General features: G+C 41.2%; 5 protein-coding genes across 11 annotated transcripts in view; 2 read left to right on the top strand and 3 right to left on the bottom strand.

Annotated features, from left to right (window-relative positions):
• The window catches only part of iqsec3a (IQ motif and Sec7 domain ArfGEF 3a), a 252,472-nt gene extending 239,878 nt beyond the window's left edge, over positions 1-12,594 (top strand). For 2 of the 6 annotated variants that reach the window (XM_061912226.1, XM_061912225.1), the window contains exon 13: positions 6,250-12,552. In XM_061912226.1, coding sequence (XP_061768210.1) covers positions 6,250-6,804 — 555 coding nt within the window. In that variant the 3' untranslated portion in view covers positions 6,805-12,552. Of the gene's footprint in view, positions 1-6,249 lie in introns of all 6 variants that reach the window. The other 4 variants (XM_061912224.1, XM_061912223.1, XM_061912221.1 and 1 more) reach the window with 3 other exon arrangements.
• A 2,026-nt stretch (positions 12,595-14,620) lies between these two features.
• On the bottom strand, positions 14,621-37,563 carry slc6a1l (solute carrier family 6 member 1, like). The gene is made up of 15 exons (XM_061912219.1): positions 37,372-37,563; positions 34,737-35,036; positions 34,546-34,677; positions 27,488-27,588; positions 27,293-27,402; positions 27,099-27,231; positions 23,494-23,628; positions 20,659-20,762; positions 20,457-20,581; positions 20,271-20,383; positions 20,063-20,194; positions 19,897-19,999; positions 19,717-19,817; positions 17,457-17,624; positions 14,621-17,306 (listed from the first exon to the last, which is right to left on the bottom strand). The coding sequence occupies exons 2-15, from the start codon at positions 34,975-34,977 to the stop codon at positions 17,220-17,222; spliced, it is 1,785 nt and encodes a 594-aa protein (XP_061768203.1). The 5' UTR covers positions 34,978-35,036; positions 37,372-37,563; the 3' UTR covers positions 14,621-17,219.
• Positions 37,564-54,176: 16,613 nt separating this feature from the next.
• On the bottom strand, positions 54,177-92,120 carry LOC133560109 (sodium- and chloride-dependent betaine transporter-like). Its single transcript, XM_061912218.1, has 16 exons — positions 91,914-92,120; positions 91,508-91,700; positions 90,040-90,174; positions 86,668-86,808; positions 86,458-86,572; positions 84,648-84,701; positions 81,454-81,583; positions 81,214-81,348; positions 63,568-63,671; positions 63,377-63,501; positions 63,194-63,306; positions 62,989-63,126; positions 57,379-57,481; positions 55,556-55,656; positions 55,332-55,478; positions 54,177-55,256 (listed from the first exon to the last, which is right to left on the bottom strand). Exons 1-16 carry the CDS (start codon positions 92,103-92,105, stop codon positions 55,101-55,103), a joined length of 2,082 nt encoding a protein of 693 aa, XP_061768202.1. The 5' UTR covers positions 92,106-92,120; the 3' UTR covers positions 54,177-55,100.
• Positions 92,121-96,372: 4,252 nt separating this feature from the next.
• LOC133560108 (protein mono-ADP-ribosyltransferase PARP11-like) lies at positions 96,373-112,896 on the top strand. 2 transcript variants are annotated; one of them, XM_061912217.1, is made up of 7 exons: positions 96,373-96,763; positions 104,911-105,031; positions 105,099-105,174; positions 105,255-105,327; positions 105,395-105,513; positions 108,056-108,207; positions 112,050-112,896. In XM_061912217.1, the coding sequence occupies exons 1-7, from the start codon at positions 96,635-96,637 to the stop codon at positions 112,364-112,366; spliced, it is 987 nt and encodes a 328-aa protein (XP_061768201.1). In that variant the 5' UTR covers positions 96,373-96,634; the 3' UTR covers positions 112,367-112,896. The 2 variants fall into 2 exon arrangements, with proteins under 2 accessions (XP_061768201.1, XP_061768200.1); XM_061912216.1 differs by having other exon boundaries at positions 96,374-96,763; positions 105,386-105,513.
• Positions 112,897-132,608: 19,712 nt separating this feature from the next.
• tmtc2a (transmembrane O-mannosyltransferase targeting cadherins 2a) overlaps positions 132,609-140,000 on the bottom strand; it is a 119,393-nt gene continuing 112,001 nt past the window's right edge. The window contains exon 12 of the mRNA XM_061912215.1: positions 132,609-136,042. Coding sequence (XP_061768199.1) covers positions 135,851-136,042 — 192 coding nt within the window. The 3' untranslated portion in view covers positions 132,609-135,850. The remainder of the gene's footprint in view (positions 136,043-140,000) is intronic.

The following is a 140,000-nucleotide window of genomic DNA, read 5'->3' as shown; positions in this document are numbered from 1 at the left end:
AAAATAGTGACATTTGTTCTATACAATTCTGACTTGTATCACAATAGTGCCAATTTTCCATTGTTCTTGTAAAATACTGACATTTTTTGAGTAAAATTATTACTTTTTCCAAGTAAAATTTCTGTTATTAGAGCAAAAAATTGTGACTTTTGTCAAGCACTGTTATTTCAGTAAAATTCCAACTTTTGTCATAATATTGCACACCTGCTCAGCTTTTCTTGTAAAATGTTGACTTGCGTTGAGTAAAATGACGACTTTTATTATAACTGCCAAAATCCTAAGTTTTTCGTGAAATTGTGACGTTTTTCTTGTGAAATCCCAACAAATGTTTTACAACAAGCTTTTTTATATCTGCATAGTATGTATATATTATTACTGTTTTGAATACAATTTTTTATATATCTATAAAGGGTGGTCCTAAAGAAGTAGGCCTTTTTCGGAGGTCTCAAGAAGATAACAAATACAAGAATGTGTGTGCGTGTGCGTGCGTGCGTGCGTGCGTGCGTGCGTGTGTGTGTGTGTGTGTGTGTGTGTGTGTGTGTGTGTGTGTGTGTGTGTGTGTGTGTGTGTTCTTGTATTTCTACCCTTCTTGAGACATCAACAAGGAAAAGTAGCTTCCATATGAGGAGCGGTGAACAAGTTAGGACATAAATCATGGTCCCAATACAGAAAAGCATCGCATCTAAAAGAGAACGTCTCATTTGCACCCCTAGTGGTGAAATCTAGCAAAATGAGGGTGGTCCCAAAAAGGAGGGATTTTTCAAACTGACTGTGTGTCGGGTTTAAAAGTGCTCCCCATCTAGCCGATATATGTTAAAAAAAAAACAGAAAAACAATTACAAACAAAAATTTAAATAAAAAAATGTAATGAACTAAAAGCAGTCTTTTTTCACAATGTGTTGACTTTTTTGTTTTAAAATTGGGAACACATTTTCATATAATTCATAATTCTGTAATATTGGAATATTTTCCTCGTAAAATTATTACTTTTTAATGTAAAATTATTACTTTTTAATGCACAATAGTGACATTTGTTCTATACAATTCTGACTTGTATCACAATAGTGCCAATTTTCTATTGTTCTTGTAAAATAGTGACATTTTTTGAGTAAAATTATGACTTTTTAATGCAAAATAGTGACATTTGTTCTATACAATTCTGACTTGTATCACAATAGTGCCAATTTTCTATTGTTCTTGTAAAATAGTGACATTTTTTGAGTAAAATTATGACTTTTTCCAAGTAAAATTTCTGTTATTAGAGCAAAAAATTGTGACTTTTGTCAAGCACTGTTATTTCAGTAAAATTCCAACTTTTGTCATAATATTGCACACCTGCTCAGCTTTTCTTGTAAAATGTTGACTTGCGTCGAGTAAAATGACGACTTTTATTATAACTGCCAAAATCCTCAGTTTTTCGTGAAATTGTGACGTTTTTTCTTGTGAAATCCCAACAAATGTTTTACAACAAGCTTTTTTATATCTGCATAGTATGTATATATTATTACTGTTTTAAATACAATTTTTTATATATCTATAAAGGGTGGTCCTGAAGAAGTAGACCTTTTTCGGAGGTCTCAAGAAGATAACAAATACAAGAATGTGTGTGCGTGTGCGTGTGCGTGTGTGTGTGTGTGTGTGTGTGTGTGTGTTCTGGTATTTCTACCCTTCTTGAGACATCAACAAGGAAAAGTACCTTCCATATGAGGAGCGGTGAACAAGTTAGGACATAAATCATGGTCCCAATACAGAAAAGCATCGCATCTAAAAGAGAACGTCTCATTTGCACCCCTAGTGGTGAAATCTAGCAAAATGAGGGTGGTCCCAAAAAGGAGGGATTTTTCAAACTGACTGTGTGTCGGGTTTAAAAGTGCTCCCCATCTAGCCGATATATGTTAAAAAAAAAACAGAAAAACAATTACAAACAAAAATTTAAATTAAAAAATGTAATGAACTAAAAGCAGTCTTTTTTTCACAATGTGTTGGTTTTTTGTTTTAAAATTGGGAACAAATTTTCATATTATTTATAATTCTGTAATATTGGAATATTTTCTCGTAAAATTATTTCTTTTTTATGTAAAATTATGACTTTTTAATGCAAAATAGTGACATTTGTTCTATACAATTCTGACTTTTATCACAATAGTGCCAATTTTCTATTGTTCTTGTAAAATAGTGACATTTTTTGAGTAAAATTATGACTTTTTAATGCAAAATAGTGACATTTGTTCTATACAATTCTGACTTGTATCACAATAGTGCCAATTTTCTATTGTTCTTGTAAAATAGTGACATTTTTTGAGTAAAATTATGACTTTTTCCAAGTAAAATTTCTGTTATTAGAGCAAAAAATTGTGACTTTTGTCAAGCACTGTTATTTCAGTAAAATTCCAACTTTTGTCATAATATTTCACACCTGCTCAGCTTTTCTTGTAAAATGTTGACTTGCGTTGAGTAAAATGACGACTTTTATTATAACTGCCAAAATCCTAAGTTTTTCGTGAACTTGTGACGTTTTTCTTGTGAAATCCCAACAAATGTTTTACAACAAGCTTTTTTATATCTGCATAGTATGTATATATTATTACTGTTTTAAATACCATTTTTTATATATCTATAAAGGGTGGTGGGCTTCACGGTGGCAGAGGGGTTAGTGCGTCTGCCTCACAATACGAAGTTCCTGCAGTCCTGGGTTCAAATCCAGGCTCGGGATCTTTCTGTGTGGAGTTTGCATGTTCTCCCCGTGAATGCGTGGGTTCCCTCCGGGTACTCCGGCTTCCTCCCACTTCCAAAGACATGCACCTGGGGATATGTTAATTGGCAACACTAAATTGGCCCTAGTGTGTGAATGTGAGTGTGAATGTTGTCTGTCTATCTGTGTTGGCCCTGCGATGAGGTGGCGACTTGTCCAGGGTGTACCCCGCCTTCCGCCCGATTGCAGCTGAGATAGGCGCCAGCGCCCCCCGCGACCCCAAAAGGGAATAAGCGGTAGAAAATGGATGGATGGATATAAAGGGTGGTCCTGAAGAAGTAGACCTTTTTCGGAGGTCTCAAGAAGATAACAAATACAAGAATGTGTGTGCGCGTGCGTGTGCGTGTGTGTGTGTGTGTGTGTGTGTGTGTGTGTTCTTGTATTTCTACCCTTCTTGAGACATCAACAAGGAAAAGTACCTTCCATATGAGGAGCGGTGAACAAGTTAGGACATAAATCATGGTCCCAATACAGAAAAGCATCGCATCTAAAAGAGAACGTCTCATTTGCACCCCTAGTGGTGAAATCTAGCAAAATGAGGGTGGTCCCAAAAAGGAGGGATTTTTCAAACTGACTGTGTGTCGGGTTTAAAAGTGCTCCCCATCTAGCCGATATATGTTAAAAAAAAAACAATTACAAACAAAAATTTAAATAAAAACATTTAACGAACTAAAAGCAGTCTTTTTTCACAATGTGTTGACTTTTTTGTTTTAAAATTGGGAACACATTTTCATATTATTTATAATTCTGTAATATTGGAATATTTTCTCGTAAAATTATGACTTTTTTATGTAAAATTATGACTTTTTAATGCAAAATAGTGACATTTGTTCTATACAATTCTGACTTGTATCACAATAGTGCCAATTTTCCATTGTTCTTGTAAAATAGTGACATTTTTTGAGTAAAATTATGACTTTTTCCAAGTAAAATTTCTGTTATTAGTGCAAAAAATTTTGACTTTTGTCAAGTACTGTTATTTCAGTAAAATTCCAACTTTTGTCTTAATATTGCACACATGTTCAGCTTTTCTTGTAAAATGTTGTCTTGCGTTGAGTAAAATGACGACTTTTATTATAACTGCCAAAATCCTCAGTTTTTCGTGAAATTGTGACGTTTTTCTTCTGAAATCCCAACAAATGTTTTACAACAAGCTTTTTTATATCTGCATAGTATGTATATATTATTACTGTTTTAAATACAATTTTTTATATATCTATAAAGGGTGGTCCTGAAGAAGTAGATCTTTTTCGGAGGTCTCAAGAAGATAACAAATACAAGAATGTGTGTGCGTGTGTGTGTGTGTGCGTGTGTGTGTGTGTGTTCTTGTATTTCTACCCTTCTTGAGACATCAACAAGGAAAAGTACCTTCCATATGAGGAGCGGTGAACAAGTTAGGACATAAATCATGGTCCCAATACAGAAAAGCATCGCATCTAAAAGAGAACGTCTCATTTGCACCCCTAGTGGTGAAATCTAGCAAAATGAGGGTGGTCCCAAAAAGGAGGGATTTTTCAAACTGACTGTGTGTCGGGTTTAAAAGTGCTCCCCATCTAGCCGATATATGTTAAAAAAAAAACAATTACAAACAAAAATTTAAATCAAAACATTTAACGAACTAAAAGCAGTCTTTTTTCACAATGTGTTGACTTTTTTGTTTTAAAATTGGGAACAAATTTTCATATTATTTATAATTCTGTAATATTGGAATATTTTCTCGTAAAATTATTACTTTTTTATGTAAAATTATGACTTTTTAATGCAAAATAGTGACATTTGTTCTATACAATTCTGACTTGTATCACAATAGTGCCAATTTTCTATTGTTCTTGTAAAATAGTGACATTTTTTGAGTAAAATTATGACTTTTTAATGCAAAATAGTGACATTTGTTCTATACAATTCTGACTTGTATCACAATAGTGCCAATTTTCTATTGTTTTCGTAAAATAGTGACATTTTTTGAGTAAAATTATGACTTTTTCCAAGTAAAATTTCTGTTATTAGAGCAAAAAATTGTGACTTTTGTCAAGCACTGTTATTTCAGTAAAATTCCAACTTTTGTCATAATATTGCACACCTGCTCAGCTTTTCTTGTAAAATGTTGACTTGCGTTGAGTAAAATGACGACTTTTATTATAACTGCCAAAATCCTCAGTTTTTCTGTGAAATTGTGACGTTTTTCTTGTGAAATCCCAACAAATGTTTTACAACAAACTTTTTTATATCTGCATAGTATGTATATATTATTACTGTTTTAAATACAATTTTTTATATATCTATTAAGGGTGGTCCTGAAGAAGTAGACCTTTTTCGGAGGTCTCAAGAAGATAACAAATACAAGAATGTGTGTGCGTGTGTGTGTGTGTGTGTGTGTGTGTGTGTGTGTGTTTGTGTGTGTGTGTGTGTGTGTGTGTGTGTGTGTGTGTGTGTGTGTGTGTGTGTGTTCTTGTATTTCTACCCTTCTTGAGACATCAACAAGGAAAAGTAGCTTCCATATGAGGAGCGGTGAACAAGTTAGGACATAAATCATGGTCCCAATACAGAAAAGCATCGCATCTAAAAGAGAACGTCTCATTTGCACCCCTAGTGGTGAAATCTAGCAAAATGAGGGTGGTCCCAAAAAGGAGGGATTTTTCAAACTGACTGTGTGTCGGGTTTAAAAGTGCTCCCCATCTAGCCGATATATGTTAAAAAAAAAACAGAAAAACAATTACAAACAGAAATTTAAATTAAAAAATGTAATGAACTAAAAGCAGTCTTTTTTCACAATGTGTTGACTTTTTTGTTTTAAAATTGGGAACAAATGTTCATATTATTTATAATTCTGTAATATTGCAATATTTTCTCGTAAAATTATGCAAAATAGTGACATTTGTTCTATACAATTCTGACTTGTATCACAATAGTGCCAATTTTCTATTGTTCTTGTAAAATAGTGACATTTTTTGAGTAAAATTATGACTTTTTCCAAGTAAAATTTCTGTTATTAGAGCAAAAAATTGTGACTTTTGTCAAGCACTGTTATTTCAGTAAAATTCCAACTTTTGTCATAATATTGCACACCTGCTCAGCTTTTCTTGTAAAATGTTGACTTGCGTCGAGTAAAATGACGACTTTTATTATAACTGCCAAAATCCTCAGTTTTTCGTGAAATTGTGACGTTTTTCTTGTGAGATCCCAAGAAATGTTTTACAACAAGCTTTTTTATATCTGCATAGTATGTATATATTATTACTGTTTTAAATACAATTTGTTATATATCTATAAAGGGTGGTCCTGAAGAAGTAGACCTTTTTCGGAGGTCTCAAGAAGATAACAAATACAAGAATGTGTGTGCGTGTGTGTGTGTGTGCGTGTGTGTGTGTGGAATGACTTCACCACCACTTTCACCCCCCCCACCCCTAAAAGAGATGAATAAGAGGGCTTGACGTATCGTAGAGGAGGAACCAGTTTTATAACATATGATGCTGTCTTTTGGCTGTTTTCTAAACTAGGTGTCAATTCACAACAGGCTTCAGACGTACCAGCTCAGCTCGAGTCCCGAGAGCGTGGCCCTTCTTAACCACCAGGGAGAGCTGCTCTTCCACCCGGGGCTAAGCCAGGGCCCGGCGCCTCCACCTCAACATCTGCAGCTGCGCTCGGCGGCCAGCACCCCCGCCCACCGGCCACACCCCCAGCCGCCGCCATCGCCGCATCCGCCGCCCGCCGTCAGCGTGGCCGATCTGCGGCCCGAGACGCTCATCCAGTGTCAGCAGATCGTCAAAGTCATCATGCTGGACAACAGCGGCCCCGCCCGCGTGGAGGCCTTCCTCAGCCACGCGCCCGCCCACCCACATCCGCACCCCCACCGCTGCCAGCACTACCAGCTCAGTCAGTCGGCCACGTCCACGCCGCTTCGCTCGCCCGACAACTCGCAAGGCGGCGGTGACGGCCACCAGCCCCCGCTCCCCCCGCCCCCGCCGCCGTACAACCACCCGCACCAGTACATCCCCCCAGACCCTCGCCTCGGACTCCATCGGACCCCCAGCGGGTCTCGGAGCATGGTGTAAATAGAATTAAAGCCCCTTCCAGTACATAATGTACATAAGATCACACTTCTATGCTTATATTTAGGAAAATATGCTTAGATTTAAAGAAATATGATGCATATATAGGATTTTACTTGACGACGCGTGTGTTTTCAAACACGTTTTTAGGACCGGTTTTAACACACGCTTGATTAAAAGTCAACGCCAACCAGGATGTGGGAGGAGATAAGATCACCTTCCTTCTTTCCTTCCTTTCTCACTCCCTTCCTTCTTCATCATCCAATACGCTTGTGCCAAAAATATCAACAAAAAAAGACCTCCGCCGAAATAAAAAGAACACACGGCCATTGCCAAGGCTTCAGAAAAGAACTACTTTCCTTCCTCCTCACGTATGGATTTATTGGATGGATGCAAAAACTGAAAGAAAAAAAAAAAAGTTTCGTCAGACTTACTATGTTTTGCCAACTCTTTATGTTGTTGCCATCTACTTTGTCTGAGTGTGTTATCCTTCTCAATCTGCAGCCCCGCTTATCTTTTTAGTCTGACATTTATCCCAAAAGACAGGGAAACAAAACAATAGCCTGTAGTGACAGCTGATTTCAAAAAAAGGCCAAACAAACTGTTTTATCTGATGCATTTTTTGTTAGACCCAAGCGTAGTTTGTAAATATCACAGGCTTCCCTTATATAGCATCACATTGCTTTCACATCGCCTAACATGATCTTTTATACATAATATAACACCCCCCTGCCAGGAAGCAGCTTCCAGACCCGACTAGTCAACTTACAGGACAGTTTGACATTACTAAAAATGATGTCATGAATATTCCCGTCAATTTAACCGCATCTTAACACATGACCATTCCTCTAAAATCGGTTGTTCAACGCCTTGTGTAACCCGAAATGTGTTTTTGTCACCCGATTAGTCACCCAAATGACAATTTCTAGCAAAGTCAAACGGTCATGGTTATTCCAATCAGTTTTACATGCAGTAATCACATGACTGCCCCTCTGAAATCGGTCGCTCAACATCATCTTTTCTGCCTTTTTCGCTCCACCCCGTAGCAGCTTCCAGACCCAACTACTCAACTTAAATGACGCTTTAAATAGAAAATGTCAGGATTTTTCCAGTCAGCTTGATCAGAGTGAAGAGGGTCGCCCAACTCCATGTTTGTTTTTGCAACACTAACTAGTCAATTTGTATCTTTTTAAATGTTAGGTGTCAATTTTATTGCATCTGAAACGGCAGTAATCACAAAAACTTCACACTGAACTGGGTCATCCCAAAAAAGAAGCTTACAGACCCAACTAGTCAACCAAACAGTTTGATCTTACTAGAAAAAATGTCATGATTGTTTCAAATATATTGCATTTAACACAAAGTAATCACATGATCTTAGCTCGAAGTGAGTCGCCTCCACCCCTGAAAAGCAGCTTCCAGACCCGACCACTGAACGTTTGACATTGTGAGAAATGATGTCAGCATTTGTCCAGTCAGTTCCACCACATAATTACCTGATTCGGAGTGAAGAGGGTCGTCCCCATAAACCCGTCCCCCATCCCAGAAAAGAAGCTGTCAGACCCGATTAGTGTATTTATTCATTTTAGAATAGTATAAAATAGAATAGAAAGTAATTTTCATTGCATTTTAGATTCCAGCAATTACACTAACCTCACACAGAAATGGGTCTTCCTCAAAAAGTACTTTTCAGACCCGACTAGTCACCCCAAATAAGAATATTTAGATCTTACTAGCAATGACATCTTCAATATTCCAGTCACATTTACTGCATTTTAACACGCTGGAATCTCATGACTTTCACTCTCACGTGGATTGCAGCTTCCAGGCCCAACTAATCAAATTAAAAGACGAATTGACGTTACTGACGTCAAAGTGTGGCCTGAAGACGATATTCAGTCTGCTGCTCCGTTTTTTTACTGGCCCATCTGAATATTCTGAAACTGTGATTAGATAAACACGATTTATTATTAGATATTACACTAGTAGCTTGCATTCTTTTGTTGCTTTCAAAAAAAACAAAAAAAAAGCGTTTTATAGCAAAATATTAATTACATTGGATGAAGTCCACTTAATAAAAAATAAAGGCCTACTGAAACCCACTACTACCGACCACGCAGTCTGATAGTTTATATATCAATGATGAAATATTAACATTCCAACAAATGCCAATACGGCCTTTTTAGTTTACTAAATTGCAATTTTAAATTTCCCGCGAAGTGTCCTGTTGAAAACGTCGCGGTATGATGACGCGTGCGTTTGACGTCACCGGTTGTAGCGGACAGTTTTTTCCAGCCCGATCCAAGCTATAAGTAGTCTGCTTTAATCGCATAATTACACAGTATTCTGGACACCTGTGTTGCTGAATCTTTTGTTCAATTAATAACGGAGAAGTCAAAGAAGAACGATGTAGGTGGGAAGCGGTGTATTGCAGCTGCCTTTAGCAACACAAACACAGCTGGTGTTTCCTTATTTACATTCCCGAAGGTGAAGCTTTACTATGGAACAGAGCGGTCAAGCCTACATGGTTCCCGACCATATGTCAACCGGCAGGTTTCGGTGAGAAAATTGTGGTAATAAGTCTGCTCTTTCCATAGTTATGAGCGGAGCTTGCGTCCTTCTGCAGCTGCGGACTATTACCTCCTCCCACCGGAGACACTGGCGGTCACCACACCTGTGGCCACACCCCTCTGACTTTCAGGTACCATATAATCTCACTAAAACACTAGTAACACGATAAGCAGATGAGGGATTTTCCATAATTATCCTTGTAAATGTGTCTAATAACATCTGAATCGCTCTCACTGCCCTCGCCTTTTTTTTTTCTAGTCCTTCACTCTCACTATCCTCATCCACTAATCTTTCATCCTCGCTGAAATTAATGGGGAAATTGTCGCTTTCTCGGTCCGAATCGCTCTAGCTGCTGGTGGCTATGATTGTAAACAATGTGAGGATGTGAGGAGCTCTACAACCCGTGACGTCACGCGCACATCGTCTGCTACTTCCACTACAGGCAAGGCTTTTTTATCAGCACCAAAAGTTGCGAACTTTATCGTCGATGTTCTCTATTAAATCCTTTCAGCAAAAATATGGCAATATCGCGAAATGATCAAGTATGACACATAGAATGGACCTGCTATCCCCGTTTAAATAAGAAAATCTCATTTCAGTAGGCCTTTAAAAATGCTCTCCAAGCAAATATAAATACAGAGGTAAATTTATTTGTACTTAATTAAACATTGGAATGTTTGTTGGCTCTGCATGTTATTCCAGTATGTTTTTGTGCATGACTGACTGAAGTGTGATTGTGATGGTCATAATTCCAACGCAGCAGTAAGATGCACGGTGGCCAACGTCAGCTTCTTCCCATCTTCCGTCCGTCCGTTTTGCTTTTTTCCGGGAGATGCTTTTACATGTGTGTAAATGTGCGTGCAAGGGACGTTTCCAGGGCAACCGATGTAGCATTTTGGGAGTCCCACGAATAGCTGACTTCCACATACAGGACACTGACCAAAGGGCTCTCCCATACAAGTGCACTGCTTCATCAATGACTCCAAAATATTTGAGAATTTACAAGATAGGAGAAAAAAAAAAAAAGATGCGAACGACAGGAAGTGGAGGAGAAATGAGCCATCATCACTTCCTGTCAAATTTCTCCCTTTGACCTGTCTCTGCGGTATATCAACATGCTATTAAATATGATTCAAGTCTATCCAAAAATGTGTTTTATTGTTCGAAGCGCCATTCATGTAGCTTTCAGACGTTAGAAAGCTATTCCATCAAATTGCTTTGGGGTATAATTATTTCAAAATAAACTTCCTTTTATGTCATGTTTCAAGTCTAAATCTGAAAATATTGAAAGTAAACGACTCCAAGTGTGTGTTAGCACATCTCAGGCAACTTCATTTCATTTTTGACAAGTTTTCCCGGGATGATGATGACTTATTTGAGTAACAGGAGTGAGTTTTAAAGGGGAACATTATCACAATTTCAAAAGGGTTAAAACCAATAAAAATCAGTTCCAAGTGGCTTATTTTATTTTTGGAAGTTTTTTTCAAAATTCTACCCGTCCTGGAATATCCCTAAAAAAAGTTTTAAAGTGCCTTATTTTCGCTATCTGCAAAGCCACTGTCCATTTTCCTGTGACGTCATTCAGTGCTGCCAATACAAACAAACAATGGCGAATAGCACAGCAAGATATAGCGACATTAGCTTGGATTCAGACTCGGATTTCAGCGGCTTAAGCGATTCAACAGATTACGCATGTATTGAAACGGATGGTTGGAGTATGGAGGCAGATAGCTAAAACAAAATTGAAGCAGAAACTAAAGCTATTGAGCGAATAGCTATTGACGCTATTCGGCCATGTTTGCCTTAGTATCGGCGGTAAAATGTGCAGACCAACGATCGGAAGTTTCGCATCTTGTGACACTGGATCAACTTAAATCCGTCGATTGGTAAGTGTTTGTTTGGCATTAAATGTGGGTGGAAGGAAACGCCGGATGTAAATATAGTTTTAAATGTACATACAGCTAGCCTAAATAGCATGTTAGCATCGATTAGCTGGCAGTCATGCCGTGACCAAATATGTCTGATTAGCACATACAGTAAGTCAATAACATCAATAAAACTCACCTTTGTGATTTAGTTGACTTTATCGTTGGAAATGCATCTGCAGGTCATACATCTCTGTGCCATGTCTGCCTTAGCATCGCCGGTAAAATGTGCAGACACTCCGGCACATTCAAAGGCGGTCTGGCGGCAGATTTCGTTGACTTTATCGTTGGAAATGCATCTGCTTTGAGTGTCACAGGATATCCACACAATCTTGCCATCTCTGTAATAGCATAGCTTTCGTCGGTAAAGTGTGCGGAACAAACGACTGACCATTTTGTCGGCTTTCCCCACACCCTCGTATTTTGAACAAATTTCATTCAATTTCTTGCCACTTTCGCATCTTTGGGCCAGTGGTGCAACTTGAATCCCTCCCTGTTAGTGTTGTTACACCCTCCGACAACACACCGACGAGGCATGATGTCTCCAAGGTTCCAGAAAATAGTCGAAAAAACGGAAAATAACAGAGCTGAGACGCGGTGTTTGTAATGTGTTAGAAAAAATGAAAATGGGGCTTTATTACCTAGGTGACGTCACGTTCTGACGTCATCGCTCCGAGAGCGATAAATAAAAAGGTGTTTAATTCGCCAAAATTCACCCATTTAGAGTTCGGAAATCGGTTGAAAAAATATATGGTCTTTTTTCTGCAACATCAAGGTATATATTGACGCTTACATAGGTCTGGTGATAATGTTCCCATTTCAATCAATCAATCAATGTTTACTTATATAGCCCTAAATCATTAGTGTCTCAAAGGGCTGCACAAACCACTACGACATCCTCGGTAGGCCCACATAAGGGCAAGGAAAACTCACATCCAGTGGGACATCGGTGACAATAATGACCCAGTGGGACGTCGGTGACAATGATGACTATGAGAACCTTGGAGAGGAGGAAAGCAATGGATGTCGAGCGGGTCTAACATGATACTGTGAAAGTTCAATCCATAATGGATCCAACACAGTCGCGAGAGTCCAGTCCAAAGCGGATCCAACACAGCAGCGAGAGTCCCGTTCACAGCGGAGCCAGCAGGAAACCATCCCAAGCGGAGGCGGATCAGCAGCGCAGAGATGTCCCCAGCCGATACACAGGCAAGCAGTACATGGCCACCGGATCGGACCGGACCCCCTCCACAAGGGAGAGTGGGACATAGAAGAAAAAGAAAAGAAACGGCAGATCAACTGGTCTAAAAAGGGAGTCTATTTAAAGGCTAGAGTATACAAATGAGTTTTAAGGTGAGACTTAAATGTTTCTACTGAGGTGGCATCTCGAACTTTTACCGGGAGGGCATTCCAGAGTACTGGAGCCCGAACGGAAAACGCTCTATAGCCCGCAGACTTTTTTTGGGCTTTGGGAATCACTAGTAAGCCGGAGTCCTTTGAACGCAGATTTCTTGCCGGGACATATGGTACAATACAATTGGCAAGATAGGATGGAGCTAGACCGTGTAGTATTTTATACGTAAGTAGTAAAACCTTAAAGTCACATCTTAAGTGCACAGGAAGCCAGTGCAGGTGAGCCAGTACAGGCGTAATGTGATCAAACTTTCTTGTTCTTGTCAAAAGTCTAGCAGCCGCATTTTGTACCAACTGTAATCTTTTAATGCTAGACATGGGGAGACCCGAAAATAATATGTTACAGTAGTCGAGACGAGACGTAACAAATGCATGGATAATGATCTCAGCGTCTTTAGTGGACAGAATGGAGTGAATTTTAGCGATATTACGGAGATGAAAGAAGGCCGTTTTAGTAACGCTTTTAATGTGTGCTTCAAAGGAGAGAGTTGGGTCGAAGATAATACCCAGATTCTTTACCGTGTCGCCTTGTTTAATTGTTTGGTTGTCAAATGTTAGAGTTGTATTATTAAATAGAGGTCGGTGTCTAGCAGGACCGATAATCAGCATTTCCTTTTTTTTGGCGTTGAGTTGCAAAAAGTTAGCGGACATCCATTGTTTAATTTCATTAAGACACGCCTCCAGCTGACTACAATCCGGCGTGTTGGCCAGCTTTAGGGGCATTTAAGCTTATATGTGTGAAATGATGTCATGTGTAAAACCTATATTTCAATGAAATATAGCCACATTTTTATTTTAAAATGAATAACGTCAGGAAAAAATTTCAGTGTTGAGATTTCCGCCCTCAAGGTCAAAGTTGAAATATAACAAAATATATAGAAATATGCTAATAGCGTGTTGACACTAAGCATATTAAAAATAACCATTTAGGTAACAGGACTATGCTGGGGTTTGAGATGATTTGAAAAAATATATATCAGGGAATGAACAAATAAATGTATGACTTTTGATCTTCTTATGGCCTGCAGAAGATACGACTTGTGGAATATTCCACATTTTCCAGAGGGGGTTAAAACGTGGTAGGGTAAGAGGACTGAGTGAAAACCCAGTTGGAAAATAAGGAGCAACACAAATATGTAAAGAGTAAATCCTTTCTGAATGTCATTCATATTTGATTTAAATGATTGTATATCTTGATCAAATCTAATTTTAGGAAATGGCATACCAATAATAATCATGAGATCTAAACATATATTGTAAATCCATCATTTTGTTATTAATATTATTTTTAACATTATTGCCAATGTTTACAGAAAAGTGTAAAATAATTTGGTTATTAAGATTGCAAAAAAAACATTTTATTCCGTGTTCAAGGTGGTTTTAAATATTTTTTTAATTGTATATATATAGTAAATATCTAATTAGATCAATGTCTTTTTCAGATCAGGATTATTTGTTTATTAAAAAGAAATCAAATTTACAGTGAATTTTACTATATATATATATATATATATATATATATATATATATACATATATATATATATATATATATATATATATACATATATATATATATATATATATATATACATATACTGTGTGTGGATATATATGTGTATATATATATATGTATATATACTGTATATATACTGTGTGTGTGTGTATATATATATACTGTAAATATATGCTGTCCATATATGCATATGTATGTCACATATGTACACACATATATATATTTGTATAAATATACATGTATGTGTGTATATTTATATATATATATATATATATATATATATATATATACATATGTATGTATATTTATATATGTATGTGTGTACATATATAAATAATGACATACATATAGATAGATAGATAGATAGATAGATAGATAGATATGTAAAGATACAGATTCAGTGGAATGACCCTTTATTCTGAATGGCCACAGCACCCACTTGAGTTAATACATATACATTGTACAGGTCTATTGATAATAAATATATGTCTGCTACACAACAGCTAAACACAGAAAAGCACATAAGTTCGACATACATTACAAATGTTTTTCAAAGAACAATCACATTAGTCAAAAAAACTAGTATCAAATGATCATAATTACATATTACTTACACATACACATCCAAGGCAGAAGCCTATTAGAGAGTACCCAGTAACAAACGTGTTTGTATCATTCAACGTTTGCCCTCAAAGGGGAACATGATCCACAATTTCAGAAGGGTTAAAAACAATAAAAATAAGTTCCCAGTGGCTTATTTTATTTTTCAAAGTTTTTTTCAAAATTTTACCCATCATGGAATATCCCGAAAAAAGGCTTTAAAGTGCCTGATTTTCGCTATCTTTAAATCCATCGTCCATTTTCCTGTGACGTCATTTAGTGATGCCAACATGGTGGATAGCACAGCAAGATATAGCGACATTAGCTCGGATTCAGACTCGGATTTCAGCGGCTTGAGCGATTCAACAGATTATGCATGTATTGAAACGGATGGTTGGAGTGTGGAGGCAGATAGAGAAAACGAAATTGAAGAAGAAACTGAAGATATTGAGCGAATAGCTATTGAAGCTATTCGGCGATCGCTTTCTAACCAACGATTGAGTGTCACAGGGTATCCATACATCTCTGGGCCATGTCTGTCGTAGCATTTCCGGTAATATGTGCAGGAGCAACTTAAATCTGTCGATTGGTAAGTGTTTGTTTGGCATTAAATGTGGGTGGAAGGAAACGCCGGATGTAAATATAGTTTTAAATGTACATACAGCTAGCCTAAATAGCATGTTAGCATCAATTAGCTGGCAGTCATGCCGCGACCAAATATGTCTGATTAGCACATACAGTAAGTCAATAACATCAACAAAACTCACCTTTGTGATTTAGTTGACTTTATCGTTGGAAATGCATCTGCAGGTCATACATATCTGTGCCATGTCTGCCTTAGCATCGCCGGTAAAATGTGCAGACACTCCGGCACATTCAAAGGCGGTCTGGCGGAAGAGTTCGTTGACTTTATCGTTGGAAATGCATCTGCTATTGAAGCTATTCGGCGATCGCTTTCTAACCAACGATTGAGTGTCACAGGGTATCCATACATCTCTGGGCCATGTTTGTCGTAGCATTTCCGGTAATATGTGCAGGAGCAACTTAAATCTGTCGATTGGTAAGTGTTTGTTTGGCATTAAATGTGGGTGGAGGGAAAGGCTGGATGCAAATATAGCTACAAATGTACATACAGCTAGCCTGAATAGCATTTTAGCATCGATTAGCTGGCAGTCATGCCGCGACCAAATATGTCTGATTAGCACATATGTCAATAACATCAACAAAACTCACCTTTTTGATTTTGTTGACTTTATCGTTGGAAATGCATCTGCTTTGAGTTTCACAGTATATCCATACATCTCTGTGCTATGTCTGTCGTAGCATCGCCGGTAAAATGTGCAGACCAAACGATTAGCATGCCATGCTAATCGATGCACACTCCACATAAATCAACATGAATCGGTCCCTGATCGTGTTGTTACACCCTCCGACAACACATCCACGAGGCATGATGTCTCCAAGGTATGGAAAACAGTCGAAAAAACGGAAAATAAAAAAGCTGATTTGACTCGATGTTTTTAATGTGTTTGAGAAAATGGCAGATTGACTACCTAGGTGATGTCACGTTGTGACGTCATCGCTCCGAGAGCGAACAATAGAAAGGCGTTTAATTCACCAAAATTCACCTATCTAGAGTTCGGAAATCGGTTAAAAAAAATATATGGTCTTTTTTCTGTAACATCAAGGTATATATTGACGCTTACATAGGTCTGGTGATAATGTTCCCCTTTAACTTCATGAACTATTGTGACCACAAAGTGTTGCCAAAAAACAATAATACCTCCACTTCACCTTAAAGACAGCATAAGTACATTCCAGACGGTTAATAATAAATAGTTTCATCCCCCCCCCCATTTCTCTCTGTTTCACTCATTTCAGTTGAACAAACCCTTTCCAATATTCCACACTGCCAAATAATACAAGTAGCTATGATTCTTGCTGATATCCTATCAGATCAATGCAAGTATCGGTCAATACTGAAAACTTCAATGTCATTATTGTATTGGAAATGAACAAGTTGTACGAGGACGCCCCAAATGAAAATACTTATTGCTCATGATTGATTCAACTAATAAAATGTTCCTTTACAAAAGCTATTTGCAAGTACTTTTTTGTATGACATCTCACACAACACTTCATCAGGTACACATTTTATCTACTCTACTCAGTCCGAAAAATACTTAATTATTTATTTTCCTGGAAAAAAAAAAAGTTTTTGTAGTTTATAATTTTTGGGGGCAATTTGTTCTTTCATGTAAACAAAAAAAACACAAAACCCTTATTGACATTTAATGACACTTTTTGTCGTGGTTTGCATGTTGAAGCAGTGAACAATTAAGAAGTTTAGGGTGAATATTTATATATTTATATATAATATTTGCGATACGAGTGTTAGACAAGGGCTTCGCCAACAGTGTGAGTACTAAGGTCGTGACCTGATGGTTTGTCCTCCCGGGGCGTTGTCATCCTCTTCCAGCGCTGGTGGTAAAAAAAAAATATATACACATTATAACATATTTAAATAACAGGAAACGCCATAATATGTAGAACTGTTGATAACGACTTTGCAGTTTTTTCACCACCTCGGCAATATTTCATTTTGTTTTCGGTTCATTTTTTCATGCAAACCTGCTGGGGTGTTCCCGGCGTGCTGCAGAACATGTAGATGACATAACCAGGGATGAGGACCATGGAGGACGTAGCCATCAACCAGCCCACAGTTTGACCCCAAACAGGATAAACGTAGTTTCCCAGAGTCAGAGGCGTCATCTCCACCGCGCTGAAGGTAAACACGCCCTGGAAATAAAACAGGTCAGTCAGTGTGTAGATTGCCAGTTTTTCTCACTTACAGTGGGGCAAAAAAGTATTCAGTCAGCCACCGATTGTGCAAGTTCTCCCACTTAAAATGATGACAGAGGTCTGTAATTTTCATCATAGGTACACATCAACTGTGAGAGACAGAATGTGAACAAAAAATCCAGGACTTCACATTGTAGGAATTTTAAATAATGTATTTGTAAATTATGGTGGAAAATAAGTATTTGGTCAACCATTCAAAGCTTTCAATGATGGAAGGAGGTTTTGGCTCAAAATCTCACGATACATGGCCCCATTCATTCTTTCCTTAACACGGATCAATCGTCCTGTCCCCTTGGCAGAAAAACAGCCCCAAAGCATGATGTTTCCACCCCCATGCTTCACAGTAGGTGTGGTGTTCTTGGGATGCAACTCAGTATTGTTCTTCCTCCAAACACGAGTTGAGTTTATACCAAAAAGTTCTATTTTTTTTTCATCTGACCACATGACATTCTCCCAATCTTCTGCTGTATCATCCATGCATCCAGTTTGGTACAAACTCAACTTGTTGTGTTTGGAGGACATGACGATTGATCATGACGATTAGTCAATCAGAGAAAAAAGTGTTTTTATCACGGCAGCTAAATTTATTTCTGCAGTGATCAAGACAATGTTTTTTAGCATTGATTGCTACTTTTGTATTTAAAGGGGAACATTATCACAATTTCAGAAGGGTTAAAACCAATAAAAATCAGTTCCCAGTGGCTTACTTAATTTTTTTTATTTTTTTTATTTATTTTACCCATCATGGAATATCCCGAAAAAAGGCTTTAAAGTGCCTGATTTTCCCTATCTTTAAATCCATCATCCATTTTCCTGTGACGTCATTTAGTGATGCCAACATGGCACAGCAAGATATAGCGACTTTAGCTCGGATTCAGACTCGGATTTCAGCGGCTTAAGCGATTCAACAGATTACGCATGTATTGAAACGGATGATTGGAGTATGGAGGCAGATAGCGAAAACGAAATTGAAGAAGAAACTGAAGCTATTGAGTGAATAGCTATTGATGCTATTCGGCGATCGCTTTCGATTGAGTGTCGCAGGATGTCAATACATCTCTGTGCCATGTCTGACCAAACGATCGGGACTTCCGCATCTTGTGACACTGGAGCAACTTAAATCCGTCGATTGGTAAGTGTTTGTTTGGCATTGAATGTGGGTGGAGAGAAAGGCTGGGTGCAAATATAGCTACAAATGTACATACAGCCAGCCTAAATAGCATGTTAGCATCGATTAGCATGCCGTGCTAATCGAAGCACACTCCACGTAAGTCAACTTGAATCCGTGTTGTTACACCCTCCGACAACACACCGACGAGGCATGATGTCTCCGAGGTACGGAGAACAGTCGAAAAAACTGAAAATAACAGAGCTGATTAGACTCGATGTTTGTAATGTGTTCAAGAAAATAATAGAAAGGCGTTTAATTCGCCGAAATTTACCCATTTAGAGTTCGGAAATCGGTTAAAAAAATATATGGTCTTTTTTCTGCAACATCAAGTTATTGTCATGATCCGTAGTCTGGATCATGTTTAGTTTAGTTATTATCTGTTAGTTTGGACTCCCTTTGTTGTTTGTGCACCTTTTTGTGAGTCAGTTTGGTCACCATGGCAACATATTAATTTCACCTGCTGAGGGTTCCAGACGCACACCTGTTTTTGTTAATTACTTCCTTATTTAAGCCTGCCTTGTCCCGTCAGTCGGTCTTGGTCCCTTGTTTGCGGTATGCAACTGTTTCGTTGGTAATTCTAGATTTCTTGTTACCTGATCCTGTGCTAGTGTTAGCATTAGCTTCTGTGCTTTCGCCACGCGTTTCTTTTCGTCTGTTTTTGTACCAGTGTTTTGTTATTAAATCATTCTTACCTTTTAGTTGTTGTCCGGAGTGTCTATGTTTGCGTTGGAGGAACGATCCCGCATTAAAATGCGACCCCCACGTGACAGTTATATATTGACGCCAACATAGGTCTGGTGATAATGTTCCCTTTTAAACATTTTTTGGGGTCCTTTTGGACACAAATGTAATTTTTACCAGGCAGATGAGCGGCGTAAAATACATCCAGCAAAGTTTCCACCAGGCGCACGGCCGATAGCCGATCATGTCCTCGATGTCCTTGTAGAACCTCTCGGCCCCTGGAGTGGAATACAAAGGTCAGCGCAGCACAAAAAAAAAAAAAAAAAGCCGGCTGAGACATGCAAACGTGCTCCGTACCGTACAACCAAGCTATGGAGAACGTTTCGAAGAAAACGAGGAAGAGGAGGCACATCCCGCTGGCCGAGTAGTAGTCGAAGAGCTTGAAGACGTACAGTCCCCCCTGAAAGACTCGCACGTCGCCTCAATTTGTCGTCATGCGGATTTCGGCCCTATACCGACAAACCTGCGTGATGTTGGAGAAGCCGATGATGAAGGAGATGAAGCACACGATGAGAATGAAGACCTTCTTCCTCTTCCTCAGCAGAAGGGGATACTCGTCCATGAGAGCTGTGATGAAACCTTCCACCGTGCAGAACTGATCGGACACAGATTGCCATGAAGACCTAGGCCAAAGCCACAAATAGATGGCTGTTCTGTGGGAAATAACCCACCTGACTGTCCAAGCCCAGCATCATGAGCATGGAGAAGAAGAGGATGGCCCACAGAGACGACATGGGCAGCTGGGTGACCGCCTGAGGGTAGGCCAAGAACGCCAAACCGGGACCTGCGGGCGCCACACGGTCCACAAAAAAAGAAAAAAACTCCTAAAAAGTAATCAAAGTGATTCAACACGCAACCTGAAGCGGCGAGTTCGTGCACGGGCTTCTTGGTGATGAAGGACATGAAGCCCACGATGGAGAAGATGACGAAGCCTGCAAACATGCTGGTGCAGGAGTTGATGCAGCACACGATGATGGAGTCTCTGGAACGCACAGAAAATCGGAATTAATTTCCTTTCGAATATAAAAAAAAAAAAAAGGACCGGAGGAAGAGTCGTACTTGTAGACGTCGTTGTTGTAGTTGTTGTAGCTCCCCAGGGCGATGAGCGAGCCCAGGCCCAGACCGTACGAGAAGAAGATCTGAGTGGCGGCGTCCAGCCACACCTGACCCACACAGCAGATGTGGAAATAATCATCACATCGTAGTGCTCATAAACAAGCATGTATTGCCATGTTTTTATAGCAAAATTCAAGAAAATGTGTCAATGCCTATTATAAAACATTTTTTGAGGTTTAAATTATTGAAAATAGAAATTTAGTGTGTCAAAAAAACAGTCCCTAGTCAGAAAAATGAACATATTGAAAGGTGATGGGTTCAATACATTATATAAATTGTATATATAAGGATATATGTATTTATACATACAGTGGGGCAAACAAGTATTTAGTCAGCCACCGATTGTGCAAGTTCTCCCACTTAAAATGATGACAGAGGTCTGTAATTTTCATCATAGGTACACTTCAACTGTGAGAGACAGAATGTGGAAAAAAAATCCAGGAATTCACATTGTAGGAATTTTAAAGAATTTATTTGTAAATTATGGTGGAAAATAATTATTTGGTCAACCATTCAAAGCTCTCACTGATGGAAGGAGGTTTTGGCTCAAAATCTCACGATACATGGCCCCATTCATTCTTTCCTTAACATGGATCAATCGTCCTGTCCCCTTAGCAGAAAAACAGCCCCAAAGCATGATGTTACCACCCCCATGCTTCACACTAGGTATGGTGTTCTTGGGATGCAACTCAGTATTCTTCTTCCTCCAAACACGACGAGTTGAGTTTATACCAAAAAGTTCTATTTTGGTTTAATCTGAACACATAATATTATCCCAATCCTCTGCTGTATCATCCATGTATCCATTTTGGTATAAACTCAAGTCGTCGTGTTTGGAGGAAGAAGAATACTGAGTTGCATCCAAAGCACACCACACCTACTGTGAAGCATGGGGGTGGAAACATCATTCTTTGGGTTGTTTTTCTGCTAAGGGGACAGGACGATTGATCCGTGTTAAGGAAAGAATGAATGGGGCCATGTATCGTGAGATTTTGAGCCAAAACCTCCTTCCATCAGTGAGAGCCTTGAATGGTTGACCAAATACTTATTTTCCACCATAATTTACAAATAAATTCTATAAAATCTCTACAATGTGAATTCCCGGATTTTTTTTTCACATTCTGTCTCTCACAGTTGAAGTGTACCTATGATGAAAATTACAGACCTCTGTCATCATTTTAAGTGGGAGAACTTGCACAATCGGTGGCGGACTAAATACTTTTTTGCCCCACTGTGTGTAGTGATAAGGTGGCGACATGTCCCGGGTGTACCCGAATGCAGCTGAGATAGGCTCCTGCAACCCCCGCGACCCCGAAAGGGACAAGCAGTAGAAAATGGATGGATATATATACACACACACATATATATATATAAAGTTAAAGTAAAGTTAAAGTACCAATGATTGTCACACACACACTAGGTGTGGTGAAATTTGTCCTCTGCATTTGACCCATCCCCTTGATCACCCCCTGGGAGGTGAGGGGAGCAGTGGGCAGCAGCGGTGCCGCGCCCGAGAAATATAAACATATATATATATATATATATATATATATATATATATATATATATATATATATATATATATATATATGATTATACATGTATTAACAACCTCCAATTGTTCTTTAGTTTTTAATAAAATCTAATATATATATATATATATATATATATATATATATATTTAGCACTGTAAATTTTAAAGCATTTTTGCCAGCACAAAAACTAATAAATATTTTTTATGTCCATATGTTTAAAAAAATTAAAAAATTAAAAAATTAAAATATATATCATCGTTGTAATGTTTTGTTTTGAAAACACAAAGTCACGTTTCACTATCAAGTACATTTTTTAAAACAAAAAAAATAAAACAATATCGTCAAGTGAAAAGCATGTTGGGAAAAAAAGAATGTCATCATTAATGGATGATGAAAAACCATGTATCTCCATTTTTAACCCAAAAAAAGCTCAGAAAATGTGTCATTGTCCAAATAAAAAACATGTATATTGTAGATGACATACCTTTTTTGTCTACATGTTATTCACTTGGCGATATTGTTTTATTTTTTGTTTTAAAAAATGGACTTGATAGTGAAACGTTACTTTGTGTTTTTAAAACAAAACACTAAACAAGGATGTTTATATATGTATATATGCATATATATATACATATATACATATATATACAAACGTTTGTATTTTGTTTTTGTTTTTGCTTCATTAATTCATCAATGTCTATTGAAAAACAAATGTTTTTGTGTTTTGCGTCAACATTCGGGGGGAAAAAAGAACTTATATCAATGTTCAATTCGCAAAAATCGCATTCCACACAAAATTTGGCAATTTTTTTTTTCAATCCCCAAAAAATTATTGTCCAATAAAAAGCATGCACTGTACCTCCAAATGTTTTTGTTTTTTTTAGTTGTTTGCTAATATTCCAAAAACAAAGAAATGTCGTCATTGTCCAGTTAAATGCATGCATCTACAAATGTGTTGATTATTTTTTGAAACCAAAATGTTTTTTACTCGATTGATGAAGTTAAGATCTTGATGCGGACACGTGTGTTACTGAATATTTTTGTACGCTTCTGCTTTGTTATTTTTTTAATTTTCTTGGGATCCAAGAAAATTAGGAAAATTAAGTTGTTCATCTTTTCATATGACATTTTCTTTTGTGGCTAAAAAAAGCAACCACATATTCATATTCAAGTGCTTGTGTATGTTGCACAAAGCTAACTCATCAGTTACTAACCGCTAGTTAGTTTAGTTAAGACACCGTACCTCTGAGCGTGTGAGCTTATTAAAGTCCGGGGTGATGTAGAAGCGGATGCCGTCGATGGCTCCAGGCAGGGTGATGCCTCGGAAGAACAGAATGAAGAGCATGAAGTAAGGATAAGTGGCTGAGAAGTACACCACCTGTTGGGAAACGGGGAAAAATATTCATCAGGGGTATCCAAACTTTTTCCTGCAAGGGTCTTGTGGAAAGAAATTGAAGGAGGCGGGGGCCACTTTGCTGCATTTTGTACATTAAAGATACTACAACCAATACAACATACAAACCCTGTTTCCATATGAGTTGGGAAATTGTGTTAGATGTAAATATAAACAGAATACAGTGATTTGCAAATCATTTTCAACCCATATTCAGTTGAATATGCTACAAAGACAACATATTTAATGTTCAAACTGATCAACTTTTTTTTGTTGCAAATAATCATTAACTTTGGAATTTGATGCCTGCAACACGTGACAAAGAAGTTGGGAAAAGTGGCAATAAATACTGATAAAGTTGAGGAATGCTTATCAAACACTTATTTGGAACATCGTACAGGTGTGCAGGCTAATTGGGAACAGGTGGGTGCCATAATTGGGTAAGAAAAAAACTTCCCAAAAAATGCTAAGTCTTTCACACGAAAGGATGGGGCGAGGTACACCCCTTTGTCCATAACTGCGTGAGCAAATAGTTTAAAAACAACGTTTCTCAAAGTGCAATTGCAAAACATTTAGGGATTTCAACATCTACGGTCCATCATAATATCATCAAAAGGTTCAGAGAATCTGGAGAAATTACTACACATAGGCGGCATGGCCGGAAACCAACATTGAATGACCGTGACTTCAGATCCCTCAGAAGGCACTGTATCAAAAATCAACATCAATCTCTAAAGGATATCACCACATGGGCTCCGGAACACTTTTGAAAACCACTGTCACTAAATACAGTTCGTCGCTACATCTGTAAGTGCAAGTTAAAGCTCTACTATGCAAAGCGAAAGCCATTTATCAACAACATCCAGAAACGCCGCCGGCTTCTCTGGGCCCGGGATCATCTAAAATGGACTGATGCAAAGTGGAAAAGTGTTCCGTGGTCTGACGAGTCTACATTTCAAATTGTTTTTGGAACACCAAAAATATGAGACTGCTGTTCAGTGTCGTGGCCACTGATTGGCTCAGCCTCAGGAAGCATTACTAACATTAGCATGCTAACTTTTTTAGCCTCAGACTTTTATAACTTGGTACTTGACACATGCTAACTTTTACCACGCTAACATTTGCATTCTGGCATGCTAACATTTTTAGCGGATGAACACCTCAGAGTCATTTAACTTAGTAATTGATACATGCTAACTTTTAACATCCTATCATTTGTATTCTAGCCTGCTAACTTTTTTAGCCAATGAACACCAGTCATATAACTTGGTACTTGATAATGCTAACAGTTAGCATGCTGACGTTCGCATTTACCGTGCTAACTATTTGGCCACTTTTACAGCCGAAACAAAAAGTTAGCATGGTAAATGCAAACATCAGCATGGTAACTGTTAGCATGTATCAAGAACCAAGTTGTACGACTGGTGTTCATTGGCTAAAAAAGCTAGCATGCTAGAAAATGAACATTAGCATGCTAAAAGTTAGCATGTGTCAAGTACTAAGTTATATAACGCTGAGGTGTTCATTAGATAAAAAAGTTAGCATGTTGGAATGCAAAGGTTAGCATTGTAACAGTTTGCATGTACCTAGTACAAACGTTTGCATTCTAGCATGCTAACTTTTTTAGCCACTGAACACCGCAGAGTCATATAACTTGGTAGGTGACAAATGCAAACTGTTAGAATGCTAATGTTTTCATTCTAGCATGCTAACTTTTTTGCTAGCAAACACCTCAGAGATATATAACTTGGTACTTGATACATACTAACTGTTAGTATGCTAATGTTTCACATTGTAGCATACTAACTTTTTGGAGCACTTTTACAGCTGAACCCCGTATGTTGGTACTAGATACATGCTAACTATTAGCATGATAACTTTTTCCAACTAATTTTACATGCGTACGCTTCCTAGACATATGACTTGGTACTGGACGTATTCTGCTTGCATGCTAACGTTACCATTTAAGTTCGCACGCACATTTCAGCCATTTATACGCAATTCCTCCCAAAGTTAAGTATTTTAGTTTTTTTTGTGTATTGTTTTTATCAGAAATATTTTAATTTGTCTATACAATGTGCCGCAGGCCAATAAAAAAGAAGTTGTGGGCCACAATTGACACCATTTTGGACACCCCTGATATAACTCATAAGATTCAGGATTTTCACATCACATGTTGATTTGTTTATGTCTTTGATCAGGGGTCACCAATGCGTAGCCCGTAAGGACCAGATGAGTCGCCCGCTGGCCTGTTCTAAAAATAGCTCAAATAGCAGCACTTACCAGTAAGCTGCCTCTATTTTTTAAAATTGTATTTATTTACTAGCAAGCTGGTCTCGCTTTGCTCGACGTTTTTAATTCTAAGAGAGACAAAACTCCAATAGAATTTGAAAATCCAAGAACATATTTTAAAGACTTGGTCTTCACTTGTTTAAATAAATTCATAAATGTTTTTACTTTGCTTCTTATAACTTTCAGAAAGACAATTTTAGAGAAAAAATACAACCTTAAAAATGATTTTAAGATTTTTAAACACATTTTTACCTTTTAAATTCCTGCCTCTTCTTTCCTGACAATTTAAATCAACGTTCAAGTAAATGTATCTCTTTTATTGTAAAGAATAATAAATACATTTTAATTTAATTCTTCATTTTAGCTTCTGTTTTTTTGACTAAGAATATTTGTGAAATATGTCTTCAAACTTATTATGATAAAAATTGAAAAAAAAAATTATTCTGGCAAATTTAGAAAATCTTTAGAATCAAATTTAAATCTTATTTCAAGGTCTTTTGAATTTATTTTAAAAGTTTTGTTCTGAAAAATCTAGAATAAATAATGATTTGTCTTTGTTAGAAATATATAGCTCGGTGCAATTTGTTATATTTTCTAACAAAATGCAGATTGGATTTTAACCTATTTAAAACATCTCATCAAAATTCTAAAATTAATCTTAATCAGGAAAAAATACTAATGATGTTCCATAAATTGTTTTTTTTTTTTTTTTTCAAAAAGATTCGAATTAGCTAGTTTTTCTCTTCTTTTTTTTCGGTTGAATTTCGAATTTTAAAGAGTCGAAATTGAAACTATGTTTCAAAATTTAATTGTCATTTTTTTTCCTGTTTTCTGCTCTTTTAAACTGTTCAATTATGTGTTTTTTTCATCTTTTATTCTCTACAAAAAAACCTTCCGTAAAAGGAAAAACAGACAGAAATACCCATTTTTTATATATATACCAGTATATAGATTTATTTATTAAAGGTAAATTGAGCAAATTGGCTATATCTGGCATTTATTTTAAGTGTGTATCAAACTGGTAGCCCTTCGCATTAATCAGTACCCAAGAAGTAGCCCTTGGTTTCAAAAAGGTTGGTGACCCCTGTCTTAGATGGTGCACATTAGAATACAAATAAATGTCTTAATTTGAAAGCCCCCGAGCAGTGATTGGAATTTCTGACCTTCCCCGTCCACTCCACTCCCTTCCAGATTGAGAAATAGACGAGGACCCAAGCCAGTGCCAGGGTGCCCACCAGGGGCCAACGCAGCTCTCCTGGCTCCTCCAGACCACCGGACAGCTGGTGCATGTTTCGCCTGCGGACAAGCAGATGTGCTCCAAATTCAGGAAATAACAACCGGCGTGGACTGGACTCACTCCCAGAACTCTGTGACGGCGCTGGTTAGGTTGGTGGTGTCATTCAGGCTGTAGTTGCAGAAACATCGATCCGTGTTCCAGGGATTGTCGCAGTTTTGCCATGGGAGCTCCTGCACACGAAACATTGTGATACTTTTGTGTACTTCTGACACGTACTGACGATACAATCCTTGTTAGAACAGAACGTTGCAGTACCGAACCAAAGGAGTTGAACAAGTAGTAGAGTGCCCATGCGATGATGATGATGTAATAGATGTTGAGCCAGAAGGACAGAACCACTGCAGCCAGACCCACGCCTGCGGTAAGTGGAGACATTTTTATTCTCCTTCGTCCAAGTCATCGTATTCTCCGGACGCTGAATCGATCGATCGATCGCAACTGAACTGTTTGCATTGTCGTTTGACGATTGGCAGTTCATGGCCTCAGATTTAGATAGGACAGCCCTAGTCTTTGAGCAGGCCTGGGCAATTATTTGGACTCGGGGGCCAAATTTAGAGAAAAAAATCGGTATATTTATACAAAACCTCACAATAATGTCTGATTGAATGCTGAAAACGTCATGACAGACCACCTACAAAAGCGGAACGAAATTGTATTTTTTTTTTTTTACTGAATGTGACATGCAGAATGTACATGACAATAAAGAATGTGGGATTTACAATATTAACTATGAAAGATAAAACACTGAATATTGACAACATATGAACGACACCTACCCTCTCCATCGACATATTTTGCAATCAAGCGAAACACAACAAAAATGCAACATTCATCCATCCATCCATTTTCCACCGCTTATTCCCTTTGGAGTCGCGGGAGGCGCTGGTGCCTATCTCAGCTACAAGCGGTACACCCTGGACAAGTTGCCACCTCATCGCAGGGCCAACACAGATAGACAGACAACATTCACACTCACATTCACACACTAGGGACCATTTAGTGTTGCCAATCAACCTATCCCCAGGTGCATGTCTTTGGAGGTGGGAGGAAGCCCACGCAGTCACGGGAAGAACATGCAAACTCCACATAGAAAGATCCCGAGCCTGGGATTGAACCCAGGACTACTCAGGATCTTCGTATTGTAAGGCAGACGCACTAACTCCTCTGCCAAAAAATGCAACTAACACAGCAAAATATGAACCCGAAGGGTAAAAATAAACCCCACCTACAATCCGATACATGTGATATATCACTAAACTTTAGAACTTTGTTGTAAAAATCTCCTTCCGCGTCTGTCCTAGACACCCGCATTTCAGGCTGACGCTCCCCCACCCACACTGCTTGGTGCCTCGTCTGAGCTGCTGTGACTTAGATTACCATAGTAACTAATTACATTACCACAGTAACTAGTATATCATGCAAAAGTGCAAATTCCAACCATTGAATTACTTTGCATAGTTCAAGACGTACGGTCATTTGAAAACATCAGTTTCCATCTTCCATTTTCTACCGCTTATTCCCTTTCGGGGTCGCGGGGGGCGCTGGCGCCTATCTCAGCTACAATCGGGCGGAAGGCGGGGTACACCCTGGACAAGTCGCCACCTCATCGCAGGGCCAACACAGATAGACAGACAACATTCACACTCACATTCACACACTAGGGACCATTTGGTGTTGCCAATCAACCTATCCCCAGGTGCATGTCTTTGGAAGTGGGAGGAAGCCGGAGTACCCGGAGGGAACCCACGCATTCACGGGGAGAACATGCAAACTCCACACAGAAAGATCCCTAGCCTGGATTTGAACCCAGAACTGCAGGAACTTCTTATTGTGAGGCAGACGCACTAACCCCTCTGCCACCGTGAAGACCTAAAAAAAAAAAAAAATATTTGGGAATGTCCAGCGGGCCAGATTGAAAAGCTTAACGGGCCACATTTGGCCCCCGGGCCTTAATATTCCCAGGTCTGTTTTAGAGGATGGTGCAGGATCCAAAGTTTTCACCCAAATAAAGTCAGGGACGTAAATCCCTGCACATTTTGGCCAATAAGTGACATTTAGACGAATAGACTTTGATCAACTGTTTGATCAAAACCTAATGTGTTGTGTTTCTTGTGTCGACCAAACATGAACTCTTTATTGATCAAACTACACGAGTGTTGTCCTCTGGCGTCGCTCAGACCTACTTCCTGTTCATGTCTACAGCGCCTTCTGCATAACGGAGTATATGAACATTCACTTCCAAAATTTTTTTGTTGTTCTGGTAGCATGTGAACTAAAAAATTCTGTCACTGTCCATTCAAAAGCATGTGTCTCACAATTTGCGGATTATGTTGAAATCTCCGGGTTGGGGAGGAGATCTTGCCCCAAGTGGAGGAGTTCAAGTACTTCGGAGTCTTGTTCACGAGTGGGGGAAGAGTGGATCGTGAGATCGACAGGCGGATCGGTGCGGCGTCTTCAGTAATGCGGACGTTGTACCGATGCGTTGTGGTAAAGAAGGAGCTGAGCCGGAGGGCAAAGCTCTCAATTTACCAGTCGATCCACATTCCCATCCTCACATATGGTCATGAGCTTTGGGTCATGACCGAAAGGAAAAGATCGTGGTTACAAGCGCCCGAAATGAGTTTCCTCCGCCGTGTGGCGGGGCTCTCCCTTAGAGATAGGGTGAGAAGCTCTGCCATCCGGGAGGAACTCAAAGTAAAGCCGCTGCTCCTCCACATCGAGCGGAACCAGATGAGGTGGTTAGGGCATCTGGTCAGGATGCCACCCGAACGCCCTCCTAGGAAGGCGTTTAGGGCATGTCAGATCAGTAGGAGGCCACGGGGAAGACCCAGGACACGTTAGGAAGACTATGTCTCCCGACTGGCCTGGGACTCCTCGGGATCCACTGGGAGGAGCTGGGCGAAATGGCTGGGGAGAGGGAAGTCTGGAGTGTGCTAATCAGACATATTTGGTCACTAATCGATGCTAACATGCTATTTAGGCTAGCTGTATGTACATATTGCATCATTACGCCTCATTTGTAGCTATATTTGCATCCAGCCTTTCCCTCCACCCACATTTTAATGCCAAACAAACACATACCAATCGTTGGTTAGAAGGCGATCGCCGAATTCGTCCTCGCTTCCTCCCATGTCGCTGGCTGTCGTGTCGTTTTCGTCGGTTTCGCTTGTATACGGTTCAAAGCGATAAGGCTCAATAGCTTCAGTTTCTTCTTAAATTTCGTTTTCGCTATACCTGCCTCCACACTCCAACCATCCGTTTCAATACAGGCGTAATCTGTTGAATCACTTACGCCGCTGAAATCCGAGTCTGAATCCGAGCTAATATGGCTATACCTTTCTGTGCTATCCGCCATGTTTGTTCCTGGTGGTTTCACGCTGTGACGTCACAGGATAATGGACGGGTGAATATAATGATGGTACAAATCAGGCACTTTGAAGCCGTTTTTCGGGATATTGCGTGATGGGTAAAATTTTGAGAAAAATTTCGAAAAATAAAATAAGTCACTGGCAACTGATTTTTATTGGTTTAAACCCTTCAGAAATTGTGATAATGTTCCCCTTTAAGCTGTTGCCCCGCGACCCGACCTCGAATAAGCGGAAGAAGATGCATGGATAGATGGATGATTAAAACCAAAAACATATTTATCTATCAAAGTATTTTGTTGTCATTAAAAAAAAAAAACCTTTATCACATGTCAAATTTATGCTGGCCTTCTTATTTGCTGCAGCTATTACATATTCTGTAATATTGTACATGGTTATTAGGATTTGTTATATATTGTATAAATTATATACAAATATAATTGGCAACACTAAATTGGCCCTAGTGTGTGAATGTGAGTGTGAATGTTGTCTGTCTATCTGTGTTGGCCCTGCGATGAGGTGGCGACTTGTCCAGGGTGTACCCCGCCTTCCGCCCGATTGTAGCTGAGATAGGCGCCAGCGCCCCCCGCGACCCCAAAAGGGAATAAGCGGTAGAAAATGGATGGAGTATATACTGTGTATATAATATGTAAATATTACATATATGTTATATTTTATATTGCTACCATGATACATTTTTGTCTACTTTATTCCTGCATTATCCTTTCAATCCTTACCCTTCCCATTTTTTGTGACGGAGTTACTGTGTGCAACAGTTTCCCTTGTAAAGCAATAAAGTTTGTCTAAGTCTAAAAGCAGATATCTCCAAATGTTCCAGTAATTTGCACATTTTCCAAACCTAGAGAAACCCCATCAATGTTCAGTCAAAAGCATGCATCTCCAAATTAGCGGATTAATTTTTTTAAACCAAAAATAAATGTTGTTGATGTCCGTTTAAAAGCATGCATCTCAAATTATGTTTGTGGTCTTTTGTTGTCATCCGGAAAACCAACTTTTAGCAGTGTTATATAACAAGCAGATATGTTCAAATGTGTTCGCTAAAGTTCCAAAAACAAAGAAATTCCATCACTGTCCAGCGTAAAGCATGCACATTGAAATGTGTCAACAATTCTTTAAAATAGTACTAATGTGTAATGAAAAGAGTCTCTCTGTAATAGTTTTGTCAGAATTTCTAATGACAGTTTAGTTATGTTTGGGGTTTCCTGTGTTTAGAATCACTTCCTGTGTTGGTGAATTTGTAAATTATATTTTATATAGCGCTTTTCTCTAGTGACTCAAAGCGCTTTACATAGTGAAACCCAATATCTAAGTTACATTTAAACCAGTGTGGGTGGCACTGGGAGCAGGTGGGTAAAGTGTCTTGCCCGAGGACACAACGGCAGTGACTAGGATGGCGGAAGCGGGAATTGAACCTGCAACCCTCAAGTTGCTGGCACGGCCACTCTACCAACCGAGCTATACCGCTCTTGTTTTGTCAGTGTTTCCTGTCTGGTTTATGTGCTTTGCAGCACTTTTACTTTCTGTTCCAGGTCCTGTCAGCACACCTGTTCCTCGTTTAATTACTTCCACCTGGGTCCCTCCTTCAGTGCTAGATCTTTCTTCTGTTTGAGACTGAGGCTTCGTGTGCGGTTTTGGTTCCCTGCTTCCTTGTAAGTAACAAATAGTATTTTTACTTGCATTCCGCCTGCCCTTCTCTGCATCCTGGGGTCACACCGAACCAAAGCTGGCTTTCTCAGGACAAGTTTTTTTGTTGTTAAAAAAGAAAAGCCTGGGCGTGGCGAAGTTAGTAGAGTGGCTGTGTTAGCAATTTGAGGGTTACTGGTTCAATTCCCACCGTCTACTTTTTTAGTCATGTCCGTTGTGTCCTTGGGCAAGACACTTCACCCTTGCTCCTGATGGGTCCTGGTGAGCACCTTGCATGGCAGCTCCTGCCGTCAGTGTGTGAATGTGGAAATACTGTCAAAGCACTTTGGGCTCCTTAAAAAGGGGTAGAAAAGCGCTATACAAGTACAACCCATTTACCATTTACCATTACCGTTTTTAGCTTTCAATCATTATTGTGAGTTTTTGTATTACTGTTCCTGAAAATAAATATACCGGCCTCCAGACACACGTTTTTATTTAAAATATGCCCCCCGAGTAAAATAATTGCTCAGGCCTACTCTACAACATTCCTCTGTTGAGAGAGGAGAACCTTACAGAAGGACAACCATCTCTGCAGCAATCCACCAATCAGGCCTGATGGAAGCCGTTCCCTTGTAAAACTTTGCAAAAATGCATCTGAAAGACTCTCAGACCATAAGAAAGAAAATGATCAGGTCTGATGAGATAAAGGTTGAACTCTTTGGGGTGAATGCCAGGCGTCATGTTTGGAGGAAACCAAGAACCGCGCATCACCAGGCCAATATCATCCCTACAGTTAAGCATGGTGGTAGCAGCATCATGCGGTGGGGATGTTTTTTAGCAGCAAGAACTGGTAGATGAGTCAGGATAGAGGGAAAGATAAATGAAGCAATTTACAGAGACATTCTCCAAGATTTTTCTTTGTGCCCATAGTTTTGAGTTTTTTCTTGCCCTGATGTGGGATCTTAGCTGAGGATGTCGTTGTGGCGTGTGCAGCCCTTTGAGACACTTGTGATTAAGGGCTATATAAATAAACTCTGATTGATTGATTGATTGATTTACTATTAAAAAGCATGTATCACCAAGCGGAGTTGTATGCTAATATTTCAAAAACATTACCTCACTGTCCAGTCTAAAGCATCCATACAAATGTGTTGATTACTTTTTAAAGAAACCCCATAAATATTAATCTCCATTGAATATGTATTGTCCTTTGCTAATCCAAAAACAAAGATGTATTGTCCCTGTCCTGTCAAAAGCATGCTTTTTCAAATTTGTGCATATTTTTGAAATACATTTTTAGTGGAGTTTATATAAAAAAAAAATAATGAATTATTTCAGTGTGGAATTTGCATGTTCTCCCCGTGACTGCGTGGGTTCCCTCCAGGTACTCCGGCTTCCTCCCACTTCCAAAGACATGCACCTGGGGATAGGTTGATTGGCAACACTAAATTGGCCCTAGTGTGTGAATGTGAGTGTGAATGTTGTGTATCTGTATTGGCCCTGCGATGAGGTGGCGACTTGTCCAGGGTGTAGCCCGCTTTCCGTCCAAATGCAGCTGAGATAGGCTCCCGCGACCTTGAACGGCACAAGCGGTAGAAAATTGATGGAATTCATCATTATGGTTTAAAAAAGTATCTCCAAATGTTTTTGAGTTGTTTGCTAATATTCCAAAAACCAGATAACATTCTGTCGCTTGCCAGTTAAAAACATCTCCAAATGTGATATTTTTCAAGCAAAGAAACTACAAAATATCATTATCATTATTATTACTACTAAAATTGATTAGTTTTATATTTACAAGGGGCAGCACGGTGGAAAAAAAAGGGTCAGTGTGTCTGCCTCACAATACAAAGGTCCTGAGTAGTTCTGAGTTCAATTCCGGGCTCAGGATCTTGCTGTGTGGAGTTTGCATGTTCTCCCCGTGACTGCGTGGGTTCCCTCCGGGTACTCTGGCTTCCTCCCACTTCCAAAGACATGCACCTGGGGATAGGTTGATTGGCAACACTAAATTGGCCCTAGTGTGTGAATGTGAGTGTTGGCTATCTGTGTTGGCCCTGCGATGAGGTGGCGACTTGTCCAGGGTGTACTCCGCCTTCCGCCCGATTATAGCTGAGATAGGCACCAGCGAACCCGAAGGGAATAAGAGGTGGGAAAATGGATGGATGTATTTACGAGTTAAAAAAAAAAAAAAAAACGCAAATAATTGCAACTTTCTGAAAACTCTGCCGCCAATTCAGGATTTCAGCTCCGTAAAATTCTGGAGGCAAAGTTACAGGAAGGCCGTTCCTCAGCCCTTCTTACCTTTCATCATGGGCATGAGCTTCCACACTCCTAGGCCTCCCACCGAGGTGAACTGTCCCAGGGACGTCTCCAGGAGGAAGAGCGGAATGCCAGCAAACACCAGCGTCATAAAGTACGGGATCAGGAAGGCTCCTTGACGGGAAGGAATCGATTTATTTTGAGTGGTGTCAGAAACAACCTGACTTTGTTACCTCCGCCGTTTTTGCCGCACAAATACGGGAACCTCCACACGTTCCCTAAGCCGATGGCGTAGCCCACGCAGGACAGCAGGAAGTCAAATTTGCCCTTCCAGCTTCCTCGATCAGGGGGCTCCTCCTCTTTCATCTCTCGGTCCATAGAGGGAGACGCCGGGTCCAGTTCCTCGAAGGGAACCGCTTGTTTGACGTCAGACGGGGAGTTCAGGTCCACCGTACTATGTCCCGTCTTGCCCATGGTGGGTTTCAGCGCGACGTTATGTGTTGTCTGCCGGTTGACGGATTCAAGTGGACTTGCTGGGAGTGAACGAGAAGAAAAGCTGTAAGCCTTTATCGCCTTCTGAAACGGTGCTATTACTCTGGCAAATACACACCACATGGTGTCGCTGTTACTAAACACCAGATGTCCAATTGACTTGACATTTCTCTCTCCACGAATCACCAACTATAACTTAAAGACGTTGGTTTACGTGTTTATTCATCAAGACTTGCTGCTTTGTTGTGGTTTATAACATTCTTTCTAAAACGTTTTTCGTGACTCATGGACTGAGCGCCATTTTGGGTATTTTACCAACAGTAATCGTTGTCATTGGTCCGTCTGACTGTCAGTTCATTAGTCAATTCTCGCCCACAATATGGCTGGATTTTCACACATGCACCACATGGGATTATAATTCTCAAGTATCTCGGGGGTTCTCTTCCGTTGCGTTACAGTCTGTTACGTACACTTATGTTTCATTATGGGGTTTTTTAAGTTACGCTTTGTTATGTTACACTTTATGTTCTTTCACGTTACATTCTGTTATGTAACATTCTGTTATATAACCTTGCATTATTCCTTGACTTTTTGTATTTATTTAATCTACAAAAATCACACAGACTATACATTAGTCAAACAAAATAATACATATAACATGATACGTTCTGATACATTTTGTTGTTACATTATGTCATGTTCTACCGCATTACATTCGGTTACTTACCTTCTGTTCGATTGTTTTGTTACGTTACGGCTTGTTTCGTTGTTTTGTTTTTAAATCACCATAAATGATTCCTGGGCATGGCACTGCTGTTGCCCACTGCTCCCCTCACTTCCCAGGGGGTGATCAAGGGGGTGGGTCAAATGCAGAGGACAAATTTCACCACACCTAGTGTGTGTGTGGCAATCATTGGTACTTTAATTTAACTTAACTTTTGTCACAGTATGTTCTATTTTACAATGTGTTACGTTGCATTATTTCACATTATGTTTTGTTATGTTACGTTATGTTCTGTCATGTTACGTTCTTTCACCTCAGGTTCTTTGACCATACATTCTGTTACGTTATGTTTCAAGTTGCATTTTGTTATGCTTCGTCACGTTCCTTAGCATTAAATTCTGTCACTTTACATTCCGTTACATTACATTCTGATACATTACATCCTGTTACGTTACCTTCTGATACATTACATTCTGCTCTGTTACCTTTTGTATTGTGAAGTGAAGTGAATCATATTTATATAGCGCTTTTCTCTAGTGACTCAAAGCGCTTTACATAGTGAAACCCAATATCTAAGTTACATTTGTAAACTAGTGTGGGTGGCACTGGGAGCAGGTGGGTAAAGTGTCTTGCCCAAGGACACAACAGCAGTGACTAGGATGGCAGAAGCGGAGATTGAACCTGCAACCCTCAAGTTGCTGGCACGGCCGCTCTACCAACCGAGCTATACTGCTATATTGTTTTGTTACACTATTTTTTGGTTACGTTAAATTACGTTGCTTTAAATGTTATTTACGTTATGGGCTATGTTCTGTTTCGATAAGTTCTGTTACACTAAGTTTTGTTATGTTGTGTTACCTTGTAAGGGAATTTCTGCAAAGTAGCGCTGTAACCGGCTGATCCGTCGGCGGTCTCGTCTTGTCCCCCCCTGTAACGTGTGTCTGCTCTTAGCGGGACTGTGCCGAAAAATGTAATTTCAGTTCTGATGTGTCTTGTACATGTTGGAACGGACAAATAAAAATGATTCTGAAATGATTCTGATTCTGATTTATTTTTTTATTTATGCAAGTAGTATATGCAATTAAAGTATTTTTAAGAGCTTACACACACCCTTACAGTATAAACGCTTCTTAAACACATTTTCTATCACATAAAAACCTACAACTTTTTAGCAGTACAAACTTTAATGGTTACTCAAATCTCAGTGTACGCAATGATACTTAAAAATCTGCAGTGCGCTAAGATGACAGTAAGTGAACACTGAATATTAATGACCCAATTGCATCTTCTCTTATTTCATGCATGAATTACATTACATGATGAGGAGATTGGCACTTTTGGAATGAATGATTAGCCTAGAAAATGTATTTGTTATTAATATTGTTTTATTTATAAGCTTTATATCACCACATATAGTCCCCCTATTATTTTTTTAATACTGTCTGCACCGACACATTCCAAATTTGAGACTGATTTTCAATGAAACATTCCAAATGCGGTGAAGTAAATTTGGATTAAATGAACTGTTCCATAAAAAAGATTTTTGAGGACAAGAACAACTGAAGTGTGACGTTCTGCGGGACAAGTTCTCGCTCTCCTGCGTTAACATCATGCGTTGTGTCTTCCTCAGCCATGCAGCAGTAACATCATACCTGAGAGACGTGCACCTCTTCAACTTTCTCCCAGGAGTGGCTCCAAAAGGTAAAAAAAAAAAAAAAAAAAAAAAAGTCAGTCCAGGCTGCATCAAACTGCCTACTCAGGCCCATCAGAGGCTCTCCCCTGCCAGTCACACTCTACTGCTGTCCTTGATAGCCGCAACTATCGAGTGGCTGCTAATAAAGTTCGACCTGTGTGCCTGCTTTGATTACAGCTCAGCACCCTGAGGTCATGCAGGATATGCCCATCACACTCCCCCCCACACACACACACACACACACATCTGGTGATCTTTGCCAGCCGGAAAATAGTTTGTAAAAACGACAAAGTGACCTGAATCATACAATGATTTTACGGAACATGTAACCGTGGTGCTTCGGTGCAAATTGTGCATCAATTTTGTTTTACAAAACCATCTTCAAGCCACTTTCTGAGTGTTTTTAAAAACAAGCCGCTTTTGAAAGGCGGGTCCTATTTGATGCAAATTAACTCGTCCCTTCCAGGATGTGTCTGCCATGTTTTAGTTTTACACCGGGGGGAAAAATGCTCCTCCCAAAAAGAGTCTAAAAAAAAAAAAGTTCATATGAATAATTTTTCAATCAATCAATCAATCAATGTTTACTTATATAGCCCTAAATCACTAGTGTCTCAAAGGGCTGCACAAACCACTATGACATCCTCGGTAGGCCCACAATGAGCAAAAAAATCTGCCAATGGAACAAGTCCAAATTGTCAAGACATAAAAACTTAAAAGTGATCTTCAAATGAGCAATTAAAACTTAGGTCACACTTGAATATGGGGAACACATTTACCATTAATTAGTTGCATATTAACATGCAAATTAGTAACATTGGCTCTTAATTAGTCAATCAATCAATCAATGTTTATTTATGTAGCCCCAAATCACAAATGTTTCAAAGGACTGCACAAATCATTACGACTACAACATCCTCGGAAGAACCCACAAAAGGGCAAGGAAAACTCACACCCAGTGGGCAGGGAGAATTCACATCCAGTGGGACACCAGTGACAATGCTGACTATGAGAAACCTTGGAGAGGACCTCAGATGTGGGCAACCCCCCCCCCCCTCTAGGGGACCGAAAGCAATGGATGTCGAGCGGGTCTAACATGATGCTGTGAAAGTTCAATCCATAGTGGCTCCAAGACAGCCGCGAGAGTTCAGTTCAAAGCGGATCCAAGACAGCAGCGAGAGTCCCGTCCACAGGAGACCATCTCAAGCGGAGGCGTATCAGCAGCGTAGAGATGTCCCCAATCGATACAGGCGAGCGGTCCATCCTGGAGCGGTCCATCCTGGGTCTGGACTCTGGACAGCCAGTACTTCATCCATGGTCATCGGACCGGACCCCCTCCACAAGGGAGGGGGGGACATAGGAGAAAGAAAAGAAGCGGCAGATCAACTGGTCTAAAAAGGAGGTCTATTTAAAGGCTAGAGTATACAGATGAGTTTTAAGGTGAGACTTAAATGCTTCTACTGAGGTAGCATCTCGAACTGTTACCGGGAGGGCATTCCAGAGTACTGGAGCCCGAACGGAAAACGCCCTATAGTCCGTAGACTTTTTTTGGGCTCTAGGAATCACTAATAAGCCGGAGTCTTTTGAACGCAGATTTCTTGTCGGGACATATGGTACAATACAATCGGCAAGATAGGATGGAGCTAGACCGTGTAGTATTTTATACGTAAGTAGTAAAACCTTAAAGTCACATCTTAAGTGCACAGGAAGCCAGTGCAGGTGAGCCAGTACAGGCGTAATATGATCAAACTTTCTTGTTCTTGTCAAAAGTCTAGCAGCCGCATTTTGTACCAACTGTAATCTTTTAATGCTAGACATGGGGAGACCCGAAAATAATACGTTACAGTAATCGAGACGAGACGTAACAAACGCATGGATAATGATCTCGGCGTCTTTTGTGGACAAAATGGAGCGAATTTTAGCGATATTACGGAGATGAAAGAAGGCCGTTTTAGTAACGCTTTTAATTAGTCATTAAGTACATATTGTATTATCCTGCATGGCCTTATTATACATCAGAATTATTGCTAATTTGTAACCCTAACCCTTATGTTCCACTAGTGTCCAAATAACTCTAAATTAAGTCTGTTACTTTAATAAGTAACTAATTAATTGTGAATATGTTTCCCATACTAAAGTGTTACCAAAAATTGTTAGCTATACTTACTAGTATTGTGAAGTTTTGTGTCGTATAACAAACTTATGAGGCTCAAAATAAGTATTTTTTCCTCAGCAGATCATTGTCTCAGTGAAAAATTACTATTCACTGAGACATAAGAATATTTCTAATTTCACTAGAAATTAGAAATATTTATATATACTTGGATGGATGGATGGATATATATACTTGATGGGATTGTGAATGTTTTCAGTGTAGCAGTATGTTTCCGTACTGAGAAATATAAGTTACAACTATATGCAGAAGTAGGTAGAGCAGACAACAATTGCCCTTAAGAAAGGGCCTAATCTGCTAAGATCCAGATATCAGGCGCTAAATAGCGTGTACAAACTTTAAAATAGCGTGGGCATGTTATATAAATGGGTGCAATTGAAAAGTGGTGCAGACCGCCTCATCTAACTGAGGTGTACCATATACACAGGACTATAAGGCACACTTAAAATACTTTAATTTTCTCAAAAATAGAATGTGCACCTTTATAACTCGGTGTGCCTAATGTACGAAATGATTCTAATTGTGCTTACCGACCTCAAAGCTATTTTATTAAGTACATGGTAAGGATGTTAGATCTGCTCGACATTCATTGCTTTCAGTCCCCACATATAGGTCCTCTCCAAGGTTTCTCAAAGTCATCATTGTCGACGTCCCACTGGGGTGAGTTTTTCCTTGCCTTTATGTCGTTGTGGTTTGTGCAGCCCTTTGAGACACTTGTGATTTAGGGCTATATAAATAAACATTGATTGATTGATTGATTGATTGATAAGTGTGACCAGTAGATGGAAGTCACACATAAGAGACACGTGTAGGCTGCAAGATGACTCCAGTAAACAACACCAAAAGCTTAAATGTTCCCTTGAGAATATAGAACATTACACACGGTGCTCAAATATCTGTGAAAATGTTTTAGTACGACTTTGGTAAACTAAAAAGTGACACCGCTAGATGGATTGTCGGAGCATTACAGCTATTGTAGTCAGACTTACTATGCTTCAACATACGGGTTTTATTGCAGTGTGTGTGTGAGGACCGCAAAATGGCACCTACTAGCAGACATGTTATCTGGCGTTTTGTTTCGCAAAATTATGCAAAACCAACTGTTCTTACCTTCTGGTGCATGCTGATAAAATGAAAATGTGAGTCATTTAAAATATATATATATCAGACACCAAAACACATCAATTTCAATCATTTTAATCATCTATCCATCCATGTTCCACCGCTTGTCCCTTTAGAAGTGTCATACATTTTTTTATTTCTGACGGTCCATATTTGTTGACACACACACGTAGTTCAGAGGATTTTTCTAGATTCGTAGCACAATCACCTCCTTTCTCACAAACGTGAGTTTGCACGTGCTAAGTAAAGACGCAAAACAGCATCCACAGAGCAGTAGAAGCCTTGATGAATCACATTGGCCATCGTACTGAGGGATTGTATTTACATATCCTCCACCCAATTTTGTGGGCGTTCTGATATTCCGCATATTCATGATCTCTAATATATTCTGTTTGTCTATTTTGTGGAGGAATGTAATTAATCAAAGAACTGGCACCCGATGTTATTTTGAAAAAGTATTGAATTTGAATCGAGAATAGTTGTGAATCAAATCGTTACCTCCAAGAGTTAAATTGAACCGTGTGGTGCCCTATTTAATTCTGTGTGTGTGTGTGTGTATACAAATGTGTGTGTGTGTGCGCGTGTGTGTGTGTGTGTGTGTGTGTGTGTGTGTGTGTGTGTGTGTGTGTGTGTGTGTGTGTGTATATATATATATATATATATATATATATATAGAGTGTGAATGTGAGTGTGAATGTTGTCTGTCTATCTGTGTTGGCCCTGCGATGAGGTTGCGACTTGTCCAGGGTGTACCCTGCCTTCCGCCCGATTGTAGCTGAGATAGGCGCCAGTGCCCCCCGTGACCCCGAAAGGGAATAAGCGGTAGAAAATGGATGGATGGATATATATATATATATATATATATATATATATATATATATATATATATATATATATATATATATATATATATATGTATATTTGTCTTAATTGGATTATCCAGAGAATAGTGCTCGATGCTGTGGTAGAGTGTAATATGTATGTGTGGGAAAAATCACAAGACTACTTCATCTCTACAGAACTGTTTCATTAGGGGTTCCCTCAATCGCCAGATTTTTTTTTTCTTCCTCCTGACAATTAAGGGAACCCCTCATGAAACAGTTCTGTAGAGATGAAGTAGTCTTGTGATGTTTCCCACACACATACACACATATATACATATATATATATATATATATATATATATATATATATATATATATATGTATATATATATATATATATATATATATATATATATATATATATTATTTTTAAAGTACAAGCCAAAAGTTTGGACACACCTTCTCATTCAATGCGTTTTCTTTATTTTCATGACTATTTACATTGTAGATTGTCAGTGAAGGCATCAAAACTATGACACCTGTGAAGGGAAAACCCCTTCAGGTGACGACGTCTTGAAGCTCATCAAGAGAATTCCAAGAGTGTGCAAAGCACTAATCTGAGCAAAGGGTGGCTATTTTTGAAGAAACTAGATTATTATCATTAGGATAGGATAGGTCTTTGTCATTGCACAAGTACAACAAAACTTTATTTTCAGCACAAACCCATTCAAAATTAGACAAACAAACAGTGAATAGGGTTACAAAACAGGAATGCTGATGCGTCGCCACAAGGCACCCCGTAAAAGATGGGAAAAAGGTAAAACGCTTGGGAAGGATGAGTAAAAAAATACAATTTAGACTGGGCTCCTGAGGGGGCTCAGTCTGGAGTGGGAAAAAACCTCCATAGCAAAGCCCATATACATATTACAATGTACATCTCGAGATATCTGGCAACAGATGGAAGGGAGGCTGCAGCTCTCAGGCGCTGACCATCCTTTCATCGCCCCTATGGGATTTGCCTCAAGGGCATTAGATTGAGGGGGGGATATATTTGTGGATGCTTGTTTGTGTGTAAACCCGCAGTGTATCTCTGTTCCACGGCCTTGGTGTTGTGCAGTCGCTAGTCCAAAGTCAACAACAACAGGTGTGTCCATGAGAGACAAGAAGGGAGTTTGTTGTGTCTTGGCCGCACTGTCCTTCAGGAGAGTCTCGAAGCCAGGGAGACAATCCAAGTTAGAATGTTTTGTATACGAGCGAAAATAAAATTTGCTTTTCACTCTAAATTGTCCATGACTAGTCCTCAAAATCCTTCGGGTTAGACAGTCCGATGCGATCCAAATAACAAGAGTGTCCACAGTTCTTCTCGCATCCTCCACTCATTTGTGGCAGCTTTGGGATTCTGTGAAGACTGCCAGCAACTTCCAATTTGTCAACAAACCAGAGCAACGCTTACTCCAATCAGCAGATGTCCTGCTGTCATAATTCCAAATGGTAGATATCTTCATGACCTTGACTGAAAAAGGTCGCCAGGAGCGCGGCACTCCTTCGTCTCCCAAAAGGCCGTCGTGTGTCCAACAACAACCGCTCCGTCACGACAGCAGGTTCCCCTAAACCAAAGATCAGGTCAATTTCGTTGAAGCCAGTTAAATAGTTCCAATGTTGATTTGGAGAGCAGAGCAAAAAGAGGCAACAAAAAGTTAAGACAAGACAAAAAAAGCAAGCAGGAGAAGAAAGGGGAGCGTCCGCCTTAGATTAGTCCCAGAGAAAAAAAATTACAAAGGAAATAATTATGAAAACAAAGAAAGCCCATTGAATGGGAATGTGTGTGTGTGTGTGTGTGTGTGTGTGTGTGTGTGTGTGTGTGTGTGTGTGTGTGTGTGTGTGTGTGTGTGTGTGTGTGTGTGTGTGTGTGTGTGTGTGTGCAAATTGGATTTTAACCTATTTGAAACATGTCATCAAAATTCTAAAATTAATCTTAAACAGGAAAAATTACTAAAGTGAAGTGAATTATATTTATATAGCGCTTTCCTCGAGTGACTCAAAGCTCTTTACATAATGAAACCCAATATCTAAGTTACATTTATTTCCTGAAGTCACGGACTGTCAGGAAATATTAGCGCAGCACTATTTGCGGCTAATAGTTGTCTCTTTTCATCGCGCAATTAAACAGTATTCTGGACATCTGTGTTGCTGAATCTTTTGCAATTTGTTCAATTAATAATGGAGAAGACAAAGTAGAAAGATGGAGTTGGGAAGCTTTAGCCTTTAGCCACACAAACACAAGGTGATTCCTTGTTTAAAATTCCCGGAGGTGAAGCTTTACTATGGATCAGAGCGGTCAAGCGAACATGGATCACGACTACATGTCAACCGGCAGGTTTTGGTGAGAAAATTGTGTTAAAAAGTCGCCCCTTACCAGAGATCCGTGGAGTTTTCGCCGTCCTTGTATCTGCCGTCGACTTCCCTCAGAGACTGGCCTCAAGACACCCGTGGATACACCCCTCCGACTATCAGGTACTATTTAATCTCACTAAAACACTAACAACACAATAGAAAGATAAGGGATTTCCCAGAATTATCCTAGTAAATGTGTCTTAAAAACATCTGAATCCGTCCCAATGCAATCGCCTTTTTTTTTTTACTTTTTTTTTATTTATTTATTTTTTTCTAGTCCTTCGCTATCAATATCATCATCCACAAATCTTTCATCCTCGCTCAAATTAATGGGGAAATTACTAATGAAGTGAAGTGAAGTGAATTAAATTTATATAGCGCTTTTCTCGAGTGACTCAAAGCTCTTTACATAGTGAAACCCAATATCTAAGTTACATTTAAACCAGTGTGGGTGGCACTGGGAGCAGGTGGGTAAAGTGTCTTGCCCAAGGACACAATGGCAGTGACTAGGATGGCTGAGGAGGGAATCGAACCTGGAACCCTCAAGTTGCTGGCACGGCCACTCTACCAACCGAGCTATGCCGCCCCCCCCCATCGTAATGATGTTCCATAAATTCTTTTTAAAAAAATTTTTTAAAAGATTCAAATTAGCTAGTTTTCCCCGTCATTTTTGTCAGTTGAAATTTGAATTTTAAAGAGTCAAAATTGAATATAAACTATGTTTCAAAATTATTTTTTTTTTTTTTTCGTGTTTTCTCGTCTTTTAAATCGTTCAATTAAGTGTTTTTTTAATCATTTATTCTCTACAAAAAAACTTCCGTAAAAGGAAAAAGAATGTATGACGGAATGACACACAGAAATACCCATTATATATATATATATATATATATATATATATATATATATATATATATATATATATATATATATGGGTTTGAGTTTTTCTTGTGATTTAGGGGTATATAAGTAAACATTGATATTGATATATATATATATATATATATATATATATATATATATATTTATTTATTAAAGGTAAATTTAGCAAATTGGCTATTCCTCGCAATTTATTTAAGTGTGTATCAAACTGGAAGCCCTTTGCATTAATCAGTATCCAAAAAGTAGCTCTTGGCTTTAAAAAGGTTGGTGACCCCTACATGGTGTAGACCAGGGGTAGGGAACCTATGGCTCTAGAGCCAGATGTGGCTCTTTTGATGACTGCATCTGGCTCTCTGACAAATCTGAGCTGACGTTGCTTAACACGATAAGTAATGAATAATTCCACTTGTAATCACAGTGTTAAAAATAATGTTAAAAATACAAAACATTCTCATGCATTTTTAATCCATCCATCCGTTTTCTACCGCACCTGTTCAAGAAGTTGCGTTAATGGTAAGAAGTTATTTATTTCTTATTGGTTAGTGTGGTGCTTGCCCTCCTGGAGGTTCTTCAGACCCCCAAGCACCGACATGAGAGCCTGTTTCAGGGTTACAATATTGTTTTATTTTTCAATAAGTCTCTCAGTTGCTTTCCAGCAATAGTATTTCCAGCCCCAACCCAGTCTCTCCTCCTAGCTGCTGCTTATAACAGAGCGACAGGTGATTAGATAACAAGGCCCAGGTGGGCCATCTACGCACCTGTCGCTGCAGGCCTGCAGGCCACGCCCCCTCCATAGTTAGCTTCAGAAAAACAATGTTGTTACAAAGAATAAGAGACCTATTATACTCTAGAAATGTTGGTCTTACTTAAAAATGCACGTGTTTATTTGTGTTCAGTGTTAAAAAAAAAATATTATACGGCTCTTACGGAAATATATTTTAAAATATTTGGCTTTTTGGCTCTCTCAGCTAAAAAGGTTCCCGACCGCTGGTGTAGACTGTATATGCATATATATTTTTCTTTTTGTTGTTGTTATCTTTGATATCCGATTTCAATATCGGAAGAGACAGCACTACTAATCACGAATAATAACTCAAAAGCATTGTCTTTTTAGCCTTTTTTCAATGCATGTGACTCATGCTGGGATTTACCGAGGTCCTCAAAGGTAGCATTTTTCGATGCATAGATTTGTGCTTATTTAGCCGTGTTGTACATTCATGTAATGAATGAACTCTAAGTGTTTTTAAAAGCACTTCTGGGCTCCAAGTACATGTGGAGATCATATCTGTGTATCAGTGCAGTTGATGATGTGTTCGTGTTAAAGCCGTGCTGTGTCCGCCAGGCGTCGTTCATCCTGCTTGTCAACAAAGACCCCGTGAAGTCTGAAAGTGCGAGTCATTTTTGTTCGAAACCAGTCTTGTGAGGCCTGTGGCGGGCGTCGATGCAAAGGCAAATTTTTTGAAAGTGCGATGAACTATGACATCACACAAGCGTTCACTGTGTGATTATGGCCACGCCCCGTCAGTCGCACTTTGTTTGGCTCTTGTTGTTTCTGCATTCTTGCCATCCGTAAATGTCCCCCTGCTACCCTCGCCAGGAATCCTATTGATTGCTGCATCGATTGGGAGGCAAGTAAATAAGCTGATGAAGATTAACTTTGACAAGCGCGATCCAGCCGGCCATCTTGGTTCAGACACGATGGAGTTTGAAGAAGTCAAGTGAAGTTAATCAATCAATCAATCAATCAATGTTTATTTATATAGCCCCAAATCACAAATGTCTCAAAGGACTGCACAAATCATTACGACTACAACATCCTCGGAAGAACCCACAAAAGGGCAAGGAAAACTCACACCCAGTGGGGCAGGGAGAATTCACATCCAGTGGGACGCCAGTGACAATGCTGACTATGAGAAACCTTGGAGAGGACCTCAGATGTGGGCAACCCCCCCCCCCCCCCCTAGGGGACCGAAAGCAATGGATGTCGAGCGGGTCTAACATGATACTGTGAAAGTTCAATCCATAGTGGCTCCAAGACAGCAGCGAGAGTCCCATCCACAGGAAACCATCTCAAGCGGATCAGCAGCGTAGAGATGTCCCCAACCGATACAGGCGAGCGGTCCATCCTGGGTCCCGATGAGCGGTCCATCCTGGGTCTCGACTCTGGACAGCCAGTACTTCATCCATGGTCATCGGACCGGACCCCCTCCACAAGGGAGGACATAGGAGAGAGAAAAGAAGCGGCAGATCAACTGGTCTAAAAAGGAGGTCTATTTAAAGGCTAGAGTATACAGATGAGTTTTAAGGTGAGACTTAAATGCTTCTACTGAGTCCCTTCTAACGTAATTTAATCTCTTTAATTATACACTCTCATATCCACTAAGTGTCCACACGCACGCACAAACCGTTACCCCAGTGCATTGTGGGAGCGTTTATTAGTTTCCAACCGAAATTTGGTCATACTTACAACTCGATTTTAAAGAAAATCTAATTTACATGGAATATTCATTTTAATTCCAAACTCATTTTTATGAGCATGAGGAGCACACAACAACTTTAACCCCCCCAACTATTAGTTTATTCCTTGTTGGAGACATATTGTCACACCTTTGATTGGTGCTCAAACTGACCAAACTTGGCTCTCCAAGTACCACCACTAACATATAATAGCGCATTAGGCCCAAGTATTCATTAAAAACAAGGCTGAGGGTTTTTTTAACAGGTATATTTAATATTTTTGGCCACTATAACATTACAGGTCTACTGAAACCCACTACTACCGACCACGCAGTCTGATAGTTTATATATCAATGATGAAATATTAACATTGCAACACATGCCAATACGGCCGGTTTAGTTTACTAAATTGCAATTTCAAATTTCCCGCGGAGTTTCTTGTTGAAAACGTCACGGAATGATGACGCGTGCGCGTGATGTCACGGACTGTCAGGAAATATTAGCGCAGCACTATTTGTGGCTAAAAGCCGTCTCTTTTCATCGCATAATTACACAGTATTCTGGACATCTGTGTTGCTGAATCTTTTGCAATTTGTTCAATTAATAATGGAGAAGTCAAAGTAGAAAGATGGAGTTGGGAAGCTTTAACCTTTAGCCACACAAACACAAGGTGATTCCTTGTTTAAAATTCCCGGAGGTGAAGCTTTACTATGGATCAGAGCGGTCAAGCGAACATGGATCACGACTACATGTCAACCGGCAGGTTTCGGTGAGAAAATTGTGCTAAAAAGTTGCCTCTTACCGGAGATCTGTGGAGTTTGCGCCGTCCTTGTAATTGCCGTCGACTTCCATCAGACACTAGCCTCAAGACACCCGTGGACACACCCCTCCGACTATCAGGTACTATTTAATCTCACTAAAACAGTATTCTGGGCATCTGTGTTGCTGAATCTTTTGCAATTTGTTCAATTAATAATGGAGAAGTCAAAGTAGAAAGATGGAGTTGGGAAGCTTTAACCTTTAGCCACACAAACACAAGGTGATTCCTTGTTTAAAATTCCCGGAGGTGAAGCTTTACTATGGATCAGAGCGGTCAAGCGAACATGGATCACGACTACATGTCAACCGGCAGCTTTCGGTGAGAAAATTGTGTTAAAAAGTCGCCTCTTACCGGAGATCCGTGGAGTTTGCGCCGTCCTTGTATCTGCCGTCGACTTCCCTCAGACACTGGCCTCAAGACACCCGTGGACACACCCCTCCGACTATCAGGTACTATTTAATCTCAGTAAAACAGTATTCTGGGCATCTGTGTTGCTGAATCTTTTGCAATTTGTTCAATTAGTAATGGAAAAGTCAAAGTAGAAAGATGGAGTTGGGAAGCTTTAACCTTTAGCCACACAAACACAAGGTGATTCCTTGTTTAAAATTCCCGGAGGTGAAGCTTTACTATGGATCAGAGCGGTCAAGCGAACATGGATCACGACTACATGTCAACCGGCAGGTTTCGATGAGAAAATTGTGCTAAAAAGTTGCCTCTTACCGGAGATCTGTGGAGTTTGCGCCGTCCTTGTAATTGCCGTCGACTTCCATCAGACACTAGCCTCAAGACACCCGTGGCCCCCCCCTCTGACTATCAGGTACTATTTAATCTCACTAAAACAGTATTCTGGACATCTGTGTTGCTGAATCTTTTGCAATTTTTTCAATTAGTAATGGAGAAGTCAAAGTAGAAAGATGGAGTTGGGAAGCTTTAACCTTTAGCCACACAAACACAAGGTGATTCCTTGTTTAAAATTCCCGGAGGTGAAGCTTTACTATGGATTGGAGCGGTCAAGCGAACATGGATCACGACTACATGTCAACCGGCAGGTTTCGGTGAGAAAATTGTGTTAAAAAGTCGCCTCTTACCGGAGATCTGTGGAGTTTGCGCCGTCCTTGTAATTGCCGTCGACTTCCCTCAGAGACTGGCCTCAAGACACCCGTGGACACACCCCTCCGACTATCAGGTACTATTTAATCTCAGTAAAACAGTATTCTGGGCATCTGTGTTGCTGAATCTTTTGCAATTTTTTCAATTAGTAATGGAGAAGTCAAAGTAGAAAGATGGAGTTGGGAAGCTTTAACCTTTAGCCACACAAACACAAGGTGATTCCTTGTTTAAAATTCCCGGAGGTGAAGCTTTACTATGGATCAGAGCGGTCAAGCGAACATGGATCACGACTACATGTCAACCGGCAGGTTTCGGTGAGAAAATTGTGCTAAAAAGTTGCCTCTTACCGGAGATCTGTGGAGTTTGCGCCGTCCTTGTAATTGCCGTCGACTTCCCTCAGACACTAGCCTCAAGACACCCGTGGACACACCCCTCCGACTATCAGGTACTATTAAACTCACTAAAACACGAACAACACAATAGAAAGATAAGGGATTTCCCAGAATTATCCTAGTAAATATGTCTAATAACATCTGAATTTGTCCCAATGCAATCGCCTTTTTTTTTTAACTTAATTTTTATTAATTATTTTTTTTCTAGTCCTTCGCTATCAATATCATCATCCACAAATCTTTCATCCTCGCTCAAATTAATGGGGAAATTGTCGTTTTCTCGGTCCGAATAGCTCTTGCTGCTGGAGGCTCCCATTAAAAACAATGTGAGGACGTGAGGAGCCCTCACCCTTGTGACGTCATCGTCTGCGACTTCCGGTAAAGGCAAGGCTTTTTCATCAGCACCAAAAGTTGCGAACTTTATCGTGGATGTTCTCTACTAAATCCTTTCAGCAAAAATATGACAATATCCCGAAATGATCAAGTATGACACATAGAATGGACCTGCTATCCCCGTTTGAATAAGAAAATCTCATTTCAGTAGGCCTTTACAGGCAGTTGGAACAGTAGCACTGTTTGAATATAGGAAAATAGAACAAGGTATTTTGACGTGCCGCAAAATGAAGCCCGCGTATCACCGTTTGAGAATCACTGCCTTAAAGGTCACTAGCTTTGGCCTTCGTTTGGCTTGAAATGAATAAACACAATGATCTCACCCTGTTTCTTATCAATGCACAATCAAACATTTTATCCCCTCAAGTTAACGTTTTTTTTTTTTTTCAACCAAGTTAACTTTCAGCCCAGGCAGTGCTGCAACGTGAACAAAAGCATGTGAGGAGGGCGACCGTTTTAAAGAACGCTTCAGACTTTCGAGGGCTCGCATTTCCAGTGCTAGTATTGCTATTTTTTGTCCTTACTTACTCGTTAATCTTTAATTCTTGTCACCTATTATTTTAGACCGCCTTAGAACTAAAAAAATCCGGGAGGAATCTTCCCTCTTTAAGTAATAGTCTTAATACAATCAACTTTAGAAAACTGGTCTTTTGGTTCATAGGCAGTGAACAAAACTATTATTTCATGCTGAGTCATGAAAAGGGGATCCGAAAAGCGGTGCTTCCTCCTACTCCTTTTTGGATAGGTCCAAGTGTGCATTGTGATGTACAAACCCCGTTTCCATATGAGTTGGGAAATTGTTTTAGATGTAAATATAAACGGAATACAATGATTTGCAAATTATTTTCAACCCATATTCAGTTGAATATCCTACAAAAACAACATATTTGATGTTCAAACTGATTAAAAAAAAAAAAAAATTGCAAATAATCATTAACTTTGATATTTGATGCCAGCAACACGTGACAAAGAAGTCGGGAAAGGTGGCAATAAATACTGATAAAGTTTAGGAATGCTCATCAAACACTTATTTGGAACATCCCACAGGTGTGCAGGCTAATTGGGAACAGGTGGGTGCCATGATTGGGTATAAAAGCAGCTTCCCAAAAAAATGCTGAGTCTTTCACAAGAAAGGATGGGGTGAGGTACACCCCTTTGTCCACAACTGCGTGAGCGAATACTCAAACAGTTTAAGAACAATGTTTCTCAAAGTGCAATTGCAAGAAATTCAGGGATTTCAACATCTACGGTCCATAATATCATCAAAAGGTTCAGAGAATCTGGAAAAATCACTACACATAGGCGGCATGGCCGGAAACCAACATTGAATGACCGTGACTTTCGATCCATCAGAAGGCACTGTATCAAAAATCGACATCAATCTCCAAAGGATATCACCACATGGGCTCAGGAACATTTCAGGAAACCACCATCACTAAATACAGTTCGTCGCTTCATCTGTAAGTGCAAGGTAAAACCCAACTATATAAAGCGAAAGCCATTTATCAACAACATCCAGAAACGCCGCTGGCTTCTCTGGGCCCGAGATCATCTAAGAGGACTGATGCAAAGTGGAAAAGTGTTCTGTGGTCTGACGAGTCCACATTTAAATGTTTTGGGGGAAACTGTGGACGTTGTTTTCCGGATCAAAGATGAAAAGAACCATCCGGATTGTTCTAGGCGCAAAGATGAAAAGCCAGCATGTGTGATGGTATGGGGGTGCATTAGTGCCCAAGGAATGGGTAACTTACACATCTGTGAAGGCACCATTAATGCTTAAAGGTACATACAGGTTTTGGAACAACATATGTTGCCGTCCAAGCAACGTTATCATGGACGCCCCTGCTTATTTCAGCAAGAAAATGCCAAGCTAAGTGTTACAACAATGTGGCTTTGTAGTAAAAGAGTGCGGGTACTAGACTGGCCTGCCTGCAGTCCAGACCATCAAAAATGTGTGGCGCATTATGAAGCGTAAAATACGACAGCGGAGACCCCGGACTGTTGAACGACTGAAGCTCTATAAAACAAGAATGGGAAAGAATTCCACTTTCAAAGCTTCAACAATTAGTTTCCTCAGTTCCCAGTGTTGTTAAAAGAAACAGTGGTGAACATGCCCTTTCCCAACTACTTTGGCACGTGTTGCAGCCATGAAATTCTAAGTTAATTAGTATTTGCAAAACAAAATAAAGTTTATGGGTTTGAACATCAATAAGTGAAGTGAAGTGAATTATATTTATATAGCGCTTTTCTCGAGTGACTCAAAGCGCTTTACATAGTGAAACCCAATATCTAAGTTACATTTAAACCAATGTGGGTGGCACTGGGAGCAGGTGGGTAAAGTGTCTTGCCCAAGGACACAACAGCAGTGACTAGGATGGCAGAAGCGGGAATCGAACCCGCAACCCTCAAGTTGCTGGCACGGCCACTCTACCAAACGAGCTATGCCGCCCCAATATGTTGTCTTTGTAGTGCACTCAACTGAATATGGGTTGAAAAGGATTTGCAAATCATTGTTTTCTGTTCATATTAACATCTAACACAATTTCCCAACTCATATGGAAACGAGGTTTGTACACTTATTAGGCATGTTGCAAATAAAGTGACATTACCGACAATCAATTGTTGTCTTAGACACAAAAGTATTGGTACACCAGGCCGTCACACCAGCAAGAAAACGAGCTGATTGAAATAAGTGCCGTCAATTCCTCCGACGACCGCGTCCTCATTTTGTTGACGCCAAGTCGTCGCACTTAATTAAGAAACCCCAGCATCAGCACCACGCAGCTTGCTGTTGCTATGGGAACCGCCTAACAAGGCTGGTGCAACCTTTTGTCTGATACTGTGATCAAGCAATCACGCTCGATAAGCAAGCGGCCTAATAAACATAACGTTTAATTCAGCTAGCAAAATAAGCATCCGTCTATAAGGAGGGTTCATCGTCATCCATCTCTCGTCAAAATCCAGACTGACCTCCCGCATCCTGGATTTCCACTGAGGGTCACGGCTTGTGTATGCAAAAAAAAAAAAAAAAAAAAAAAAAAAAAAAAAGAGCGAGCCGGAATCTCCCGGTAATTGAATGTCGCCCCGGATCACACGCATCACCGACCTCGGCATGACATGACGCTCTCATGCTGTGACATCACACAGCCTCGCTGTGCATGTTGTTATGGCAACAATCACAGGCATCTGAGGCGGTGATATGGCAGAAGGATAGCACTCGTTGGTTTATAAGCATTATATTGTGCATGTTATGCGGTACAACAGGTGCAGTTACATACTATTAAGCAAGATTATAGGAAAGTAGGAATGGCGTGAGAATGCTGAAATGTTTGCACACGAGCAGAATAAATCGTCAAGCAACAAGAACAAAAAAATGCCATTCCACGCATAGTAACTGTTAGCGTTGCTGGATTTTCTTTTTGCCTATTTTCCAGGTATGCACTGTGAGAGTTGTATATTTTGTTGACGCTATCTGGCTGGCGCGCTAAAAATTAGTGTTGTAGTTTGGCTTTTTTCAGCATTCACCGGCCGAGAGTTGGTGGGCGGCCGAGGGTGGAGTCGGGGCTCCCTTGGTTGCTTTGTTGGGTCTGCTCCTGTCTCTGGCCATGCTCCTACCACCCCAGCAGACGATGGCGTGGAACCTGTGTGTCGGTTTGGGACATCTCTACGCTGCTGATCCGCCTCCGCTTGGGATGGTTTCCTGTGGACGGGACTCTCGCTGCTGTCTTGGATCCGCTTTGAACTGAACTCTCGCGGCTGTGTTGGAGCCACTATGGATTGAACTTTCACAGTATCATGCTAGACCCGCTCGACATCCATTGCTTTCGGTCCCCTAGAGGGGGGGGTTGCCCACATTTGAGGTCCTCTCCAAGGTTTCTCATAGTCAGCATTGTCACTGGCGTCCCACTGGATGTGAATTCTCCCTGCCCACTGGGTGTGAGTTTTCCTTGCCCTTTTGTGGGTTCTTCCGTGGATGTCGGAGTCGTAATGGTTTGTACAGTCCTTTGTGATTTAGGGCTATATAAATAAACATTTATTGATTGATTGATTGATTGATTGATTGATTGATTGATTGATTGATTGATTGAAATTATGTTTTTGTTTGGTTGCTTGTCTATGTGTGCGCAATGTATATTATTGGTTGATTATTTTGTTGTTGTTTTACTTTTGTGTGAAGAAGTGGCACTGCTGGAGTGGCAACTATTTCCATCAGCTCTCCTCTTTTAATTGTCCTCTGTGTTCTTTGATGGTTCCCCCTTACACACGTTTATGTGTGCTATGGCTATTAGGTCTTTTTTTTAAGACGGAGGTTTCCTTTGGCCTCAGTCTGGACCCCCTCTCAAGGGGCCCAGGCTTAGACTGATATTTTTTTTTCCAAAACAATAAAAGCTATCATGCTAATGTTGGGATGCTAGCTTTTTGTCTGGCAGGTGTACATTCAATAGAGTCAAAAATGTTGCCATTACACGCTTAGTAAATGTTGGCTTTTCTTTTGCAGTGGGAGAGTGGCCGTGCGCAACCCGAGGGTCCCTGGTTCAATCCCCACCTAGTACCAACCTCGTCATGTTCGTTGTGTCCTTGAGCAAGACACTTCACCCTTGCTCCTGATGGGTGCTGGTTAGCGCCTTGCATGGCAGCTCCCTCCATCAGTGTGTAATTGTGTGTGTGAATGGGAAAATTAGGAAGTAGTGTCAAAGCGCTTTGAGTACCTTGAAGGTAGAAAAGCGCTTTACAAGTACAACCCATTTATCATTTATTTTCCAGGTGTGCACTCTTAAGTGTCGTATGTTTTGTTGACGCTATTTGGCTTGCATGCTAAAAATCATCGTTTTAGTTTGGCTTCTCTCAGCATTCACAGGCAATTTCTTCCGAAATTGCTTTTTTTGTGTTTACACAAACTTAAAGATTAAGATATATCATCCAGAGAAACATGTTTTTTGTCTGATTCTTTGATGGATATTTTGGAAAGAAAATAGTCCAACTGTCCCATATACAGTAGGACCATGGGAGCTACAAGCTCCAAGACTTTTGGAGGAAATCTGTGGCATTTAAAAAGTGAAAAGTAAGTGAAAAAGGTGTAAACATTTAGAAACAACATGATGATGGCGATGTCATTGTCCTTTTCCGTCAAACGCCGCTGGGCTCCTCCATCATTATTTTATCGTCTCCCCGGCTGGGCGGCTTTGAGGCGGCGAAGATTACGCGGTCACACAAGGTAAGGACGGGCTGATGCGGCCGAGCCTGGCGCAGATCGCTGGACGGCGTCGTCATGTTCTGGGGGTTCTGTTTGGTCGAGACGTTGAGGTCAAACAAAACGCTGTAGATGGAGGCTGCCCCTTTTCAAATGTGGACACTCACCCTGCACAGCGTGATGAGGATGAACGCCGGGATGCAGATGAGCGGCGTGAGAACCAGCAGCGAGGCCAAGGCGGAGGCCCACGCGCCCGGCCTGTAGTCGTACACCATGAGGGAGTGCGTGTTGATCAGGTCGTACAGCATCGTGAGCTGCAAGGACGTCAGCGCCGTCACATATGTTATACGAGCACAAAACCAACGCAGACAGGAAGTGAGGGCGGACTCACCACGCAGAGCAGCGGCGTGATGAACAACCAGCAGTACTTGAGGAGGGGGAACGGCCGGTACCCAATCATGTCCTCGATGTTGTCACAAAAACGGTCGGCGCCTGTGAAAGCATCGCCAAAATTAAAACACGTAAAGGTAAAAGTGTGACGTTTCCTTGGCATGTCCAAGATGCAGTTCGGGCTCGGACACAGCGTAAATGTAAGAAATGATAGATTTATTTAACGAATAACACAGACTTAGTCAAAACAAACCGAACTAGCATGTGAGCTGGAAAAGAACAAAAGGCGCTAGCATGGAAGCTAGGGGAAAAACAGGCTGAGAACAGAAACACTGGTGCAAAGGCGAAAAAGGCAAAACAAAAAGCGCAAGCGTGGAAGCTAAGGAAATAAACACGGGAATAGCGTGGAAGCTAACAAGTACAACACAGATTTACCAGAAACAGGGAGCAGCGTCGTCACTTGTCGTGGGTAACAAAAGCTAGGATGCGAGGTCGAAACAACGGAAAAGGCAGGCTTAAAAGCGTTGCTAAAACGGCCTTCTTTCATCTCCGTAATATCGCTAAAATTCGCTCCATTTTGTCCACTAAAGACGCCGAGATCATTATCCATGCGTTTGTTACGTCTCGATTACTGTAACGTATTATTTTCGGGTCTCCCCATGTCTAGCATTAAAAGATTACAGTTGGTACAAAATGCGGCTGCTAGACTTTTGACAAGAACAAGAAAGTTTGATCATATTACGCCTGTACTGGCTCACCTGCACTGGCTTCCTGTGCACTTAAGATGTGACTTTAAGGTTTTACTACTTACGTATAAAATACTACACGGTCTAGCTCCATCCTATCTTGCCGATTGTATTGTACCATATGTCCCGGCAAGAAATCTGCGTTCAAAGGACTCCGGCTTGTTAGTGATTCCCAAAGCCCAAAAAAAAGTCTGCGGGCTATAGAGCGTTTTCCGTTCGGGCTCCAGTACTCTGGAATGCCCTCCCGGTAACAGTTCGAGATGCTACCTCAGTAGAAGCATTTAAGTCTCACCTTAAAACTCATCTGTATACTCTAGCCTTTAAATAGACCTCCTTTTTAGACCAGTTGATCTGCCGCTTCTTTTCTTTCTCCTATGTCCCCCCCTCCCTTGTGGAGGGGGTCCGGTCCGATGACCATGGATGAAGTACTGGCTGTCCAGAGTCGAGACCCAGGATGGACCGCTCGTCGGGACCCAGGATGGACCGCTCGCCTGTATCGGTTGGGGACGTCTCTACGCTGCTGATCCCCTTGAGATGGTTTCCTGTGGACGGGACTCTCGCTGCTGTCTTGGATCCGCTTGAACTGAACTCTCGCGGCTGTGTTGGAGCCACTATGGATTGAACTTTCACAGTATCATGTTAGACCCGCTCGACATCCATTGCTTTCGGTCCCCTAGAGAGGGGGGGGTTGCCCACATCTGAGGTCCTCTCCAAGGTTTCTCATAGTCAGCATTGTCACTGGCGTCCCACTGGATGTGAATTCTCTCTGCCCACTGGGTGTGAGTTTTCCTTGCCCTTTTGTGGGTTCTTCCGAGGATGTTGTAGTCGTAATGATTTGTGCAGTCCTTTGAGACATTTGTGATTTGGGGCTATATAAATAAACATTGATTGATTGAATGATAAATAAGGGACAGTAATTTACAACAGGTGTGCGTCAAAAGCAAGGAAAAGGTGAAACTTATAGGTAACCATGGGGACAGAATCAACCAGGAAGTGCACAAACAAAGTCAAAAGTCCACATAACAAACGATCCGGGCGGCGGATCGTAACAAAAAGAGCTGAGGTGGCGTCACCTTACCGTACACCCAGGACACGGCGACCGTCTCAAAGCAGGCGATGAGGAGCAGGCTGGTTCCGCTCGGCCCGTAGCTGTCAATCAGCTGGAAGAGCACGATTCCTCCCTATAAATAAACACACTCTTTAAAACAGACTTATGCACAAAAACTTGGAATGCTTAAAAAAACAAAAAGCTTGACCCAAAAGCCTTTTACGCTGAAACAAAATATGTTGAACAAAATGATGTGTGTTGCCTGTTATACAAGCATGTTCCTCGTCCAGTGACATATTTTCACTTTGGTTGTAAATCCTGTCGCCATGGATACACACAATGTTACCAAAATTTATTAGGGGCTCTTCCCCCGAACCTATTGGGTGACAAAACACGTGAGGGCTCTTCGAACAGTGTGCCCTATAAGTGGGTTCCTGAGAAAGTGACATGTTTGCAACTTTGGTTGGAGATCCCGTTGCCATGGTTACCAAATATAAATAAGACTTGTCCCTTCACGATACCAATGATGTAACATGTGTTGGGGGTTTTCACATCATCGCTAAAATTCGCTCCATTTTGTCCACTAAAGACGCCGAGATCATTATCCATGCGTTTGTTACGTCTCGCCTCGATTACTGTAACGTATTATTTTCGGGTCTCCCCATGTCTAGCATTAAAAGATTACAGTTGGTACAAAATGCGGCTGCTAGACATTTGACAAGAACAAGAAAGTTTGATCATATTACACCTGTACTGGCTCACCTGCACTGGCTTCCTGTGCACTTAAGATGTGACTTTAAGGTTTTACTACTTACGTATAAAATACTACACGGTCTAGCTCCATCCTATCTTGCCGATTGTATTGTACCATATGTCCCGGCAAGAATCTGCGTTCAAAGGACTCCGGCTTGTTAATGATTCCCAAAGTCCAAAAAAGTCTGCGGGCTATAGAGCGTTTTCCGTTCGGGCCTCCAGTACTCTGGAATGCCCTCCCGGTAACAGTTCGAGATGCCACCTCAGTAGAAGCATTTAAGTCTCACCTTAAAACTCATTTGTATACTCTAGCCTTTAAATAGACTTCCTTTTTAGACCCAGTTGATCTGCCGTTTCTTTTCTTTTTCTTCTATGTCCCACTCTCCCTTGTGGAGGGGGTCCGGTCCGATCCCGGTGGCCATGTACTGCTTGCCTGTGTATCGGCTGGGGACATCTCTGCGCTGCTGATCCGCCTCCGCTTGGGATGGTTTCCTGCTGGCTCCGCTGTGAACGGGGACTCTCGCTGCTGTGTTGGATCCGCTTTGGACTGGACTCTCGCGACTGTGTTGGATCCATTGTGGATTGAACTTTCACAGTATCATGTTAGACCCGCTCGACATCCATTGCTTTCCTCCTCTCTAAGGTTCTCATAGTCATTATTGTCACCGACGTCCCACTGGGTCATTTTGTCACCGATGTCCCACTGGGTGTGAGTTTTCCTTGCCCTTATGTGGGCCTACCGAGGATGTCGTGGTGGTTTGTGCAGCCCTTTGAGACACTAGTGATTTAGGGCTATATAAGTAAACATTGATTGATTGATATTGCGTAAAAGGTGGGCTCCTAATCATGTGGCCCATACTCAAATTTTGTCATAACTGCTGTCGCCATGGAGACACAATGTTACTGCATATTAATACGGCTCCTCAACCCAAAGGTGTGACTTGAAAGGGCGGGGTTCCTAATCAAGTGACCTGTTTTGGACTTTGGTCATAAATGATTACACATAGCTCGGTTGGTAGAGTGGCCGTGTCGGCAACTTGAGGGTTGCAGGTTCGATTCCCGCTTGTGCCATCCTAGTTACTGCCGTTGTGTCCTTGGGCAAGACACTTTACCCACCTGCTCCCAGTGCCACCCACACTGGTTTAAATGTAACTTAGATATTGGGTGTCACTATGTAAAGCGCTTTGAGTCACTTGAGAAAAGCGCTATATAAATATAATTCACTTCACTTCACTTCACAATGTTACCACACACAATATAAATATGGCTCTACCTATCCATTAATAGTTAGGGATCAACTGGATGATTATCAGCTCCCAATATTTGGCATTTTGATGTTCAGTACAGGCCAAAAAATTGGACACACCGTCTCATTTTAACGCGTTTTCTTTTATTTTCATGACTATTTACATCAGGGGTCTCAAACTCAATTCACCTGGGGGCCACTGGATGCAGAGTCTGAGTGAGGCTGGGCCACAAGAAAAGATTTCTTAAAAAATGTTTGCATACTCCTCAGCATGTCTAGTTGTATAATGATTCAAATGATTTCAAATTGTATCCGTTGTGCACCGCAACTTTCTCTGTGCAAATAAGACACATCGGGGTGACCCTGTGCTCAACACAGAAATATTGCATTTCCCACTTTTCCTGGAATTGTCTTTGCTCATCACTAACCTTTCTTTTGACTGCAGGGTTTGAAAAGACATGTTTTGGGGCTGTGGACTATATTTGGATTTAGCCAACGCTCTGAGAATAATGTGTGTCGCTCCGCTTTTCCTCCCTACAGCAACACGGCGGTCGGCGGATGATAGCCGGGAAAATACCGGGTTAGCGAGCGCAAAAAAGTGACGGCTGCCGGAGTGTTATCCGGTGTCCATATAGAAATATATGTAGTGTTCATCGCGTGAGGCAATGCAAATTAAACAATAAAAAAACACAAATATCGGTTTGAATTGGTCCAGGTTATCGGGGACTGTTATTACTGACGGACAGGTGTCGCGGTAAGAAAACCCTCGTCTCCATGGCAACGTCTCTGTCGCTTTCACTCATTTGCCGCTTTTCCACTAACGCAGGGGTAGGCAACCCAGAACATTGAAAGAGCCATTTTGGACCCAAATAACAACGCTGTCAAACGCCATTTATATAAAACTCGCTGGCCGCACTCACATAAAATTTTCATATTAAGGTGGGGGCCGCAAATAACGGCGTGTCTGAGACCCCTGATTTACATTGTATCATCAAAACTATGACAGGTGACATGTTTGCACAACATGTGTTCATCATAGTTTTGATGCCTTCAGTGACAATTTAAATTTAAGGGCCACAATGTAGCCTCTTGTACGGTACAGTAGCTCTGTCCCTATTTGCACTCCGGTTCCCCGGCTGCCTTCCTGGATCTCAACCCCTCGCCTGGACACGGACCTTCACGCCTCGCTTTTGCCCCTGACCTCTTACTTGCCCCACTGCCTCGCCCTCCCTGACTTAAACAGAACACGTAGTCCCACCATGCGTATCTTGATTTATTACGCACGTCATTTAATTATATTAATAAATACGCCTTGAGCTAAACGACGTCCCTGCTTCTGTGCCGTCGTCTGCTTGCCCTGTAACCGTGACAACCTCAGCTTTCATCCCGTTTTCAACTTTGGTTGTTCATACCGCCACCACTGTTACACAAATTATTCCCAAACATAAGCAGCCCATCGTGACCTATCCAGTGAGTTAAAATGTGGATTTTTTTTTTTTTACACATTGTTTTCAGGCCATGCGTGCGAACATCACTAAACAGGTCTCCATGTAGGGAGGGTCCCCTATTAGTTTATTTTAGTTTGTTATTTCTTCGGTCAATGGTCAACAAAATAAACAATTTTACATAAACAGATGTATATTCATAAACAAACAGTTGACCATTCAAATATCCATCCCATCCATCCATTTTCTACCGCTTATTCCCTTTTGGGGTCGCGGGGGGCACTGGCGCCTATCTCAGCTACAATCGGGCGGAAGGCGGGGTACACCCTGGACAAGTCGCCACCTCATCGCAGGGCCAAACATTCAAATATTAAAAAGAAAAAAAAAAATGTTGCAGACCGAAAGGGTTTAGGCCAGAGGTCTCAAACATGCAGCCCGCGTGCCAATTGCGGCCCGCGAAACGCTATTTTGCGGCCCGCACCTTAATGTGTAAATTTAATGTTGGTGTGGCCCGTGAGTTTTTTTGTGAATGACGTGTTACAGCGTTATATTTGTGTACTCTCGATTTTTCCGGTAGACCCCCAACTTTCAGTGCCCCTCCAGGAGTACTATTACTGCTAAGTTTCACCATACAACAATAATAAGGGGACGCTGTGGAGGCACTGCCTTTAGCGTCCTTTGCAACCTGCATAAGCGGCGTGCCAGCCCAGCCACATGTAGTATTTGGCTTCCATAGACGCAGTAAGCGACCGCAAGACTTAGTTGATCAACAGCCATACAGGTCACACTGAGGGTGGCCGTACTAACAACATTAACACTGTTACAAATATGTGCCACATTTTGAACCCACACTAAACAAGAATGACAAACACAATTTGGGAGAACATCCGCACCTTAACACAACATAAACACAACAGAACAAATACCCAGAATCCCATTCAGCCCTAACTCTTCCGGGCTACAATATACACTCCCGCCCTCCCCCGCTCCCTATTGTATCATGGAAGAGTTAGGGATGCATTGGATTCTCTGTATTTGTTCGGTTGTGTTTATGTTGTGAAGTGAAGTGAAGTGAATTATATTTATATAGCGCTTTTCTCAAGTGACTCAAAGCGCTTTACATAGTGACACCCAATATCTAAGTTACATTTAAACCAGTGTGAGTGGCACTGGGAGCAGGTGGGTAAAGCGTCTTGCCCAAGGACACAACGGCAGTAACTAGGATGGCACAAGCGGGAATCGAACCTGCAACCCTCAAGTTGCTGGCACAGCCACGCTACCAACCGAGCTATGCCGCCCCATGTTGTGTTACGGTGCGGATGTTCTCCCAAAATGTGTTAGTTAATGTTGTTTGGTGTGGGTTCACAGTGTGGCGCATATTTGTAACAGTGATAAAGTTGTTTATACGGCCACCCTCAGTGTGACCTGTATGGCTGTTGATCAAATATGTCTTGCAGTCACTTCCGTGGGTCAGTAGAAGCTTCATTCAATATGCGGCTGGGCCGGCACACTGTTTTTATGGTAGAAAAGTGGACGAGACGGCATGTTGTTGAGGACGTTAAATGCAGTGCCCTTATAGCACGCCCTCAATATTGTTGTACGGGTGAAAACCGGGAGAATGTTGGCCCCGGGAGATTGTCGGGAGGGACACTGATATTCGGGTCTATTCATTTTTTTTAAGAAATCTTTTCTTGCGGCCCAGCCTCACCCAGTTTCTGCATCCAGTGGCCCCCAGGTAAATCGAGTTTGAGACCCCTGATTTAGGCTGAAGTTGAACACTTATTGCGCCTAACCCTATAAACAAAGTCAAGGAAAAGATGAGCTTCCTTAAAGGACGGCGTGGCGCAGTGGGAGAGTGGCCGTGTGCAATCCGAGGGTCCCGGGTTCAAATCCCACCTAGTACCAACCTCGTCACGTCCGTTGTGTCCTGAGCAAGACACTTCACCCTTGCTCCTGATGGGTGCTGGTTGGCGCCTTGCATGGCAGCTCCCTCCATCAGTGTGTGAATGTGTGTGTGAATGGGTAAATGTGGAAGTAATGTCAAAGCGCTTTGAGTACCTTGAAGGTAGAAAAGCGCTATACAAGTACAACCCATTTATACAAGTACAACTTCATAAAAATATGAAATGTCTTTCTTGCTTTCTATCTATTACTAATTGGTAACATTTTGTCTAACCTAGGCCCTCTGTTGCTCACCTCCGTGATGAGTGGCAGGCCCAGCAGGAAGCAAACAACCGAAATAACCAGAACCAGAAGCTCCCGAGCGCCGGGCCTCCTCAGCTGCTGAGGGAACAGGTCAGTGATGGACGTGGCCAGGCTCTCCACACACACAAACTGGGAAGAAAAACCGCTTTTATTACACAAAAAAGGAGTGTGCGACTATGTGTGATGCTGGACATGCCTGAGTGTCCAGACCCAGGAGGATGATCATGAGGAAGAACAGCACGGTCCAAAAGCTGGAGCCGGGCAGCATCGAAAGAGCTTTAGGGTAGGCGATAAAAGCCAAACCTGGACCTGCAAAAGACAACAAAAGTTGTAATTGAAGCACAACTAGTGCGATGATGATTTCCAGAAGCGGACTCACCGCTGTGAGCGACAGCCGACACCGGCATGCCCAGGCTGTGCGCCATGAAGCCCAGCACGGAGAACACCACAAAGCCAGCAAAGATGCTGGTGGCGCTGTTGAGAACGCACAACGCCACGCAATCCCTATGGAGGGGTCACATGACATGGCGTGGTAGTAGTAGTAGTGAGGCAGGGCGAGGTTATTAGTACCTGTAGCAGTTGTTGTTGTATTTGTTGTAGCTTCCCAGAGAGGTCAGGACTCCTTGGCAGACGGCGTAGGAAAAGAAGACTTGAGTACCTGCGTCCAGCCACACCTGAACAACGGGACACTTTTACCACTAGTCATTGTGTTTGTAAAAATGACCACATGAGTACAAATCAGTGTATTAGGGTTGTCAAAAGGATCGATACTTCGATACCAAGTCGATATCCATGCAAAAAAAAAAAAAAAACCTAAAACCAGTGAAGTTGGCATGTTGTGTAATCCGTAAATAAAAACAGACTACAATGATTATCAAATCCTTCTCAACTTATATTCAATTGAGTAGACTGCAAAGATAAGATATTTAATGTTCGAAATTAGAAACTTGTTTTTTTTTTTACAAATCATTAACTTAAAATTTAATGTCAGCAACATATTGCAAAACAGTTGGCACAGGGGCATTTTTACCACTGAGTTAGATGGCCTTTCCTTTTTAATACTCAGTAAACATCTGGGAACTGAGGAGACCAATTTTTTAACCTTTTCAGGTGGAATTCTTTCCCATTATTGCTTGATGTACAGTTTAAAGGCCTACTGAAACCCACTACTACCCACCACGCAGTCTGATAGTTTATATATCAATGATGAAATATTAACATTGCAACACATGCCAATACGGCCTTTTTAGTTTACTAAATTGCAATTTTAAATTTCGCGCGAAGTATCCTGTTGAAAACGTTGCGCGATGATGTGTGTGCGTGACGTCACGGATTGTAGCGGACATTTTGTTCCAGCCCCGATCCCAGCTATAAGTCGTCTGCTTCAATTGCATAATTACACAGTATTCTGGACATCTGTGTTGCTGAATCTTTTGCAATTTGTTCAATTAATAATGGAGACGTCAAAGAAGAAAGATGTCGGTGGGAAGGGATGTATTGCGGCCGCCTTTAGCAACACAAACACAGCCGGTGTTTCCTTGTTTCCTTGTTTACATTCCCGAAAGATGACGATGAAACTTTACTATGGAACAGAGCGGTCAAGCGAACATGGTTCCCAACCACATGTAAACCGGCAGGTTTCGGGGAGAAAATGGTGGTAATAAGTCGGCTTTTACCGTAGACATGAGCGGAGAGCTTGCGTCGTTTCTCGTGCACCTGTCAAAGAGGCAGCTGCGAACTCTCTTCGGTTTAGCTCGGTTGGTAGAGCGGCCGTGCCAGCAACTTGAGGGTTGCAGGTTCGATTCCCGCTTCCGCCATCCTAGTCAATGCCGTTGTGTCCTTTGGCAAGACACTTTACCCACCTGCTCCCAGTGCCACCCACACTGGTTTAAATGTTACTTAGATATTGGGTTTCACTATGTAAAGCGCTTTGAGTCACTAGATAAAAGCGCTATATAAATATAATTCACTTCACTTCACTTCTTGCCTCCTCCGACCGGCCGCCCCCGAATGTGGGATGCTTCCACCGTGGAGGAAAGGAAAAAAAAAAATCTCAGCTCGGCCCCAACGGCTGCTTTCGCGTCGCCTCATCGAGAAACGTGGCTTCCCTCAGAGACACTGGCGGTCACCACACCCATGGCCACACCCCTCCGACATTCACTAAAATGCTAAAACACCAGTAACACAATAAGCAGATAAGGGATTTTCCAGAATGATCCTAGTAAATTTGTCTAATAACATCTGAATCGCTCTGCCGTCTATTTTTTATTTTTTTCCCTAGTCCTTCACTCTCACTTTCCTCATCCACGAATCTTTCATCCTTGCTCAAATTAATGGGGAAATTGTCGCTTTCTCGCTCCGGATCGCTCTCGCTGCTGGTGGCCATGATTCTAAACAATGTGAGGATGTGAGGAGCTCCACAACCCATGACGTCACGCACACATCGTCTGCTACTTCCGGTAAAGGCAAGGCTTTTTTATTAGCGACCAAAAGTTGCGAACTTTATCGTGGATGTTCTCTACTGAATCCTTTCGGCAAAAATATGGCAATATCGCAAAATGATCAAGTATGACACATAGAATGGACCTGCTATCCCCGTTTCAATAATAAAATCTCATTTCTGTAGGCCTTTAAGTTGTTCAACTGTCCGGGGTGTCTGTTGTGGTATTTTAGGCTTCATATTGCTCCACACATTTTCAATGGGATACAGATCAATGCTTGGCCTCGTCTTGTTGAAATAAGCAGGGGCGTCCATGATAACGATTATCTGAACCTTTTTGATGACATTACGGACCGTAGATGATGAAATCCTTAAATTCCATGCAAAAGCTGGTTGAGAAAGGCTGTTCTTAAATGGGAACATTATCACCAGACCTATGTGAGCGTCAATATATACCTTGATGTTGCAGAAAAAAGACCATATGTTTTTTTAACCGATTTCCGAACTCTAAAAGGGTGAATTTGGCGATTTAAACGCCTTTCAATTGTTTGCCTGTTGGGGTAATGACCTTTCACCCGTGACGTCACATTGTGAAGCGACCTGCCATTTTCTCAAACACATTACACACACCAAGTCAAATCAGATCAGTTATTTTCCGTTTTTTCGACAGTTTTCCGGTACCTCGGAGACATCATGCCTCTTCGGTGTGTTGTCGGAGGGTGTAACAACACGAACAGAGACGGTTTCAAGTTGCACCAGTGGCCAAAAGATGCGAAAGTCCCTCGTTTGTTCCGCACACTGTACCGACGACAGCTGTGCTACGACAGAGATGGCAAGAATGTGTGGATATCCTGCGACACTCTAAGCAGATGCATTTCCAACGATAAAGTCAACGAAATCACAAAGGTGAGTTTTGTTGATGTTATCGACTTATGTGGAGTGTGCTAATCAGACATATTTGGTCACCGCATGACTGCAAGCTAATCGATGCTAACATGCTATTTAGGCTAGCTGTATGTACATATTGCATCATTATGCCTCATTTGTAGCTATATTTGCATCCAGCCTTTCCCTCCACCCACATTTAATGCCAAACAAACACATACCAATCGTTGGTAAGAAGGCGATCGGCGAATTCGTCCGCGCTTCTTCCCGTGCCGCTGTCTGTCGTGATACGGCTCAAAAGCTTCTGTTTCTTCTTTAATTTCGTTTTCGGTACCTGCCTCCACACTCCAACCATCCGTTTCAATACATGCGTAATCTTTTGAATCGCTTACGGCGCTGAAATCCGAGTCTGAATCCGAGCTACTATGCTAAACCATTCTGTGTTGTCCGTCATGTTTGCTTCTGGTGGCTTCACGCAGTGACGTCACAGGACAATAGACGGGTGGATATAGCGATGGTGTAAATCAGGCACTTTGAAACCGTTTTTCGGTATATTGCGTGATGGGTAAAATTTTGAAAAACACTTTGTAAAATAAAATAAGCCACCGGGAACTGATTTTTATTGGTTTTAACCCTTCAGAAATTGTGATAATGTTCCCTTTTAAACAATTTGCTCACACATTTGTTCAAAAAGTGGTGACTCTCGCCCTATTATTTTTAATGGATGACTGAGCATTTCATGGAAGCTGATTTTACACCCAATCATGGCACCCACCTGTTCCCAAATAGCCTGTTCACCTGTGGGATTTTCCAAATAAGTGTTTGATGAGCATTCCTCAACTTGTTCAGTCTTTTTTTAAACCATGTTGCAGGCACCAAATTCCAAATTAAGTAACAGTTGCAAAAAATAACAAAGTTTTCCAGTTCGAACATTAAATATCTTGTCTTTGCAATCCATTCAATTAAATATAGGTTGAAAAGGATTTGCAAATCATTGTGTTCTGTTTTTATTTACCATTTACACAACGTGCCAACTTAACTGGTTCTGGGGTTTGTACTTATTTAAAGTGAAAGAGAGATGTATCTTGCGTTTATTCGGTTATCAAACACAAGCAGTCACCAAAGTAGTCTCTGTGCAAGGGAGAGTGTAGTTCCGCCACCACAAGCCCAGGGAGTGTGCATTACCACAGCGTGCAGAAAAGCTCCAAAAACTTGCAACTTAACCTTAATCACTTCCACAAGTGCTAACACGACTTATCAATCAATCAATCAATCAATGTTTACTTATATAGCCCTAAATTCCTAGTGTCTCAAAGGGCTGCACAAACCACTACGACATCCTCGGTAGGCCCACATAAGGGCAAGGAAAACTCACACCCAGTGGGACATCGGTGACAATAATGACCCAGTGGGACGTCGGTGACAATGATGACTATGAGAACCTTAGAGAGGAGGAAAGCAATGGATGTCGAGCGGGTCTAACATGATACTGTGATACTGATGATACTGATGACTATGAGAACATATGAGAACATGATACTGTGAAAGATCAATCCATAATGGATCCAACACAGTCGCGAGAGTCCAGTCCAAAGCGGATCCAACACAGCAGCGAGAGTCCCGTTCACAGCGGAGCCAGTAGGAAACCATCCCAAGCGGAGGCTGATCAGCAGCGCAGAGATGTCCCCAGCCGATACACAGGCGAGCAGTACATGGCCACCGGATCGGACCGGACTCCCTCCACAAAGGAGAGTGGGACATAGAAGAAAAAGAAGAGAAACGGCAGATCAACTGGTCTAAAAAGGGAGTCTATTTAAAGGCTAGAGTATACAAATGAGTTTTAAGGTGAGACTTAAATGCTTCTACTGAGGTGGCATCTCGAACTGTTACCGGGAGGGCATTCCAGAGTACTGGAGCCCGAAATGAAAAAGCTCTACAGCCCGCAGACTTTTTTTGGGCTTTGGGGATCACTAATAAGCCGGAGTCCTTTGAACACAGATTTCTTGCCGGGACATATGGTACAATACAATCGGCAAGATAGGATGGAGCTAGACCGTCACTTTACACACTTAAAAAAAACACTGCTTTACTTATTTCACCAGGAAGGCAAAGTTTGGCCTGGGGACAATTGGCTAAATTGTTTTTTTGGAGCACATTGAAGAAATCAAATAAACAAAGAAACATAGAGCTAAAATGCATAATGTAATAAACAAAGACTGTAATATTGATACTAATAACAAAAAAACCCACAAAGATTTGTCTTTAAATATATAGCCTTTTTATGAGCCTATTTCATCACAAATGACATGACATCCCACTACCACCATAGTGAAATTATATTGATAACAATATTGTTTGTTTTATGTACTTGAAGGCTCCACAACACTGCTCTTTTTTTTAGAACGTAAAAAAGTTGACTATTATTGTTGTTTATAATCATATTTATAAGCACAGTATCGTTTGTTTTGATACTAGGCGGCTCCAGACAACAGCTGTTTGTTTCTGAACATATAATTACCTCTTGGCGGCTCATTCTGATATTTAAGTTCTGTGCAAAAAGATGTTGAAGCACCGTGATCTTAAATACTAAACATTTTGAAACACTTTTTAATAAAAGTAGTGAATTTAAAAGTGCATAGTTCACTTATTCTATTTTTACCGTGGTATTGAATACGCATCAATAAATGGTTGAATTCATAGGTCTCACTATTGACTCCTGAAATCCTAGTACCCTGTATAATTTGTTTAAGACAAATTTTGTCCATTTGTAAAATGATAAAAACGAAACATTATTAATGTGAATTATGAAAAAAAAACTAGTGTGGATTTTAAATTCAAACACGGATGAAAGGATGATACACTGATTTTGGGAGGCCTAGTTGCCTTTCCTAATTGATCAATTATGTAATTTACCATTAAAAAAAAAAAAAAAGTTTAAAAAATGTACGATAATTTTTTTTACTGTATAAATAACAGTGGAACTGTTTTACAACATACAGCAGTGCACTGCAAAAACAAACATATTTTGAGTAAAAAAAACAACAACTGGCAAATGGTTGAATTCATAGGTCTCACTATTGACTCCTGAAATCCTAATACCCTCTATAATTTGTTTAAGACAAATTTCTCCATTTGTAAAATAATAAAAACGAAACATTATTCATGTGAATTATGAAAAAAAAACTAGTGTGGATTTCAAATTTAAACACGGATGAAAGGATGATACACTGATTTTGGGAGGCCTAGTTGCCTTTCCTAATTGATCAATTATGTAATTTACCATTAAAAAAAAAAAATGTACGATAATTTTTTTTACTGTATAAATAACAGTGGAACTGTTTTACAACATACAGCAGGGCACTGCAAAAACAAACATATTTTGAGTAAAAAAACAACAACTGGCAGCTCAGTTGCCACAAATTGACACTAAAAACAATAGAACAGTTGTAAATTTCCAGTAATGTCCCGTAAAAAACGCCGTAAATTTAAATTATTCACGGCTGAACGGCCAGTTTTTAACTATAAAATTGTTTGTTTTGTTTACAGTGTAGCAATTATCTACATTTGCATCCAGGCTAAGTGTTTTAAGTGTCGGTTGACACAGCTTAGTTTGCATCATCCCGTCTCAAGTGTGCCCGCAAGCACTTTTGCTGGCATGTGGTCGCCATTAGCGACGACACAGCCTCGTTTGTGTCAGCCTGCAATAAATGGATGCAATTTATACTCGGACACATGGCCGCCTCGCGTTTCGCCGCGCACAGAGGAAACGCTTATGTCCTCCGAGGTTTTTATTTTTATCCCCCGTGGCCCACTGACTCACGAACAAGTGGGACGCATTCATACATGAAAAACAGATGTTAGCCAGAGCTCCGTTGTACATATTTTCTCACATTCAACTCGTTAGAAACACACTTTTATGTTTTTTAGGCATTGCGTAACTACTCCGTTTAAAAATACTCTCGTAATATTACTCACTCGTCGGAATTTCAGTGGGAAGATGACAATAAAACAACAATGGGTTCGGGGGGAAAGTTGCCATGTTATTATTAATGCAAGATTAAAAAACATTGCAAAAGAAAATCGTTGCAAATGCCAAAAACACACTGAGGACTCTCAAAAACAACTGCAAGAGGGAATTGCTGTACGCACACGCAACAAACACGGAACAGAGTCAACAATCAAGCAGGGCAACACCGCCTGAGTGATGTCTGGCCTTAGAGACATGTACAACATTACTTTACTGTAATATTTTACAATATTATAGAGTCCGCGTCTGACTCCCTCGATGTCCGTTTGGTTCTGTCAACATGCAACATTTCGATAGCTGGCAACATTTGCATTTATAAATACTGTATTTTCCAGACTATAAGGCGCAACTAAAATATTTTTTTCGTCTCAAAACTCAACAGAGCGCCTAATAACCGACACTTCTGTTTCTTAATGTAAGGAATAAATTTGGTTGCGCTTACTCACCTCGAAGCTATTTTATTTGGTATATAGTGTAATGCTAAGTGTGACCAGTTGATGTCAGTCAAACATAGGAGATACGTGTGGACAGCACTATGATTGCAATATGTCTCAAGTAAACAACACCAACATTTTAAATGTTCTATTGAAAATATAGAACATTACACACAGCGCTCAAAAATATATCAAAATGTTTTAGTACGACTTTGGTAAGCTATGAAGCCGCACCGCTTGATGTGCTTCAACATACGAGTATTAGTATGCCATCCATCCATCCATCATCTTCCGCTTATCCGAGGTCGGGTCGCGGGGGCAACAACCTAAGCAGGGAAACCCAGACTTCCCTCTCCCCAGCCACTTCGTCTAGCTCTTCCCGGGGGATCCCGAGGCGTTCCCAGGCCAGCCGGGAGACATAGTCTTCCCAACGTGTCCTGGGTCTTCCCCGTGGCCTCCTACCGGTTGGACGTGCCCTAAACACCTCCCTAGGGAGGCGTTCGGGTGGCATCCTGACCAGATGCCCGAACCACCTCATCTGGCTCCTCTCGATGTGGAGGAGCAGCGGCTTTACTTTGAGTTCCTCCCGGATGACAGAGCTTCTCACCCTATCTCTAAGGGAGAGCCCCGCCACACGGCGGAGGAAACTCATTTCGGCCGCTTGTACCCGTGATCTTATCCTTTCGGTCATGACCCAAAGCTCATGACCATAGGTGAGGATGGGAACGTAGATCGACCGGTAAATTGAGAGCTTTGCCTTCCGGCTCAGCTCCTTCCTCACCACAACGGATCGGTACAACGTCCGCATTACTGAAGACGCCGCACCGATCCGCCTGTCGATCTCACGATCCACTCTTCCCTCACTCGTGAACAAGACTCCTAGGTACTTGAGTATTAGTATGGTGTGTGTATAAGGTAAGACATTATCTGGCGGTTTTTTTTGTAATATTATGCTAAAGTGCCTTTTTTTACATTCTGGTACCTGTTGATCTGTATTTGGGATCCGTAGAAGTCCTGAAAAATTGCTTGCATCTGCAAATCGATAAGCTTCTTTTTTCTCTATCTTCTTGATATGGGACATTCATCCTCCACTGCTGACATTTCTAATATAAAGTAGTGTAAAGTTAGTACTTATATCTGTCAGTCAACCAGCCATGAAAGCGCTAAAACATACCGGTGTAGTGAGTTTACATTATTCACCCAAGGTACTTTAGTCATTAGAGTTCCGTTCGGTCGTTTTTTCACGGGACACATTTCCGGTGTTGTTTCCGGAGGAGGAAATGCTGCTCCGTTATTGATACAAGTAAAGTCTGACACTTCTTCCACTCCCGTCCTTGCACGCTACACCGCTACAACAAAGATGACGGGGAGAAGACGCACGACTGTTAGAAAGGGACTTGAAGATGATCTGTAAAACATAATATATGCAACATTTTGACCAGAGAACTACCATTACATGTTGTGTAGACCACAAGGAAGTGTTTTCAATTCAGTAAATAATAAAAATAATATGACTCCTTTAATGTACTCTATATCCGGTGCGCCTAACTAATACTGTATATGAAAGATTATCTAAAATAGACCATTCGTCAGCAGTGTGTTTTAGAATCCGATGCGCCCTTTGGTCGGTAAAATATGGTAAATCAAACTTCCCTGCGGTAATATGAGAACCACGCAACATGCTACTCGTGAGTAGGGTTGGGCATCGAACAATAATGGTAAACAGATTAACAATCCAATTTTCCCAGAAACGTTCAGAATGTTTTTATTTCCATTCATAGTTGTGATCCCCGATCGGAAGAAATAGCCGGTCAACACAAGAAAAAAAAAAACTGCCAACAACCACAAAGAAATAGCAACCGCCAACGAAGAAGAAATAGTCACCACAGACAAATAAGAAATAGGCGTCAAAAAGAAGAAATAGCTGTCGCGAACGGAGAACAAATATCCCCCAACTTGGGACGGCGTGGCGCAGTGGGAGAGTGGCCGTGCGCAACCCGAGGGTCCCTGGTTCAAATCCCACCTAGTGCCAACCTCGTCACGTCCGTTGTGTCCTGAGCAAGACACCTTACCCTTGCTCCTGATGGGTGCTGGTTAGCGCCTTGCATGGCAGCTCCCCCCATTGGTGTGTGAATGTGTGTGTGAATGGGTAAATGTGGAAGTAGTGTCAAAGCGCTTTGAGTACCTTGAAGGTAGAAAAGCGCTATACAAGTACAACCCATTTACACGCCGGATTGTAGTCAGCTGGAGGCGTGTCTTAATGAAATTAAACAATGGATGTCCGCTAACTTTTTGCAAGTCAACGCCAAAAAAACGGAAATGCTGATTATTGGTCCTGCTAGACACCGAACTCTATTTAATAATACAACTCTAACATTTGACAACCAAATAATTAAACAAGGCGACACGGTAAAGAATCTGGGTATTATCTTCGACCCAACTCTCTCCTTTGAGGCACACATTAAAAGCGTTACTAAAACGGTCTTCTTTCATCTCCGTAATATCGCTAAAATTCGCTCCATTCTGTCCACTAAAGACGCTGAGATCATTATCCATGCGTTTGTTACGTCTCGTCTCGACTACTGTAACGTATTATTTTCGGGTCTCCCCATGTCTAGCATTAAAAGATTACAGTTGGTACAAAATGCGGCTGCTAGACTTTTGACAAGAACAAGAAAGTTTGATCACATTACGCCTGTACTGGCTCACCTGCACTGGCTTCCTGTGCACTTAAGATGTGACTTTAAGGTTTTACTACTTACGTATAAAATACTACACGGTCTAGCTCCATCCTATCTTGCCGATTGTATTGTACCATATGTCCCGGCAAGAAATTTGCGTTCAAAGGACTCCGGCTTATTAGTGATTCCCAAACCCCAAAAAAAGTCTGCGGGCTATAGAGCGTTTTCCGTTCGGGCTCCAGTACTCTGGAATTGAGAACAGGAAGTGAACAAAATTTTTAGCAACTGTTATGTAAAAGAAAAGGGGGTAGGATTAAATAAGCTCTGCCTACTCCTTTTCGAACATGTTGAAAAGAGAAACTGGAAATTGTGATGTATCATGTTGTATGCTTGCGTGTTCGAAATGTACTCAAAGTCCAATTACCAACGAAGAATAAATAGCGTCTGCCAACAACGAATCCGCCGCCACCAACAAAGAAGAAAAAGCCACTACCAGCAAGGAAGAAATAGCCTCTACCAACAAATAAGAAATTGCCTTCGCCAACCACAAAGAAATGGTTGCTGCCAACAAAGAAATAAACACTACCAATGAAGAAGAAAAATATCCGCCGCTCATAACGAAAAAATGTAATTGAATTTAAATCTAAAAAATGCAAAATATTGTTCTCATTTTTGTTAGAGCTATTTTTATCATTTAGACCGGTCTGTGAACATTTTTGTGGGTAGGTTAGCAAGAAAGTAATCAATATATTTATATGTACTCTCTTATTTTTGTCCTGTTAATAAAAGTAACGTGTCATCCAAAAAAAAACCTCTGGTTAGCGCCCTCATGCAAGCCATGCAAACTTATGATGACCCTGACCATCGAAGAATCCGAATAGAGAATTGTTAGCAAAAATAATAGAAACAAGGAGTTCGAATTGTTCAAATTTAATCGACGCCCTACCCGAGTCATGAGTCCCCTCCCCCACATCACCATGGTTGTCACCTGTAGTGACGTGGCGCAATCGACTGTGTTTATTTTAAAGGCCCGCTTTTTAGCGAACCGAAAGCTGTGCTGCTGCAGCAGTAACCGAGAGGATTATCTTAGGTCTTTAAATGTCAGGTAAAAAAAAAATATGGCAATGAAAGGCTGGGGAGGGAGAAGATTTAAATGAGTGTAATTTTGCATTATGTGTTGTTTTTGGACTTTTTTGTATAGCATCCAAAAAGTGTGCAGGTTGTGTTATGTGTGACCATGTGTGTCGACTTTTTGTTTATTTGCGCTACGAGCGGGAAATTTAAATTGAAATTCATGGTAATTAGCCTGAATTACTCAGTGTCCACCAGATGGCGACAAAGTTGCAGCAATTATACTGTGAGATATGTCAAATTAAGTTGGAGGCACCCCGGGGTTTTTTTTTTGTCCTCGTAATGTCTCGCAGGCCAAAAATGAACACAACGGTGGGCCGTACTTGGCCCGCGGACCTTGGTTTGGACTACCGTGCAATAAACCATGCGAATCCCTAAACTACAGCTCTATAGTGCAAACAGAGGCAGGTGGATTACTACAAATATTAACAGTAGCGACACCAAGTATAGTATATAGTCGATGTTAGGCATCGTGCTAGCAGGCACTCAGCATCAATGGTTGGAATTGGGGGTTAAAAACACCAAAATGATTCCTGAGCGCGACCACCGCTGCTGCTCACTGCTCCCCTCACCTCTCAGTGGGTGAACAAGGGGATTGGTCAAATACAGAGAGTAATTTCACCACACGTAGTGTGTGTGACCTTTAGTGGGACTTTAACTTTAGGGTCATTTGATCAAACTTATTTCTTATGTTTGACTGCCATCTACTGTTACTATTTTTAAACTCAGGACATCGGTTACAAATATTAAGAGGACTTTAATAGCAAAAACAGAAGGATTTAGAGCCAATAGTTTTTGCTTATGCTTACTATCCTTTTTTTTTGTCATGCCATGGCGAAAAACATGAAACGGACAGGAAGTGAACTCCCCCATGCACACACACGCACACACACACAGTCTTCACTGACAGTGCCCGAGGCGTGACCTCAAACGACGATAACCTTTTACCCCTGAATTCTGGAACCATGCTGTCAAAGACGAGACGGATGCAAAGACTGCAGAGGACAGAAAGACTATTTTAATATCCTCCAACACATGTTGCTATTGTGCTAAATTATACCAGTCATCCTGTGTGTGTGTGTGTATGTGTGTGTGGAATACAGTGGGTGCGTGTGTTGTGTGTACCGCCGGGTCCCCTTTAAAGTCGTCCTTGGGGATTAGGCGCGCATCTTGGTGCTGACAGCACCCGTGCTCGTGTAGTCACAGCTCATAAAGCCAATCAAGGCGAATATGCTCCATATTGAGGGCGCTCGACAAATCCTCTAAAAGTCGCCTTTCGCTTCCGCTTTCCCGGTTTGTTGTTTTTGCTAAGAGGCCGGCTTGGGAGAGCGGAAACAAGGCAGAGTCAGAAAGGACGAGGGCTACATCATGTGCTAGACGCTCTAAGGGGGCCCCATATCTGGAGGTTTAAAAAAAAACTGAAGAATTTTTTCATTCCTGAGCTGCAAGCATGCAAAGCCTGCAGCAGCTCAACACACACACACACACACACACACACACACACACACACACACACACACAGTAGAAAAACAATACAAAGAGTACATTGGAGTCCTGTGGTGAGAGCGTTGGACACGCACAACATCATTTTATGGCTTTGTCGCCACAAGACACAAGTGCTTACTGTGTGTCGGGACAAAACAAAACAAAGGTGAAGTCATGGAGGGGGGGGTGGGGGGGGGGGGGGGGTTTGTAATATTTTCAGATGACCCGCACTCACAATCCAAACTTACAGACATTAACGTGGAACATTATCACAATTTCCAAAGGGTTAAACCCAATAAAAATCAGTTCCCAGTGGCTTATTTTATTTTTCAAAGTTTTTTTCAAAATTTTACCCATCATGGAATATCCCGAAAAAAGGCTTTAAAGTGCCTGATTTTCGCTATCTGTAAATCCACCCGTCCATTTTCCTGTGACGTCACTGCGTGACGCCAATACAAACATGGCGGATAGAACAGAAAGATATAGCGACATTAGCTCGGATTCAGCCTCGGATTTCAGCGATTCAACAGATTCCGCATGTATTGAAACGGATGGTTGGAGTGTGGAGGCAAATAGCGAAAACGAAATTGAAGAAGAAACTGAAGCTATTGAAGCTATTCGCTCAATAGCTATAGCTATAGCTATTGAAGCTAATCGGCGATTGCCTTCCAACCAACGATTGCATTTTTTGACCACTGGAGCAACTTAAATCCGTCGATTGGTAAGTGTTTGTTTGGCATTAAATGTGGGTGGAGGGAAAGGCTGGATGCAAATATAGCTACAAATGTTAATACAGCTAAATAGCATGTTAGCATCGATTAGCTGGCAGTCATACCGTGACCAAATATGTCTGATTAGCACATAAGTCAATAACATCAACAAAACTCACCTTTGTGATTTCGTTGACTTTATCGTTGGAAATGCATCTGCTTTGAGTGTCGCAGGATATCCACACATCTGTCGTAGCATCGCTATCGTCGGTAAAATGTGCAGAACAAACGTGGGACATTTGCATCTTTTGACACTGGTGAAACTTGAATCCGTCGATTGGTATGTGTTTGTTTGGCATTAAATGTGGGTGGAGGGAAAGGCTGGATGCAAATATAGCTACAAATGAGGCATAACGATGCAATATGTACATACAGCTAGCCTAAATAGCATGTTAGCATCGATTAGCATGCCGTGGTAATCGATGCACACTCCACGTAAGTCAACTTGAATCCGTCCCTGATCGTGTTGTTACACCCTCCGACAACACACCGACGAGGCATGATGTCTCCAAGGTACGGAAAACAGTCGAAAAAACGGAAAGTAACAAAGCTGATTTGACTTGGTGTGTGTAATGTGTTTGAGAAAATGGCGGATTGCTTCCCGTTGTAACGTTACGGGTGAAAGGCCAGCGCTCCGACAGCGAACAATTGAAAGGCGTTTAAATCGCCAAATTCACCCTTTTTAGAGTTCGGAAATCGGTTGAAAAAATAAATGGTCTTTTTCCTGCAACATCAAGGTATATATTGACGCTTACATAGGTCTGGTGATAATGTTCCCCTTTAAGTTGCTGAACCCTAGACTTGATGGCCACCATTTTCTACATCACAATGTAATACAATTGTGATGGAAGTCAAGTACGGGTACACACACCATCTCTACTTATATGATGAAATAAGGAGTATGTCCTTATCAAGTTTTTTGGTTTTTATTTCTATGGCCCTGTGTGCATTTTTAAAACAAATATCAGCCCCATGACACAGTAGGGCTAGGCTCCAAAATGGCAACCAGCATGTTTTTGTGGTCTTTATTATGCAAGTGTTAAAAGTAGCAATGGTGTGTTAAAATAATTGTCATTTTGACGCTACTGAACACAATACAGTTATCTCACGTCCACTGTAGTGGACACGAGGGCTTTCCACTAAGGGTATCCGCATTTTTTCACATCAACAACCTTGAGTAATAAACAATATCGACATCGATCCGATACGATATTGGCACAAACTACACATATTTAACTCACCAACTTTATTATTAACTGTCTGGAATTGACTTATGATGTCTTTAAGTGGAAAGGTAATTGTTTTTTGGGGCGACACTAAGCCGCCAGAATAATTCATTAAATTAAGCTCATGACATGGATGCTGACACGTTTGTTACTGGATACTTTCGAATACACTTCTGCCTCGGAGACATTGTATGCGTAAGTAATATACAACTATGATTAGGTGGTACTTTTTTGTATGGACAAATGTGCTCTTTTAGACTGCAATATTGTTCAATGGTTGCTTACTACATGGCTAGCTTGTGTGCTATTGTGTGCTTCTCTGTGGTGTAGCTGCTAGCTCCTAGTAGTCAATAACCTACCATTTTTACCTTTGTCACATCAACACGATACAAATATTGAAGCCTTGAGTAATGCACAATATCAACATCGATCCGATACGATATTGGCACAAACTATGCATATTTAAGGTTTTTTGGGCGACACTTAGCCGCCAGAATAATTAGTTAAGTTAAGCTTGTGACGTAGAAAGTTGAATGATGCTGACACGTTTGTTACTGGATACTTTCGAATACACTTCTGCCTTGGAGACATTGTATGTGTAGGTAATATTCAACTATGAATAGTTGGTACTTTTTTGTATCGACAAATGTGCTCTTTTAGACTGCAATATTGTTCAATGGTCGCTTACTACATGGCTAGCTTGTGTGCTATTGTGCTTCGCTGTGGTGTAGCTGCTAGCTCCTAGTAGCCTGTAGTCTACCATTTTTACCTTTGTCACATCAACACGATACAAATATTGAAGCCTTGAGGAATGCACAATATCAACTTTGATACGATATTGACACAAACTATACTTATTTAACTCACCAACTTTATCATTAATCGTCTGGAATTGACTTGTTTGTATTGACTGCAATATTGTGCAATGGACACTTAATGGGACAATCTGTCACTTTATTTGTTTCTTTCGTTGTTTTGTATTCAGTTGGGGGCGGTATAGCTCGGTTGGTAGAGCGGCCGTGCCAGCAACTTGAGGGTTCCATGTTCGATTCCCACTTACGCCATCCGAGTCACTGCCGCTGTGTGCTGTCAGGCTTGCCACTGACCGTTTGTTTGTTTTAGTTTTTCCTGTGTGTTTAGTATTTCCTGTTTTTAATTCCTGTCAGCGCTCTTATTTTGTCTGTTTCCTGTTTTTTTCCCTGTGCACTGTTTTCCCCTCAGCTGCGGCTGATTGGCACCTGGCCACACCTGGTGTCAATCAGCCCACTCCTATTTTACCTGCTTTGTTCCTCCAGTCAGTGCTGGGTTATTGTCTTGCCGTTGCCACATGTCGCTCTTGTCGTTGCTACCTGTCATGTCTTGTTGTGTCAATGCGGCGTTGCGGTAAGCTATATTCGATAGTGGTTTGTAGCTTATCGTCTTTTGTTCCCTGCTTCCAAGTTTGTTTTGTACTACACGTTACGACTTCTGTTTTCTTGCTTGCTACCCGCTACCTTCCACGCTAGACCCTTTTTGTTTTTGCTAGCTCCCATGCTAGTTCCCTTAGTTTGTTATCCGCCTTGTGCGCGCTTTTGGTTGTACCTCTTTGGTTTGTTCTTATCCTAACATTTTAATTAAATCATGTTTTCCTGTTCAATGCCTGCCTCCTTCTCTGCATCTTGGGGTTCGTCACGAACTAACTCTGACATGTCCTTGGGCAAGACACTTTACCCACCTGCCCCCAGTGCCACTCTTACTGGTTTAAATGTAACTTAGATATTGGGTTTCACTATGTAAAAGCGCTTTGAGTCATTAGAGCAGTGGTTCTTAACCTTGTTGGAGGTTCCAAACCCCACCAGTTTCATACAAACCCTTCTTTTGTGAAAATCATTATTTTTATTTTTTCAAATTCAAGACAAAGATATATATATTTTTTTCCTGGTGTACAAAATGAACCGTGCATGAACTCACAACAAATTACAAACTTTCAAATCAGTGTGACTTCTGCTGTTGCCGTATCAATGATATGCCGATAGAGAAGTTTTTATTTACATGATGAGTCAATACTTGCCACTCCTCCCGGATTTTCCGGAAGAATCCCAAATTCCCGATAATCTCTCGGGGTAACCATTCTCCTTTAGCGTCCTCTACAACCTGTTGTCTCTTCCGATTTTCCTCCATACAAGCGGCGTGTTTGCGCAATCACATCATTTATGTGGCTTTTAAACACACATAAGTGAATGCAACGCATACTTAGTCAACAGCCATACAGGTCACACTGAGAGTGGACATATAAACAACTTTAACACTGTTACAAATATGCACCACACTGTGAACCCACACCAAACAAGAATGACAAACACATTTGGGGAGAACATCCGCACCGTAACATAACGCAACAAATACCCAGAACCCTTTGCAGCACTAACTCTTCCGGAAACTACAATATACACCCCCGCTACCACCAAACCCCGCCCACCTCAACCACGCCTGCCCCCCCTCCACCTCAACCCCCACTTCCCCATCTCCCGAATTCTGAGGTCTTAAGGCTGGCAAGTATGGATGAGTCGGGTGTGTCTTGACTGGCTCCTCCGAACCCCTGAGACCGACTCACCAAACCCCTAGGGTTCGATCAAACCCAGGTTAAGAACCACTACACTAGAGAAAAGCGTTATATAAATATATATTTACTTCACTTCCTATCAGTGCTCATATTTTGTTCCCACGTCCTGCTTGTCCTGCTTAGCGCTGTTTTTTTTTCCCCTCACCTGCTGTTGATTGGTCAGCCGGTCCACACCGACTGCCAATCAGAATGTTCCTTTTTATCTCGGTCTCTCTTGCTTTATGTTCCCTGAACTTTCATGCAAGACTGCTTTCTCCTCTGTTTGCTGATATTAAAAGCCTCTTACCTGCCCGTCGCTCTCCTGGTTCCTGCATCTTGGGGTCGCCACAACCGCAGCCATGCGAGCTTCCGACACTTATTACATGTCTAGCTTGTGTGCTATTGTGTGCTTAGCTGTTGTGTAGCTGCTGGCTCCGAGTAGCCTACAGCCTACTATGTTTACCTTTTGTAGATGACATATCTAAAATAACGATTTAATTCATGATCATTCATGCAGTCCAGGGGGTTATGTGCATGCAGAATGTCGATGTCTTACATCAGCGTCGGCCAACTTCGTGGCGTCGGGCAACAGGTAATATCTCAGGCCCTCCCCGGCGCCAGGTAGCGTCACCCCGCGGAAGAAGAGGAGCAGGAGCATCAGGTAAGGGAAGGTGGCGGTGAAGTAGACTACCTGCGTTTTTGCAAGGAAGCAGTAAGATGCCACATCTGGATGTACATTACCGCCACCTACAGAGCTGGAGTGTTTACTGACACCGAAGTGGCCACGTCTACTCACCTTGCCTGTGGACTTAATCCCCTTCCAGACGCAGAAGTAGCACATGATCCACGCCAGCAGCAGGCACAGCGCCAGGTCCCAATGCACCTTGCCGAGGGACATGGAATCTGACATCCTCAACACGCGATTCCTGCGCGGCGGGGAGAGGACTGGGATGCATCAAATCCTGCATGCACGGTAATGCAGCACGCAGAAAACGCAGCACAATTAAAAAAAACTATACATGTGGATGAAAGTGTTCCTTCCATGTGGAAATAAAGACATCTGCTGCACATTTCCAATAAAAGACTATTTTCAATAGTACACGGCACATGGATCTCATCAAAATATTTCAAATCCAGCGGCGCCGTGACGTTTAAAGTCCAAGTGATCACATATGTTGTGTGAGGAATGTGCAGCTTTTTGTAGCCCTCTTTTAGTCTTTAAGATTACGGTAACACTTTCGTATGGGGAACATATTCCACCATTACTTAGTTGCTTATTTACATGCAAATGAGTAACATATTGGCTCTTAATTAGCCATTATTAAGTACTTATTAATGCCTTATTCTGCATGGCCTTATTATAAAACCAGTAAGCCATTTATAAAGTACCATCTAATAGAATTAACTAAGAGTATTCCCTCAAAAACCTCAGAATTATTGCTTATTAGTAACCCTAACCCTAACCCTTATACGTTCCCCTAGGGTCCAAATTACTCTAAATGTTACTAATTTGCATGTTAAAAAGCAACTAATTAATGGTAACACCATAGTATGGGGAACATATTCTACTATTACTTAGTTGCTTATTAACATGCAAATGAGTAACATATTGGCTCTTAATTAGCCATTATTAAGTACTTATTAATGCTTTATTCTGCATGGCCTTATTATAAAACCAGTAAGCCATTTATAAAGTACCATCTAATAGAATTAACTAAGAGTATTCCCTCAAAACCCTCAGAATTATTGCTTATTAGTAACCCTAACCCTTATACGATCCCCTAGGGTCCAAATTACTCTAAATGTTACTAATTTGCATGTTAAAAAGCAACTAATTAATGGTAACACCATAGTATGGGGAACATATTCTACTATTACTTAGTTGCTTATTAACATGCAAATGAGTAACATATTGGCTCTTAATTAGCCATTATTAAGTACTTATTAATGCCTTATTCTGCATGGCCTTATTATACAACCAGTAAGCCGTTAATAAAGTACTATCTAATATCATTAACTAAGAGTTTTCCCTCAATAACCTCAGAATTATTAATTATTCGTAACCCTAACCCTTATATGTCCAAATTACTCTAAATGTTACTAATTTGCATGTTAATAAGCAACTAATTAATGGTGAATAAGTACTAAAGTGATACCAAAATGACTTATTTCTTCCTATTATTAGACTCCTTAAGGGCCCACACCCCACCCGAAACCTAACATCACCGGCCCACACACATACACACACTCAGTATGTTTATATGCACTAAATAACTAATTATTGACTTGATTTGTCTATTTCAAACACGTCACAACTTTATTCAAGTTTTGTACTTTTTATAGATGGGACGAACATGTGTTGATAAAGTGATTGTAAACCAGTTCTTTTGCATGTAAACACTCCCATTCATCTATTATTATGTTCGGCGTGATAAGTGCATGCCATGCATTCTTCTCGAGGTGAAAAGCAGGAAGTACAGTAGATGCTGCACTCCATGATCAGACACCACAATTATTTACATGTTTGTGCTTCATCCAAAAGTAATTTCCTTATGCGCTCCAACTAGTGGCGTTATTTGTCTTTTCTAGGGGGCTAAAGATGTCCTAAAATATCCCACTAGATTATTTGGTGTTATTTTTCTAAAACACCATGACACAATGAAATTGAATATATGTATATGTGTGTATATGTATATATGTATATATATATATAACCTGAGGTTTCCTGGTTCGATCCCCACCTTCTACCAACACCGTCATGTCCGTTGTGTCTTTGAGCATGGCACTTCACCCTTGCTCCTGATGGGTCGTGGTTAGGGCCTTGCATGGCAGCTCCCGCCATCAGTGTGTAAATGTGTGTGTGAATGTGGAAATAGTGTCAAAGCGTTTTGAGTACCTTAAAGGTAGAAAAGCGCTACACAAGTATAAACCATATATATATATGTATATATATATATATATATATATATATATATATATATATATATATACATATATATATATATATATATATATATATATACATATATATATATAGGGCTTCACGGTGGGAGAGGAGTTAGTGCGTCTGCCTCACAATACAAAGGTCCTGCAGTCCTGGGTTCAATTCCAGGCTGAGGATCTTTCTGTGTGGAGTTTGCATGTTCTCCCCATGACTTCGTGGGTTCCCTCCAGGTACTCCGGCTTCCTCCCTCCTCCAAAGACATGCACCTGGGGATAGGTTGATTGGCAACACTAAATTGGCCTTAGTGTGTGAATGTGAGTGTGAATGTTGTCTGTCTATCTGTGTTGGCCCTGCGATGAGGTGGCGACTTGTCCAGGGTGTACCCTGCCTTCCGCCCGATTGTAGCTAAGATAGGCGCCAGCGCCCCCCGCGACCCGAAAGGGAATAAGCGGTAGAAAATGGATGGATGGATGTATAATATAATTATTAGGTAATATGTATATAAACTTTCCCTTCAATGTGTAAGGTATATATATATATATATATATATATATATATATATATAAATATACACGTTCCCTTTACTTCAATGTGTAAAGTAGAAATTACCTAATAATAATAATATTAATTATGATTAGAATTGGGGGTTAAATCACCAAAATGATACCCGAACGCGGCCACCACTGCTGCTCATTGCTCCCCTCACCTCCCAGGGAGTGAACAAGGGGATGGGTCAAATGCAGAGGACAAATTTCACCACACATAGTTTGTGTGTGACTATCAGTGGTACTTTAACTTGAACTTTAATACATCACTATTCTGATGAATTATTTATGATTATTATAAATATTGTTATTATTATTATTATTATTATTATTATTATTAGTGAATCTACTCGGTGTCAAGCCACCTCTGTTTTGAATTTAAATCAAGAGTCCTTGAATGCACCACAGTTATGGTAACATCCCTGAGTGTCAGTGCTTTTGTTTTTATACCACAGGCAAAACATGATACTTTATAGCTTGGAGGGAAAAAGTTTTTCTCACGTCCAAAACTCCTCCTCGGGGGACTTGACCATAAGGAAGGTTCCATTTATCATCCTGCCAATGTAAAATAAATACCACAGATTAGCAAATGCCTGCTGGTAGACCACCACAGTGTATCCCGTCAGGCAGCTTTTTGGATTATTATTTCTCCTGCAAAAGTATATTTCATTTAATTTGATTTCATTTGTATTTATCTCCTTCGTTGATGTGCATCTTTGATCGATAGACAATCATACCTCAATTACACAGTTTTAAATTCACACAAAAATGCCTGAGAAGGAGCAGGATGAAGAAATATCTTATAGTTTCCTGCCCCCTTTGACATAATACATGGTCTTACTTCATGGATATCATTTAAACCAACAAATACATCCAAATGTAAAGAAACAATCAAAAAACACAAGAAAAACACAACAAGTGCAAAACTTCATAAAGTATAAACCAAACAGAGGAAATAATAATAATAATATACACCTTACGGAATGATACAAAGCAAATACAAAACCAGACAAAAAAATAAGTGAAATAATTAATAAAAAGCAAAATGTAAACACTTATGGCTGTCCATATGATCTTAGTGTTCTATTTATATATGTTTTTTCAATTGGAATATATTTTTACAGTCTTTTATCTCACTGTAATGAGAATTCCACAATGTTACCCCCACCACTGATGTATACATTTGTTTTAAAGTTGTCCTTGAATATTGCTGTTTGAAATGACCTTTTCTTCTATGCTCTCTACTCTCAGAAGTGATGGCAAACATTTTTTGTAAATTTGCCGGTAATGTTTTACTTTTAGCCTTAAACATGACTCACAATGTCTGTAGCTTTACTAGCTCCTGAAGTTTCAATAGACCAGAATTAATAAATAATATGTTAGTGTGTTCTAAGTAATCTACTTTATGAATAATCCTCATAGCTCTTTTTTGTAGTTGATACAATGCCTTTATGTCAGTGGTCCCCAACCACCGGGCCGCGGCCCGTCCATTGGTACCGGGCCGCAGAATAATTTTTTATAATTTTTTTATTTAAAAAATATATATATATATATATATATATATATATATATATTATTAAATCAACATAAAAAACACAAGATACACTTACAATTAGTGCACCAACCCCAAAAACCTCCCTTTTTCATGACAAAAACCTCCCTTGAGTACCTTAAAGGTAGAAAAACGCTTTACAAGTATAAACCGCAGTACAAATTATGAAGCGTTGACCGGTCCGCAGCTACAAAAAGGTTGGGGACCAATGCTTTATGTTACTCTTATGTGTTCCCCCACACTTCCACACAGTAGCTGATATATGGCAATATAAGTACACAATACAATATACGCATTGCCCTATAATCTAACACATATTTTACCTTATTTAATATAAAAATACTCTTAGACATCTTTTTTCGTACAAGTGCAATATGAGATTTCCATGTCAGACCGTCATCCATTATCACTCTTAAACATCTAAGTTCAGAAACCCTTTCAATATCAATTCCATCTATTGACAGTTTGATCGTTTCCTCTCTTTTTCTCTTACCAAAAATTATAAACTTTGTATTTTTTTACATTTAATGATAATTTATTGACATTGCAAAAGTATTGTTATCATTGAAGGAGGTGCACATCTGGTTCTAATGCAAACTGTTTGAGTTTGGTGGAGGTCTCTTCTCCATCATTCCTTTGGTGTTTTTTGCTTGGAATTGTACCAGCAGCTGGAAGGCTTAAAGATGATGAAATACAACCTCTCTTCTGTCAAGAACATGCAGAGGCCCCATAAAGGTCGTCCACAAATAAGCAACTTACATGTCGGTGGTGTTCTGGAAGTAGCCGTACGAGCTGATGTTCAGGAAGGACCAGTTGGACTCGGTTTGGAACAGATGCGGGTCGTCGTAAACACCGGCGTGGTCATCACAGTTGTCTGCGAGACGTTGGAGAGGGATGATAAGCGTGAGAAACTCTGCCCTGATGCTTAATGGTAACCAGATGTTCTTTGATGTGCGTGGCAGGACTCACCAGTGTTCCACCAGTTCTCACACGTAGACCAGGGCAGCGGGCTTTGGAAGGAGTTGAACAGATAGAAAAGGGCCCAGGCCAGAACCACGATGTAGTAGATGTTCAGGTAGATGACGATAACCAGGGAGGCGACCCCCACACCTGAGGGAAATATTTAAGTGAGAATTGCCGAAATGTGATACACATTCCAGGTACTGATTCATCCATCCATCCATTCATCTTCTTCCGCTTATCCGAGGTCGCGGGGGTAGCAGCCTAAGCAGGGAAGCCCAGACTTCCCGCTCCCCAGCCACTTCGTCCAGCTCTTCCCGGGGGATCCCGAGGCATTCCCAGGCCAGCCGGGAGACATAGTCTTCCCAACGTGTCCTGGGTCTTCCCCGTGGCCTCCTACCGGTTGGACGTGCCCTAAACACCTCCCTCGGGAGGCGTTCGGGTGGCATCCTGACCAGATGCCCAAACCACCTTATCTGGCTCCTCTCGATGTGGAGGAGCAGCGGCTTTACTTTGAGTTCCTCCCGGATGGCAGAGCTTCTCACCCTATCTCTAAGGGAGCGCCTCGCCACCCGGTGGAGGAAACTTATTTTGGCCGCTTGTACCCGTGATCTTATCCTTTGGGTCGTGACCCACAGCTCATGACCATAGGTGAGGATGGAAACGTAGATCGAACGGTAAATTGAGAGCTTTGCCTTCCGGCTCAGCTCCTTCTTCACCACAACGGATCGGTTCAACGTCTCCATTACTGAAGACGCCGCACCGATCCGCCTGTCGATCTCACGATCCACTCTTCCCCCGTGAACAAGACTCCTAGGTACTTCAACTCCTCCACTTGGGGCAGGGTCTCCTCCCCAACCCGGAGATGGCCCTCCACCCTTTTCCGGGAGGGAACCATGGACTCGGATTTGGAGGTGCTGATTCTCATTCCGGCCGCTTCACAGTCGGCTGCGAACCGATCCAGTGAGAGCTGAAGATCCCGGCGGCACGCATTTAAATCCAAGGAATACAGAAATGTAATCGCGCAATGAAAGAATCTTTCACCGGAGTGCAAACGTCATGCTAAATAACGCTATATTTTTTAATTATTTTTTTTTATAAAATAAAATAAGATAAATAAATAAAAAACATTTTCTTGAATAAAAAAAGAAAATAAAACAACATAAAAGCAGTTACATAGAAACTAGTAATTAATGAAAATGAGTCAAATTAACTGTAAAAGGTTATTATTAGTGGACCAGCAGCACACATAACCATGTGTGCTCCATGGACTCTATCCCTTGCAGACTGTATTGTTCTATATTGTAGGAACCAAAACATTAATAACATAATTACCATGAATTGATTAACGTGGACCCCGACTTAAACAAGTTGAAAACCCTATTCGGGTGTTACCATTTAGTGGTCAATTGTACAGAATATGTACTGAACTTTGCAATCTACTAATAAAAGAAACAACCTTTTTGTGTGAATGAGTGTAAAAATAAAAATAAATGAAAGAAATAAAAATAAAGCTACATTTTTGTATGTCTTTGTTTATTTACATAATTAAATTAGCACAATGCATATTCATCAACATAGAGCAAGGGTCCCCAAACTACGTCCCGTGGGCAGGTTACAGCCGCCAGCGTCCAAAATCCGGCCCGCGGGAAGTCCCAAGTTTGAAAAAAATATTTTATTTTATTTTTCATTTTTATTTTTTAAAATCTCTCATTTTTAATCCATTTTACTGTTGTTACCTGTTGTGTCTCCTTGCCGCTCGGTCAAATCATATTGTCGAAAAAAGCCTTTTTCCATCGATAACTTGACATCAGTCAATTAGTGCACGAGGAATATATATATATATATATATATATATATATATATATATATATATATATATATATATATATATATATATATATATATATATCAATGTTTACTTATATACCCCTAAATCACAAGAAAAACTCAAACCCATATATATATATATATATATATATATATATGTATGTATGTATGTATGTATGTATATATATACTATAAAACAATACCACTTTTTATGTTTTCCTTTGTTTGTTTTTTATTGTAGCAGCATGGTGGTTAACATTTTGGAGACTTGTGTATGCGTATGTTAATATATATATATATATATATATATATATATATATATATATATATATATATACAGCCCAGCCCCCGGCCAAATTGTTCTAACCCAATGCGGCCCCCGAGTCAAAAAGTTTGGGGACCCCTGACATAGAGCAACAATTGAAATATGCCAGAGTTAGCACCATAGCAAATTTTCATCTCTTGTCCTAAGGCGGGTTAATACAGTAAACATTTAATATGCTCGGAGACCGAAAGCGCTCCCAGCATGCCTTGCAGCACCTGAGTTTAGACGTATTCCCATTAAACCATAACCTTATAAATTGTACATTAGATTGTTCAATGGTTTGTAGTCTGAACACGTATAAAAAACTGACAAAACTACAAAAAGGAATCTTTATTTTTATGTAAGGATTGTATTGGCGTGAAATAATCCTTCAATGCGCAAATAGGTTTCCGCATTCCATGTATTCAAACGCATGCGCGGATGCAGGAGGTGCATGAATTCCATTTTTGTGGTGAAACAAGCAGTCAACCACTTAAATGTTCCATGCCAACCAAGCAAGGCGTTTGAAAGAAAAGTCTCCACTTTTCGAAAATGTGCTAGCTCGATGCTCATTCACATTGAATTATCCATGGACATGCTGCCGATTAGCATTAGTGATTTTCCACACCTCCAAATTTGGTCATCAAAAACTACAACCAAGATGTACATTGGAATCAAACAGCTGGTGCGTAATTAGTACAATACTTAGAGTATAAACACTTTGTAGGACTCAACAAATACACAAGACCGGCACATTCAACACAATGGCAAACACACTGAAGACTATACACTACTGACATTTAACTGCATGTAAAGTCTACTATATAATACTTGTAAATGATACTCAGCAGTGTAAACAATAACATATAAAAACTGGACTGCACAGCTATCAATACATTTAAAAAGATAGAATATATTTATATAAAATAATAAATACGACAAAGGGCAAAAGTGAAAATGTGCCCATTTTAATACCCTTAAACATCAATGCTAATGCCCCTAGTGGCTGGGAGTTGAATAAGGTTAACATCGGAGTAATCTGATTGGACGTTCTTGCTGTTCCGCATCGGAACAAAACAAATTGATGTTTTATTTGAGAAAGAGCTTAAGGTTTTACTAACACAGCCGCTTAAGTACTGAGCAGCATTCTTCATTTTAGTGGCGGGTTGCAGGAAACAGACCACCTCTAATTGAATCTCAGCCGAGTGACCCCCACACCCCCCCCCCTCCCCTTTTCCCCGTCTTACCCTCAAACATGGGGCATATCTTCCTCCAGGCGGTGACGGCGCCCTCGCTGGTGTACTGGCCCAGCGCCGTCTCCAGGAAGAAGATGGGGATGCCGCCGAAGAAGAGGAAGATGAAGTAAGGGATGAAGAAGACACCTATAGGAGGATGGTTGATTTGTTATGACCCCTGCCAGGAGGTTATGTAATCGTTGCCGTGGGTTTGTCTGTCAGTCAGTTATTTACTCGAAAAGGTGGAGGCATATTTCCATGAAACTTGCAGGAAATGTCCAAAACGGGACAAAGTGATTAGGTTTTGGGGCTGACCCGGATTATTTCTACTCTGTGACTTTGTGTTTTTGTTACAGGCCTAAATTTATGTGTGCATGTGAGTGCGAGAGGCACCACCTCCACCCGCGGAGACAAACATAGTGAATGACTGACAAGAGGCTTCATCCGGTTTGTTTTACTCTGCTATGGATTCCTCAGAAAGTTATGAGTAGATTTTCACCCACCTTTTAAGGAAATGTCAAAAATGGGACAAAAAACAAGTCATTACATTTTGGGGCTGATCCGGATCATCGTCTGGATCAGGGGTCGGGAACCTTTTTGGCTGAGAGAGCCATACTAGCCAAATATTTTAAAAAGTATTTCCGTGAGAGCCCTATAATATTTCTTTTTTAAGACTGAATACAACTAAATGCGTGCATTTCTAAGTAAGACCAGACGCTTATTCTTTTTTAATAACATTGTTATTCTGAAGCTAACCAACAATAAATAGAATACTTCTTACCATTAATGCGACTTCTTGAACAGGTGCGGTAGAAACCGGATGGATGGATTACGTTATTTTTGACACTGTGATTACCAGCGGAATTATTATTTACTTATTGTGTTAAGCAACGTCAGCTAAGATTTATCTGAGAGCCAGGTGTAGTCATCAAAAGAGCCACATCTGGCTCTAGAGCCATAGGTTCCCTACCCCTGGTCTGGATCCAATACTTTTTGATTATTTTGAGCAGAGGCCTGCGCCTCCATAGTGCTTTCTCGTTATTAACATGAGTGGTATTATTATCTCTACAGCAAATATTTTACATTCTGTGGACTTAAGTCTTGGAATACATACTTACAGATTTCTGCAAACTCAACTAAACAAGCATGACTTTATGGACTTTGTGCCTCAAAATGACAAATTCATTAATATTTCATAGTATAAGCAGTATTGTCTCAAATACTTTTGTCCTTATAGATAGATAGATAGAACTTTTTTGTTTCCTTCAGGAGAGTATCCTCAGGAAATCACTGGGTCAACAACCTTTACAATGATGCCTTTAATACAAAAAGCTTTTCAAGCTTTCAACCTGCACAGAAATGCATGTTTCTCCAATTAAAATTGCACAGGGCTAACATCTTGAAGCAATTTTGGAGCATTTTCATTGTCTGTGTTCCCCCCACACAAGTCTCATGCAGACAAACAGCAAATGTTCCTCACCTCCTCCGTTCTTGTAGCACAAATACGGGAACCGCCAAACATTTCCCAGGCCGATGATTTCTCCGGCCATGGAGAACAAAAACTCCGATTTGTTGGCCCATTTCCCCCTGGGTAGGCCCCCTCCATCAGCATCCACTTTGTCTGGATCACTCTGTCTACCGGGGCTCCCTCCGTTTGTTCCTTCAGCCATGGTCTGTTGCATGCACACATCATAAGCATTCATGCCCTTCTCCTAACCTTTGCACAACATTTTGTCATTTAATCTCATCTACAGGATGCTATACTAATCTTTTTTCAGTAGTTTGCTGTGTTTTCCAATAAATAAATAAAAATACCCAATTAACTTTTAATTAAAGCAAACTAATACTATCTCTAGTTCCCAGAAACAAGCAGATGTGTGACTCACCGGTGGGCTTGAAATGGACACTGAGTCCCCAAATGAAGCAGAAGAGCAAGACTTAGTGGGAAGAACTGTTTTGCGAAGTGGGGTGTGTCCATGTAGGATGCACAGTGAGCAAAGAGGAATAGAGAGACCAAAGAAAGTGAATGCATTCCAAACATGAGGACTATTGCTCTCTAGAACCAAACAGTCATCCATGAATCAGGGCCCTTGTTATGCATGAATGTGATTATTGTGCATCACCATGGGTGATTTAAGGGTGTACTAAAATTATTATTTCATACATTAGGCAGGAAATGCATCTCTATCCTACTTCAAAACCGCTCTAAAACAACACCTGCAGGCAACTTCAACCCTTTACTAACACCCTCCTCCATTCACATCCCATCTCCCCGGATTGTAAATAATAGGGCTGCGAATCTTTGGCATACTTGCCAACCTTGAGACCTCCGATTTCCGGGGGTGGGGTGGAGGTGTGGTTTGGGGCGTGGTTTGGGTGGGGGCGTGGTTAAGAGGGGAGGACTATATTTACAGCAAATTCACCAACTCGAGTATTTCATATACTGTATATATATATTTATTTATATTTTTTTGTATGAAATACTTGAATCTCATTGAATTCTAGCTATATATATTTATTTTATTATATATATAAATAAAATAAATAGTTGAATTTCAGACGGCACCTATCAAATGCACAGTAATAAAGACACAGTTGTTCTACTAACTATACTGTGCTTGATGGTTACTAAAAAAACAACAACAACACTTACCTTTCACTATTTGAGTAACGTCACTTACGAGTTTCCAGAAGATGGCGCCAGTATGTGCTTTGGCCTGGCGTCTCTCGCTGTCAGCTGTTCGTTTTTGTGTTGTTTGCGTCTATTTTCGTCTCTGTTGTCCTCTCCCCCGCCACCTGCGGGCTGTGTGTCAGGCCCCACCTGGATTAGCTGCGCCCTTGGACGTGCTGGCCTCCGCCAGGTTTGGTCTTGTGAACGCGAGATCTTTGACAAACAAAACGTTTATCCTGAAGGAATTCTTCACTTCCCGCGGACTTCCTTTGTGTGACGGAAACATAGGTGAGAGCCGGTGAGTCCGCCCCTCTTAATGAACTTCTGCCTCCGGAGTGTTCCTACTTTAATTATCCGCGGTCGTCCGGTCGAAAAGGAGGATTAGCAGTTGTTTTTAAAAATGACTTTAAATTCCGTCAGATCCGCCTGCAATCCTCCTTTTCAAGCTTCGAACTGTGCATGTTTGAGCTGGAGGGGGCGTGGCTTCCAGCTCGGGCTGAGTTTCGGGAGATTTTCGGGAGAAAATTTCTTCCGGGAAGTTTTCGGGAGAGGCGCTGAATTTCGGGAGTCCCCCGGAAAATCCGGGAGGGTTGACAAGTATGATTTTTCGATGTCCCACGATTCGATTCAATATCGATTCTTGGGGTCGCGATTCTATTATAAATCGATTTTTTCGATTCGACGCGATTCTCGATTAAAAAACGATATTTTTGCGATTCAAAACAATTCTGTATTCATTCAATACATAGGATTTCAGCAGGATCTACCCCAGTCTACTGACATGCTAGCAGAGTAGATTTTTTTTTTTTAAAAGCTTTTATAATTGTAAAGTACAATGTTTTATCAACTGATTGCAATAATGTAAATTTGTTTTAACTATTAAACGAACCAAAAATATGACCTATTTTATCTTTGTGAAAATATTGGACACAGTGTGTTGTCAAGCTTAGGAGATGCGATGCAAGTGTAAGCCACTATTCTTTTTTTTTTTATATTTATAAGTGTCTAATGATAATGTCAATTAGGGATTTTTAATCACTGCTATGCTGAAATTATAACTAATATTGATATTGTTGTTGATAATATTCATTTTTGTTTCACTACTTTTGGTTTGTTCTGTGTGGTGTTTGTGTCTCCTCTCAATTGCTCTGTTTATTGCAGTTCTGAGTGTTGCTGGGTCAGGTTTGGTTTTGGAATTGAATTGCATTGTTATGGTATTGCTGTGTAGTGGTTTGATGGATTGATTAAAAAAAAATCAATTTTTAAACAATGAGAATCGATTCTGAATCGCACGTGAGAATCGCGATTCAAATCCGAATCGATTTTTTCCCACACCCCTAGTAAATAACCTAATGTAAATAATCAAATGTTTTTCTAATGTATATACTTGTTCTTATGTTATCTGAACTCACCATGTTCTCTGCTCGCTGTACATATCCTACTAAGTAAGATCTACACTGTTTCAATGTCCATTTCTCGGTTGATGCAATTGTTGATGACTGAAGTACTGATATCAACCAAAGCTCCTCATCCCACCCCCTGGATTGTAAATAATGTAAATAATTCAATGTATATACTATGATGATTAACTTGTGTGATGACTGTATTATTCTGATAGTATATATTTATACCATGAATTGATTAACGTGGACCCCGACTTAAAGGCCTACTGAAATGAGATTTTCTTATTTAAACAGGGATAGCAGGTCCATTCTATGTGTCATACTTGATCATTTTGCAATATTGCCATATTTTTGCTGAAAGGATTTAGTAGAGAACATCCACGATAAAGTTCGCAACTTTTGGTCGCTAACAGAAAAGCCCTGCCTTTACCGGAAGTCGCAGACGATGACGTCACCCGTTGGTGGCTCCTCACATCCTCACATTGTTTTTAATGGGAGCCTCCAACAAAAAGAGCTATTCCGACCGAGAAAATGACAATTTCCCCATTAATTTGAGCGAGGATGAAAGGATTTGTGTTTGAGGATATTGATAGCGACGGACTAGAAAAAAAAAAAGTTAAAAAAAAAAAAACGCGATTACATTGGGATGGATTCAAAATGTTTTTAGACACATTTACTAGGATAATTCTGGGAAATCCCTTATCTTTCTATTGTGTTGCTAGTGTTTTAGTGAGTTTAACAGTACCAGATAGTCGGAAGGGTGTATACATGGGTGTCTTGAGGCCAGTGTCTGATGGAAGTTGACGGCAGCTGTACGGACGGCACAAGCTCAGCTGATCTCCGGTAATGGGCGACTTTTTACCACAATTTTCTCACCGAAAACTGCTGGTTGACAAGTGGTCGGGATCCATGTTCGCTTGACCGCTCTTATCCATAGTAAAGTTTCACCTCCGGGAATTTTAAACAAGGAATCACCGTGTTTTTGTGTGGCTAAAGGCTAAAGCTTCCCAACTCCATCTTTCCACTTTGACTTCTACATTATTAATTGAACTAATTTCAAAAGATTCAGCTGCACAGATGTCCAAAATACTGTGTAATTATGCGGTTAAAGCAGACGACTTTTAGCTGTGTGTGCGCAGCGCTAATATTTCCTAACAGTCCGTGACGTCACGCGTACACATCAGCATTCCGCAACGTTTTCAACAGGACACTTCGCGGGAAATTTAAAATTGCAATTTAGTAAACTAAAAAGGCCGTATTGGCAAGTGTCGCAATGTTAATATTTCATCATTGATGTCCCGGGTACTCCGGCTTCCTCCCACTTCCAAAGACATGCACCTGGGGATAGGTTGATTGGCAACACTGAATTGGCCCTAGTGTGTGAATGTGAGTGTGAATGTTGTTTGTCTATCTGTGTTGGCCCTGCGATGAGGTGGCGACTTGTCCAGGGTGTACCCCGCCTTCCGCCCGATTGTAGCTGAGATTGGCGCCAGCGCCCCCCGCGACACCGAAAGGGAATAAGCGGTAGGAAATGGATGGATGGATGATGTATAAACTATCAGACTGCGTGGTGGGTAGTAGTGGGTTTCAGCAGGCCTTTAAACAGGTTGAAAAACTTATACACACTGCTTGCCTGTGTATCGGCTGGGGACATCTCTGCGCTGCTGATCCGCCTCCGCTTGGGATGGTTTCCTGCTGGCTCCGCTGTGAACGGGACTCTCGCTGCTGTGTTGGATCCGCTTTGGACTGGACTCTCGCGACTGTGTTGGATCCATTGTGGATTGAACTTTCACAGTATCATGTTAGACCCGCTCGATATCCATTGCTTTCCTCCTCTCTAAGGTTCTCATAGTCATTATTGTCACCGACGTCCCACTGGGTCATTATTGTCACCGATGTCCCACTGGGTGTGAGTTTTCCTTGCCCTTATGTGGGCCTACCGAGGATGTCGTGGTGGTTTGTGCAGCCCTTTGAGACACTAGTGATTTAGGGCTATATAAGTAAACATTGATTGATTGATTGATTGATTCGGGTGTTACCATTTAGTGGTCAATTGTACGGAATATGTACTGAACTGTGCAATCTACTAATAAAAGTTTCAATCAATCAATTTTCCCCTTAAAGAAAAACTGCCTTTTCAAAATGTATTGCGCCTGTCAGAATTAAAAACAGCAAAAGTTCGCCCTTGTTTTAGCAAACCCAGAGCCGTGCAAGTAAAAATCAGGGCATATTAATTTTACGTTGCGTTGATTGGTGCGCTGTGAGTGACGTCATCGTGTGACGCGGAAACAAGGAAATGACAACAAACATCCAAAGAGACTGATTTGGCCTCGATCTCCGACGTTCATGGCTGCCAGCGGACGCCGCCGTCACGGCTGGGACGCCGTCAGAGTTCCCCGGTGACGTGGCGGCATGTGGCCGCACTTCTGCCCCCGTGTCTGGACGGAACTTTCAGGATGATTGAGCTCGGCCAGCCTTGAAACCCCACAGCCGGTGGGCCCGTTTTCTTTGTTCTCCTCCCGGTGGCCTCGCAATGTTAGCCATGCTCGCCACCCGGGCCGCCGCCGAGGATGAGTCCGCTGAGGTGGAGGACATGGACACCCTGGAGCCCAACTGGAGCTGGTTCTACCTGGCCGAATGTGGGGTGTGGCACATGTTCGAGGTACGGCCATCTTGTGTTGTTGTCAAGTAAACAATGGGGACAAAAAAGGACTGGGGATTAAATCACTGCGGGCGCAAATGGTCAAGAAAAGGCTGGTAAAATCCCGAATTGAGATGAAAATATTTCTTAAATTCCAGTTCAATTTCACGAAATTAGCAAACCAGAAGTAGAATTCCAATTCGAATTGAAGGAAGTTGAGTTGAAATCAGGGATGTCCGATTATATCGGGCTGCCGATATTATCGGCCGATAAATGCTTTAAAATGTAATATCGGAATTTATTGGTATCTGTTTCAAAAAGTAAAATTTATGACTGTGACGAGTGGATTGTGAGATCAACTGGCGGATCGGTGCGGCGTCTTCGGTAATGCGGACGTTGTATCGAATTTTAATTTTCCTGAAGGAACTCTCCTGACGGAATAAATAAAGTACTTTCTAATCTAATCTAATCTAAATATTGCTCATTTGTAGTGGTCTTTATTGAACTATTTGGAAAAAAAGATGTAAAAATAACTAAAAACTTGTTGAAAAATAAACATGTGATTCAATTATAAATGCAGATTTCAACACATAGAAGTAATCATCAACTTAAAGTGCCCTCTTTGGGGATTGTAATAGAGATCCATCTGGATTCATGAAATTAATTCTAAACATTTCTTCACAAAAAAAGTAATCTTTAGCATCAATATTTATGGAACATGTCCACAAAAAATCTAGCGGACTGCCGATTTTATCGGCCGATAAATGCTTTAAAATGTAATATCGGAATTTATTGGTATCTGTCTCAAAAAGTAAAATTTATGACTGTGAAGAGTGGATTGTGAGATCAACAGGCGGATCGGTGCGGCGTCTTCGGTAATGCGGACGTTGTATCGATCCGTTGTGAATGAGGAAGGAGCTGAGCCGGAAGGCAAAGCTCTCAATTTACTGGTCGATCTACGTTCCCATCCTCACCTATGGTCATGAGCTTTGGGTCATGACCGAAACGATAATATCACGGGTACAAGCGGCCGAAATGAGTTTCCTCCGCCGGGTGACGGGGCTCTGCCTTAGAGCAGTGGTTCTCAACCTTTTTTCAGTGATGTACCCCCTGTAAAAAAAATGTCATTCAAGTACCTCCTAATCAGAGCAAAGCATTTTTGGTTAAAAAAAGAGATAAAGAATTAAAATACAGCACTATGTCATCAGTTTCTGATTTATTAAATTGTATACCGGGGCAAAATGTAGAAGTGTCTGGTTATATCTGCTGCTTTAATGTCCTCAGTGTTCTTTGATGTTTGATGTTTCCCTCTTACACACATGTAAGAGGGATGTGTTCTATGGCTATGAGTTGTTTTTTTTCCCCTTGGCCTCAGTCTGCACCCCCTCTCCAGGGCCCAGGCTAAGACTGATTTTTTTATTTTATTTTAATCTTCTATTTTTTTTTCTCCCATTCTTCCCTTCCCCCCGATTACCTGTATCTCATCTTTTTTGTAAGGGGCGCTGGAAGCCGGCAGACCCGTCAGCGATCCTGTTCTATCTCCCTGTATTGTTTGACTGATTTTGATCGGGACTGTGCTGAAAATTTTAATTTTCCTGAAGGAACTCTCCTGACGGAATAAATAAAGTACTTTCTAATCTAATCCAATCTAAATATTGCTCATTTGTAGTGGTCTTTATTGAACTATTTGGAAAAAAAGATGTAAAAATAACTAAAAACTTGTTAAGAAATAAACATGTGATTCAATTATAAATGCAGATTTCAACACATTGAAGTAATTATCAACTTAAAGTGCCCTCTTTGGGGATTGTAATAGAGATCCATCTGGATTCATGAACTTAATTCTAAACATTTCTTCACAAAAAAAGAAATCTTTAGCATCAATATTTATGGAACATGTCCACAAAAAATCTAGCGGACTGCCGATTTTATCGGCCGATAAATGCTTTAAAATTTAATATCGGAAATTATTGGTATGGGTTTCAAAAAGTAAAATGTATGACTGAAGAGTGGATCATGAGATCAACAGGCGGATCGGTGCGGCGTCTTCAGTAATGTGGACGTTGTATCGATCAGTTGTGGTGAAGAAGGAGCTGAGCTGGAAGGCAAAGCTCTCAATTTACTGGTCGATCTATGTTCCCATCCTCACCTATGGTCATGAGCTTTGGGTCATGACCGAAAGGATAAGATCACGGGTACAAGCGGCCGAAATGAGTTGACTCCGCCGTGTGGCGGGGCTCTCCCTTAGAGCAGTGGTTCTCAACCTTTTTTCAGTGATGTACCCCCTGTGAACATTTTTTAAATTCAAGTACCCCCTAATCAGAGCGAAGCATTTTTGGTTGAAAGAAAGAGACGAAGAAGTAAAATACAGCACTATGTCATCAGTTTCTGATTCATCAAATTGTATGACAGTGCAAAATATTGCTCATTTGTAGTGGTCTTTCTTGAACTATTTGGAAAAAAAGATGTAAAAATAACTAAAAACTTGTTGAAAAATAAACTTGTGATTCAATTACAAATAAAGATTTCTACACATAGAAGTAATCATCAACTTAAAGTGCCCTCTTTGGGGATTGTAATAGAGATCCATCTGGATTCATGAACTTAATTCTAAACCTTTCTTCACAAAAAAAGAAATTTTTTGTATCAATATTTATGGAACGTGTCCACAAAAAATCGAGTTGTCAACAGTGAATATTGCATAGCTGCATTTCTTTTTACAGTTTATGAACATACATTCATATTTTCTTGATGTATTATTCAATAAATATATTTATAAAGGATTTTTGAATTGTTGCTGTTTTTAGAATATTTCTAAAAAATCTCCTGTACCCCTTGGCCTACCTTCAAGTGCCCCCAGGTGTACAAGTACCCCCATTTGTGAACCACTGCCTTAGAGACAGGGTGAGAAGCTTTGCCATCCGGGAGGAGCTCAAAGTAAAGCCGCTGCTCCTCTACATCTGGTCAGGATGCCACTCGAACGCCTCCCTAGGGAGGTGTTTAGGGCACGTCCAACCGGTAGGAGGCCACGGGGAAGACCCAGGACACGTTGGGAAGAATATGTCTCCCGGCTGGCTTAGGACCGCCTTGGGATCCCCCGGGAAGAGCTGGACGAAGTGGCTGGGGAGAGCGAAGTCTGGGCTTCCCTGCTTAGGCTGCTGCCCCCGCAACCTGACCTCGGATAAGCAGAACAAGATGGATGGATGGATAAAACGCCGCTGTGTACCTGGACAGAGGGATAAGTACAGAGCGCCAATAAACCTTAAAGGCACTGCCTTTGTGTGTCGGCACAGTAACATAATATCTACATCCAAGGCATACTCTGTCAACAGCCATATAGGTCACACTGAGGGTGGCTGTATAAACAACTTTGACACTGTTACAAATATGTGAACCCACACCGAAAAAGAACGACAAACACATTTCGGGAGAACATCCGCACCGTAACACAACATAAACACCACAAAACAAATACCCAGAAGCCCTTTCAGCACTAACTCTTCCGGGATGCTACAATATACATCCCCCGCCCCAAACCCTGCCCACCTCAACCTCCTCATGCTCTCTCAGGGAGAGCATGTGCCCAATTCCAAGCTGCTGTTTTAAAGCATCCATCCATTTTCTATCGCTTGTCCCTTTTTTGGGGGTCGCAGGGGGTGCTGGCGCCTAGCTCAGCTGCATCCGGGCGGAAGACCGGGTACACTTTTGATTGATTAATTGAAACTTGTATTAGTAGATTGCACAGTACAGTACATATTCCGTACAATTGACCACTAAATGGTAACACCCCAATAAGTTTTTCAACTTGTTTAAGTCGGGTTCCACGTTAATCAATTCATGGTAACACCCTGGACAAGTCTCCACCTCATCGCAGGGCCAACACAGATAGACAGACAACATTCACACTCACATTCACACACTAGGGACCATTTAGTGTTGCCAATCAACCTATCCCCAGGTGCATGTCTTTGGAAGTGGGAGGAAGCCGGAGTACCCGGAGGGAACCCACGCAGTCACGGGGAGAACATGCAAACTCCACACAGAAAGATCCCGAGCCCGGGATTGAACCCAGGACTACTCAGGACCTTCGTATTGTGAGGCACATGCACTAACCCCTGTACCACCGTACTGTGTTTTGAGGCATGTTAAAAATAAATAATAAATAATATCATCCATAGACGAAGTGGCTGGGGAGAGGGAAGTCTGGGCTTCCCTGCTTAGATTAGATGGATTAGATTAGATTAGATAGTACTTTATTTATTCCGTCAGGAAAATTACAATTTTCAGCACAATCCCATTCAAGATCAAACAAACATTACAGGGAGACAGAACAGGATCGCTGACGGGGGGTGCAGACTGAGGCCAAGGGAAAAAAACAACAACTCATAGCCATAGTACACATCCCTCTTACATGTGTGTAAGAGGGAAACATCAAAGAACACAGAGGACATTAAAGCAGCAGATACAACCAGACACTTCTACATACAGCTATGAATAAAAAGTAAAAGAAACATACACTGTGGTGGCCTCTGCGGTGTTCCACGCAATCATCCGCTGGGGTGGCGGGAGCATGGCCAGAGACAGGAGCAGACCCAACAAAGCAACCAAGACAGCCGACTCCACTCTCGGCCAATGTCCAGTCAGCATGGATGAGTGAGGATACGTCCAAGGTGACTGAGGTGTCCGACACCTGCTCACCCAGCCAAGACACCGCGAAGCCTCTCCGTCCCAGCGCTCAGTGCTACCTCCGCAGCCCTGTCCCCTCATCGGCATCTCCTCCAGTCCCTCCAAACCGACTCCTGTGTGGCAGACACCCAGCAGCTGGTCTCCATGGCCAAAAGGCTCCCGGGAGGCAGATCCAGAAGTCCACAAAAAAAACACCACAGAGGTCACGAAAGTGTCACCCCTTGTCACACAGTCCCAAAGGGTCCCGGACCAAAATGCAAAAAATATATAATAACACATGAAAACAAGAGGGAAACACAAATGGATGACACAAGAGCACAGAGCTCCTGCCTACAGCAGCCACTACAGCAGCGCCATCTTGAGAAAGAGGCTGCTACCCCTGTGACCCGACCTCGGATACGCGAAAAAAGACGGATGGATGGATGGATGGATCATCCATATTCATGATGTTGGCCCCTTGCTTACTAATTTCCATAGCCTCCTTCATCCATTTCTTTTATTCATGTGCTTCTTATGAAATATATTTTCTTTGGCTGCCAGTTGCGTATTGTACGTCACACTTCATGTTGTGCTCCTTTAGTCGGTGCCCCGCTATAACACTTGTATTGCGGTTTTATATTAGTGTGGAGGGTTTGTCTTTTTTGTGGCTTTTGCAATCGTGCTGTAGATGAAAGTTTGTGTGTTGTTATTAATGATATTGTCTTGTGGCATTTAGTTTGTTATATCCTTTTTCGGCTACTATTGCTATCCGTCATTTTTGTTTTGATGACGCCACAGACGGGCAAATAGACTTAACATTGGAGGTCGTTATAATTAAAAGGGCTAAACTTCTTATAGAGCAGGGGTAGGAAACCTATGGCTCTAGAGCCAGATGTGGCTCTTTTGATGACTGCATCTGGCTCTCAGATAAATCTTAGCTGACATTGCTTAACACGATAAGTAATGAATAATTCTGCTGGTAATCACAGTGTTAAAAATAACGTTCAAATGATAAAACATTCTCATGCATTTTAATCCAACCATTCATTTTCTATCGCACCTGTTCAAGAAGTTGCATTAATGGTAAGAAGTATTATATTAGCTTTAGAATAACAATGTTATTAAAAAGAATAAGAAGTGAAGGTAACACCCTGGACAAGTCTCCACCTCATCACAGGGCTAACACAGATAGACAACATTCACACTCACATTCACACACTAGGGACCATTTAGTGTTGCCAATCAACCTATCCTATCCCCAGGTGCATGTTTTTGGCGGTGGGAGAAAGCCGGAGTACCCGGAGGGAACCCATGCAGTCACGGGGAGAACATGCGCTTTTTCTCTAGTGACTCAAAGCGCTTTACATAGTGAAACCCAATATCTAATTTTTAGATTTAAACCAGTGTGGGTGGCACTGGGAGCAAGTGGGTAAAGTGGTTTGCCCAAGGACACAACGGCAGGGACTAGGATGGCGGAAGTGTGGATCGAACCTGCAACCCCCAAGTTACTGGCACGGCCGTTCTACCAACCGAGCTATACCGCCCCAACTCATTACACCCTAAAAATGTTGGTCTTACTTAAAAATGCACGCATTTGGTTGTATTCAGTGTTAAAAAATATGATATGGCTCTCACGGAAATACATTTTGAAATATTTGGCTTTCATGGCTCTCTCAGCCAAAAAGGTTCCCGACCCCTGTTATAGAGTTTGCCATTCCTAAATCCAGTGTTTTTCTTTTTTTTTAACATAAATAAAATTTGATTGATTTCCTTTTAAAACGATCCTGGATCGATGCCTATCTTCCGGAAGGCCAACTCTTGTACCCTGTTTGAAAGTGAGAGACTAAGAAAACAAACACAAAGACATGACAATTAATCGGCCACGACAAAGTTATCGAGTTCATTTTCATTCATCGTTCAAATAATTGATTAACCCCGGCCTTGGAGAAATACTGTGTCTAAAGTATTGGTTCAACAATGTGTTCAAGGGGGGTGGGAGACTTTTTATGTTTAAATAATATACAACTATAATGATTTAATACTTGTTTACATTGACAAATGTACTGTTTTAAACAACAATATTGTTCAATGAAGGACAATTATTATGTATATCGAGCTTGTGTGCTGTTGTGTGCTTAGTTACAGTAGAATCAATCAATCAATCAATGTTTACTTATATAGCCCTAAATCACTAGTGTCTCAAAGGGCTGCACAAACCACTACGACATCCTCGGTAGGCCCACATAAGGGCAAGGAAAACTCACATCCAGTGGGACACCGGTGACGATAATGACCCAGTGGGACGTCGGTGACAATGATGACTATGAGAACATGATACTGTGATACTGATGATACTGATGACTATGAGAACATATGAGAACATGATACTGTGAAAGATCAATCCATAATGGATCCAACACAGTCGCGAGAGTCCAGTCCAAAGCGGATCCAACACAGCAGCGAGAGTCCCGTTCACAGCGGAGCCAGCAGGAAACCATCCCAAGCGGAGGCTGATCAGCAGCGCAGAGATGTCCCCAGCCGATACACAGGCGAGCAGTACATGGCCACCGGATCGGACCGGACTCCCTCCACAAAGGAGAGTGGGACATAGAAGAAAAAGAAAAGAAACGGCAGATCAACTGGTCTAAAAAGGGAGTCTATTTAAAGGCTAGAGTATACAAATGAGTTTTAAGGTGAGACTTAAATGCTTCTACTGAGGTGGCATCTCGAACTGTTACCGGGAGGGTATTCCAGAGTACTGGAGCCCGAAATGAAAAAGCTCTACAGCCCGCAGACTTTTTTTGGGCTTTGGGGATCACTAATAAGCCGGAGTCCTTTGAACGCAGATTTCTTGCCGGGACATATGGTACAATACAATCGGCAAGATAGGATGGAGCTAGACCGTGTAGTATTTTATACGTAAGTAGTAAAACCTTAAAGTCACATCTTAAGTGCACAGGAAGCCAGTGCAGGTGAGCCAGTACAGGCGTAATGTGATCAAACTTTCTTGTTCTTGTCAAAAGTCTAGCAGCCGCATTTTGTACCAACTGTAATCTTTTAATGCTAGAAGAAAAAACAACCTCTTGTGCTTATTAGAGAATATTTAGATATAAACTGGCTGTCCAGCTTTGCACAAGTAAACATGTTGCAGGGCTGCTCGTATCAGAAATGATATGATACATTTTACATGCAAGCTGATATCATCCCATACTTGTGTTTTTAAATATATTGGACTGATAGCAATATCAAATCAGGGCACCCTTAACTCCAGATTTGGATTTTTGCACCAGCCTAATGTTGTGTGCAGCTTTTGGAACAGACTTTGTCACGGTAAACCAACAATGACGATCACGAGGCGCTACTGTTATCTTCAAATAGTCACCCTGAAGGCTACAAGTAGCTTCAAGCAAATCAGCAGTTACATTTCTAAAGATAATATTGCGTGTCAGCCAGTGTTTGCTTGACTTTTTTTGTAAAACGAATTTCTCTCAATCCCACGGCAGATCGATCCCAGCGCCGCCTGCTCCGTGACCAGCGCTCAGATCGAGCTGTGCTACAGCCGGAACCAACGCGGCGTCATGGAGTTCTACACGGCCAAGTACACCTACAGGCTGGACTTCTCGGGTACGATCCTGACCATGATGACTTAAGCGCGGTGAATTTTAATATGTCATGTTCATGTGTTTACCAGTCATGCGGCAGATCAATCTCACCACAGGGAAGCAGCGGCCGATCAAACGCTCCATCCGCTCAGCCACCGGCTTCAGGTGAGGCTCGCCGGTGGGTGGCTTCGCACGAAAAAGATGCCCAATTGTCTCAAAGTCGTGTGCGCTTGCTTCGCCTTCAGGTTTATTTGCGACAACCTGGCCTTGCCTGTTCCGTGTCACTGGGAGAGGATCAACGTGGACGAGCCCTATCAGGTACGTCCCCGACATTTAAGCTACGAGTACGTGGCTTGATTTCTGTCCTGCGTGACAGCTCATCCAGCTGGGGAGGGACACCTACGAGTTTAAAGAAGTCACTCGGCTCTATGAGAGGACCATGGATCGTCACATCAAGTCCATTCAGAGGATCCAGAACTTGGACTTGTGGGAGTTTTTCTGCAGGTATGTGTCACTCATTAAATTTCTATGCACCAAATTAGTCTGATAACTCAAATAGTTCATTTTTTTGTGTTTTCACACCTGCGTGTGAAGTCCAAGTGTCCTTGCACTCTCTCTAATGTGACTTATCAGTCATACGGGTGTGCCTCTCGTACACTAGGGGGCGCTATTTCCTTTTAGCACGGTAAATTACATCCTTTTCCGGTTGGCCTATGATTACACCCTAGCTGTTTGCGGAACCTTACATCTTGTTTTAAGTGATGTCCGCTGTAATAATAACACACGTTACAAATATTAAGTCTCTAATGGCGATGCTGATCTTAAATTGCGTGACGGACATGACGCTGCTATCAAGAATGTTTCGGGTTGGATGCAATGAAAGCCCGGTGGAAATTTGACCAGTAGAGGACAATAATGCGACACCTTAGGTTTAGTTGTGATGAGTCACATGCGGTACATTGTGTGCAAGGTTTGATGTACAGTATATTTTGTTTAATTTCTGTATGCGTAAACGTGTGTAGTTGTGTGACTGTATTAACATTAGCATGTAAAATGTAAAAATGAGAATCAGCACCTCCAAGTCCGAGTCCATGGTTCTCGCCCGGAAAAGGGTGGAGTGCCATCTCCGGGTTGGGGAGGAGACCCTGCCCCAAGTGGAGGAGTTCAAGTACCTAGGAGTCTTGTTCACGAGTGAGGGAAGAGTGGATCGTGAGATCGACAGGCGGATCGGTGCGGCGTCTTCAGTAATGCGGACGTTGTACCGATCCGTTGTGGTGAAGAAGGAGCTGAGCCGGAAGGCAAAGCTCTCAATTTACCGGTCGATCTACGTTCCCATCCTCACCTATGGTCATGAGCTTTGGGTCATGACCGAAAGGATAAGATCACGGGTACAAGCGGCCGAAATGAGTTTCCTCTGCCGTGTGGCGGGGCTCTCCCTTAGAGATAGGGTGAGAAGCTCTGCCATCCGGGAGGGACTCAAAGTAAAGCCGCTGCTCCTCCACATCGAGAGGAGCCAGATGAGGTGGTTCGGGCATCTGGTCAGGATGCCACCCGAACGCCTCCCTAGGGAGGTGTTTAGGGCACGTCCAACCGGTAGGAGGCCACGGGGAAGACCCAGGACACGTTGGGAAGACTATGTCTCCCGGCTGGCCTGGGAACGCCTCGGGATCCCCCGGGAAGAGCTAGACGAAGTGGCTGGGGAGAGGGAAGTCTGGGTTTCCCTGCTTAGGCTGTTGCCCCCGCGACCCGACCTCGGATAAGCGGAAGATGATGGATGGATGTAAAATCTACAATTGACATTATTTATGTAAAATACCCAATGGACATTATACTTTTGTAATGTTTATTTTATGCTTATATTTTCAGTCTTACGATCCTAAATTTAAAAAGAAAATGAAAACATAAAATAAAAAAGGAAAATAATTAAAAATAAGGAACATCAATCCCCAACAAAACTTCAGCACTTCTGTTTCTTCACACTGTTTACTAGCTGCAAACGCTGGAATCGAGTAGCGAGGGCAGAATTATGACTTTGACAGTTCATTGTGAAAGCCGATGTGTTTACTTTGCAATTAAATGAACAAAGTTTCAAAAAGAATATAACCTGCGGTCACTTTCTGACAAAACATCCACAATTTGATGTCCGGCCCCTGAGCCTTTGGACTCTTGAAACTACGGCCCTCTTATTTATGTAGTTAAATCCCCCTGTTGTAGATTATAAATCATGTCTCTCACCTTGATATTAAAAGGTTGTGGACATAAACCGAGAAGTTGGTCAACTTTGACAGCCAATTTAGACCCGGAGATGGTGGTAAAACACTCGAGAAAAACGCTGTTTTGCACCCATCTTTTTTTTTTAAACCCTTTGTGAGGATTATAAGTCATTCATCGAAACGGGAATATATGAATATCCTAACAGTTGGCATTCAGTGAAAGTAGACATTGTGTAGTAAGTGATGTTTTATTATGTTTCTTGTCTCTCATGAAGTCTGCATGAGTAATCAGTGATGTTGTTTAAGCAAAAAGCAAATGTTGTGATTCCTTTATAATACTAATACGCTGACGTATGCTTAAAATGTTCAAAATATCTAAATATTATTTGTGTACTAAATGTGCCTGTTACTTAACTACATATATGCTTATAGTATTGACGGGGATGTTTAGTTGTTTTTATAGGTTTTATAGGCGGAATAGAGCGACTCCTACAGGTTACATTGTAAGCAGACTTTTGCTCGCTTTCACTTATTATTTAGAATGCATAAAAAAATAAAACATACTGTATGTTCTTGTCTTAGATAAAGATTGTGACTAAAAGGCAAGATTCCCCCCAAAAATTGCAGTTCCCCTTCTAAGCGTGACAAATTCCTTTTAAGATGCAACATTCAATGTCACTGCTGAAGTGGGTACGTGTGTGTTTGTGTGTGTGTGTGTGTGTGTGTGTGTGTGTGTGTGTGTGTGTGTGTGTGTGTGTGTGTGTGTGTGTGTGTGTGTGTGTGTGTGTGTGTGTGTGTGTGTGTGTGTGTGTGTGTGTGTTTCCTCTTCAAAGGAAAAAAACGCAACTAAGGAAAGTCAAGCGCACTTTGGATATTGAGGAGCGCATGCTGTTCCATGGCACGGGACACATCAACATACAGGCCATATGCATGTTTAACTTTGATTGGCGGCTCACAGGAGGCAACGGCGACGTCTACGGCAAAGGTACACTCCTTTTTGTTGCCATCGCATACAGTGGAGCCCCACATATTTGCAAGTCCACTCTCGCTTCCCCGCGAATACGCTGATTTCTTGTTCCCTACAATTTTTTTACACTTTTTTTTCCTTATTCACCCTAAATCAGCAATTGTTGACATTACATACATGAAAAGAAGGCATCAAATGTACAGCAAACATGTACTAGGAATGTCCCTATAAACATTTTTGGCTATTGATCCGATTTTTTTGGCCTCAAATTTGATCAATTTTTTTAAGTCCTGATTCAATAGATTAGATTATATATATTTTATAATATATATTTTGTAATTGAAGTAGAAATCATGAAGATAATATTATTTAATTTAGAATTTGCTAGTATCGTTGCAAATCAGACGGTATAATTAAATGTGTGGTGTTGAATGCCACGTACATTTTTTTTGACAAGATAAAGTGTCTAGTGCACAAAAGTTAAACAAAATCATTTTGGTTTTGCCCTAAATGCCTTCCTTTATCCAGACACTCAAGTGAATTATATTTATATAGTGAAGTGAATTATATTTATATAGCGCTTTTCTCAAGTGACTCAAAGCGCTTTACATAGTGACACCCAATATCTAAGTTACATTTAAACCAGTGTGGGTGGCACTGGGAGCAGGTGGGTAAAGTGTCTTGCCCAAAGACACAACTGCAGTAACTACGATGGCAGAAGCGGGAATCGAACCTGCAACCCTCAAGTTGCTGGCACGGCCACTCTACCAACCGAGCTATACCGCCCAACTACCTGACTTTGTAAGCAATACCAATCCAAAAAATATTTGATAATAATAATAACAACATTATTTTAGTATTGTTTATATACTGGTTCTATACTCTGTATCGATAGTATCGACATATATCGATCACCCCTACTTTACATTGAAGCTTCAGCAGTTAGCTACTTGTGTCGTCCTGCTCTATTTGTGTGTGTGGCATGTTTAGAAAGAAACTTAGTTTACTTCCCGCCATAGTGGAAATGATTAGTATCTTGGAATCAGATTCGTGCTGTGGATCGACAACACATGTCTCATTTTGAAGGAACCTTTTACATGACTACAATCTTTTAGCGTGAGAACACTGGGACACAGCTGTGGTAAAGATTGGTTGGGAACGGCAGATCATCATATTGCACCGGCCATCCAGGGGTGGGGTCCCCACATCTCGGTCCCCTCCAAGGTTTCTCATTGTCAACCCATCGGGTTGACTTTTTCTTACCCTGATGTGGGTGGGATCTGTGCCGAGGATGTTGCTGTGGCTTGTGCAGCCCTTTGAGACACTTATGATTTAGGGCTATATAAGTAAACTGATTGATTGATTGATTGATTGATTGATTGATTGATTGATTGATTGATCAGCCGCTCAGTTTAAAAAGGCAATACCAGTATTGGGACATAAATGGTACAGTGGGGCAAAAAAGTATTTAGTCAGCCACCGATTGTGCAAGTTCTCCCCCTTAAAATGATGACAGAGGTCTGTAATTTTCATCATAGGTACACTTCAACTGTGAGGGACAGAATGTGAAAAAAAAATTCAGGAATTCACATTGTAGGAATTTTTAAGAATTTATTTGTAAATTATGGTGGAAAATAAGTATTTGGTCAACCATTCAAAGCTCTCACTGATGGAAGGAGGTTTTGGCTCAAAATCTCCCGATACATGGCCCCATTTATTCTTTCCTTAACACGGATCAATCGTGCTGTCCCCTTTGCAGAAAAACAGCCCCAAAGCATGATGTTTCCACCCCCATGCTTCACAGTAGGTGTGGTGTTCTTCTTCCTCCAAACACAACGAGTTGAGTTTATACCAAAATGGATACATGGATGATACAGCAGAGGATTGGGAGAATGTCATGTGGTCAGATGAAACCAAAATAGAACTTTTTGGTATAAACTCAACTCGTCATGTTTTGAGGAAGAAGAATACTGAGTTGCATCCCAAGAACATAACTACTGTGAAGCATGGGGGTGGAAACATCATGCTTTGGACTGTTTTTCTGCTAAGGGGACAGGACGATTGATCCGTGTTAAGGAAAGAATGAATGGGGCCATGTATTGTGAGATTTTGAGCCAAAACCTCCTTCCATCAGTGAGAGCTTTGAATGGTTGACCAAATACTTATTTTCAACCATAATTTACAAATAAATAATTAAAAATTCCTACAATGTGAATTCCTGGATTTTTTTTTCACATTCTGTCTCTCACAGTTGAAGTGTACCTATGTTGAAAATTACAGACCTCTGTCATCATTTTAAGTGGGAGAACTTGCACAATCGGTGGCTGACTGAATACTTTTTTGCCCCACTGTAAATGGTAAATGAGTTGTACTTGTATAGCGCTTCAAGGTACTCAAAGCGCTTTGACACTACTTCCCCATTTACCCATTCACACACACACATTCACACACTGATGGAGGGAGCTGCCATGCAGGGCGCTAACCAGCACCCATCAAGAGCAAGGGTGAAGTGTCTTGCTCAAGGACACAATGGACGTGACTAGGTTGGTACTAGGTGGGGATTGAACCAGGGACCCTCGGGTTGCGCACGGCCACTCTCACCACTGCGCCACGCCAGTATCAATCTACGGCGTACCAGCATGAGGTCAGTGCCAGATGGCGGCACTGTATGTGGCTACTCTGAGAGCACTAGCTAGCTGCTTACAACAGTCAGTGTTAGTGCAAACGTTGATCCGAAATCAGAGAGTGTTAACACCAGGTGGGAAAGTGAGACTGCGTAGCGTACAATGTCGCTTCGATGCAGTAGCATAACCCAGGCTTTGTTGTACTGTCTAATACAGGGGTGGGCATTACGTCGATGGCGATCGACTGGTCGATCTCGGAGGGTGTGTCAGTCGATCTCAAGCCAGGCATTAAAAAATATACATAAAAATGAGCAATCATCAATCATACCAAGACTTCACTTTCGTCAGTTGTTTGACATTCTCTGCACCCGAGGATCTTGTGAGATGACGCTGGCTGCTGCGAGCTCATATTTAAGAAAAAAATCACCAACAGAGCGGACGCAGAGAAACACATTTTATTTCTAGAGACTCCGTACCTACCGTCAAAACTCTAAAGACCGACAGCACAGTTCCTGTCTTCACCATAAAAGACCTGTTTCATCCTGCCTGTGCTAACAAAATAAGAGTCTCAGAAAGCTAGCGTGCACAAGCTAGCAAGCTACGGAGTTTGATGCCAATGTATTTCTCCCCCGCCCTCAGCGACCGCTTTCTCACTTGCTTGCCCACCCGCACAGTCACTGACGTCACTCACCTGCTGCCAGACATTAAAGGGCCACACACATATGCTACTTTCATAACAAAGTGTTTAAAAACGAGTATGCAAGTTGGACAAATGAGATGCCAAATCCAACCACTTTCATGTGGTATTGGACAGAAAGGAGGACTTTTTTTTCCTCCATTTGAAAATGCGGACGTTATCAGCACCACTGTCTAATTCCAATCAATGCAAGTCATCACAATCAAATACACCAACTTATATTCTTGTCTTCATGAAAGAAAGGAATCTATGTGTGTTAAACATGCTTGTATTATCATTAAACACCATTAACTTGTTAACAAAAAAGTCTCTTTCATAAATAAATAAATATAAATTATAAATAGGAATGAGGTAGATCTCCTCGACTTGGTCAATTGAAAAGTAGCTCACCTGCAGAAAAAGTGTGAGCGCCCCTGGTCTAATACAAACATTTTCATGGCCGTCTCAATTACTCGGGTTTATTTGGTGGTCTGGAAACGTAACCCCGGTGAATAGCGGGGATCTTCTATACTTGTATTTATTACTTTCCTTCCCCTCAGGGAGCTACTTCGCCCGGGATGCCAAATACTCCAGCAAGTACTGTCACAGCACGGGGAAGCACAACAACAACCTGCAGAAACACGGACTCGCCCCGCCGATATTTGCCAGCGAGCCGTCCTATAAAAGCATGTTCCTGGCGAGGGTTCTGGTGGGCGAGTACACGCTAGGCCAGGCCTACTACTGCAGGCCTCCGTCCAAGGACACCAGCCTGACCAACTTTTACGACAGCTGCGTGGACGACACGGCCAACCCCAAGATCTACGTAATCTTCGACAGCAATCAAGTGTACCCGGAGTACCTGATCGAGTTCTACTGAAGGGGGATGGAGGCAGATTCTACAAGGAGGTAGGCAGTGCCAGCGATGTCGTGATAGTCCCGTGCCTAAGTGGAGCGTGAATAACCTCAAGTGCCTTTAAGGACTGCGGCCGAAGAGGACAATGAAAACTTTATATCGCACGGAAATGGGCCGTCGCTGTCAAAATCTGATTTTCCCGTCGTAAATGTTAGTGGTGGGTGGTTTATGTACATATTTATACAAAACATCACCATTGTCTTCAAACGTTTCACGACTAATAACTGCAGCGTCAAGCAATGTGGCTTAGCTCCAGTGTGTATGCATCGTAAATCATCTTGTTAAGATGTCCCCGTTTTTTGCTTTGTGGTTCTTGTGGAAAGAGGCACCAAAAGGGATCGCCACAGGGTGGTGCAATAGTACAAATATAGTTTCAGGGAAACTTGGTTAATTAAGAGAAGAGCCTTGTGTTAAGTCTCTATGTAATTTGCACATTGTGAAGCTAGTGATTCTACTGCACCTTAGAGTGAAGCTAATAAATATTTATTAAGTTGTGTCTGATATCTATTACACGGTTGCAATGACAAGTTCTATTCATTTTGCACATAAGTGCAGTGCATCATGGGATAGTCAACTGGCTGCGCTACGTGAACATACGGATACTTTTAGTGGTCTTTATTTATTAAACGAATATGGCATCATTCTCTAAAAGATTTCCAACATGAAAGTGCCAGAACTGGCTCCTTTGATAGACGATTTGAAGCAGGGAATTAAGTAATTACATTCAAGTGTTTTTGGCCGGAATGCAATATAGAATTGATGACAGTTTACAACACATGAGGTCGGAAATACATTTACAATTTGCTAGTATTGTTGCAAATCTGATGGCGGAATTAAAATTGTGGTATTGAATGCCACATACATTTTTTTAACTAAATAAAGTGTCTAATGCACAAAAGGTAAACAGAATAATTTTTGCTTTTGCCCTCAATGCTTTCCTGTATCCAGATGCTTAACTACCTGACGTTGTAAACAATAACAACCCAAAAAATATATGATGATAATAACAACAACAAAAAACTGTCTGATTATTTTAGTATCGTTTACATACTGATATAATATACAGTGGGGCAAAAAAGTATTTAGTCAGCCACCGATTGTGCAAGTTCTCCCACTTAAAATGATGACAGAGGTCTGTAATTTTCATCATAGGTACACTTCAACTGTGAGAGACAGAATGTTAAAAAAAAAATCCAGGAATTCACATTGTAGGAATTTTAAATAATTTATTTGTAAGTTATGGTGGAAAATAAGTATTTGGTCAATCATTCAAAGCTCTCACTGATGGAAGGAAGTTTTGGCTCAAAATCCCACGATACATGGCCCCATTCATTCTTTCCTTAACACGGATCAATCGTCCTGTCCCCTTAGCAGAAAAACAGCCCCAGAGCATGATGTTTCCACCCCCATGCTTCACAGTAGGTGTGGTGTTCCTGGGATGCAACTCAGTATTGTTCTTCCTCCAAACACGACGAGTTGAGTTTATACCAAAATGGATACACTGATGATACAGCAGAGGATTGGGAGAATGTCATGTGGTCAGATGAAACCAAAATAGAACTTTGTGGTACAAACGCAACTCGCCGGAGTTGAGATGAGCTGGACTAAGTGGCTGGGGTGAGGGAAGTCTGGGCTTCCCTGCTTAGGCTGCTGTCCCCGCGACCCATGGATGGATATATACTGATACTATACTTGGTATCGTTAGTATCAACATATCGTTAAATCACCCCTACTTTACATTGAAGCTTTAGCAGTTAGCTACTTGTGGCGTCCTGCTCGAAGTGTGTGTGTGTGGCATGTTTAGCCATTCTTATTCCTCTAGTCCTTCAGTGATCTGATGATTGAGGGAACCCCTCATGAAACAGTTCTGTAGAGATAAAGTAGTCTTGTGATTTTTCCCCACACATCCATATTGCGCTCTACCACGGTATCGAGCACTATTCTCTGGAATAGTACATGGAAGAAACTTCATTTATTATTATTATTATTATTAGTATCTTAGAAGCAGATTTGCACTCTGGATGTCCCCTTTTTTTTTTCTTTTTGTTTGTGGTTCTTGTGGGAGAGGCAAAAAAAGGGATCGCCACAGGGTGGTGCAATAGTACAAATATAGTTTCAGGGAAACTCGGTTAACTAAGAGAAGAGCCTTGTAGTAAGTCTCTATGTAATTTGCACATTGTGAAGCTTATAAATATTTATTAAGTTGTGTCTAATATTTATTACACGTTTGCAATGACAAATTCTATTAATTTTGCACATAAGCGCAGTGCATCATGGGATAGTCAACTACGTAAACACATGGATACTTTTAGTGGTCTTTATTTAATAAACCAATATGGCATCATTATCTAAAAGACATAAAAGTGTCAGAACTGGCGTCTTTGATAGTTGAATAGTTGAAGCAGGGAATGAAATAATTATGTTCAAGTGTTTTTGGCCGGAGTGCAATATGGAATCGATGGCAGTTTTCAGCACATGAGGAGGGGAATACTGAGAATACCCGGATGTTGGAGTCCAAGGGCATCTTTTACGTTTTGCTAAATTCTCCAAATTTAAAGATAAGTGTGATTCGTCGCAGCCCCCAAAAAATACTTTCAAGATTCATACGACAGCGGGATGCCAGCCATCTTACTAGGTGAGACAACGGCTCACAGTTGTAATCCATTCAAGTGTCCACTAGAGGTCACTGTTACCCTAAATACTACAGATTTGAAGATACAGGTTAGTATTTAACGTACTGCGTAAATGTGTACGCTCTGGCTTATTTTTACACCTAAATGTCATACGAAACACTTAAAAAAAATGTTTTATCGAAAAGTGTAGTTACAAGGTTCGGCACAGAGCATTAGTTGTCATTATACGCCAGGGGTGCCCATTACGTCGATCGCGATCGACTGGTCGATCTCGGAGGGTGTGTCAGTCGATCTCAAGCCAGGCATTAAAAAATAGACATAAAAATGAGCAATCATCAATCATACCAAGACTTCACTTTCGTCAGTTGTTTGACGTTCTCGGCACCCGAGGATCTTGTGAGATGACGCTGGCTGCTGCGAGCTCATATTTAAGAAAAAAATCACTAACAGGGCGGACGCAGAGAAACACATTTTATTTCTAGAGACTCCGTACCTACTGTCAAAACTCTAAAGACCGACTGCACAGTTCCTGTCTTCACCATAAAAGACCTGTTTCATCCTGCCTGTGCTAACAAAATAAGAGTCTCAGAAAGCTAGCGTGCACAAGCTAGCAAGCTACGGAGTTTGATGCCAATGTATTTCTCCCCCGCCCTCAGCGACCGCTTTCTCACTTGCTTGCCCACCCGCACACTCACTGACGTCACTCACCTGCTGCCAGACATTAAAGGGCCACACACATATGCTACTCTCATAACAAAGTGTTTAAAAACGAGTATGCAAGTTGGACGAATGAGATGCCAAATCCAACCACTTTCATGTGGTATTGGACAGAAAGGAGGACTTTTTTTTTCCTCCATTTGAAAATGCGGACGTTATCAGCACCACTGTCTAATTCCAATCAATGCAAGTCATCAGAATCAAATACACCAACTTATATTCTTGTCTTCATGAAAGAAAGGAATCCATGTGTGTTAAACATGCTTGTATTATCATTAAACACCATTAACTTGTTAACAAAAAAGTCTCTTTCATAAATAAATAAATATAAATTATAAATAGGAATGAGGTAGATCTCCTCGACTTGGTCAATTGAAAAGTAGCTCGCCTGCAGAAAAAGTGTGAGCGCCCCTGTTATACGCTGGTGATCTGTTATTATTTGTGTCCAAAGCTGAGACTACTATTCCCCTTATTCTGGACCTCCTCGCAAAATTTGGAGAAATTTCAGGATATAAACTGAACCCACAGAAGAGTGAAATACTGCCACTGAATATGACCACCACAACACTACAAAATACCACAGTACCCTTTAAATTAGGGACGGCGTGGCGCAGTGGGGAAGAGTGGCCGTGCGCAACCAGAGGGTCACTGGTTCAAATCCCACCTAGAACCAACCTCGTCACGTCCGTTGTGTCCTGAGCAAGACACTTCACCCTTGCTCCTGATGGGTGCTGGTTGGCGCCTTGCATGGCAGCTCCCTCCATCAGTGTGTGAATGGGTAAATGTGGAAGTAGTGTCAAAGCGCTTTGAGTACCTTGAAGGTAGAAAAGCGCTATACTAGTACAACCCATTTATCATTTATTTATTGGCCCTTAACAGCATTGTCTACTTTGGGATCACTGTAACAAGGAATGTTTGTGACCTCTTTAAAAATAACTTTAATACACTAAAACACAAAGTTGAACAGGACTTAAACAGCTGGTCATTTCTTCCACTCTCGCTGGTAGGGAGAGTGAATGTTGTCAAAATGGCGGTTGTAGATTCCTAAAGTAGCCTTAAGCTTGACGCTCCTCTACTATCACATTCACTCCGCTTGCTGCGGCAACAACAGAACAAAACTCCAGACGTTCTTCTTCGTTTGTATGGTTTACTTGTGAGCTTAATAATTCAAAACATAAAACAGTCACGATGTGGGAACAAATGAATGACAAAATTAAGAGAGTTTGTTGCAGTACGAGTTAGAACAAGTATGAATGAGAATAAGTACGGGTGAGGTCAAAAAACTGTGTGGCTCGATTCCACCGCACCTGACAGCAATTACCCACGACACCTTGCGTCCAAAAACCCCCTTACCACACAGATCCTTCCGCCATATATGCACTTAAAACAGTTACGTCATCAAATCATTTTGACAAATGTAATAATTACAATTAAAGTGAGCTTTATATAATTACTCTAAGCATTCAATATATACATTTTCTTATCATGCAAATAAAGTAAATAGTCCCCTTTTGGCTGAATAAACATAAAGCACCTTCCATAAAATGTAAAATAACTTAAACAGCATTTAGGCTCCTACAGCGGTGTTACCCAAGTATTTATATCTCTTTCAGAACCTCCCTGTATTCATTTCCAATGCTTATTTTAAAAAGCTAGACTCAATGATATCATCTTTTATCTGGAACAACAAGAAACCCCCGTTTACGTAAAGAACACTTGCAGAAGCTAAAGCAGGATGGTGGCCTTGCACTCCCAAATTTTCGGAAATATTACTGGGCAACTAATCTTTGTGTTCTATCCTTTTGGTCACATCATCACTCGGATTCTAGCGTACCAGCGTGGGTGGAAATGGAGAAACTTTCATGTAGCCCCTCGTCCCTGTCTGCTTTAATTGGTGCGGCAATTCCACTTCCTCCAAACACAAAACTCAATAACCCTGTCGTTCATAACTCCATTAAAATATACACACAATTTAGAAAACATTTTGGACTCCAAGTTATGAGTCTCTCCAGCCCAATTGCATCAAACACATTCTTTCCTCTGGGTAACCCCCCCCCCCCCCCCCCCCTAGAGGGGGGGGACATCTGAGGTCCTCTCCAAGGTTTCTCATAGTCAGCATTGTCACTGGCGTCCCACTGGATGTGAATTCTCCCTGCCCACTGGGTGTGAGTTTTCCTTGCCCTTTTGTGGGTTCTTCCGAGGATGTTGTAGTCGTAATGATTTGTGCAGTCCTTTGAGACATTTGTGATTTGGGGCTACATAAATAAACATTGATTGATTGATTGATCATTGCTGGATGCTACATTCAGGGTGTGGGAAAGGCAGGGGCTGAAAACGTTCCAAGATCTTTATATTTGGAAACGGGACGGCGTGGCGCAGTGGGAGAGTGGCCGTGCGCAACCTGAGCGTCCCTGGTTCAATTCCCACCTAGTACCAACCTCGTCACGTCCGTTGTGTCCTGAGCAAGACACTTCACCCTTGCTCCTGATGGGTGCTGGTTGGCGCCTTGCATGGCAGCTCCCTCCATCAGTGTGTGAATGTGTGTGAGAATGGGTAAATGTGGAAGTAGTGTCAAAGCGCTTTGAGTATACCTTGAAGGTAGAAAAGCGCTATACAAGTACAACCCATTTATTTATTTATTTAAATGTTTTTGCTTCCTTTAAACAATTATCTGTTAAATATAAATGACCACCCTCTCGTTTTTTCAGATACTTACAAGTAAGGCACTTTGTGTCTGCCTCCATCCCGGGGTCCCCTGCCAAACCTCCTGATAATGTCATAGACGAGGTAATATCTTTTAACCCAACCCAAAAAAAAAAATCCATTTCTGTAATGTTACGCTTGATATCTGGTTTGGGCTCTCCCTTCATGTCGGCTATCAAAGAGGCTTGGGAACACGATCTCGAAGTTCGTGTTGCTGAAGCAGAATGGACTAAAATTCTAAAACAAATTAATTCATCCTCCATGTGTGCGAGGCACGCTCTAATTCTGTTTAAAGTGGGACACAGAGCTTGTATTTATAAATCTAAGCTTTCCAAAATGTACCCTGTTATTTAAATGTAAAGCTGATGAAGCCACTTTAATACACAAGCTGTGGACCTGTCCCAAAATAAATAAATATTGGGAAGGTATATGTGAAGCACTCTCTTGTGTACTCGGGGTTAACATTACATTAAATCCTCTTTTGCTGCTTTTTGGGGTCACTGGGGATGGGTCAGGATTACCTGTCGGTGGTCGAAGGCTCATTGCCTTTTCAACTTTATCAGCGCACCGCTTGATCCTCTTGAAATGGAAGGAAGCTGCCCCAGCCACAGTTTCACACTGGGTAAAAGACGTTTTATATCATCTCAAACTAGAGAAAATTAGACTTGTGATGAGGGGTTCTGAAAGGAAGTTTTATCGGGTGTGGAGGTGTTTTCTGACCTTTTTTGACCAACCATCAAGCAAGGTACAACAGTGATTTCTATTTTTTTAACAGTATTCTGGTTGGTTTACATACTGAAGGTCTACGTACAATATATTTATGTTTTATGTCATTACTGTATAAGTGACAGTCTAAGCAAGGTTTATTTTTTTAATTTAATTTTTTTGTTTTGTTTTGTTTTCTTTTGTGTTCCTTTCTGGGGTGGATGTTTGTTCTTTCTCTTCTATGTATAAGTATTGTTATTTCTATTTTAGCTGTATTTGATTTGATTTACTCACATTCACACACTAGGGCCAATTTAGTGTTGCCAATCAACCTATCCCCAGGTGCATGTCTTTGGAAGTGGGAGGAAGCCGGAGTACCCGGAGGGAACCCACGCATTCACGGGGAGAACATGCAAACTCCACACAGAAAGATCCTGAGCCTGGATGGGGATAGGTTAATTGGCAACACTAAATGGTCCCTAGTGTGTGAATGTCAATCAATCAATCAATGTTTATTTATATAGCCCCAAATCACAAATGTCTCAAAGGACTGCACAAATCATTACGACTACAACATCCTCGGAAGAACCCACAAAAGGACAAGGAAAACTCACACCCAGTGGGCAGGGAGAATTCACATCCAGTAGGACGCCAGTGACAATGCTGACTATGAGAAACCTTGGAGAGGACCTCAGATGTGGGCAACCCCCCCCCCCCCTCTAGGGGACCGAAAGCAATGGATGTCGAGCGGGTCTAACATGATACTGTGAAAGTTCAATCCATAGTGGCTCCAACACAGCCGCGAGAATCCCGTCCACAGGAAACCATCTCAAGCGGATCAGCAGCGTAGAGATATCCCCAACCGATACAGGCGAGCGGTCCATCCTGGGTCTCGACTCTGGACAGTCAGTACTTCATCCATGGTCATCGGACCGGACCCCCTCCACAAGGGAGGGGGGGACATAGGAGAAAGAAAAGAAGCAGCAGATCAACTGGTCTAAAAAGGAGGTCTATTTAAAGGCTAGAGTATACAGATGAGTTTTAAGATGAGACTTAAATGCTTCTACTGAGGTAGCATCTCGAACTGTTACCGGGAGGGCATTCCAGAGTACTGGAGCCCGAACGGAAAACGCTCTATAGCCCGCAGACTTTTTTTGAGCTCTAGGAATCACTAATAAGCCGGAGTCTTTTGAACGCAGATTTCTTTGCCGGGACATACGGTACAATACAATCGGCAAGATAGGCTGGAGCTAGACCGTGTAGTATTTTATACGTAAGTAGTAAAACCTTAAAGTCACATCTTTAAGGTTTGTGAGTGTGAATGTTGTCTATCGGTGTTGGCCCTGCAATGAGGTGGCGACTTGTCCAGGGTGTACCCTGCCTTCCGCCCGATTGTAGCTGAGATAGGCGCCAGCGGCGCCAGCGCCCCCCGCGACCCCGAAAGGGAATAAGCGGTAAAAAATGGATGGATGGATGATTTGATTTAATTTTTCTTTTTGAAAAAAAAAAAAAAGTTTATTGCTGTTTTTCTGTTCTGGTCATCTCTGTTTAAACATTAATAAAAAAAATCCAACACTGAAAAGTGTAGTTGCTTAAACATAAATGCATGTGAATAGTTGTGTGAATGCTCCAAAGCTATCAACACATGATTTTCTACACCAAAATTAATCTATTTAAAGGCCTACTGAAATGAGATTTTCATATTCAAACGGGGATAGCAGGTCCATTCTATGTGTCATACTTGATCATTTTTGCGATATTGCCATATTTTTGTTGAAAGGATTTAGTAGAGAACATCGACGATAAAGTTCGCAACTTTTGGTGCTGATAAAAAAGCCTTGCCTTTAATGGAAGTCGCAGATGATGATGTCACGAGGGTGAGGGCTCCTCACGTCCTCACATTGTTTATAATGTGAACCTCCAGCAGCAAGAGCTATTCGGGCCGAGAAAACGACAATTTCCCCATTGATTTGAGCGAGGATGAAAGGTTTGTGGATGATGATATTGATAGCGAAGGACTAGGAAAATATAAATAAATAAAATAAAGTTGAAAAAAAAAACAGGCGATTGCATTGTGACGGATTCAGATGTTTTTAGACACATTTACTAGGATAATTTTGGGAATCCCTTATCTTTCTATTGTGTTGCTAGTGTTTTAGTGAGATTAAATAGTACCTGATAGTCGGAGGGGTGTGTCCACGGGTGTCTTGACGCCAGTCTCTGAGGGAAGTCGACGGCAGCTGCATGGACGGCGCAAGCTCAGCTGAATCTCGGTAAGAGGCGACTTTTTACCACAATTTTCTCACCGAAACCTGCCGGTTGACAAGTGGTCGGGAACCATGTTCGCTTGACCGCTCTGATCCATAGTAAAGCTTCACCTCCGGGAATAACACCGTGTGTTTGTGTGGCCAAAGGCTAAAACTTCCCAACTCCATCTTTCTACTTTGACTTCTCCATTATTAATTGAACTAATTGCAAAAGTTTCAGCAACACAGATGAGACTACTTTTAGCCGCAAATGGTGCTACGCTATGTCCCCTGCAACCAGGGACGTCCTGCGCACGCGTCATCATTCCGCGACGTTTTCAACAAGAAACTGTCGGAAATTTAAAATTGTAATTTAGTAAACTAAAAATCAATCAATCAATCAATGTTTACTTATATAGCCCTAAATCACTAGTGTCTCAAAGGGCTGCACAAACCACTACGACATCCTCGGTAGGCCCACATAAGGGCAAGGAAAACTCACACCCAGTGGGACATCGGTGACAATAATGACTATGAGAACCTTGGAGAGGAGGAAAGCAATGGATGTCGAGCGGGTCTAACATGATGCTGTGAAAGTTCAATCCATAATGGAGCCCGAAATGAAAACGCTCTATAGCCCACAGACTTTTTTTGGGCTTTGGGAATCACTAACAAGCCGGAGTCCTTTGAACGCAGATTTCTTGCCGGGACATATGGTACAATACAATCGGCAAGATAGGATGGAGCTAGACCGTGTAGTATTTTATACGTAAGTAGTAAAACCTTAAAGTCACATCTTAAGTGCACAGGAAGCCAGTGCAGGTGAGCCAGTACAGGCGTAATGTGATCAAACTTTCTTGTTCTTGTCAAAAGTCTAGCAGCCGCATTTTGTACCAACTGTAATCTTTTAATGCTAGACATGGGGAGACCCGAAAATAATACGTTACAGTAATCGAGACGAGACGTAACAAACGCATGGATAATGATCTCAGCGTCTTTAGTGGACAGAATGGAGCGAATTTTAGCGATATTACGGAGATGAAAGAAGGCCGTTTTAGTAACGCTTTTAATGTGTGACTCAAAGGAGAGAGTTGGGTCGAAGATAACACCCAGATTCTTTACTGTGTCGCCTTGTTTAATTGTTTGGTTGTCAAATGTTAGAGTTGTATTATTAAATAGAGGTCGGTGTCTAGCAGGACCGATAATCAGCATTTCCGTTTTTTTGGCGTTGAGTTGCAAAAAGTTAGCGGACATCCATTGTTTAATTTCATTCTAGACACGCCTCCAGCTGAAAAAGGCCGTATTGGCATGTGTTGCAATGTTAATATTTCATCATTGATATATAAACTAAGTGGGTTAGGGTTAGTAGTGGGTTTCAGTAGGCCTTTAATATTATCATTATTCTTCTAAAGATTTTGGCGTGCTTTATCTTCCACATTTTTTGGCCGATTTAACAGTTCCAACTTCAAACTATTCGGGAATCTTGGGCTTTCCCATGACAAATTCCAAAAAATTCTCAGATTTCCCAGAATTCAAGGTTTTTCCGAAACATTTTTCCCATTCAAAATTAATTGGCCATTTCCACATTTTTCAACCAAGTCAAACCATTCCACCTTCAACATATTCCACTCATCCTGGAAATTCAAACTATTGTTTTTCCAAGTTCAAAAAATTTCAAGGAATTCCTTTTTTTTTTTTTTTTTTTTTTAAGCCGCCTGCTCCTCACACATCCTCACACCCACTTCGGCCGTTCCACCATCAAAACATTCCTCTTAATTAGGACGAAAAACAAAGTTGTTTTTTGAACTGGAAAAATTCTTGTTTTTCCCCGAAATTCCTTTATCGCATTTCTCAATGAAAAATGTCACTGCTTTTGAAAGATCAGTCAGACTTTGGAAAATTCCAACACCAACCATTTCAACTCATTCAGAACATTCAAATATTTTTACACTTTCCCCCAAAATGCCCCTCTTTTCCCAGACTTCTCATGAAATTCCCATTGTAATGAATAGGACATTTTTCAAAGTTCCACAATTCCCACATTTTTCATCCGATTTAAACCGTTCCAACTCCAAAATATTCAGTCTGCTCAGGATATGTGTGCTCTTCTTCAACAATTAAAAAAAAAATCCAGCATTTCCAAGAATTCCCAGTTTTTAGGGACATTCTCCCCATTCCAAATGAATTGTCCATTTTTTTAAACTTCCACAATCCCCACATCCATCCATCCATTTTCTACCGCTTATTCCCTTTCGGGGTCGCGGAGGGCGCTGGCGCCTATCTCAGCTACAATCGGGCGGAAGGCAGGGTACACCTGGACAAGTCGCCACCTCATCGCAGGGCCAACACAGATAGACAGACAACATTCACACTCACATTCACACACTAGGGCCAATTTAGTGTTGCCAATCAACCTATCCCCAGGTGCATGTCTTTGGAAGTGGGAGGAAGCCGGAGTACCCGGAGGGAACCCACGCATTCACGGGGAGAACATGCAAACTCCACACAGAAAGATCCTGAGCCTGGATTTGAACCCAGGACTGCAGGAACTTCGTATTGTGAGGCAGACGCACTAACCCCTCTGCCACCGTGAAGCCCCACAATCCCCACATTTTTAACCAATTCAAACCATTCCGACATCAACGCATTTCACTAATCCAAATAGCAATTTCCCAAATTCCAAACCAAATTCCATTTTTCCTGGAAATTCAAAGTCTTAAACATTCAAACCATTCATACTACATTATGTCAGTATTTCCCTTCAACTTCAGCCTTGGAGCCTTCACACGCATTTCCTTCAGGAATTGCCTCATCTAGTTCCTTGTATTATTGCTGCAAAATAGTTTGTACACTGTCACAAAATATTCCTAAAAGATCTTTCAGAAAACACATCAATAGTTTTAACCATATGTTATTTTATTCCAGCGATGGAGTGGAGCCCGAGAAGACTCATCCGTCTCTTTTCTTGATGTATTCTTTGTAATAGTGTGAGTAAAGATAGCGTTGCTGCTGTTGCTGCCTTTTGTGGAAATTTAAGTCAGATGTGAGTAGAACTTCTAAATTAAACTCCCTTTTGCCAACTTTTCTGGTACGCACTGGAGACAATAAAACCAAAATTTGCTTTTTACGGGCATAGCCTTAGACAGCTAATTTGAGGGCCTTTGCAGCTGTTGCCGGGGAAGGGGGCGTGGACAAAGAATCAAATGCCAGGTGCTGTTGAGGAAGGTGAGTAATTAAAGGTGATTGAACCGCTTTCTTATGAACAAAGGCGGACGTGTGCAATTTTTCAGGATTTATACACATCAGCAGGTAGCAGAAGGTAAGAAAAGTTGCTTTTGCATAATATTGCAAAACAAAACGCCAGATAATATGTCTTACTTTATCATACTTGCCAACTTTGAGACCTCCGAATTGGGAAGATGGGGGTGGGCGGATTTGTGTGGTGGTGGGGAGTCCCGGAAGAGTTAGTGCTGCAAGGGGTTCTGGTAGTGATGGGTTGATGGGGCGTCATGAAGCGTTTTTGACACATTGCAAAACTGTATTGATACTGTGTCACTAAATACTGACATCTGCTGGACATAAAAAATCCCTACAGGCAACCTATGGACCGACTCAACCTGACACTGATTTTTATGACCTAGTATGTACAAACCCCGTTTCCATATGAGTTGGGAAATTCTCTTAGATGTAAATATAAACAGAATACAATGATTTTCAAATCATTTTCAAACCATATTCAGTTGAATGCACTACAAAGACAACATATTTGATGTTCAAACTCATTCACTTTTTTATTTTTTTGCAAATAATAATTAACTTAGAATTTCATGGCTGCAACACGTGCCAAAGTAGTTGGGAAAGGGCATGTTCACCACTGTGTTACATCACCTTTTCTTTTAACAACACTCAATAGACGTTTGGGAACTGAGGAAACAAAATTTTGAAGCTTTGAAAGTGGAATTCTTTCCCATTCTTTAGTCGTTCAACAGTCCGGGGTCTCCGCTGTCGTATTTTACGTTTCATAATGCTCCAAACATTTTCGATGGGAGACAGGTCTGGACTGCAGGCGGGCCAGGAAAGTACCCGCACTCTTTTACTACGAAACCACGCGGTTGTAAAACGTGACTTGGATGACAACATATGTTGCTCCAAAACCTGTATGGACCATTCAGCATTAATGGTGCCTTCGCAGATGTGTAAGTTACCCATGCCTTGGGCACTAATACACCCCCATACCATCACAGATGCTGGCTTTTGAACTTTGCGCCTATAACAATCCGGATGGTTATTTTCCTCTTTGTTCCGGAGGACACCACGTCCACAGTTTCCAAATATGATTTGAAATATGGACTCGTCAGACCACAAAACACTTTTCCACTTTGCATCAGTCCATCTTAGATGATCTCGGGCCCAGCGAAGCCAGCGGCGTTCCTGGGTGTTGTTGATAAATGGGTTTTAACTTTGCATAGTAGAGTTTTAACTTGCATTTACAGATGTAGCAACCAACTGTAGTTACTGACAGTGGTTTTATGATGTGTTCCTGAGGCCATGTGGTGATATCCTTTACACACTGATGTCTGTTTTTGATGCAGTACCTACCGCCTGAGGGATCAAAAGTCCGTAATATCATCGCTTACTTGCAGTGATTTCTCCAGATTTTCTAAACCTTTTGATGATTTTACGGACCAAAGATGGTAAAATCCCAAAATTCCTTGCAATAGCTCATTGAGAAATGTTGTTCTAAAACTGTTCGATAATTTGGTTACAAAGTGGTGACCCTCGCCCCATCCTTGTTTGTGAATTACTTAGCATTTCATGGAAGCTGCTTTTATACCCAATCATGGCACCCACCTGTTCCCAATTAGCCTGCACACCTGTGGGATGTTCCAAATAAGTGCCATCCATCCATCCATCATCTTCCGCTTATCCGAGGTCGGGTCGCGGGGGCAACAGCCTAAGCAGGGAAACCCAGACTTCCCTCTCCCCAGCCACTTCATCTAGCTCTTCCCGGGGGATCCCGAGGCGTTCCCAGGCCAGCCGGGAGACATAGTCCTTCCCAATGTGTCCTGGGTCTTCCCCGTGGCCTCCTACCGGTTGGACGTGCCCTAAACACCTCCCCCAGGGAGGCGTTCGGGTGGCATCCTGACCAGATGCCCGAACCACCTCATCTGGCTCCTCTCGATGTGGAGGAGCAGCGGCTTTACTTTGAGTTCCTCCCGGATGGCAGAGCTTCTCACCCTATCTCTAAGGGAGAGCCCCGCCACACGGCGGAGGAAACTCATTTCGGCCGCTTGTACCCGTGATCTTATCCTTTCGGTCATGACCCAAAGCTCATGACCATAGGTGAGGATGGGAACGTAGATCGACCGGTAAATTGAGAGCTTTGCCTTCCGGCTCAGCTCCTTCTTCACCACAACGGATCAATACAACGTCCGCATTACTGAAGACGCCGTTCCAAATAAGTGTTTGATGAGAATTTCTCAACTTTATCAGTATTTATTGCCACCTTTCCCAACTTCTTTGTCACGTGTTGCTGCAACAAATTCTAAAGTTAATGATTATTTGCAACAACAAAAAAATGTTTATGAATTTGAACATCAAATATGTTGTCTTTGTAGCATATTCAACTGAATACGGGTTGAAAATGATTTGGCAAATCATTGTATTCCGTTTATATTTACATCTAACACAATTTCCCAACTCATATGGAAACGGGGTTTGTACAATAATATAAACCAAGTCATTGTATTTCATATAGGATTATTTCATATCTTCATTTAAATAAAAATATGTGTGTATCTTTTTTAGATACAGTCAATAAATAATGTGAACATGTATCATAACATGGAAATCTAAAAGAACGTGTTGTGACTGAGGATACTTGTGGACTGGGAATAAAAAATGTTTTTACACATTTTCATTTAAAAAAAAAAAACAGTTTTTCCAACGTATTACATTTTAGACTATTTCTCTTAGTTATTATCTCACGGCGGAAATCTTTCTTTTTGTCTAAGGCTGCTCCATGATCTCCGACGACGATAAATTACAAATGACCAACGACAGAAGTGCGGCGATTCTGTTGGCAGCAGCATCTCGTTGACAGATGCGCTTCCTTATAAACACAATTTGGCGCGCAGGCGTCAGTTTGACACAGTTCGCGTATCCTCATGTGACCGAAACAACTCATGATCGTGACTTTCTAAAAGCGGTATGCGCCCCGACGCAGGGTTTTGCTCTATCAGCTCGATGCATCGGTGTTTCCGGACCCATCACTAGGTTCTGGGTATTCTGTTGTGTTTATGTTGTGTGACGGTGCGGATGTTCTCCCGAAGTGTGTTTGTCATTCTTGTTTGGTGCAGGTTCACAGTGTGGCGCATATTTGTAACATTGTCAAAGTTGTCTATACGGCCACCCTCGGTGTGACCTGTATGGCTGTTGACAAAGTATGTTTTGCATTCACTAGTGTGTGTTGCATATATTACGTGACTGGGGCGGCACGATGTTTGTACGGAGGAAAAGCGGAAGTGACGACAGGTTGTAGAGGACGCAAAAGGTAGCGTCTTTAAGGCACGCACCCAATATTGTTGTCCCGGTGGAAATTGGGAGAATGGTTGGTTGTCCCGGGAGTTTTCGGTAGGGAAACTGAAATTAGTCAGTCTCCCGAAAAAATTGGGATGTTTGGCATGTATGGTCGGTAGAGTGGCCGTCCTAGCAACTTGAAGGTTCCAGGTTCGATCCCTGCTTCTGCCATCCTAGTCACTGCCCTTGTGTCCTTGGGCTAAACACTCTACCCACCTGCTCCCAATGCCGCCCACACAATGTCACTATGTAAAGCCCTTTGAGTCTCTTGAGAAAAGCGCTTTATGAATCCCTACATTACAAGTAATGTAGGGATTTTACCATCTACGGTCCGTAAAAACATCAAAAAGTTCAGAGAATCTGGAGAAATCACTGCACGTAAGCGATATTACGGACCTTTGACCCCTCAGGCGGTACTGCATCAAAAACCGACATCAGTGTGTAAAGGATATCACCACATGGCCTCAGGAACACGTCATAAAACCACTGTCAGTAACTATAGTTGGTCGCTACATCTGTAAGTGCAAGTTAAAACTGTACTATGCAAAGCCAAACCCAGTTATCAGCAATATCCTGAAACGCCGTCGACTTGGCTGGGCCCGAGCTCACCTAAGATGGACTGATGCAAAGTGGAAAAGTGTTCTGTGGTCTGACGAGTCCACATTTCAAATTATATTTGAAACAGAGGACGTGGTGTCCTCCAGAACAAAAAGGAAAATAACCATTTGGATTGTTATAGGCACAAAGTTCAAAAGCCAGTATCTGTGATGGTATGGGGGTGTATTAGTGCCCAAGGCATGGGTAACTTACACATCTGCGAAGGCACCATTAATGCTGAAAGGTCCATACAGGTTTTGGAGCAACATATGTTGTCATCCAAGCAACGTTATTATGGACGCCCCTGCTTATTTCAGCAAGACAAGTGTCTATTCAGCAATATTATTTTATTTTATAACTACTGACTGATTAAAACAAATGAATTTACTGCCACGAACGTTCCGCAACACCATCATGTAGTTGCACGACTGTTCAGTATGTGGAGAGAACACACGTTCGGCTCAATGTTTGGTCTTACTGGTACCTCGTGAAGGAAGACACCGCTTTGTGGGGCCGTAAAAGTCGGGACAGTTGCTGAGAACCAGAGCCAAGGTGTTCCTGACACAATTGGATGGGATGCAAAGCCAACGTCCAATAAAAATGCATCCTGACCGCCTCCTTTTGACCTCGTAAAGCTGGCAGACCCCTCAGTTGGCTTGGTGACCAGAGTCCGTCACTCCGCCTCCAGGGTATCACCTGTAGGCTGATCGCTACACCTGTTGTGAAAGCGCTCCAAATAAAGCCTGCGTGTTATGAGACCTAACCTGTCTCCTTTTTTTACAAAGTCATGTCACCCAACCGCCGACTTTGTCACCGAGTCGAGACGTTATCACAGCTGAAGATACAAGCATAACGCATTGGATTCAAGTTCATCGTAAATTGATTGCAAATTACACATTTGCGTCTAAGATGTGTCATTAGCAATAATCCTTATCCACTCATAAAATTAACAGTAAAATTCAAGGCTTTATTTTTATTTAGGATGAAAAAGGTTTTTACAAAACACAATAAGTTTTATAATTTAAACGGCACAAATCATGAAAGACGTCTAATGTAACTTTTTTTTTTGTACAGAACATTCCAGAATGACTGACAGCCCTTTTTTCCAATAAGTATTGACAGCTGTTAAAATCTTGCTTAGACTTGAGCATTAGTGTGTAGTTTCAACCTCTGAGCACAAGAGGTCGTTGTAACCAATCCAAGAGTATGGCCAACTAAAGGACAGGCGCCATGACTGATGCAATTGCTGTAGTTTTGATGTTAGTTTGTCTGATGAAATACACCAAAATAATACATGAATAGTTCTAATATACAAACCCTGTTTCCATATGAGTTGGGAAATTGTGTTAGATGTAAATATAAACGGAAATCATGTTCAACCCATATTCAGTTGAATATGCTACAAAGACAACACTGATAAACATTCATTAACTTTCAATTTGATGCCAGCAACACGTGACAAAGAAGTTGGGAAAAGTGGCAATAAATACTGATAAAGTTGAGGAATTCTCATTTAACACTTATATGGAACATATCCCACAGGTGTGCAGGCTAATATGGAACAGTTTGGGGCCATGATTGGGTATAAAAGCAGCTTCCATGAAATGCTAAGTAATTCACAAACAAGGATGGGGCGAGGGTCACCAATTTGTAAGCAAATTGTTGTACAGTTTTAGAACAACATTTCTCAACGAGCTATTACAAGTAATGTAGGGATTTTACCATCTACGGTCTGTAAAATCATCAAAAAGTTCAGAGAATCTGGAGAAATCACTGCACGTACGCGATATTACGGACCTTTTACCCCTCAGGCGGTACTGCATCAAAAACCGACATCAGTGTGTAAAGGATATCACCACATGGCCTCAGGAACACTTCATAAAACCACTGTCAGTAACTATAGTTGGTCGCTACATCTATTAGTGCAAGTTAAAACTCTACTATGCAAAGCCAAACCCAGTTATCAACAATATCCTGAAACGCCGTCGACTTGGCTGGGCCCAAGCTCACCTAAGATGGACTGATGCAAAGTGGAAAAGTGTTCTGTGGTCTGACGAGTCCACATTTCAAATTATATTTGAAAGAGAGGACGTGGTGTCCTCCAGAACAAAAAGGAAAATAACCATTCGGATTATTATAGGCGCAAAGTTCAAAAGCCAGCATCTGTGATGGTATGGGGGTGTATTAGTGCCCAAGGCATGGGTAACTTACACATCTGTGAAGGCACCATTAATGCTGAAAGGTCCATACAGGTTTTGCAGCAACATATGTTGTCATCCAAGCAACGTTATTATGGACGCCCCTGCTTATTTCAGCAAGACAAGTGTTACAACAGCGTGGCTTTGTAAAAAAAAAAAAGAGTGCGGGTACTTTCCTGGCCCGTCTGCATTCCAGACCTGTCTCCCATCGAAAATGTGTGACGCATTATGAAGCGTAAAATACAACAGCGGAGAGCCCAGACTGTTGAATGACTGAAGCTCTACATAAAACTAAAATTGGAAAGAATTCCACTTTCAAAGCTTCAAGAATTAGTTTCCTCAGTTCCCAAATGTTTACTGAGTGTTGTTAAAAGAAAAGGTGATGTAACACAGTGGTGAACATGCCCTTTCCCAACTACTTTGGCACGTGTTGCAACCATGAAATTCTAAGTTAATTATTATTTGCAAAAAAAAATAAAAAATTTATGAGTTTGAACATTAAATATATTGTCTTTGTAGTGCATTCAATTGAATATGAGTTGAAAAGGATTTGCAAATCATTGTATTCCGTTTATATTTACATCTAACACAATTTCCCAACTCATATGGAAACGGGGTTTGTAGTCCAGCTCATAAACGTAACAATAAAACATGCTTTTATTTCATAAAAGTATACTTTTGCGGCCCTATTTGACGCACTGCACTACAACATTTCTGCAGTGTTTCCTGACCAGCAAGCACTCTAACACGCACCTGACGGCGCAAAACAGAAAAATACGGCTAAAGAAATAACTTAATACCCTCATTTTGCCAAAATCGTTACTAGCTTTGGACCAACAGTCACAGAAAAACTGCGACTTTTGTATTTAAGGATGTGGTGTCTGCATTTTATTTATTTGTAGTGACTGCATGTGTCTCTCATCATGTATTACTGACTGAGCTTTCTTTTTTGTAACATGCAAAGTGAATATGTGTACTTTTGTAGTTATTTCCTCATATTTCTGCACAATAACTCATATATGGTAACACTGGCGAGCAGTAGAGAATATAGAGGGATTTTTTTTTTTGTCCAAAATTGATTGATTGATTGAAACTTTTATCAGTAGATTGCACAGTACAGTACATATTCAACCAATCATCAATCAATGTTTACTTATATAGCCCTAAATCACTAGTGTCTCAAAGGGCTGCACAAACCACCACGACATCCTCGGTAGGCCCACATAAGGGCAAGGAAAACTCACACCCAGTGGGACATCGGTGACAATGATGACTATGAGAACCTTGGAGAGGAGGAAAGCAATGGATGTCGAGCGGGTCTAACATGATACTGTGAAAGTTCAATCCATAATGGATCCAACTCAGTCGCGAGAGTCCAGTCCAAAGCGGATCCAACACAGCAGCGAGAGTCCCGTTCACAGCGGAGCCAGCAGGAAACCATCCCAAGCGGAGGCGGATCAGCAGCGCAGAGATGTCCCCAGCCGATACACAGGCAAGCAGTACATGGCCACCGGATCGGACCGGACCCCCTCCACAAGGGAGAGTGGGACATAGAAGAAAAAGAAAAGAAACGGCAGATCAACTGGTCTAAAAAGGGAGTCGATTTAAAGGCTAGAGTATACAAATGAGTTTTAAGGTGAGACTTAAATGCTTCTACTGAGGTGGCATCTCGAACTGTTACCGGGAGGGCATTCCAGAGTACTGGAGCCCGAAATGAAAACGCTCTATAGCCCGCAGACTTTTTTTGGGCTTTGGGAATCACTAATAAGCCGGAGTCCTTTGAACGCAGATTTCTTGCCGGGACATATGGTACAATACAATCGGCAAGATAGGATGGAGCTAGACCGTGTAGTATTTTATACGTAAGTAGTAAAACCTTAAAGTCACATCTTAAGTGCACAGGAAGCCAGTGCAGGTGAGCCAGTACAGGCGTAATGTGATCAAACTTTCTTGTTCTTGTCAAAAGTCTAGCAGCCGCATTTTGTACCAACTGTAATCTTTTAATGCTAGACATGGGGAGACCCGAAAATAATACGTTACAGTAGTCGAGACGAGGCGTAACAAACGCATGGATAATGATCTCGGCGTCTTTAGTGGACAGAATGGAGCGAATTTTAGCGATATTACGGAGATGAAAGAAGGCCGTTTTAGTAACGCTTTTAATGTGTGACTCAAAGGAGAGAGTTGGGTCGAAGATAACACCCAGATTTTTTACCGTGTCGCCTTGTTTAATTGTTTGGTTGTCAAATGTTAGAGTTGTATTATTAAATAGAGGTCGGTGTCTATTGTAACCCTTCCAAAGATACACAAAATATATACATTATATTACTTTATTCATTTTCAGGTAAAAAAAACACTCATTTTTAAGATGCGGCAATCATATCTATGAAGAGATCGCCTGAAACCGAGTTGGCCATACTCTTTATGCACGGCTCTGTGCATGACCTCATTTACCATAAAAATGGAAAAGTTTGGCTTGTTTCTATAACAACTGCCAAAGTGATGACGGTTTTTACAAGTCCACAAAAACAGCATTAATTAATAAATTAAGTTTTAACATGTGATCACATCCATGACGAGAAACATCTAGTGCCTTCCATAAGTCACTTCCCTCTCACTTTTACCACAGTTGTTATTATTACCTTACAGCTATTTTCCAAAATATTTTAATCAATAACTCCTGCTGAAAACTCTACTAAAAATAACCCATAATGACAAAGTGTGAAATGTTTTGTTTTTTCTGTAATTATTTGCAAATTCAGTCCAAAAAAAAAAAAATAGTTGAAGCTACAGTAATAGTGATTTTTGTAAACATGCCACTTTTGTGATATATTGTGCAGAATTGTTTGAAAAATGTATTCAATGCATTTTGAAACACACAACTGAAACTTGAGAGTTAAGAGTGTGATAATGGTTGATATTAAACATGAACAAGGTTTGTTTTTAACACACTTACAAACAATTCAATTATATTTACTAGGGGGTGTAACGGTACACAAAAAGTTCGGTTCGGTACGTACCTCGGTTCAGAGGTCACGATTCGGTTAATTTTCGGTACAGTAAGAAAAAAACTAAATATACATTTTTGGATTATTTATTTTAAAAAATTGGTAAATCTTCCACCAAAAATATTTTTCTTAGTGGAATATTTGATGTGAAGTAATGGGAAACTTGGATAGGTCAACAATTCATAACAACATTGATCTTGATTCAATATTATGTTTTGAGCAATGACAGTTTGAAAGTAAAATAAACAGCTTTATTTTGTTAGTCAACGTTGCAAGTTTTTCTAAATTATATTTAGCCTTTAAGCTTTTTTATTTCACTTTTGTTTATGTTTTGGTTTATTTTAATATAGTATGTGCCGTGGGCCTTTAAAACATTGGCTTGAGCCGCAAATGGCCTCCGGGGCCCACTTTTGACACCAATGCTATAGATAATAAAAAATAAAATCTGATAAATCTATGGGTAAAAAGCAGAGCCTGGCGACGCATGCGCGTTTATCATAACTCTCTCGCTCTCTCTGTCTCTCCCCCTCCCTCACGAATGTTGCTGCGGCGCTACTTTTTGTTTTGTTTTTAACCCCTTCTTAACCCTGAACGTACATTGAAAATACACTCAACCCTAACTTAAAATGCCGGACATTTGAGGCATTTAAGAAACTCCACCCGGACAGCCCTGCAAATGAGGACTTGTCTGGTGAAAAGAGGAGGTGTGGTCAGTCTATCGTAGCTCTGCCGCTGCTAGCATGCCGTATGTTGTTGGTATTTTTTTTTTGATTTATTGATTGAAACTTTTATTAGTAGATTGCAAAGTACAGTACATAGTCCGTACAATTCACCACTAAATGGTAACACCCGAATAAGTGTTTCAACTTGTTTTAAGTCGGGGTCTAGGTAAATCAATTCATGGTGCCTCGGTGTGCGTTGTTTACAAAACGTGCGGTGCGCTACTTACTATGTCCGTGTCGGTCGGTACACCTCCAAACCGAACCGAACCGAAACGGTTCAATACAAACACATGTACCATTACACCCCTAATATTTACTCGACTTTATAATTCCATTTTGAGCCAATCGAATACATTTAGGAACCTAAAGTAGTCTGTGATATTGTATGCATATTCAATTTTTAAGTTTTTAATTTTGAAGAAATTTGCAAACATTTTTGTCAATTTGTTATTGTGCAATATTTTGTGTGTATTCTGCAGTCGGAAAATTTGAATCCGTTTTTTAATGCAACTGGATTCTAAAGTAACAGTTTTGTGCTACTGTACACGCATGTTTAATATTTCAGTTGTTCATTGTTAAAGAATTTGCAAACCATTGAAAAACAATTGAACTAGAGGTTTTTGGGCGGCATAGCTCGGTTGGTAGAGTGGCCGTGCCAGCAACTTGAGAGTTGCAGGTTCGATTCCCGCGTGTACCATCCTAGTTACTGCCGTTGTGTCCTTGGGCAAGACACTTTACCCACCTGCTCCCAGTGCCACCCACACTGGTTTAAATGTAACTTAGATATTGGGTGTCACTATGTAAAAGCGCTTTGAGTCACTTGAGAAAAAGCGCTATATAAATATAATTCACTAATTCACTAACTACTTTGTCATTGCGGGAAATTTTGTGTCAAGATTAATCAAGTGGAAAATGACTTTAACCCACTTTGGAATGCAGCTGTACCTGGACAAAGATAAGTGGGTGTGATTACATCTGCAAAAAAGCTAATTCTGAATTCTTAGCGGGCACAAAAGGCGTTCAAACTTTGGCACCATGATCTGTTTTTTTTTTTTTGTTTTTTTTACAGTCACAAGTAGTCCAAATGCACAAACTGTGTTGTTTTTATGTGTACTGTACCTCAGTAACATATCAAACATCACAATTACCGGGCATTCAGGGTTGTTTTCAAGAGAGTCACTTTCTTCATTTCAACGCCTCATTGAGGTCCGCCATTAAATACATTTTAAAAAATTCAGTGGATTTCACGACTTCACAAAACGAGCAACGTTGGTTTGAGTCGTCTGCCGAGTCACGCTGTGGCAGACCACAAACGTCCTTTGCAGTACTAAAAAAGGTTGTCACGGAAGTTCTTCCGTCTTCCTGGTGACCAGGCCTTGCCTCTCCATGATGTTCCACAGCTTGCGTAGGTTAGAGCGGGTGATGGCGTCGTCAGGTTTGAGCTCCAAGGCTCTCAGGTAGTTGCTCTCAGCTTCTGACAGTTTTCCGTTCAGGTGCAGGATGGCGCCGAGGTTCATGAGGGCACCCGGGTACTAGGAGTATAGAAGAAGTCATTATTTTAGAACAGTCCCTCCAAAATTTATTTGGCTTTTTTTTGTGATTGTCGCAGCCTAAAATGTCAGAATTCGCGTCAGATTTTTCAGAATGTTTCCACAAAAGTTACAATGTTTTGAGGCCTATTTTTTTTTATTTGTCATTGTTTTAAAGGCCTACTGAAATGCAATTTTCTTATTTAAACGGGGATAGCAGCTCCATTCTGTGTCATACTTTATCATTTCGCGACATTGCCATATTTTTGCTGAAAGGATTTAGTAGAGAACATCGACGATAACGTTTGCAACTTTTGGTGCTGATAAAAAAGCCTTGCCTGTACCGGAAGTAGCAGACGATGTGCGCGCGACGTCACTGGTTGTGGAGCTCCTCACATCCTCACATTGTTTACAATCATGGCCACCAGCGGCGAGAGCGATTCGGACCGAGCTAGCGACCATTTCCCCATTAATTTGAGCAAGGATGAAAGATTCGTGGATGAGGAAAGTGAGAGTGAAGGACTAGAAAGAAGAAAAGAAAAAAAAAGAGGGCAGTGGGAGCGATTTAGACAGGGAAGATGCTGTGAAAGGCGCTCTCCCGTCCAAAGGCAAAACCCAGTAACTCAATTTTGGTCAAAACTGAGCTGATAATAATTTTGGAGGTTCCTAGGTGATTTGCTTTACATTAGTGTATGAGATATTGTAATTTGTTCCGTAAGTAAGCTGTTACACGCATGGCAGGACCTAGCAACTACCACATGACCGCGTAGATACAACAGAAAAACCTAGTATCTCAAGGGACCAATCGGAGCTTCTTTGTCAGTCGCCTTATTGTCTTTAATGAGACATTTGCACGAATGGGGGCCGACGGTCAACCTGATTATGTGATATTATGGCACGAGGGGATATTTGGAAGATTGGCCCAGGACGTTGCAAGCACCTTCATTAAATGTATTGTTCTTGATTCTTCCCCTTGCATACTCTTTTGGGCAGATAACTGTGGAGGTCAAAATAAAAACTGGACGCTGTACACGGCTTTTGCCCAATGTGCAAACGCAGAATGGGGCCCGCCCGAGATTGTGATAAAATATCTGGAGAAAGGGCACACGTTCACGAGAGCAGATTCAATCCATGGCTCAATCGGCAAGAAAATGAAAGCTCAAGAAAACATCTATACGTTTGGTGACTTTGTGGATCTTTGTAAGACAGCATCAAGATAGATTGGTTTTCCTTTGTTTTCTCAAAATCAGCTAGAAGGGAGTTACTAGGTTTTGCCTTTGGACGGGAGCGCTGCGGCAGCCGTGGGGGTGGCAAGATCACTCGGCCAGGCCCACCCGCAACAAGGGATAAAGCCGTACCGCTTTGAACTCGACGGTGACGGTCAGGAGGACTCATATTGGTGCTGGAGTAGCACACAACATAGATAGCCTTCAGAATACAGAATGGTAAAATGTTTTTTATTAATACACATAATACACTGTACTTTGTGTGTGTGTGTGGTCCAATCCAACCGTGTTTGCTTGACATCTCTGTTCCATAGTAAAGCTTGACTGTCATCTTTCGGGAATGTCAACGATGAAACACCGGCTGTGTTTGCGTTGCTAAAGCCGGCCGCAATACACCGCTTCCCACCTACAGCTTTCTTCTTTGATGTCTCCATTGTTCATTGAACAAATTGCAAAATATTCTGTAACACAGATGTCCAGAATACTGTGGAATTTTGCGATGAAAACAGACGACTTAATAGCTGGGAACGATGCTGGGACAAAATGTCCTCTACAATCCGTGATGTCACGCGCACGCGTCATCATACCAAAACGTTTCAGCAGGATATTTCGGCGCAAAATTTAAAATTGCAATTTAGTTAACTAACCCGGCCGTATTGGCATGTGTTGCAATGTTAATATTTCATCATTGATATATAAACTATCAGACTGCGTGGTGGGTAGTAGTGGCTTTCAGTAGGCCTTTTATTGTTCCTTGTAAACTTAACCGAAAAAAAACATGAACTTTTTGCATAAATTGGAAAACAAACACTCTATTAATGTTTTACTCGTTTTATACCACAATAGCTTAAAATAAGACACTAGAGTGCAAGTACAAGCACATACTTATATTATTACCTGCAGTGCGTTGGTGTATTTCCAACAGAACTTCTATTTCTACTGTAGGAGAACTTACATTTAGAAGAGAAGTGCCACAATTCTGTGTTTGGATACCAGTTTCGAGCATCAATTACACAAAATGTAAATTGTTATGACCATGGTTTGACTGTCAAAGATGTTTTTTGTTTTTTTTAATCAAATTAACATAAAAATATACAAGATACACTTTCAATTAGTGCATAAACCCCCCCCCCCCACACACACACAAAAAAAACCTCCCTCCCTCCCTCACACTCATCCACACCCACTCACACACAAAAAGGTTGTTTCTTTCTGCTACCAAAATTCTGGTTCCCACAACATATATATCACAGTCTGCAAGGGACACACAGTCCCTGAAACACACATGATTGTGTGTGCCGCCGGTCCACTAACATTATCATTAATTACTATTTTTTATGTGAAGTGAAGTGAACTATATTTATATAGCGCTTTTTCTCTAGTGACTCAAAGTGATTTACATAGTGAAACCCAATATCTAAGTTACATTTAAACCAGCGTGGGTGGCACTAGGGGGCAGGTGGGTAAAGTGTCTTGCCCAAGGACACAACGGCAGTGACTAGGATGGCGGAAGCGGGGATCTCATTTTATTTTATTTATAAAATAAAAAAAAAAGGACCTTATCTTCACCAGACCAGGTTGTTAATGAAATTATCCATCCATCCATCCATCTTCTTCCGCTTATCCGAGGTCGGGTCGCGGGGGCAGCAGCCTAAGCAGGGAAGCCCAGACTTCCCTCTCCCCAGCCACTTCGTCTAGCTCTTCCCGGGGGATCCCGAGGCGTTCCCAGGCCAGCCGGGAGACATAGTCTTCCCAACGTGTCCTGGGTCTTCCCCGTGGCCTCCTACCGGCTGGACGTGCCCTAAACACATCCCTAGGGAGGCGTTCGGGTGGCATCCTGACCAGATGCCCGAACCACCTCATCTGGCTCCTCTCGATGTGGAGGAGCAGCGGCTTTACTTTGAGTTCCTCCCGGATGGCAGAGCTTCTCACCCTATCTCTAAGGGAGAGCCTTGCCACACGGCGGAGGAAACTCATTTCGGCCGCTTGTACCCGTGATCTTATCCTTTCGGTCATGACCCAAAGCTCATGACCATAGGTGAGGATGGGAACGTAGATCGACCGGTAAATTGAGAGCTTTGCCTTCCGGCTCAGCTCCTTCTTCACCACAACGGATCGGTACAACGTCCGCATTACTGAAGACGCCGCACCGATCCGCCTGTCGATCTCACGATCCACTCTTCCCCCACTCGTGAACAAGACTCCTAGGTACTTGAACTCCTCCACTTAGGCCAGGGTCTCCTCCTCCAACCCGGAGATGGCACTCCACCCTTTTCCGGGAGAGAACCATGGACTCGGATTTAATGAAATTAGACTTATCTAAAAGGTTTTTAAAACCAGGTCCAGTCCAGATCATGTCCAAGTCGGGCTCAGCAACACACACCCTCATCCATGTACAACAACAAAATTAGGGAAACAACAGATTGCATATAATCAAAGATGTTTGTTAATGTAATCTGTGACATTTCTACTTGAATAAATGATATTCTGTACATCGCCTGTTGTACAGGTTAATGGTATTCATATCGCTGCATGACAATGTCTTAACTTTCTCTTTTTATTAAAGTAATATTCAGCCTGCTAAACACTCTGTAATTGCTGACTATCAAACAGAACAGGTTATAAAAGCATATACACAATTTTTCAGCCAGCCAGGAAAATGTACACCCTTATATTCCTCAACTGATATACTCACGTTTATTTAGGTAAAACTATCACAGATTACATTACAAAAC

This window comes from Nerophis ophidion, linkage group LG10 (assembly GCF_033978795.1).
Source record: "Nerophis ophidion isolate RoL-2023_Sa linkage group LG10, RoL_Noph_v1.0, whole genome shotgun sequence".
In the NCBI taxonomy this organism is placed as follows: Eukaryota; Metazoa; Chordata; class Actinopteri; order Syngnathiformes; family Syngnathidae; genus Nerophis; species Nerophis ophidion.
The sequence above is the reverse complement of the archived record's forward strand: the minus strand, read 5'-3'. Positions and strand labels throughout refer to the sequence as shown.

Bases quoted from the DNA above. Each gene is read 5' to 3' on its own strand.
- LOC133560109 (XM_061912218.1), bottom strand. From the start codon at position 92,105: ATGGATGACTGTTTGGTTCTAGAGAGCAATAGTCCTCATGTTTGGAAT. The intron at 57,482-62,988 runs GTGAGCAACAGA...GTTTATTTATAG, and splicing joins GCCTGCCACTCATCACGGAG to GGAGGAATCGTGCTCTTCCA. The intron at 55,257-55,331 runs GTGAGTGTCCAC...TCGACCAAACAG, and splicing joins TCCTCATCACGCTGTGCAGG to AACCCCCAGAACATGACGAC.
- slc6a1l (XM_061912219.1), bottom strand. From the start codon at position 34,977: ATGGGCAAGACGGGACATAGTACGGTGGACCTGAACTCCCCGTCTGAC. The intron at 20,384-20,456 runs GTTGCGTGTTGA...TGGCGCCCGCAG, and splicing joins GCACGAACTCGCCGCTTCAG to GTCCCGGTTTGGCGTTCTTG. The intron at 20,000-20,062 runs GTTTGTCGGTAT...CGAGTCTTTCAG, and splicing joins GCTTCTCCAACATCACGCAG to GGGGGACTGTACGTCTTCAA.
- LOC133560108 (XM_061912216.1), top strand. From the start codon at position 96,635: ATGTTAGCCATGCTCGCCACCCGGGCCGCCGCCGAGGATGAGTCCGCT. The intron at 96,764-104,910 runs GTACGGCCATCT...ATCCCACGGCAG, and splicing joins GGGTGTGGCACATGTTCGAG to ATCGATCCCAGCGCCGCCTG. The intron at 105,328-105,385 runs GTACGTCCCCGA...CCTGCGTGACAG, and splicing joins ACGTGGACGAGCCCTATCAG to CTCATCCAGCTGGGGAGGGA.